The following is a 131,825-nucleotide window of genomic DNA, read 5'->3' on the forward strand; positions in this document are numbered from 1 at the left end:
TTATGGACCAGTTGGAAGCTAAACTTTCCAGTCCCCACTCTCCAAGGAATGATTCCTCTTGAGGCCCAGTAAGCTCTGTCACAATGCCGGGGCACTCTGCGCAGCCCCGTGCTGCACCTGGGGCTTCTCTGAGCAAGTTGTCTCACTGCCAGCAGCAGTGCAGTGCTCTGCCTCACTGGCATAGCCTGCTTGTCAGTGCTGCTAATTAACCCAGACAGAGCTTTCAGGTGCCTTGCTGTGTTGTGCTGTTCAGAGGCACCACCGGAGACTCCCCCTGAAGAGACGGAATCTTGCTGCTCTTGCCGCAGCAGCTGTTTGCCAGAGGGTCAGGAGATTCAACACAAAAGATGCTGTGAAATACCGTGCTGCAGGCTATATGCTGTACATCTTCAAAGATAGCTGTGCAGCTGAGGCTGCTGTCTAGACATGTTTTTAATGTAATAAAAGTTTAGTTAATGTATGTCTCCTAGACTGAAATTCACGTGGAGAAGGACTTCTATTTCTCTGGACCAGCCTAGTCTAAGGTAAGTACATAAACTTTCCTGCCAACAAGATGCATTTTAGGTTTCCTTTCCAGAGCCTCAGGCATCACATAGGTAGCTAAAACTTCACTACCATAAACATTCAGCCATCTGTATAAGGCTTATATGATGCTAAATATAACTTTGATGTTGCTCTCAAAAATTGTATCTGTCAGTGGTGAAATCCCCTTCTTTGCCTTTAACAAGGTAAAACTACTGCAGTCAGGATATGACTTACAATGTCTGTAGGTAATTTTTTTCCACAGTGGAGAATGACTAAAATATTTTACCTCACACCAGATTAAAAAAATGCTTTAAATAGATTAAAATTCTAATTAATTAAATACATGTTACATTTATTTCTGAATATTTCTTCCCAAGAGGCTAAGCAACAGACCAGTGAGCATGTATCAAGAGGACCTTCTGATCTCTGCTTCTAAGTCAGAAGCTGGCCAGTTACTCTACCCTAGTGACAAGCCAATTAGGATGCTGCTCAGTGTTTCTGCTTGCTTCTAATTTTAGAACTATACAACAGGGAGGCAAAAGTAGGTGATATTAACTCCTCTGGCATTGATCTGCTAGAACCATAGTCGTCCTGAAATCTAATATATTTTCATGTAAAACAGGAAAATTACCACTCTTCTAGAGTATGTACCAGGAACTATGCAGACCTTTCTAACACACAGGGCCTGATCAATACTTGGATAGAGGAATCTGCAGGGGAAGGAAGCTCAGGAGCTGCAGTGTGTGATTTTGATGCTGCGCAAGATGATATCCTAGCATAAAGTGAGTATTCACTCTGGCATTACACAACACAGCACAACTGAGTCTGCTGTTTCCAGGAGGATTGATGGTAAAATGTTTAAATATACCTAAATGACCTGCCAGTAAATCAGCATCTTGACCTGGAGCAGACTGGGGAATGTGATTAAATGAAGAAGGTGTGGAATGCCTCCCTTTGAGAGAGTCTCTGTGGCATAGTGCAGTACCACTCAGTGGTATCACAGCTACCCCAAGCAGTACGGTCACATTAGCAAGATGTTAATGTGATTAATTAGCCCTGATGACAAGCAGGTTATACTAACCTGGGCACAGCTTAAGTACTTAACTGCTTAAGTCTCCAGAGTGCTTGCAGCTCACTTAGGTTAATATAATCTAGTGACTTAATAAGCATATAACCTATTTCACTGTTCAAGCCATTAACAACGGTATTGAGTAACACCAAATCTAAGGAATACTTGTGTGGAACTGCTAAAGATACACAAATTCAATATATCAGTGAACTGCAAGTAGCTGCTCTTTTAAAGTGTTCCTTGCCACCTCCCTACACATTCACCTTCCAGGAGCTCCATCTAAAAACTTTTCTCATCTGGCTATGAAAATATTACTTAAGAGAGCATCAAAAGCCTTAAAGGAGGCAAATACAGGGTACTTATATCTTTGCCTTTATCTACATGCTATCCTGCAATAGAATGGAACGAATTAAATATTACAAGATCATTCCTTGATAAATCTGTGTTAGGTGTTCCTCAGCCTTGTTTTGTTTTCCATGTATCCATAAAAATTATTGTTTGTTTTCATATTACTCTAGGAATTAAAGCTTACCTATCTGTTATTTCTTTAGTTGTATGCTCCATGTTCATAGTCCTCCATCATCCCTTTCTAAATGCAGACACTGTATTTTTCTTTTATAATCTTCCTAACAGTCTAAAACCTGTTGTCCCTCTTCTGCACTGTAATTTTGTCTCAGCCTCTTATCTGTGAGATTTACAATTCTCTTAGTAGTTTCTGCAGGCTCCCCTGATAAGCAAACTCATCTACATAGTCTTCAATTTATTCTTATTCCACACCTGGAATTTCAGCTCTTTATAGTAAAGGTAATGGCACTTATCATATGATCAAATGTAACACCCAGGAGAAAGCAAAACCAACAAAAAAATCCCACCAAAATTAAGTCCTTGTGTCACTTATTTTAATTTTTCCCTTTCCACTGAGAAATAGAACAACACTTTATGTAGACTTTTGGTCCTTCTCCTGATGCAAATGGACTTCTGGAATGCCTCATTTTTGTTTAGCCCCAAGCAGTCATTTGAATAAATATTTACTTCACATGTACTGCTGAAATTATAGTTGGCCCAAAAATGTCTCTGAACTAGTTTTTCATCTTAATGGTGGTAGCAAGGTGAAGAGCTGTTAAGTAAAGCCAACACTTTAATAGCTCTGAAAAAAACGATCAAGACTTTTACAATGGGAAAAAGACAACATTCTTACACTCTGCATAAAAAAGTGTACAATTTGTACAATGAGGAGAAAAATAGATGGAGATGGCCACCAACATGGAGAGGCTAATGAAACAAAATAGCAGTAAACAGTGGGAGTTTACACAGCATGTTTTATCTAACATAGTTCGTGCCAATAAAGTGGCAATAAGAGGGAAGTGGGATAGCATTCTGATTTTATTGGAAAACATGATACTGCATTTTATAGTATTGTGTTCAAAATTTTTGAAGTGACTAGGATAGGTTCTTTATAATGTGTACTGAAAACCTTTTGTAAGACAATGAAAATAATCAAAACCAATGTTAGAGTAATATTTAGTCATATGCCCAGTGGATCCTTGATAGATACAATTTTAATTAATAGCTTCATTATCCAAAGGAGGCAATAAACATTATGTTAATGAACTATACAGTAGAGGCTAACTCATTATAATAAATAACTGCAGAAAAATTTATAGGGAACTTATGTAAATGAAAATGTCAGGAGTCATCACCTGGGAAAACCAGTTAATACAACTGGCAGAAGTAAGAGTCTCCATAATAGAGGAGAAAACTGTAGAAAGCAATACATTGGAAAAGAGACTTACTTATACTGAATAGAGTTGTGAGAATAATTGATTTTCCTGTTTGGTGGCCAAACTGAAAATAAATTAGGGAAAACTAATATCCAGTCAGATACATTACTCACTTTTCACATATTTTTACTATTTATTAACAGTAAACATAGATCAATTTTAGAATGAAACAGTATTAGATAACAAAGCCAAGACCATTTCATTTTGAAAATATTGCAACAGAGCACTTCTGGCTTGTTTTTGTTCCCCTGGTACTATTACTCAAAATGAATATCTCAACATGTGAATTGATTTTTGATTCATAATGTGTCTTTTTGAGAAATGGCTACAATAGACCTATTTGCAAAACACAGGTTGTAACAAGAATGCTGTGTCTCTGTACCAAAAACTTGTGCTTGGTCTTTAGGATATGTGTTTAGGAAAACAACGCACAGTTTGGGAGCTTTCCTTGTCAAACTACAAATCCTCTCTGGTTTTGTTAAAATCCTGCAGAAGTCACCATGGGCTGGAGCCTTCCTGTGACAGCACTGCTTTGGTCCTTTCCAGCCACCGGGATGGAGACAATGGGACAAAGAGCCATCAGCATCATGCAGCTCTTTCCTGCTGCACCATGGAGATTTTTAGCACAGGGCCATGCAGGACGTCTCCCTGCAGAAGCCCACAGTGGGCACAAGCCAGAAGAGGTGCTTGCTTTCAGCCTGCAGCACCTCTGTCCCTCCCTCACCAAGGGAATGCTGGGGCCAAGGAGATGGCAAGGGCTGGTGTACTTTGGGAGACCTGGCAGAAGGAAGCTGCTTCAGGCTTTGGCTCTGCCAAATGTTATAAATGAAAATAAATCTGAGTAAAAAATAGTGTGGTTGTTTCCTTTGAGATGCTTCTTTCTCTGCCTGTCCTGGGGAAGGGGAAGAACTAAGGACAGTAACTTGTGTGACAAGTGTGACAGTAACACAGCTAAATGTGTGTCTTGAGATCAGGATGCTACACTGGAATATTAGGGCTGTTTTGCAGATTTACTTGTCCAGAAGAGTGCCTAGTGACAGTCTATGACAAGACCCCACAGAAAATTTAGGATATAATAGAACAGTAATTATCTGTCTAGATTCAGCTTCCAAGCATTAGATTTTGTTGTACCTTTCTCTAATAGATGTGAGAACTGAAATGCATCAGATGGTGTCTTCTTCCCACATAAAGACCTTGATCAAGTTGCTTCTTACTCTTTGAAAAAGCCAAGCTGCCAGAGATGACAAAGATACAGATCACTGTAATATGCACTTCCCAGATGTTGGATTACTTGCCTGTCTCACTTCTGAACCTCTGCCAATTTATAAATAATATTTTGACGTCTGAGGTGGAAGAAACATCTAGGCTGGCTCACAGCATCATCAGCTAGGAAGTAATGAGAGAGAACATGAAGCATCTGGCCCGAGACCACTCAGCTGTTTGGTGACATGGTGGGTGCTCCAAGACCTGCTCAGGCCAGGGACTCCATTCCAGTGAGGCTAAAATGTCCTTGCTTTCCCAGTCCAGCCCTGCAACAATCTGACCACCAGTGCTTTTGTTCAGCTGACTGACATGTGATGTCATGACCTACGAACATTTTCACACTGTTTATCCTAATGCAATGGCCCAGTGTTCACAGGCAGAACTGCAATCTCTGTTTACAAATATGATAACCATTGTCTGCCTCTGTTAAAACAAGTTGTGTAAAACCCCATCTCCTTTAAAGGCAGCAAGAATCTTGGCTATGGTAGAGTTTGTTTGTTGGTTGGTTTGTTTTGTTGTTTTTTCTCCCTTCTGATATGTGTACAGTTTATACAGTGCTCCAGAAGTTCTTAACATGATTTGCTATTCTGATAGTGTGTGAATTTTTCCAAACTTTATTAAAACACAACAGCAACAAAAAAGGACCTGGGCCAGGTACTCATCACTACAGAACTTTACAGAGGTGTTTCATTTTCTTAAGCATTCTTCCTAACAAATACTCAATAAAGCATATAATAACCTAGTACTTGCAATATTGATATTGGACAGTGTTAATTTTTGAATCAAAATGTCAACAATTGGAGGTTAAATGCTCCATGGAACTCTCATGCTGATACACTAATTTGAAAAAGTCCCATTTCCCACTCTTTTACTAGGAATGACTGTACCATTGACTGACCCATGGTTTGCTGGCTATCCATTTAGCATGATTTAAAAACGCCACAGCAGTTTTGAACAGAATTTCCACTTTTCCAGGGCTGATAAAGTTTGCAGAATTTACTGCTTTAAGTATGGGCTCAGTAATCTCAAGAATTAGAGAAAGCTTGGGAAAGCTTTGCAACAAGTATAATTAAATCCCAACTACTCTATAAAACAGACAAACTTGGAATTACAGTCCTCACTACAAAACACTTCCAATTATTTATAGACAGACTCTTTTGTACCAGAACTTAGGTTTTTTTTCTCCTTCAGTCTGCTCTCAGGAATGCTGAATGCATGACAAAGTAAAAGGAACAGTGAACTCCCAGAGTAGGATTTTCTCCTGACCTTACTACATTCTGTTTATGCTTTGTGTTGCACAGTTATGGAATCCACCACTTCCAAGGTCAGAATTGGTGATGGGATTGATTTTTATGCTGAGGGATAACAAAACCGAAAATTTTGAATTAGCAGAAAAATTTGGTTCATAGATGCTGATATGACCTTTTTGAATAGCCTTAATTGCACAAAAGGAAGTGAGAAAAATTGTCAACATGTCATATAAACATCTATGTATATCAACAATAAAGATAATTGTAAGAAATTAAACATAAAGAAGACTGCATCTCAGCCTTGAATTTTTATGATTTTTTCTTTCAAATATAATTGAAATTGATGACATCTTTAAATGCATTTCAGTATAATTGCCTTTCTGGAGAAAACAGCTTCTAACTTTTCATTCTTTTCCTGTGAATTCTGCCAAATTGTAAACATACTATGTTGTTAAGAGGAGAAGACATGGCAGTGCCTGAGTTTCCAATGTTTTCTGCAGGAGTTTGCAACCTTTTGCCCACTTTTCCTGTAGGAGTTAAAAAAATGTTTTTTACTAGCCTGTCAGTTATAAATCCTTTGTAAACCACATCAGTTACATAAAATATTGAATAAGGTGTGCCTTCCTTTCTCATGAGACACCTATGAATAAATTATTTTGCTTAAATTGGATGAAGATGTTTATCTAATGCATCCTGGTACCTCTGAGTTGGTTCAAGGGGCAGCAGTGCTGAGTGCTGATGTGCTCTCAGCCCTGTCCCTACCTTGGGGACTGATGAGCTGCTTGTCAGCAGCAGTTTTGCCCTTCAGAGCTGCCAACCAGGGATGGCCACTGCTGCAGGCAGAGTCTCTGATCTGCTGCAGAGATGCAGCCACCTTCCTAAGGAGCTACAGATGTTTTGTTGCCCTAGGTAACACCTTGTCCCTTCTGTATGGCAAACCTGACCCAGCTGACAGCTTCTGATCCCTCTTCTGTATTCAGTGGTGTGCACTGCAGGGGAGCCAGATTTCAGTCTGATGGGTTGGGGTTTTTGTTTTGGTTTGTTTTGGTTTTTTTGGGGGGTTTGTTTTTTTTTTTTTTTTTTTTTTGTTTTTTTTTTTTTTTTTTTTTTTTTTGAAGGTGGGGGTTTTGGTGTTAGTTTTTTTTTTGTTTTGTTTTGGTTTTTTTTTTGGTTTTTTTTTTTTTTTTTTGTGGAGAGAGGCCATGATAAGTTTTTTGTTGTTTTGCTGTGATTGTTTCTGGGTGCAGTTTTGTGGTGGGGATTATTTGGTTGATTAATTAGGTGTTTTAGATTGTTATCCTTTTTGGTCCATTTGCTTTTCCTTATTCTCAGATATTTTTGTTCTTTTCCAGGGCTGCACTTTCTGTATCCTTTTCCTGCTAGCAAACTTCCTCCCAGCCATCTAGATGCTCAGGAAAGTAATTTCCTGAAGAGTAGGTGTCCTCATCTTGGGACACAGTAGTTCTCAAACAAGCACCTTGATGACTTTGCACCCTGAGCCATCCTGTGGCACCTAGTAAGTGACAGTGGCACTATCCTGGGAAAGAGCAGCTGGCAAGCTGGGGGAGGACAGGGAGGCTGCAGGCTTCTCACAATAAGCAGAACCTGAGCTATCCCTTAGGTCTGCAGGAGAAGGAGTAACCTGTGCCTGTGTAACCTGCCACTGCTTAATAACTACACGTCACGTTTTCTTTGCCACCTGGAGAACAGGCTGATTCCCTCCTCACTCCCACTTATTTCTCCTGTGGCTCTCAAATTGCTGCCTGCTGGGGAATCCATACTTGTTTCCTTCACAGGGTGAATGAAGATGGCTTTCTCAGTAGTGCTGCAGCAGAACAGTCACCACGTTCCAGCAGAGCTGTGCACTGAGCCACAGACTTCTCCAGCTTGCAGACCCATAAACACTCCCCAGGGAAGGCACAGAGCTCGTGTAGCAAGTTTTCACTTTTCTCGGTCACTTTTTGCAGACATCTCCGAAACAGCTCATAGTCTGGCAGCTATCAGCAGACCCTTGTCCATCCTCGTGAGGCTGGGACTTATCTAGCCATTGTCTTCTTTGGGACTTATCTCCCTTCAGGAGAAAGCAGAAATCCTGAACCTCCAATGAACTGGTGGATACCAGCCCTCACCATAATAAACATCTTGCCTATGCCTCCTAAGGCACAGCTGCTCACAGCAAATGTGGAACATCTACCTTACCCTTCCCCAAAAGCCAAACGTGGCATGTGGGTGGCTCATGACTGCCCAGCTGTGCTGGCTGCAGGACTGAGCACTTCACACACTGTCAGCTTCAGGACCATGACACAGCTACACAGGACAGGAGAAGGACTGGAAAGGGAAGTTGTTTACTTGATTTAATGCTGTCCACACAAACTGTGTTTAGGAGCAAGCTGAGCTGCCTTTCTGCCTTTCGGCAGCTCTTTCATGAATTCCAAAAAAATTTAGATGAGCAAAAATTTTTCTCCCCACTCTTGTTCTTATTTCCTCTATGGGTTTTTTTCCCTATTGCCCAGAGGAGCAGAGCAAGAATGATCACCTAGAAATCTGCCTGCAGGGGGACTGCCTTCAAGTCTTTTTATCAGCTGCCTCTTCCTTGCTCTTTTACATGGACAGTGTATGGTATTATTTGCCCCCAAGCAGAGATTTAAATGTTTCCTGCAGTAATTCTGTGGATAGATCCTCTTTTCTCAGTATGAAATATGTCCCTGTTCCTTGAATGATATGATGTTTAAGTGTTTCATCTTGCATGAGAAGGTGACTGAAATTCCTCTAGTTACTCCTTACTTTTGTTTTGTGCAGTGGGACTCCCGAAACAAAATTGTTGCAGATTTTTAATCTTATTTTTAATACATAACTATATCAAAGCAAAGTACAACCCTAAAAACTCCTCCTTTGTAAGAGTCCAAAAGAAGACAAAATCCCTGCTGCAACTGTTCAAAGACAGACAAGTCACCAAAAAAAGAGACTGTTCTTAAGTTCCTACATATCACATTGAAGTAAAATATAATAATATTTGCTAGACAGAAGGAAATTTAAGTGCATAAAAAAAGTCTGGACTGAAAAAGTTGGAGCGCTTTTGTTTCTGCTTTTGTTTTTTCCCTAAGAAGTTGCTCATTTCTTTATGGTTGGAAAGAAGACAATGCCAGAATGACTGTGGACATTAGACTAAGTCCTCAATGCCACTTAGGTGCAATTCCAGCATGGGCACAGCAACTGCCCTGGACTTAAAGTGTTTGATGAAACCCAGCTGGAAGTTTTAAAAGACTCACTGATACAAAAGCAGGCAGCAGCTCTCAGGCAGGACATCAGCTCTTTCTCTGCAGCATCCTTAAATGTGCATCCCTGAGTAAATTTTCCCTCCATTTCCAGAGTCCTCATGCATGGGAAGTCGGTGTACTCGTTTCAGCACTCACTGTCTTGACACCTCCCTCCACCCTCTGCAAATATTATTTGTCTGTGAGGCTGCAGGTAAATTGAGATGATTGTGGGGTGGTTAGCACCGCACCAAAAGTTGTTTCCCCCCCCTCGACAGGGGGATAGGAGCTGCCCTCACTAACACAAGCAGAATGACCTCTCCTTGCTGAAGAACTTGCACATTCAATCTTTTTGCCTGCTTATCTTGATCTCAACATGATACTGTATCACTGAAAAGGCTAATAGTGGTTTAGCCTAATAATTACAAGTCTCTTAAATACTACTAAAAGTGTCCAACAGACACCTTTTTACATCTGGGATCAGTCTCTAAAAATTTCACCGTTTTGCATGGCCAATCTACACATAAGCATTAATATTTTAATTTTTCATTTTGAATAGGAACAATTTTATGAGTAGTTTCAACCATAAGGGCTCGAAACCATATGAGCATTTGATTCCTTACCTATTCTTGTCATCTGCCTTGACACCAGAGACAAAATATTAAATGTGTGGTATGTCCTCTCCATCTATGCCATAAAATTTCATATCTGTTTTGACAAGTAAGAAATAATATCATATGTAGTGGGTCTAATGTTGACTAAATACTCAGGCACTCATTACCGGGTCCTTTTCCCTCTTCACCACAAATCAATTAATGCAAAACCTGCACATCAAGATAAAACTTAATAAAAAGCTCAAGGACTGTAAAATATGAAAGATGAAGTGTAATGTCGCTACATTTGATTTGCAGGACTACCAACATTAACTGCATTATGCCAACAAAAGAAACAGGAGTCCTCTATAAAGCCACTTTCCCAGGATCACTTCCAGAGATCAGTTTTACAGAGACTGTAATCTTTGAAAGTCCCACCCAGAGAATTAGACACTATAATAATGTAGTAGTTAAATGTTCTTGAGACAGACAAAGCATTGGGTCCAGATAACAATTTCTAATGGAACCAGGAATAACCATCAACACACATCTGAAAAATAAAATATAAAAAAGAGAACTTAGAACTTAGTAGCTGCATTTTTGCTTTTAAAGGAATATTAATGCTATTTACACAATATTACTTAATCTCTATACATTAATTTAGTACTACATTTAATTTTAGAAATTGAAGTTATAAATAATCAGCATCACATATGGATGATGAGAAACATCTTTACAGATGGAATTTTGGGATGCACATGCAGGAGAAAAACAAGTAAGAGCATTTGGCAGTCATTTCACACTGTCATATGTAATGCAGGTTCCTCAGTTAATGGAGGATATTAATTAATTTTAAATGGTTTACATAAAGATCAGAACAGCAATGAAAGAAGAGGTCATGCTTTAACCTGGAAGACCCCACACCCCAAATCTGTGTGATTAGCACACATGAGGCTGCAAGAGGACTCAATCAATCCATGCTTATATTCCAAAAGAAACTTAGAAATAGATGTCTTCTTACCATTAGACAAATGGAGATGTTGACTCACTGGCTCAAAATTGAACTCAGATGAATTCCAGCTACATTTAGGCTCTTAAAAGCAGTGGTAGGATTTGAGAGTTGCTGTTGTAATTCCTGCATGCAGGAACCCTTCAGGTAATGAACAGAGGTATTTCTAGACAAATGTTTTCTCATATGCAGTTCATTTTAGGAGATTTTTTAGCCTGAGCTACACAGGTCAGGTAACCCTCACACTGTTTTATAGTGGATTGAGGCTCACATAATTCCTGCCCAAAAAATGCAGCCACCTTCAAGCTTGTTTTAATTTTCAATGCCCACTTTAAATGGGATCAGGCATTTGAAACAATATTGTTACATTTATTTGTATTAAATGATCTTCAGGGCCGCAGTGTTGTTGTGGTTGTCCCCCATATTTCTCTCTGGTAACACTCTGGCAGTGGCAATTCTCTCTTTGTGGCACATGCTGCTGCAAACCTCAAAGCCAAATTTTCCAGCTGGTGCACAAAACATCCAGTTTTGTGAATTTCCAGACCTGCTCCCCTTCAGAGAATGCCTGCAAGCCACACTCTCCCTGAATTCATCGCCTCTGAAGCAAAACACATGCACAGCTTTACAAGATTCACCTCAACTTCAGAAGCTCGACAAGTTTATTTATGAAACAAGCTATGTATAAAAGAAAGGTTAAATTCCTGATTACAAATCAAGTTCTGAAAAGGAAACAATAAACAACAAAAGCAACTTCCAGTGTACTTGTCATTGTGAGATTTCTCTGGGGCACAGAAGCTGAGGAAACAAATCAGCAGTGCTCTGCTCCTTCGGTGTTATCTTAAGGAATCAGCACCTCTCCTGTGTTCCTGTCCCCCTCTGACAGTGACAGTTGTTGGGTTGCCTCTTGAACACAAATGAAGTATCAAATAATTTCCTGGGGACCTCAGTTCTCCTTCCTCCTTATCTTCTAATTTAGGGGAACTTAACTGTGCCACAGCTTTGATTAGCTCTTCTTCTCTGTGAGAATGCAAACACTGTCAGGCTCGTCTGGGACCAGGATGCGCTCTCTTTGTAAAGCCTCTATGCAACATTGATTTCTTATCTGTGTTTTACCTTCTCAGGCAGTTGAATGTGCAATGGTTATCTTTTCCTTCCTTTTAAAAGATCACATAAATCACAGCTTCTAAAAAAATTCTAATTGTGCAATGCCCTGGATGGGCTGACAGTATGTGATGCTTCATTGGGTTTTTGCAAAAATAACACCCAACATATTCATTGTATAGATAACCAGGTTACCATTCAGAACACCTTCTCCCCGTCCCTGTGCCCTTCTTTGCCACCATTTTTAGAGCTTTTCACCACCATAGATAGTCTCTGCAAAGTAAGTCTTCATAATGCTAGGGAAGGCTTTGGTACATATCTTGAAGCTCCATTTAAGGCTCACCCTTGCTGTTGTGGAGTTTTTAATATCATCTGGAGAATACAGCTGCACCTCTCACTGAGATCTCAGAAGGGTTTCTCAAGGGTCTTGACTAGTGTTTGTTCTCATATTTCTGATACTCTAGGGTATTTTACAACCTGTTTGTAGGAAACCAAATATAGACCCCCCTCAATATTCATCACTGCAGAAGAAAACAAAGTAGGCATCTCTTCCTGAAGATATATGGAAATCAAGGTACCTTTCTACAGAAAATCCTTCCAGTGATTAACATCAACCCTGCAGAAACTATTGCTGTAGATTTGTATTCTGAAGACATTTATGAATACTTTCAGTAACTTCTATACCTAAGGAGACAAGTGTTCAGCTTGTAAGGAAAAGTATCTTACCTATTCAATAGGTTTTTCTAATTCAGTCAGGAGTCTGATGGTCAATGTGTTTTCTGGAACTGCCTCCACAGAAGCAGTAGTGAGGATGATCAGCTGTGTTAGACACAAAATCTGAGCTTAAACATCAGCTTATTCCTTTTTGCTGTAGAGCTGTATGCCTTTAAAACAGAAAAAATTGACATTCTGATCCTGAGCAACTATTTACTGCCTCCCTGGTTTTACAGCTGGAATAGCTCCGAGTCAGTTTTAAGGGCCCTGATACATTCAACAATTTTACATCAAAATGATAAAAAAGTATTTGAAAAAAAGGCCTTGATCTTGACAGCACTTAACTGCTTTACACCTGGAAGATAGTATAAAATTGCCATCAAGTCAGTCTTGCTGGGAGAAATCGTTGGTAGCATACAGGCACAAAGTGGGCTTTTGTGTCATCCCCCCTCCTCTGGCACCATTTAGACCAAAGTTTGTAACACCACCCCCCCACAATTTTGTTGAATCTATGCATTTCAGTAATTGTAGCTGGGGGGATCAAGGGTGCCTGCTCTCAATTCAGGCAGTTTTTAGGCTACTCTGAGTTGGAGATGACACCAATACCCCCAGAGGTAACCTTATCTAACATCTGCTTAAACCTGCACTGTCATTGCCCTCATCAGTAGCCAAGCGTTGGAGCCAAGTCCTCAGTCTACGAAGCGAGTGATGGTGAAACCAGGAACAGAGCAAACAAGGAGGAATAATGCAATCTGCTTCCAGGGGACATGGATCATTAGCTGGATTGCACCAGCAGACGGTAATGGAAATTCAACATAGAATTCTGTAAAATAATTAGCCCAAGATGGAGGAAACAGTCCAAGAAATAAGCGCTAAATGGAACAATCAAATAATACCAGGAGTCTGTATGAAAACAATGATTGGACTTTTCATGTCAACAAGTGCCTCAGAAAGAAAAATACACCTAATTTTGTACCAATAAAGGCAAGCAACAAAAAACCCAATGCTTTTTGTGTGTGAGCCACTTGCCAAGCACTCTTTCAAATCCTGAGCATTACATCCGTCCCTGTACACATCCGTAGGTTATTATTACCTTGGAGTGGGTACAGGCCAAGTCAACAAAGCTTATACTAGCTCTGCAAAACAGGCTATAAAGCAAAGCTAAAGGAGCTGTGCTGCTTTTTATTAAAGAGTCTTCAAGGGGACATAGTGGAAGTTTTTTTCAAGTTAAGAACTACATCAATAAAGTCAATGCAGATGGTGTTTCAGACCAGTATGGGGTTAAGACTTTTTCCAGTAGGAATGAAAAGCTAATGTACAAAATGATTTTTGGGAGACTTGTTCATATCTGAATTCTAACATTACCACATCGGAACAAAATAGAATTGTCTGCCTTTGTAAATAATAGTTTATAAAAAAACTGCCAGCACTAGACATTTCTCAAGATATGCAAAACTCCACCTTGACAGTTAATACTTTTGTTAAATGATAATGACTTTTACCTTAGTGAATCTGAACTCCATAGGTTTGGAACAGACCCCAGGGATCAGTTACCCGGACCATGCTCCTGACTTGCCCAGGCTGATTGGTCTTGTAACACTGAACATGAAGAACATGAAGCAATACAACTTCTTTGGCTGCTGAATCTGCTTTGCAAAGCACTCCAAGATCACTAAATAAAAGGCACTAGAAGAATGTAACTGTTAATTTTTTGTGTGTAAAGTCTCTTATTACCGAAAGACTAATGAAGAGCTGCCTGGTTTCACTGTTAAATCCTTGAACATTCCCACATTCTGTTCATAGATGCTTGTTTCTGCCTATAAAAAAGGAAGCCATTCAAATTATATTCTCTCTATTCTCACAATCTTTACTGAATATCACCTCAAAGTGGCTGAATCACACAAAGAGTTCATAGCTGATGACATTTTCCCAAGCCACAGAGTGACACCCGTGACTTACTTTTTAATAAAGAAGCACACTTTTAAAATGTTTTTTTTTTATTTTACCACCAGTGGAAATCAGACTGGCCTGTAATGCCTTTACACCCCATCATCACTTCAAGGGTGCACACCAGCACTTCCCCAAGCACCGCCACAGCACAATCACCTTTTTTATTTGCCTATTAAAATTTGCATTCTGAAGCTTCAGATCTCCAGCCTCTTCTGTATTGCTGGAGGTTGGATGCATTAATAAATTATGGCCTATATATAAATAATTTCACTGTCAAGTCCCCAATCCAAGCCCTAGCTAGGGCCAAATATGGCCTGTGCAAGAATGGTCGGGAGGCCAAGGACTGGACAACTCCAAGAGCCACAGAAAATTTGGGACCAAGGTTAACAAAAGTAGAAGCAGTGCTTGATAGGATCTGGTCTAGAACTGATTGCTTTGAACAGTACCATTGAGAGAATCAGATGGCTAGAGCAAATATAGAGGGTGTACTTTGTGCTTGTCTGATGCTCAGCAGATGTATAAAAACGTGTATGCTGGAAGGATGGAATAGTGCTGTGTCAGTGGAAATCTAGGAGGAGGATGTGCTTAATGAAGTAGACCCTTTTCAGCTTCACAGTAATGACCCAGAGCACCCTGAAGCATTAATTCATGCCTGACTGCAACTGTAGGCAGCTGTGAGCAAGAGAGCGTGGAAAGTTTCTTGCAAGTTACTCTCCACTGATCACAATGTTGTCCTCACTGTGCAGAACTGGACTCTTGTTAAGGTGGTTGGAAGCTTTGCAGTGCCATTCAGGCAGGGTACTTTTCAAAATATTCTTCGTTTAAACAAAAGCTGGGCAATGACAAACAGGGCACAGCTGGGTTTTGGATACTGTGGGCTGAGCTGCCCTGGCTTTGCCTTGATTAAAAATATTACGATGTAATTTATTCAAGAGGAGACAGATTGACAGGAACAGGATTTAATTAAACCAAGTTTAAATCAATTTTGTATTCCCAACTCGCACCTACATGGTAAAAAGGCACCTATTCAGGAGGAAAAGGAATCTGTTCAACAACTGTGGACATATCCCAGTAATATTTCAGGGGAGTTCCCTTCCTTCCCCTCTACTTTGTACTTGTTTTTGACAATATCCTTTTCTTGGAAACCAGGTTATGCATATAAGTGGATCATCACGGTCGCTTCTTCTCCCTCAGATTGTTGGTTGTCTGTCTCAATTTGCAGGTTAATGTAAAGTAGGCTTACCCACTTTGTTCTTTAAGTAGTTTCTGCCATCCTCAATTCCTTTTGGAATTAACTTTGAAGTTATGGAAAATAATTTAATAAAAGCAGTCTTACCAAAAATTAAATTAAGAACTTCAGGTCTGTTGAGAGGAAAAGCCTTTCCATTTCTGCAGCATTTTTAATATTATCTGCACACATTTACTTGTGTTATTTGCAGCAGGCTTATCACTGAGGACTGGGGAGGTTTAAGTAAAGAAACAACCTGCTTAAAGAAATAAATCACTTTACCCACACTTAAAAAAAATTGTGAAATCTTGCAGTAGCAGAGTTAGAATTTCTCCTGTTCAATTTTTGCTTCTGTTGTGGGTTCCACGACTGTGAGATTTCATCCTTTAAGACTTTTATGCGAATTTGTTTTGCATAAGCATATTTCACTTTATATATTGTGAACCAAATTCAGGCTTGGTGAGATATGTGCCATTTCTTTTGAAGTAACTGGGCTATTAACTCCCATGGAAATGAGTAGTAAAACTAGATTTTTTGTTTTTGTCTTTCAGAATGTGATCTCTGCATTGAAGAAGATAAATAATGAAGTCCAGGCACAAATAATAATGAAATCACATAAGCAGTTCAAATACTTTGATTTATTCCTTGGATATTAAAAGAGCCTAAACTCTGATTTTGGTGGTTCAGGTTTTTAGAGCATTTTGCATCGGACTCATTAGTAAAGCTTTGTGCACTTGCAGCAGAATTTGCATCTTAAAGGTTCTGAACAGAAATGCAGATAGCAATTTTTCCATCTACTTACAAGAAGTGTCTTATGATCCCCAGAAGTCAATTTTTGTTTCCCTTTATACAGAGGATCTAATAAGAAAAATATCCTCTAGTAATAAACCATCTCCTGTATTTTATGTAGATTTAGGAAAGCTAATTAAAGAAAAATACATTAAGTAATGTTACTGGCTGTAACCTTCAGAACTGTCCACCCTGAAGAACTTTCACTGCTTCAGTCCTGTTCCAGGTGAGGAAGGCTCCTTAAAACTTGTTGTAGTCCCCAGAAGTGAGCAGCCACCCAGCACAGTCACTCTGTGCTCTCCTGCAGCCTCCAGCAGCCTGGGCTGCTCACCCAGGAGCCCAAGGACAGCTGCTGGCACGTCCCCTCCTCTGCTCCTCAGCCCGAGGTACTGAGTGCCCCACAAAGCAAAGGGAATGAGGTGGACAGAGGAAGAGAGGACTTCACTTCCAGACCCTCAGGTCCACACAGATGATCCCACTCCTTTTGGGTATGGTGGGTGGAATGATTCCCCTACACCTTTTTCACACTGAACAATGTTTCCAGTACTGATGGATTGATTGATCTCCCACTTTTAATTTCCAAAATTCTGCAGGGCACCCAAAATGTTTTACTGGAGAAGCTGGACAGAAATATAGAACTAATAGAAGTAGTATATCTAATATTATTTAGCATTATTAAGTAATAGAAGGAAACATTCCTATTCATATTCATATTCATGAATATAACCCAAATCTTTTAATTCACCTGAAGATACTGCAATTTCTTTTTGTCTCAGAGATTGTAATTTTTCTACCACAAAGTCCAGTCTAGCTTTGGTGTGCTACAGACTCTCTAAAGCCACACTGGGAGGGAATAAAAGATGAAGGAATCTTCCAGTCGGCCATGCATCATAATTATTTTAAGTTCTGCCATCTTCTGTAATTAATACAAACTGCAAATGAAGTTATGCACAATTCCTGTTGTGAGAGAGGAGAGCAGCAACTAAGGTAATACCTCTTGGAAAGATTACATTATGAGTAACTGATGTGAAAAGATGCAATAAATTTTTTTTTTTTTTTTTTTTTTTTTTTTTTTTTTTTTTTGAGAAATAAAATGCTGTAAGATTCAGAGTAAAAATCTGTGTAGGTTTGGCCATTAACTACACTCCCCTGCATTCTTATGTAACTAGCTTTTTACACTTTTTGAGGACATCACTGTAAAAGCAGAGTTTCTTTGGGCTGAGACATAGAGAGCAGAGGGGTTAGAGGTGTGAGTGTGCCATTGCTGCTTTTCCAGTTCCTAAGAAAAAAACAGCAGTACCCTTAGGCACTTTTTCTCTAACAATACCAAGATGTCTGTTGTGATTCACTGAGGAATAACTGCTTTGGGATGTTTCAAAACTGTTTTTTAAGTGAAGGATGTGAAATTGTTCTTTCCAGAGATGCAATGAATCTAGCTGACACTTTAATATGTTTGTTAAAAGGCACATGAGGCAGATGAAGCAGTAATAAATATCCATGCAGAGAAAGATCATGCATATCTGTGGGATGCTATCCAGTTAAAAGCATCTTTGAAAAATAAGTGAAGATTCATTGGTTTCTCCAAAGCTTTATTTCTGATTTATTACCAAGCCAATTTTGAAAATTACTATATTTGATAAAGTGACACAAACTGAAGGGAAATACATACAAACCAATTTTATTTCTAACTTTGATTTCCAAATGTCCAGAATACTGCTTGAAGAAACATTTTGTTCTCTCTGCCTTCCAGCAAAGTATAATCTCTTTTAGGTTTGAGGTGTTTTGACCTAGTGCTGGTGCCTCCTCTACACCCCTCTCCTCAAACAAATGAATTACTTTCTCCTATGCATAGAAAACAGTAAAAAGAGCAGAGGTTCAATGTATTTTTATAAGGCACTGTGCATACAAAACCCTAGGAATCACAATAATTGCAGCAAGGGAAAATGGTGTAAGGTGTAGTGGTATAAAATCAGAGGAGATATGGGACCATAAACCAGGGGATGCTTTGGTAGGAGTAAGGCTGGGAGCTGCACTTTTGAAAGAGACAAGGTGTTAATAGGGGAGGTGTATAATAGCATGAAAAACAATCATATTTGTAGCTGGAGTGACAGCAGCAGTGAATCCTTTGATGGGAAAAAAAAAATCCCAAGTTTCAGCTCTGGCTGGTCTAAAGTCTGAGAACCACTGCCCAGAGGTCAGAGAGTGGCTGCAGCCTCATGCCCAGACACCAACATTAGCCCCAGAAGGGGACTTTGGGATGATTAGGGTGGATTTTTAGGTGGTAGGAAACAAAGAGAGATCTTTCAAGAGAGGGATATAAACCTGAAACTATACCAATAGGGCTCAGATTAGTCCAGGAAAAAGGTGAAAGCATGTGCAGATGGAAATTGGAAACAGGCAGAAGTGGTTTATTTGGAGGTAGATTAATGGAAATCATGCAAAATGCAGCAACTAGCAGGGTAAAGACCATTTTCCAGGTGAGGGTGACTCCAGAAGGGTAGGTTTTTCTTAAGATGTGTGAGGAAATTATTTAAAAAGGTAATGAATAAGGATGTGACAGTGGGGATGTACCATTCCTGTAATTGCCAAATGTACTGTTCCTTTCTGGTTGCTGAATTCAGGGAAATGAATCCATCCCAGCTCACACTGAGGGAAAGGGAATAGACTTATTTGAATGAGTTTTCAAATTGGCTAGTGTCAGCAAGTGGTAATGAAAAGTGGAGGTGATAATAGATACCATGATAAGCAATCTGTCCAGGTAGAAAGAGATTAAAAAAAGACAGTAGGACACAGACTAAATTTTCTGATTTACTTCAGCCACTTAATACCATGCTAATGCAGATGAAATGGAGAATTAAACCTCCACTGTATGAAGCAGTCATTTTCAGAAAAGACAAACATTTCCTGGGAGACAAAAGGAGATCTGAGTATGGTAGTAGAGCCATCAGAAAGGACTTCAGAGTAATTGAAAACCAACCATATTACTGTAAAAATGAAAACAAATGGTGTCCTCCTGTCTGGAGCATTACATAGTGCCAGGAACATGTGGTTGCTGGTGGAAATGCCCTTTGACCTGCCTGAGAGAAGTTTTACAGTGAAGTTCCTGTACCCAGAATAGGATGTGTTGGAATGTGGTGCTACATCAGGAGGCCAGAAGGATGTAAGAAGATTTCCCCTCATGTCCTGCAGGTGCAGGATAGTTCAGCTGGGATGCAGTGGTAACTTGAATGCATTGGTAGGGTGGCTTGCCTGGAGGGTGTGCTTTCACAGACCACCTCCTGCTGCATTTGACAGCAGCCAAAAATAGGTAAAGGCAGGTGAACTGATCCCTCATCCCTTGATACATGTGAGACAGAGCACACAGACAAACTGCAGTGTGATCCACTACAGGTCAACATGCTCTGCAGATAAAGCTGATGTTCCAGCTGCAGCTCCTGTATCAGCCAGTAGCTGATCTCCTGTATCAGCTGATCTGATCTGTGGAAGCTGATCTGCTTCCACAGCACAAGTCCTACCAGTGCCAGAAATCTTTGGTAGCATTCATTGAGTTTACTCGTTCAGTTAAGATTTCCATCCTCTGCTAGTTGAACCATTTTGCTCACTTTTCTCAATTCCATTCCATCTCTTGCTTTGAAGAAGACTGCAAGCAGCCAAACCGAAAACCTTCCCCAACACTGAAACAAGTGGCTATAAGCTATGCTTGAGCAGCAGTTGACAGCCATAGGTCCACACTGCAGCTGTAACTGCAGCAAGGAGGTGCCAGTATTTTACGAAGTTGGTACCCACTGAAAAATGGGGAGATCTGGTGATGTGTTCTGCTTCTTGGACCCTGATTTTTATTCTGCATTCACATGGCCTTTTGTACACAACATGCACACATGCCAGGTGTCATGGCAATTTCAAAATCATATTTTCCTCCCAATTAAGAAGCATATGTACACTACCTTAAGTGAGTGAAAGCTGGCAGGAATTCAAAGATATGGTCACTCATTGTTGAGGATCCCCTTTAAACATTTCTCTTAGTGAGCCAGGCTGCAGAGGCTGTTATCCAGGTAAGCAGCACTCCAGGTGGATTACCTCTGCACACATCAGCAGTACAGTTGGATTAGGGAAGCTGTCTGCACACCTGCTCATTTCACTAACCAGCTCCTGTAATTAAAAACCTGGACATGTTCTAAAATGTTTATCCTCACCGTTAGACTCAAGTGCTGACTTGTGTTTCCAAGTGGAGGGCAGCGTGACCTGCAGTCTCCAGTGTGGAGGTCAGCAGAGGTGTGCAGAGCAGGAAAGATTCATCTGGCACAATCCCTGGCATTCTAAAGCAACAAGCATAGACTCTTAGTTAAGTATGGCATCTGAAATATTTAACATCCCTTTTCACAAGATGGATGAATAACCTTCTTGTGAGCAATTAAATGAGGGCTGTTCTACTTAAGACAAACAGGCCAGCACTACTTCTTGTGACTCTCTTCTGTAGTGTTTCCCTTTCTTCCACAGCGTTTCTCAAAATGCCTAGGTTACAGAAAATCTACCGTTCTCCTTTAACAAAAACTGCATCTCTAACACAGATGGTACTTCTGGTTATGGGACTGTTTTTCTTCTTCCACTCCTTTTTAAAGTGCACAATAGTGCCTGTATATTCATAGTGAGGAGAACCACTGCAGAGTATGAGATAATCCTGGTGCTGGGAGCAAAGAGATATGAAAAAAGTCATTAACTACATTGATTACTTTGTGATATTAGTAATAAAATTGGATGTTAAAAGTTGGAAGACAGTGTGCAGACTTACTCTCAGAATGCATGGACTAATCCACTTACATCCAGACACGGTGTACCTGGCAGTTGATGACAGATGTGGACATTAACTGTGTTCAGCAGGAATATTTGGATCAAGCAGGCAGACATCAAGAGGTATTGGCATCCTCTCAGAACTACCTCCCTGTCTGGTAAGAAGCCCATACAGATCTGGGAAAGGATTTTCTCCAGACTGACATTAGCAGAGTGATTGAGCCAGAATGGGGAGAGATCACAAAAGATCTTTGCACATGGACAAAGTATGCAGAAAGTTAGTGGAAAAGGGCAAAGATGGAATCTGCAAGGAAATGCATGTTCTTCTTGAACTGGGATGAGGTTTCATGAATAGTGCAGAGGAGATGGAATATGAGTCCACAGTTTATCACATGTCCTACTGAAATCCCATATGTTTATGGCATTTTTCCTGGACAAAAATCAATCTGGGTTGCCACTAATACAACAGTAAAAGCATCCAGTCTTGAAACCAAATAGAAAACTTGAATAAAATTTTCAATGAAAGGAAAGCTAATGGCCATATGACACAGCAGTAGGGTTACTTGATGGATTCATGGCTATATTTTGATAGCCTTAGTTAGAAAAAGAAAGGTATCATATAAATAGCAAAAAATACTGCAAATGTTTGGCAAAGGACAAAACCATGGTATTTTTAGACACAAAATTACTTTGCCAGCTGCATTTGGCATTAAATATTGCACAATTATTTGGATATCATCATTCTTTCACAAACGAACATAAGAATAATTCCAATCCAAGCTTCCCTCTGGAAACCTGAGGCTTTACCTTATCTGAATGCTGATTTGAAACTGATTTTAAACAAATGGAACTTAAAGATAGGAGGAACATAAATTTTACAAAGCCAATTAATAAAATAGTAATAGTCAAACTTCCACCTAAATTGGTTGCAGTTCAAGTCTAGTTTGAATCTTCTGATGCTGAGAGTGAGCAGTCTCTTTGTGTCTCTTCTCATGCAGCTCTTATGTACTCATGATGACAGCAGTGACTTTCTGACCCTCTGGGGCTTCAGACCAGCAGATGCAGAGATGTGAGTAACAGCAATCATGGAATTTGCCACATCTACCAAGTGGTTTGCTTTGTTAGTGCTCTGCCATGGGCTCTGTGTATGCAACTAACACAGTAAACTGGTGGTATGTGCTGGACATCTTCATAAAAACTGGAAGCCATCAAAACAGCACTAAGTGGCACTGATGGATATTCAGGTTTTAGACTAATGTTTCTCAGCCTATTAAATAAAAGATCAACAAAACTGAAAAGAATCCACAGACCATCCTGTAGTATTGCTAATTTTAATTATTTGCAGTCAATTAATTCTACTTGCATTTTGAATGCCCACTCACTGGTTTTCTTCTCTGCCATTCTGGTTCTTTCCTTTCAGGTACACCAATTTTGTTGTGGTGGGGTACTCTTCTAAGTCTATGTTGTGTTTTTGCAAACATATAAAGAAAAGCACACTATGCTGCAAAGAAAGATGTTCTTGGGCTGATGGCTTCAATGACCCCTGCAATTGCATGGGAGCTCAGAGTGTCCTAAGCTGTACTTCAGAGAGACAAATGAAAGAATTTACATTCAGGTTTTCACTCATTATCTGAAGTTACCAGTCAAAACTCCAAAATCAATAAATAGGCCTTGGAAGCCATGGAAATTTTAAAAGAGTGGTTGTCTTTTTATTTTTTATTTGGACATATATACTCTGTGCAAAGCAACCAGCTTTTCCTGGTCTTCTGAAATGATTCTGAAAGGACCTTTTGCTGCCGTGGAAATTTCTGTCACTGCACACATTTGCCTCATCTTTCACTTCATTATCAAACTTCTGTTTTCAGTAGAAACCTGCTACTTACCACCAGGTTTCAGATACCCAGCATTTTAGGCAACCAAGCACCTGAAAGTCCTGGGTGAGCACTGTGTGTGGAAGCCATCCTTGAGCCATCCTTCTGGCTGTGAGCAGCTCTCACTGGCAGCTCCTCTCACAGAAAGTGGCCATTTGAGGCAGAAAGGGGCCTTTTCCACCAATCCACAGTCAATGCTTGTGTGAGGGTTTGCAATTATTGCTCTACAGCTAAACTGGTTACATCTCCCACAAAAATCCATGGCATGCAAAAGGAGTTGCAAGAATCATTGTGTTGTTCTTAGAATATAACAAATAAGTCCTTGGCTGTCATTCTTCTGAGGTTGTGCACTATCAGCACCATTTAACAAGTTTTGTATAGCAATTCAATATCTGCATAGTATATTTCTGTATGTGCACAATATGCTTTCATTTATTTCTGTATATGTTAAGAAGCAGAAACCACAGCAGTACTTAACCCATCTCTCTCTTAGCTCCTACCAACCAATTCCATGTTTTTCACCATTTTTCTTTTATTTTGTGCAACAGCCTGTGCCATCTAGTTGCCTCTATTTTTCTTGGGCTGTTGATGCCACAGGTTCTGTCATGGCTGTGATGGATGTAAGCTGTCTTTAGGCAAAGTGCAAGCATTGATTTGTGTGCAGATGAATGAGCTGCACAGGGGGGTGTTTGTTGGCAGTGTGTCTGTACACAGTGGAGAGACCTTCCTTGGCAGCTTTCATAGTGCACAGCAGTGCAAATCCTACCCAGGGAAAACTGCAGAGCAGACCTCGTTGTAGCCTTCCGCCCCATCATTAGTGGGAGCAGTACTTCTTCCCCTTTTCTGATCTCTGCCTCTTCATCTGACCCCCATTTAGGTGAAAACTGCTAACCAATCTGCTACATTTTGTCAAGGTCCCAATATACAAAGTCTAAATACAAGGTCAAGTCACCCAAGGTCTCCTTCTCTTTCTGGACATACTCCTACTCAGGCTTTTCATCTCTCATATGTTGAAATGGCAGGGGGTTTATGTAGGTTTTAACTTGCCAAACTCTTCTACATCAGTTTCAGACTGACCTAGCCAATACCTAATTAATCTCCAGCAGCCAAAGATGCAGCTGTGCCCTGCAAGGATGACCTCTCCACAGTGGGGATCTTGTGGAGATGCATTTGCATTGTAGGTATTTGTTAAGGACTATCAGATCCAGCGTACTCCAACAACCCATAATAAGTCCTTTGGGCAAAGTCCTCCTTGGTTTGCAGAGCTAAATTCTTATGTTGAGAGTCTTAATGGATTCTGGAATAGGGCAATTGCTTAATCACTCTCCTGTGATGTGCTTAGGACAGGCAGATTCTCGTGGGCTGGGCTGTCTGGGTTCCTCTGATCACTGCCCTTGGTGGGGCCACAGCTGCAGAGCAGCAGCCATTCCTCCCTGTGTACCCTGTGTGCTTCACTCCCCAGGCTGAGGGGACCAGGACAGAGATTTCAGTCCATACCAGCATTTCAGTGATCCATGAACAGCAAGGCCACCCTAAGAAGCCTGTCTCATTTGCTGTGTTTGCAACCAAGGATTTGACTACCTGGGTTTTTCAGTTAACACAACAGCCTATGCTCCACCATTTGGGTACTGTTACTTTACAAGTATGGTGTTGGCAAATATAGACCCATGTATTTGGCTACAAAGCAGAACAATAAGGAATCAGGCAGAGACCTCATTTTTCTCTCTTGACCTTTCATACTCATTTCCATGACCCATCTTCCTCTGTTTGCCAGCATTCATTCTTTGTCTTCTAACCATATTTGATCACTTTTTTTCAGTTCAGTTTCCTGTTTGATTTCCTTTTACAAAAACATGTGTACCCTGACATTGTCAATAACTACCACAATTCCAGCTGTCTGAACACTGATTTTTCTGTCTCTGAACTTGTGAACCATATTAAAAATTCAGGATTTATTGCAGTTGTTTCAAGAACTCCTGACAGACAGATGACAATGATTTCAGAGGAAATAACTCCTCTGTACTCAGCCTGTCCTGTATTCCCCTTGGCACTCCCTAAGCTTGAGAATATTAAAAGCAAAAGAAAATTGGCTCACAGATAAAGCAGATTAATGAGACTGCATTTTTTTTTTGAGTGCATGAAAACTACATATATTTGAATACCAGTATCTTCTCATTAGCCCTAAGCAAATCTATTTTGAGATTATTACTCTTGAAGGAGCTATGTGAATTACTCCTGCAACACCACAAATCACTTCCTATATACTAAATCACTTTGGATTGCCTCTGAAGAGTGTGGCAGAGGTCTGTGCCTGTATCAAAGGATGAACTCAGTGTGTGACTGTTTTATTGCAGACAGCTCAGATGGGGAAGGTGACTGACACTTCACCAAGTGATTGTCATGCAGTGTCCTTCAGCAGGTAAGGGAGGGCCATTTTCTCTCCTCGACTGGCCTGCTCCTATGGGACTGTTTCCCCCAGTCTCATAGAGACAATCAAGATTGCATCTCAGGGTGGAAGGAGAAGCATGCCATTCTCAAGCTGTGTTCCCCTTTTTCCAGATGATCAGTGAAAAGGTATAATAGCTCAAGTTCAACCAGGGCACTGAAAAAGCCCATTTAAGCACCCAGGAATTGTGTTCAGGAGATTTTGGATGCTGGCTTGAGGTCTTGGTCTGGTTCTTTGAGAGATCTACCTGTAAGAACTCTGTGCATGAGCCTCTTATGTAGAATCAGTCAATAACCTATGAAATGCGCCACTGTGCACATCCTTGCCCTGCCTTGTGGTAATTTGCTGAAATTATAGCTTTTCTCAGGGAATGATCACACATTTTTAGGGCAATTCAAAATGAATAGTTCTATGCCTTCTCTCTCAAAGTGATGACTAAGGAATGAAATCTTTTCTTTAAGTATTTTGTCCTGATGAGTCTAAATTAGTCCTCTCTGAGCCCTGCGTGGCTGCTGCAGGACTGACAGAGCTGGTTCCAAGATTGGATCAAGCTTGATTTGGGTGAGAGGAGAAGGAAGGAGAAGTGAACTGCACAATTACACTGCACTGTGTGATACCTTACCTGACTGAACTCTATTAATGTGTGTCCCTGTGTGTGCATAGTCTCCTCCATCCCTGTGAGTTCAGAGTTAATGTGGACATTTCTGTTCCATATAATCATCTCAGTGACTGCAGTAGAGGCATTTCCTAGGCCTGACTGTGCCAATTAGAGGATATTCAAATACGAAGTTAGGTGGGGTCTCTGTGGTACAGGAATTGCCAAGGGAATGCTCTTCAGTTTTGTCAACAAAAAAATTGGAGTTTACTGAAATGAAATTTGAAAATGTCACAAATAACCATTTTGATCAGAAAAAATCATCATTAATCAAAGCTATGTCTAATTTCTGAATGTGGTTTGCATTAAGTGCTTGAAAAATGATTGCTTTTTGGCTGGAAATTAATTCAAGGCATGTGATAGATTTGAAATGTTGATTAATGTAAAGGTAGCAGGTGCCTCTTTGCCCTTGCTGTCTTAATACTGCTCTCCTAACTGCAATAGTTCAGGCTTCCTACCATCTGAATTAACACTGTCTTCCCCCACAGAGACAGAATTTTCTGAAGAAAGCAGTGTGGAGAGCAGAAGCCATCACGTGCTGTTCGTGGTGGGGGTGCACACAGGCTCTTGTGGCAGAGAGGAGTATGGACAGTATGGTAGATCTGGGGGTCTATTTTTATACACAGAAAAATGGGTGTTTTAGCTTTCCTTCACCGTGCCCTGTCCCACTCCATGTTCATTATTGCAACTGCTGACAGGTAAATGGAGGAAAACAACAGTTGGTTTGAATATTCACTTCTTGGTATCCTTCAGTGCTATCAGTTAAACCTCTTTTGTCTGATGATTACAGCTGTAGGTGCCTTAACAGTTTACATTTACATTTACCTTTAATGGGTATCTTGTCTGACCGGGGTCCCAGTGTCTGTGAATGGCATATTTGAGCTTTTTGCATTAAAATGGATCAAAGACAGAAAAAAAACAATAGCAGGGACACAGATCTAGGATAGGACAAAAGTTGCACCAGCAACTGTGTGAGGACAAGCTGTAAGGTGACATAAGAGGAGAAAGTCAGTCCTTGGACACAACAATCATTGAGGACTCAAATAAAGCACATATTGGAGACATTTACTGAATGTGACTGCCATCCTGGGATTCACCTCATCTTGCACTTTTAAACCCATCTCCCAGAGTTAAGCTTTGGTATTACTGTCAGACTGATCAACACATATGTGTGCATTATACCACCAAACCCTCTTTGTGCTGCCTATGAAATAACAGCAGGTTGTATTCCATCCTAAGCGGGGGGAGGATTTTCAATTGGTTTGACTTGTCAGGGCTGGATTATTGCAATTCTTTGTTTGCAGGAGTTACCAACTGTGTTATCTCTTGAATGCAGCTGATACAGGATGCAGCAGCTCACAGTCTTTTGGGCACTCAGTTGTTTCAATGTAATATTCCCTTTTTAAAATCTCTCTGCTGGCTTCTAGTGAAATTTTGTGTTAAGATCAAAGTCCGGCGACTAGTACAGGCTATGTTGGATGTTACACTGGTTCCCTTTGCTGGTAGCATGTTTCTCATTGCTCAGCAAGATCACAATTATTATTGTAAAGGCATGTGGAAGGAGACAGCGTCTGCTCCATGAAGGATGTTTTGCCAAGGGCCTTCCCAATGCAAAAATCACAAAAAGAGGAGAAAACCACAAGCAAGAAGGCACAAGGATGCAAATCTAAACAACAACTGATATATGAGGGAGTGATGGGAGTCAGTCACATTGACTGATAAGGATATTAGATATAATAAGGTTAATTTTGGTAAGAATATCTGATCCAGGACCTTGTCAATGGGATGATAAGGACAAGAGAGAAGCCATAAACCAAACAGAGACTCAAACCTGGCAGACAACTCCAATGAGAAAAAAGGCAAGAAACTAACCTTGATGCGAGCAGCCAGCAAGAAAGCCTGCTTAGAAAGGGAAAATTGCTAAACTGAAGAAATTTTCTGCTGAAAAAATACTGACAGAAAAGGCCTGTCAGCCTGGAGCCATGACTCTGGGAACCAGAAACAGCCTTCATAAGACCTGCCTGCCTCTTGGAAGTGCAGCCAGAGTACCTTCAAACTGGAGACATGGGAAGAAGCCATCCCTCCAGTCACTTCAGACCCTCCCAGCCCCTCCTCCCACCTGTGTGAGGCACTTATGCTCTGTGTATGGCACATTCATTTCTCATGTTTGGTACTGAGCTGACATCTAAAACTGCAACAGCTCAAGTACTGTGGGGGTATTCATCCATCACTATCCCAAAACCTTAGGATGTCTGCTCTTGTTGTAACTTTCTGATTTTCCTCCTCTTTTTATGTTCTGTACTCTTCTGCCACTTCAATGATATCAAAAGTTATAAATATGTAACTCTGAAAGACACATTTAGAAAGGAAAGGTCAAAATTACTCTCCTGTCTTCCCCATTGTTATCAGCTATTTATTCAGCTTTTACAGCCTGCTGCCTGGTTTTGCCACAGCTCCTTCATTTGTGTCCCTGGTACCCAATGCTTACGAGTAATGACACAGGCCTGTGACATTTAACTGCTGAAATCAGCCCAAATTGAATGCATTCAGGCAAGTGCAGCAGAGGCAGAGACCCCATGGAAAGCTCAGAATGAAGTGCTCAGAGCAGTTGTTCAGATTTTGCCATGTGTGAAATATATCTTTAACAAAGAGACCTCCATTGCCCTCCCCAAATCCTACAAAATTAGGTACTGCAAATATTGAAGCAAATGGCAGGTGACCTCTGCAGAAATGATCCTCTCTCACATTCAGTACCACTGAACTGATGACATGGGAGCTGAGCCTTTTCTTTCTAGACCACATTATTTTTTTCTAAATTACTTCCTTCCCTTTGTGGGGGCAAGTATGAAAGTAATTTTGCACATTTGCAATAATTCTAAGCAACATGGGGCTAATGCTCCTTAAAGTGCAAAGGTTTGAAAGCTTGACCTGTTATTACCAGAGAAACAGCAGGAAAAGGTACACTAGGCCTGTGTCTTAACACATGAGCACAGTGTCTTGCTGATGAACAGGCTATTTAATTCTGAGAAAGATGTTGCCCTTTCTTGTACTTGGTTCTTCAGATTACTATAGAAACACAACTTATCTTTTCAGAGGCCTGATCTGAGAGAAGAAAGAGAGAAGGGAAAAGACATTGACATATGGGAAAGAAGAAATAGCTGACTGCTGTGTAGTGCCTTAAAAACTGGTCTACATATTTATTGTTTGAAAATCATCTTAAGATGGTTCTTAATGCCTATCAAGTTATTATCTCCCACTCACAGAGAGATAGTCACTGACTTCTTTGCTGCAGTTGTCTGAAATAGATTGACCATGGATGATTATTTATTATATTTCAAAGCTATTTGGCTTTATATCCTTAGGCAGCACAGAAACCAGTATTCTACATTTGAATGTGTATTGCTTGTATAAGAGATAGTAAGATTACATGCAGAAAGGTGCAAAATTGTGTAAACAGCCTGAGACAGAAGAGTAGCTTATATGCTCAAATGGACTAAAACAAAAACAAACCAGTAGTGGCATTGCCTTTTTTGGTGTGTGTTTGTTTTAAAACTGCCTGCTAAAACATAGAAATTTTGTTCTGCATTCCTAAATCTAATGGAAATGAAAATTCAGCCCTGCACTGCAGAGTGGAGCTGGCACTCTTCCCCCCATCCCTGCATCTCTCTCACAAAACCATTCAGCCTCTCCAGTCCCATTGTCAATCCAACACAGTTCTTTCCAGAAACCTTCTCCCAGTGTTGTTACCAAAGAAGTGAACTTAATTCTCTGTGAATTGTAGAGCTTGGTCCAGGGCTGGATGCCTTGCAAGAAGACTGATTTTTTTCCAAGACAGGGTTTTGCAAAACTAAGTCCAAAGCCCGTAAACTTCTATGGGTCAGCTCTGGAGGAGGCAAGATGAGACCATCTCCTCTCCGTGCTCTGGATTTTCTGTCTCCTTGCCCTTGCACTCTCAACTCTTTTAAATTAATTTGTATTATTTCAAATAAATATCTTACTCTAAGAAACTTGACCAATTTGCCAGATATCCTCTTTCTGTTCTCTGCTGTTGTTTTACCATCTCTTCCTTCTTCCATTAGGATGTAAAGAGGAATTAAAAATAAAGATTTTGAATTGTTTTCATCTAACACTTAGTTGCATATTTATGCTTTGGCTCGACACAGTGACTGCTCAGAAATTAGTGTTCTCCTTTCCATTTAGGGCAATTGTACTGTACCATATGATCATGTATGCCTTGGAGATGATTTGCCAAACAAATTTAGATGGCATAATTACAAACTGTCACCCAATTCAGCCACCATTATAACTTTATTTATTATTCTTTATTTTATTCTCACTTTATGGAAGCATATGCCATTATCTCTGCATATAAGGGCTGTAGGCAATCCAGAACTGACACCCTCAGAGCAGTAATTGTCCTTAGTCAGGTACAGAAATCAGAATCAAGAGCACAGAGCAATGAGAAGCCAGGGTGCCCTCCAAACTAAATTTGTATCTATTTCTTAGGTCTTGCTAAAACTGGAATTCATAACGTAACAATGTTACCCATACTGACTTAGATACAGCAGCACCATCATCTTCTTGCTGAGACTGTTTTCAATGTCATCAGGGAAATAATGATTCTGGCAGGGTAGTCACTCTCACACATCCAGAATATGCATCAATAGTAGGTTTCTAGTGATAAAACTTCATCTGTTTAAAAAAAAAATCACACCGGTGTAGTCCTAAGTCTCTCTGATGTAATTGCTTTGAAAGCAATCAAAGATAAACCATATTTTAAAGGTTTCTAATCATTCTGGAGAAGAGATAGGCATCACCATCTGAGATTATGCAATACATTACCACAACAACAACAAAACAGGGAAGAGAAATCATTTCCCTAGGAAAGGCACCTGAACATCTTTTAATTGTTTAGCATGTACTACAGCATTTCCAGATTCATCTGGTAAATAATGATAATGTGTTCCCTGGACTACTTGTACCCTATTACTCTGACAAGAGTTATGTTTTTTTAGTAGTAACTAATGTGGCATATAAATGAATAATTTCCATAGGATCGTCCCAAAGAAAATCACAGTTTAATTGCAAATGTTATTATAAAATTCTGGATGCAAAAATTTCTGTTCCTTAAAATGTAAAATTACTGTGCAGGTAGTGAGAGAACATCTGGAAGCACAGCCACCTCTTTGTGTGTTGTTCAGGCAGATGCAAACATATTTCTGGTCTGGTCACAGGCCTGTGCTGTGCCAGCAAGGCACTGATCCAGGGCAGGTGCAACTCTCATGGCAGGATGTGTGTGGGGGTGAGCCTTGTCTGAACTGTAGCTGTGCAGCTTCTTCTTGGACACAGATCAGCCTGACCCCTATATACATGGTGAAGTTGCTGAGCAGCAGATGAGGAGCAGATACAGATTTCCTGACCTGTGATCCACATACCAACTGATAAATCACACTGTCTCTTCTATGAAGACTTTGGTCACACTGTAAAAAATAGAAAATTACCTGGGTTTTATTGTATTGGTTTTGGAAGGACAGTTTGCTTTAAACCTGGGGTATATTATTCTATTGAAAAATTCTATTGAGGGGCAATAGAACATTAAATATGGATAAATGTGTTAATATTTAAATCATTCCAAGACACTTGGACTCAGACAGTGAGAAGTGTTCTGAGAAGAAAATCAAGTTAAAAATTATAGCAATTCCACATCAGAGCAGGTGAGGAGATATAGTGACAAACCTTGTGTGCAGAGGTTACCTCTCCATTTGACTGCCTGATGCAGCTGGAAACAGAGACCAGTCCCTTCAGGCAAAAGCCCTTTGGGTAGAATGAAAACCACACCCCTTTTACCCAATTTTCTGCTGGTTTAATAGGATTTTACCATGCTGTCAAAGGCCCACCTTCCTTATATTCTTAAATCATCACATACATGACTCCTATTTAAACAATCATTTTCTGGAATATTTTTCATTAAAATCTGTTGAATGCTAGTGAAGCCTTCTTAAGCTTCAGACAATGGAGTCTCAACTTCCCAGCAGTCTCAGAAACAAGTAGATTAATTCAGTAGCAGGTCTTCGCAGTGAAGAAACTGAATAGCATTTTTTCTTCTACAGACAGAAAAAACCAACAAATATTATATCTTAATATTCCAGTCTGGATTACAGGGAAATTTTCATATTTCATACTCTGACCTACCAGCAAAAAAAAAAAAAAAAAAAAAAGGAAATAAAAGGTCTAAAGAGTTCTTCTTTGACATCAGGTATTTGAAGATGATTGTCCCTTTCCGGCTGCTGGCTGTGCCCTGTGAGTGTGAACCAAAGCTCTGTATGAATCAAACCCACTAAGAACCATGCAAACCAGGGTGTGAGGACATATACTGGACTGACAATTCAGTAAAGTGGAAAAAAAAAAAAAACAAAAACAGGGAGATACTGAGTTTCTTGCATGTCCTTCAGTGGAAAATTAAGGTGAGGTTCAAAACATCCAAATCCAGAGTTTCTGGATCAACAGCTGTAGGTTAAAATGCTATTGCATTGGTGCACAAATGAACTAGTCTGCTGCAGCCCAAGTCCCAGCTGGCTGTACAGTCTAATGCTGCTAGGATGACCTTTTTCAACTCTTCATGTATCTCTTGAAGATTTCACCAGTCAACATGCCTTTCTGATGTGGGAAAATCTGGAAATTCCCTCGCAGGTAGGATCGCAGTTACTATCCTGGCAAAAAAATCTCCGAATTGCATTCATGTTAAAAATAAGGCAATGACCATGACCCATATAAATGTTCAAAATGTTTCATGGATAAATAGTAAATAATTAAGACCTCCTGTAGTTGCAACAGGTATTACAGCTTTGAATTACTAAGTGTGCCACAGCAGTGATCAAAAGCCTCCTCCATTAATAATGTCAAATGGACTGCTCTTCTACAGGTTTAGGAACAACAGACTACTGTGCATCCTTTGTTTTTAAAATTAAATTTGGAGAAAATTTATTAGGGTTTTTTCATATTTAGCTGAAAACAGACTAAAATAAAAGTGAGATGATCTTTATTGATACAAGAATCAAAATATCAAGAGTTAAGAGAATGGAAAGGCAGACTCAGGTAAATGCTAATTTATGTGCTCAGCCAAATTTTATTCACTGATAGTATAAAAATAAAAAGTAATAAAAAAAGCTTACAGGCAAAAAAACATTCTGCTACCTTCCCTGCTACTAATGGGGAATGTAACTTGCTTAAAGGTTGTTTGATATTTTCTGAAGGTTTCTTCAGATTTTTCAGACTTTTTAAAAATCTCAGTGTGCTGAGGCCCCTCCAGCAGTATCTGATGATGTAATGATGTTGAAATACAAAGCTTGTGGTATGGATTCTGTAAATTCAAGTACAGAGACTGGATTAAGAAGGACTTAACCATTAAAATGTCCTTAGTATACTCATCTGTTTCAGTTTCTGTTCATGCTGTCTGTGATGCTAACAATATATTCAAAAGACCAGGTTACTGCTGATTTGTGGCTGTTGCAGAGATCAGTGAATTACACACCGCTGAGCATTGCAGGATTTTTTGTGAGGATTCCTTTTGCTAAGAATAGAATGAAAAGTAGTCATGGTTTTTGTTACAGAGGTGATCTGGATAAGATGGTCTCTGTAAAAAATTGCTGAAAATATACCTTATCCCTTTGGTGACAAGAGAGCAAGTCTGGTTCACTTGCTTTTTTGGGTGCTCAGAGAAAGCTTCCCGCAATTGCAGAGACACGTGGGTGAGGACAGTTTCATTTTGGCTAAGTTGCCATAGGGATTCTGCAGCTGGAGCTGCAGGAGAGCAGGTTGTCACTTGCCATTAGCTTTGTTTTTATCCTGGGGGCCAGTGTGCATCTCAGATACTGCCTGATTAACTCCTCTGCTGCCAATGTGGGAAGAACAGTACTTAGTTCCTGCCACTGCTGGAGCTCACCTGGTCATTTGTGTCTTATCAAAGATTCAAAGTAAGAAATGTTAAAGCTGCAATAAGCATTAGTCAGCCAGTGTACTAAAAATTAGGAATCTGTTGCAGCCAGACTTACGGCATCCCATGGCCAGGACCCACTTTCATTTAAGGCCATGCAGTGCACTGGAATAACATGTTATCACAAAGGGACCAGGGGATGATTAAAGTACTGTACTTGGTGTCCAAGTTTGAGAAATGCTAGTATCTCTTTATATTATTTTATTATATTAATAACTGCCCATTCTTAAAGTAGGCTTGAAAAATGTTGCTTCTGGGTATGCTCCAAGGTATGTATCCTTCTCCTATGACTGGTGAGAAGTATGCCCACATAATCTGGGACACAGACTTACAAGCTGCTGAAATTAAATGATTTCAAAATTAAATGGTTGGGCTTGCCTTTTACTTTACTTAGTTTATTTTAATAGTGGCTGACACACAGTGCTTTGTGTGTTTCTCTGAGACAGGGATGGATGTACTGGATATAACATAGATAACAAAAGCTGGGACTGAAGAATTGCCTGTGTCACAGAGAAATCCAAAAGAAGAAGGATGAAATTGCAATAACTAATGATTTGTTAATGACTCTACTTGGATGGACTGTGAGCAGTCCAAGTCTATGAGGACAGACTAGTAAACCCAGAGAACGGCAAGGGATTTTGGCATGCAGCGCACTGTTCTGAATGATATAAACAGCACAATTTTCAGAGATCCTTTTTGTAATAATGCTTGTGAAACAGTCCCTGTAAGAATATAAAAAGACTTTAGAAAGTGCAAAAAGGCCCTAGAAAGTAGACATAGAGCTGAGAAAGGCTGGGAAATTTCTAAACTTTCTCATGAGAAACCTAGGAAGTTAAGAACGAATTGAATACATTTATATTTATCATAAGGAACAAGAAAGAACAAGAACTTATTGATAGCTCAAGATGTGAAAAGTCTTAGATATATACTTTGCAAAGATAGAAAAGGTTTCCATCTTAACTAATGAATTATTGTGTATTGTTTGAGGTTCATAGAAGTCCTTTTGTTAATGTTAAACCCACGTGGGTCTTTTTCTAATTGGTTAGAGATAATGACTTTACACCTTTTCTTTTATGCTATTGGTTCAAAGAATATGTAGAAAAAGGTTTTGCATGGGCTGCCATCTGGTCTCTGATCTGTGTTTGCATGGATGTTGTTATTTTCCTGTATCTCTTGCTTTTTGCTTGTATAATACAGACAGATAATAAATCCTAAGTCCCCTCTTCTTCTGAGCCATTGTAAAAGGAGGTAAAGCAAATGTAGGGCAGGAGCCCTGAGCAGCCTCCACCCTAAACATAGGAGATGGAGAATCCAGTGTAGGCTTTTGGTTGAATGGAAAGAGAGAAGGTGGCACTGATATTAATTAGTGTTTTTAGTCTCTTGCAGAGTACATACTGAAAACCAGAAGAGGACAGCTATTTCTCTTTAAAGACAGTTTTAACACTTGATGGAAACAGTAACACAAGCTCTGGTGAATTCAACTATTCAGAAAGCCAGTGTGAAGCAGCCCCTGTTTGTCTGCTCCAGAAGAGAGTGCCCCCCAACACACACCTCCCATTTCAATTCTAATGAAGACTTGAATTTGCAGGGGTGCTAGGCAGGAATCCAAACTTAAGGCTCCTATTTTTTCCATCAGTAAGGGGCTGTATAAGCTTCTTTCAGAACCCTTACCTTTGGAGGACTGGCTGATATTAGTTACAACCTGAGATTGATACAGGAGAAATATGAACATTAGTCTTTCTCATCCTACACATACTTCCTGCTGGTTTCCTTCACATGAGGTTTAGCAACCGATACAGTACATTAAAAAATCAGATGGTTCCCCTTAGGGCTATCCCATGCAGTAATTAAATCAAACACACACCAGAGTCACACAGGGGATTTGACAATGCATTTGAAATCACCGTGCTTCAAATACAGGGTATTGCACATCAGTTCAGGCTATTCACTTTTTTTTTCCCTGTAGAAGTTTGTTCCAGGCATCCTGTTGGCATTTAAGCATATGCTTTACATTGAGAATGTGGAGTTCTGCCACAGGAACACCAAGCAGATGAAGCCCTCTATACACAGATAGGGACAGCCTCATGCTCCAAAGTCCTTGCCCTCATGGAGGATTTCAACAACTCCCATAGCTGTTGGACAGACAATATAGCAGGGCTGTGTGCTCCTTTGCTAGCCTGTAGCCAGTAGTACTTAGATGAAGCCCTAGGAAAAGGAGAAAGGAACAAGGAGCTTTTATGGCCCCTGAGCAGGCTAAGCAGCATTCAAAGCAGAGGCAGACTTTTACCCTCTGCACCCAGCTAGATCTCGGGTCAGGAGCAGGGCTCTGGTCATCCCTAAGCAGTGTGGCATGTGGCCTCCCATCCTGTCTGTGTTTATTAGTGGAGACTACAGCACAAACCATAAAATACTGAATAGTTGCCAAGTGAGCTATTGAGAACCTGACTGCAATGTAAATGATACAATAAAAACATTGGAGAGGTTTTTTCCTCGCCCCACATAAATGCAACTCAAGTGAAATATTATAGTTTTAAAAACCGACTTGCAAATATCTTTCTGCTTCAATATAATGCTTTAGAAGTGAAACATAGCTTTGGGGTAACAGTGGGAGTTCCCGCTCCCAAACAAATTTAATACGAAAGCAATATATCTGAATTTCGTTTTAGAGCTACACTAGAAAGCCAAAGTGCTTTCTTGAATGAAAATTTAGTTATGTGATAAAATTCATCTTCACTTACGAGAACACTCTAACAAAACTGAGCAAAGTTTCCTCACGTTTTCTGAGCTGGAGCTGTAGATACCTGCTCCTTGTGTTAGTGGTTAGACAGGATGGTATCACTATCCCACACGTCCTGGGAAGTTATCACTTGTTCTGAAGGACATAATGTGTGCTCATTTCCAAAAGGCTTTTAATCTCTGAAGTTATTAAGGAAGACATAAAGCCCAAACCAACAGTCTCCACCACAGGAGAATAGGAAAAGATGTTACAGACATGAGGAAACTTTATTTTCCTGTTCTGTCACCACTGGTTCTGCTGGCTCTGTATAATGTGTGCTGAAATGAAGCTTAGCTGGGGGTGATGCACAGGGATGTTAGGATGCTCTTTAAACCTGTTTTGAATAACACCATTTCCATTCTCCACCAGCACATTTTTGGCAGCTTGTAGACACTGCCAAGCCCTGCACAGCACTGAAACGGGGGCCAGTAGCAGGAGACTTATGCTTACCCTAAATGTACAGACTCCCTAATTATTTCTGCCTGCTCCTCCATGGCTTCCTCAATGCTTGTGGAGTTTCAGTTCAGAACTACTAGTAAGAAATGGACTCCACCTGGACCAGCTGCTGGCTACAAATTTCACTCCTACTTGTGATCCATATTAATGAATATTTTGGCTAGCAGCAGGAGGCACAAAGCAGAATATCTTTTTCTTTTTAACCTTCTTGTATCTTCTGGGAATATGCAGCTATTTATAATCCTGCCAGATGTTCCAAGCGGGCTTTCTTGCAGCATGTATTCATCCTCCATCAATAACTTTGCATGCAGAGTGTGGGATCATCCCTGCAATCTGTAACCAAGTTTCCTTACTTCTTGATTTATCTCTTATTGTCATGGATTGAAATGTGTCCTTTTAAGCCAGTGCTGTTCATGCAGTGACTTATGAAGGATAGAAGGCTCAGGACCTCCAGTGCAGTAGCCCAGGGTGCCAAGAGTCTAAACAGATTCTACAGTACCAGTCTGGCTCCACACAATGCTGCAACAAAAGTATAAACTTCCCTTTTCCCTAACAGCATCACATTCTCAGGAAGGGAGGCAGTGCCTTCTAGAGTATTCTGTGAACATGTGACAACCCATCAGGACTTACAGGTCTGCAGCACTGGGCATTTCTGCCATGCCTGGATTCAAGGATCACTGATGCTGTTGGATTTTACCTGCTGGGACAGTCTTGGTAACAATGACAATTTAAAAATGAACAACTTTGACATATGAGTTTCTTCATCAGGATAAGCTGGAGCAGAGGTCAGCATTCATTTTTGAGCCATAGCTTCATTTTAATCATAACACCTCCAACATCATGACTTGATTAATAAATAATTGATGTGGCTGTTACACTGTTTTGCCTTTGATCTTCTCAGAATGGAACGTAATTCAAGACATACAGTGTCTTGAGACATGTAAACAAATAAAACTGAGGTATCAGCAAATACATATTGACAGAAAGATAGGGTTTGGCAGAATCGCTAGCTTTGCAGAGAAAACAATTAGTGTAGTCTGGAAGTTTGAAATCATCAGTTGAAATGTCCTCAAATGAAAGTTCTTTTTAGTCATAGTTGAAAGAACTTTTCTTGATAGAGCATCAGCAGACACCTTTTTTCTTTTAAATCTTCTCATCTTCTCCACTGAAAACAGATTTAGCTCCTACCCCTATTCTAGCTCAGCAATAACTCTGTCTTTTTAAGTCAGTCCTCTTTTGTACAAAAGTAAAAATCATAGCCTCTTTTTCTCACATCAGTCCTCTGAGTCATGCTGAGTTTAAAGGGTCTAATCCAGAGTTCTTAACCTGCCTGAATACTCTTGGTTTCCTGTGGGCAACATCTCCATCCTCCTGGTCACATGTAACCAACCATCATCTTGGATTTCTTTACTCTGAAATGTGTCATTCAGAGCAGGACTTTTCACACCATATCCTTGCTCTTTAACAGGAAATGCTGCCTGCATCTCTGGTCAGCTCATGGTGTCAACTAACATCATCCTTCCAATCAACACCATCTACAGTTAAAAAGGCTTCTATACATCTGAAATCCCAGCAGAACTGTCTTTTTCCTGTTCCTTCCTTAACATTGTCCTTTTTTATGATATATACCAAGGAAAAGAAGAAACAAAGCAATAATTAGGCTTCTGCTATACTGTGACTATGGTTTACTCTGGCGATCAACCTGATCTCTCTCCAGTCTACGTGTTTCCAGTTTTTTGACTGTAACCTCACACATCAGAACAGAATATAGAGGTCATAATTATGAAGCACGTGATCATCCCTTGGAATGAAATCATATTATGCAAAGATCCTAGGGGATGGTGGGGAAGAGTCTTAGTAGGTGGGCAAAGTCTGTTTTGCATTGAGGAGTGCTGACAGAGTGAATCACGCACACTTACAACTTACCCATTCTGACACAGGTGAATGGGCCACCTTCACTTAACCCAAAAAGGGGACATATACTTGTCATTTAAACATACTTGTCACCTATATGGGCCAATAAACAGCCTGTTGATTGTGAACTTCTCATACAAAGAGGCAAATTAAGGGGCCACCAATCACTGGATTCACGGATGGGTATACCAAACAGAAGCCTGAAGGTGGAATATGATGCTCAGTATGTGGTATCGGTGAAATACTGCATGTGGTTTCCACGCTGATTTTAAAATACTCACTTTTGACTACTAAAAGAATAAAAAGCAAAAATGCTGTTTGTATGTCACAAGCACAGGGCATACCCGACTATGAGACTGTACTAGAAGTAAAGAGCTGAAAAAACATTTCTAATTGCAGAAGTTGTCAAAGGCAGCACAGATTTTTCTACAGATAAAAGCTGAGTATAGATTGTGTAAGTTAAGTGCTAGAATGCTTTGAGAAAAACTACAGTTGTTATAAATATTGACAAAGCAGCTGAAAGACATGAAGAAAGAGGTTAGTCCTACATGGTCACTTACTGCTACCCAAAGGGTACTGTAAGAAAAAATGTCTTATCTACCAAGGTTTGTATTGCTTCTCTCTCCAAATAATGTATTATTTATTGTAGTTGAAAGAAACCACAACACACTGGTGATAAATGCAATGAAAGATCTACCACCTGAAACTACCTTGCTTTTCTTTGCTTATCACTTACCAAACACACAGTTTTTTATTGATATAGTGCATGGAAATGGGAGATTAATACATTATCACTGTTAGTCTTAGTGGTTAATTGCATTCATTTTACAAGTAAATTAATTCAGCTCAGTACAAACAGCAAATAATTTTTTTTTGCTGTCACTAGCACTAATCAGTGATTAATTAGGATTATTAAAAATTGTTAGTGTGGAATTTTTTTCCAGTGCAGTTATCTAAATGCCAAATTTATTTTGCTGAGAGTCTGGCATAAGACTGAGACAGTTATATGGTCATGGAAAATAAGCTGAAGGAAAAGTTCAAGCTGAGAAATAGAGAAAGTTAAGAAAGCTAAGAAATCCTGATTTCTTACTAGCCTCAGTAAGTAGTCTACCTGACCACAATGAAATTTAACTGCTTTTTACTTTTCTAGATTAAAAATGTGATATTAATGTTTAGTCCACAAATGTGATGACTCAGTTACTGCATTCTGCTGCAGATTTAATATTTTGTTGGTCTTCTTTTTAAATATTATATTAACTTTCACAAAAAAATGTTGTGCTCTTTCATAATTTATTGAAAGCTAGCAAAAAAAATCCCATGGAAATGATATTGCTGTGAGTATGAAACAACAATCAACTCAACCACTTTCAAAGTAATACCAACCTCACATGAAAGAAAACCATTTCACAATGAATGTATCAACAGTTACATGTCCAATTTAATGAAAACAAAATCCTCCCAACAGTCTATGCTCCCTGGGAATGTGAATCCTGCATCACAGATGATGTCATGAGAGATGAAAAAAAATCACTTTAAAATTGCTAGGATGTCATGTCCCAGTGCTGGCGAGTCTGTAAATGGGGTAAAGATGAAAACCAAGGCTGTCAGGCTCTGCTCAGGGGACCCCAGCACATGAACAAAGACAAATGTAGTGTAAGTTACTTTCTGGACTATGGGGAGTTTAATACAGATGAAAACAAGTTTAGTTTTGTTTCAATTCACACTGGGATCTAGAACCAAATGCCAGTTATGCAAATTAATTGAGTCCAAACTCACATGCCTAATTATTTCAGTCTATGTTCAGGCATTTAGGCAAGTAAACCAAGAATTTCCAGGTAGAACTAACCTGAGCTAGAAATGGCATCACTTTGGCACAACTTTCATAATCTAAATATATAATGATAATTAATAGATTTTGGTTACATATCTACAATGACATTCACCTTCCTTGGCCTTATGATTTATAAAGAATATAAAATAATTTATCAAACCTTAGCAGTTTTGTATTCAAAACTGATACACCCTGGAAAATGTTCTCTGTATATTCCTGCAAACTTCTATGTACCTTAGAGAAACAAGCATTCTAGTTAATACATTGATTTAACTGAGGATGTTGGTGATAAAACATCATTTTCCCAGAAAACTAATTTGGAAAACAAACATGCCTAGAATTAATGGAAATGTAACTAAAAATTAAGATATCTCCACTATGAATTGACTTTGTTTATTGGCAGCTTGAGGAAAGGTATTTATTTTCTCTCTTTCACCTTTAAAAGACTGCTTCCCTTGAGGCCTAAATTCTAAGTAAACTGTTATGATACTGTGCAACAGATTTGTCTAAGCAACCAGCTGAAATTTGGCAGTAATTGCCCATGGTGATATTTTTGTCAGATCTCATTTGGAGATCTCAAACTCTAGATTGTTCATCATATATTTCTGTCTGCAAAATCCTCTGCATTAGATACTATGGGAGTATTTAATCCATAGAATTACTGTTTTTCATATTAATGAGTTATAAATGAGAGCTTAATTACTCCTAATTCCTTGAAAATCCACTGTTGGTGATTATAATCACTAACGATTAGATTGTTAAACATTCATCATTGTCTATCTTTAGTTAATGAGAAATTATGGATCAAATCTCAGTTTCTGATTCTGCTGCCAAGTGCTGGTGGAAGAGAACCCCTGCTGGCTGTGAGCAGTGCCAGGTCACCACTGGCATTACCCCTTGGCACTGACATAGGATGACTGGGAATCAGCAAAAGATGTGAAGGGAATATACTGTGCTCCTGCCATTCACAGCCCACAGAACTGTCTCCAGGGTCTATTTTTCCTGATGTAACTCAAAGCCCTTTCATCCAAATCTGCTTTTACAAAGCCTAACTACCCCTGAACTTTCTTGTTTCATTATCAGGACAATGAGGAGGTATGTCACTTGAGAAATTTCATCCATTTTGAAGAAAAATCACCCCATATATATTTTAAATAATCTTTACCTGGGAATTTAAGTGGATGATTTGTGTAGAGGTAGATAATGACACTATCTTTTCCACTTGCTCTGTTGAAAGATCTGTATCATCCAACAAGGCAGGAAATGTGGTGGCAGTCATTTCTTAAACCACCTCAATGGTGCTTTCAAGTGAACATCTTTCCAAAGTAATAATTTCTTCCTGCTCTTTGTCAAAGTGCTTTTCTGTACCTTTGTCAGCTGCAATTGACTTTTTGAAATAGGAAGAGACTGCTAAAAATAATCTGGATGCAGTCTCAATACCACCCTATACAATGGCACCTCTGGTAAAATGTATCTTGGAAAGAAATGGAGAAATTAAAAAAAAATACTTCACTTATTCTATACACATAATTCCTTCTGTATAGGAGGACATAAATACAGAACCTAGATAAATATGTATGTGTTCTATACATGGTTCTATTTAGATATATAGAAAGACATATATAAAGAATATAATCCTGTAATGCACTTAAATACCTAAGTTTAAGAAATGAGGAATGCCAGAGATTTGAACCAAATGAGTAAATATTCTATATTTAAAGTTTGCTGCTGAACTGGAACTGTGGATGGAAAAATCGGAATGAAGATTAATCATTACCTGTACTGAAAATAAACTTCACAAAGAAAAAAGTGTTAATATAAAATATCAGACCACAAATACAGTGAGAAAGGCCTATCCCCTGCTCTGTTACATGCAAGTTTCAAGCCTCAGTTTACTGTTTGCTTCATTTTATATTTGGTATCTAAGCAACTCATAGTAAGAATAAGATAAAAAGACATGTGACAGCTTAGTATAAATTAAGAAATAATTTAAAGCTCTTCAGAAATGCATATTGAGTGACATCAGTGAAAACTATGTTGATGAAAGATCTAAACTGAAATTCATTATGCTACACATAACCAGCTATACTTAGGCATGAAAACTATCTCTAGCAACTGCTACTAAACAGTTTTGGCCTCTTGAATAAAAATAAAAGTCACATTTACTAAATTTAAGCAGTTTTTCTGGGAAGTAGAGACTTTCTGTAGGAATATATGGACACTGATATGTCCAAGTAAATGGCAGAACTGTTCAGTGGTCTTCTGTGATAGTTTTTAATTTGCAGATTTAAGTCCAGGATTCTGTGGTAGTTACTTCAGGTAAGTCCTACAAAAACATAGCATTATAGTCCCACCATTTCAATCAATAACAATATTCTCAATGATTTTAAATTATTAAAGCTATACAGAATGTTTTTTCGAGTTTTACCTCATAGTAATAATGGTGGCACATTGGATTAATAAGCAGAATTATTACTGGGTATTTTGTTTGAACTGCAGACTAGAAGCTAGGTCCTACCCAGTTAATAAGCAGGATTTTGGAAGTGAGGCTGTAATCACTGAAGTATCTTTTGGGTTGATTTCAGCTGGACTGGTTCCCTCAACAATCTGTCTTTATAAACCACCCAAGTCCTAGGACCAGAAAACGAACGGAAGTGGGGACACAACAGAGATAGTGAGACTCTCCTCTGCGACGTAATATGGATTTATGTTGTGTTGAAGTGACCTTGGGAGGCATTCCAGCCTGAACCACTGAACTGAAAACTACATATTTAAAAACTGACCTCTTGTTTTAGGATTCTTGCTCAACTCCAAAGCAAATTTCAGATTTGCTCAGTAGTCATCCATAGAAGATGCAAGTTCCAAGCATCACTAAGAACTGCTTCCAAAGTATTTAATTTCATCTCCCACATACACTATACAAATGTGGACTCACTGAGACTTCTTTCAGTTATTATATTTGAGATTTTCTTGTGAAACCTGGTCCATCTGTATGCAGAGCAATCTGCCCCAGCAGATTCCATGTTTCACTCTGCTGGGAAGCATAGGCCTTGATATGACATTTTAAAACATACCTACTGTTCTAAGTAAAGATTTTATCACAAGTCAGGAAGTGGACTGAACTAGTAATACTATAACTTTTATACACATATATGCAAATTCAACAGCGGTAACCCATATTATTATGCTTTGTCAAAACTGTGATAAATAGCAGGCCATTAAAAAACCCACCAAAAACCAAGATTTTAACACAAATTTGTATAGATAACCATAAATCAGTTAGGGGTTTTTTTGTGGTTTTTTTTTTTTTTTTTTTGGTTTTTTGTTTTGGTTTGGTTTTTTTTTTTGTGTTTTTTTTTTTTTTTTTTTGTGTGTGTGTTTTTTTTTTTTTGTTGTTTGTTTGTTTTTTGGTTTTTTTTTGTTTTGGTTTTGTGGTTTTTTTTTTTTTTTTTTTCCTTCTCTTTACCTAATTCCATTCAGGTTGGTTTCAGTCTTTCAGTCTATGAATTTACAACATATATCTAAAGATCTGAAATACTGTTCAGGCCAAGCCATGTTGATTGTGCATGTACATGCACATTTACAAAAAACCCTGACTGCTAAAAATAAGCCATGCTTGATTGCTTGATTCACATAAGTCTTCTTTACTTATTTAACATTGCACCCAACTCTGAGTATGGAAGGAGTTTATCACTTTAGTTTTCATAACCCAGCATGCAGTTGTCACATTTATCCCTTTAATACAGTGTGCACTACTTATGTATAATATAACTTCAGCTGTAATTTGAACCTATGGCTATGTATTTTCAGAGCTTGACTGGAGCAGAGGCTTCACAGACCTAGCTTTAAGCAGTTTTGTGTATGAACACATGTAAGTTATGTGCACTTTATACGTGTAAGCTAGGCTCCACCTGTCCACAAAAACCAGATTCATTACCTGGCATGCAACAAGCCAATAATTATACACTCAAGAGAGATATTGATTATTTATTTCTGAGTTGCACAAGCCTGGGCACTTGGTGATATTCCAGAAATCAAACACCCCGACTATCAAAACTTTTCACTATTTATACATTTTAGCAAACAATGGAGTCAGTGTTCATTTTCTACAAGCTACAGAGTTCTCTTATTAGTATTCATTAGTATTCTCTTATTAGTATTCATTAGCTAATGATTCTCTTGCTTCTTACGCTAATTAGCCCCCATGCTCAAACTTTCTCTTCTTTTGGGTCTGGGGGTTTCTTGGGTCCATTGTCACCGTCTGCCCCTGCCAGAATTACCTTTTACCCAGTCGGAGCTGGTTTAGCACAGTTGGCTTTTTAAGTTTTTTGCTTATTCTGCCAACTGTCCTCGAGGCCCGTAATTCTGCATCCTTTGTGTCCACTACTTTTAAGTACATCCTTCTTCCCTTCTTCCCTTCTTCGTTAACCTCCCCCGAGGTCTGAGATCACTGGAACATGTCCAGCCTTAGACCTTGACACGGCACTTCTACCAAGACACTTGTCTTTCTAACACCTGGTCACCACTTACAGCTTGCTAGCCTTTCTGTTTCACGGACCAATTCTCCATTCTTGCTGACTGGATTTCAAACTATGCAAAGATCAAAGAACATCCCTTCTTAAGAAAAGTGTACATGTTTCGCATTTTGCAACACCCTCAAGCCTGTCCCTGTGGGAGAAATGGCTCAGCCCTGGGGCTCCCACAGCGGCAGATTGCCCCAGCCGGATAACCCAGGATATCCTGTGGGACAACCGGCTGGGAAAGCGACAGAGTGCCCAGCGGCCCTCCCAGCCGGATAACCCAGGACATCCTGCGGGACACTCGGCTGGGAAAGCGACAGAGTGCCCCAGCGGCCCTCCCAGCCGGATAACCCAGGACATCCTGCGGGACACTCGGCGGGGGAAGCGCTGGATTCCCCTCGCGGCCGCCCCGCCTCAGGCGGACCCGCCGTGGCCACGGCGCATGCGCGCGGGCCGAGGAGCGGAGCAGCGGCGCGCGCGCCGGCGGCGGCGGGAGCGAGCGAGCGAGCGAGGGGCCGGTGAGAGGAGCCGGGGCGAGCGGGAAGGAAGGAGGAAAGGGAGGGCCGTGAGGAGCAGAAGGGGCAGACCTGCTTCTGCTCCGCTTTCTCGGTAGGAATCGGTGCGGGAGCGAAACCCGCATCGGGCTGAGCCGCCCCCTAGGCCGGGAGCACCCTCAGCCTCACACGCGTGGCGGAAGGAGTCCTTAAGCCGCGCTCGATGGAGGCCGGGGGTCGTCATTCCCCCTCAGCCAAGGCATGCCCGTGCCGGCCAGGGGGCTTGTAGGGCCTGAGGGGACGCAGAACCATGGTAATCTCTTAAGTTCAGTCATTTTTGTATGTCATTTTTTATGCTAGAGTGTGGAAAGGCTGCCAGCTGTGGGTATGTTAGGACCAGTAAGATGAGAGAAGTCCTAGTAAATCATGAAGTCCCGCCATGAAGTTTAACTTGTGCTCTTAACAGCCTTACTCGGTCTCAGCTGAAAAGTGATTTTGGCACCTTCCTGGTCTGGTTGGAGTCACACGTACAACCTTCCCGGGGCTGGAACCTGCTGAATTCAAGCTTTGGCTGATACTTACCTTTGTGTTATCATTGCCATTTAATCTAAATGAATTGTTTTGTGAACACGTTGCTCTAGGCATCCTTTCTCTTGTGAGCTCATGAATGGGGTCCTGTTGGAGATTAAGACAGCTGCGTATAGCCAGTAGGGATGTAGGTTTTCATCCGCGGGCTGAAGTGTGTTTGGTGAAAGTTGCTGTTTGCAGGGGTGTGTGAGAAGCAGGCGGGGCTGGCAGATACGGTGCGGTCAGCAGGCGTTTTGTGCTTCCCTGGAGGGAAGTTTGCCTGGGAGTGGCCTTGAAAAGCTGAAGTGCTTTATGGCTTTAGATGCGTTTAGGACACAGTCAAGCCCTGTTCTCATGTAGCCAGTGGAGCAAAAGGGCTATCTTTTTTTTTTTCTTTTTTTTTCTTTTTTTTTTTTCTTAAATTTACACAAGGTTTTCAGCCTTTTGTAGAACTTTCCCCCCACTTGTTTGTCCTTGGTTTTAGAGGCTCCTGTCATAATTTTTTTCTTTTCGTCCTTGAAATAGCTAGCTAATTTTTTAAATTAATTAAGCTATTTGGATTTTTGTGTCTTCATTCCATTTTGAATAGATACCTGAATAGGTAGGGTGGAGAGATGCACAGACTCATTCAAAGCTGGTAAAATAGACCAAGGCTCTTTGTATGATTCTGTGTACAGGAAATAGTTTGCTTGATACATATGATTGTGGAGTTTTTTTGCCCCTAACAGCAGCATTACTTTGACTTCCCATACTTAATAAATAAACTTATTTTTCAAGTTACTTCAGACTTAGTTTCTTGATATCTAACTGTAGTCCTTGTTATGTGCGATGTGATTACTTTCAAGTAGATGTAATACAGGTACTGAATTACATATATCATCAGGGATATAATTTTTTTCCTCATTAATTTCACTTCTGTTTCTGTTATTGATTCTACAATCCCAGCTTTTGCCTTAGAAAACACTGAAGGCAAAGTATAAAAATAAAAGAAAAAAAAAATTTCTCAAATCTGTTTATGGAAATACTGACCAGAGATTGGTCCCAAAAGGAGCTCTATTTTAAGGTATTCCATAAATACATTTATATTTACAAACCTCCTTGTACCCCAGTAGCTCTCCTGTTGGTGCAATCCACTACTGCATTTTTCCCTCAGAACAGTTTGTTTTCCCTTTACCTTGCTATTTCTGATTTCCTTCTGCTAACCTAATTTTTTTTTCCTGTGCTGTTGTACTTACAACCAGCGTATTGTATTTTTCTGTAAATACTTACATTTAAAACAGTTGGGAGTGCTTTTTTTATTATCTTTGTCTTGATAACATACAGATAATCCTGTCAGGTGATGTCTTTATTGCCTTAATGATATTTCCAGACTTTCTTTTTGATTGTCATGTTGTTTGACAAAGTCAGAATCCAGCTGTTGAGGTTATTTCAGTACTCTCTGCATGTTGTCTGTATCACAACAGATAAAAGTACCATCTTTCCAGCAGCTGTGCAAAGAAGTGAAAGATGTTTGCAGAAGTGCAAATAATATCGTTGAGGTGTTTTTCTATATTCTGTCACTAAAATCCAGCTTTCCCAGTGTTACAGCAATCAAGACCTTTGTTTTTCTTTATCTAGTCCTTGTCTAAAAGGTAAATTGGTGTTAATATTAGTTTCATGTAACTGGTTTGGACTCCTACTATTTTAAAGGAGTATTCCAGTCTTTACCATCAACTAGATTTTCTTCATATGCCTGTGTTCCTTTCAAGATGGGGTTAGCATTCCTGTTAGCAGCCAGAGATCTATTACTTTATCATCCTTATCTTTCCTTATGTCCTACCTCTTTCCTGTTTGTAAATCCTTGTTTATTGACTGCTCGGGGAGGTGATGATCTATGACTAATCTACTTTACTAATTTTTATTCTTTTGCTATTTTTAAATGTATATAAAACCAGAATGTGTAATTCCTCAGTTAAATAAACTAGGATAATTCTTTCTTTTATTGATTTGCTCATATCCTGTATACCTTTATATTTTGATTTGCTTTTTTGGATTTTGTGTGTTGTGGAAATGTCTGTATAGTTATGTAGTTAAGTCCAATTTTACCAAGTCTTTTAAGTCTATCATAGTTACATGCTTATCTGGAGCTAGAATGTCTGTTTAGATTTTTTATCAGTTCCTGTTCCTTTTCCTTTTGTATGTATGGAAGCAAATAATAACGCAAACTTTTTATTTTCCAGATCACTTTATTTCTTGTCTCCACACCTCAAAAGAGACATGCATATTTAGGTGACTAACTACAGGAATATCAAGATGCCTAATCTTGAACATCCAGCGTACCCAGCAGCTGACCTGCTTCACTTGGAAAGTTTGGTGCCTTGTCGAGAATCCCAGGTGTCCACGTTGCTGTCAATATTTGGCGAGGTAGTGCTCTTGTATTCTATGTTTGACTAGAACAAAGGCATTCTGCTGTCTCAGGGAGGAGAACAGAAATTTAAGGGTGTTTTTGTGATGTCACTATGAATGTGCTTTGGTTGCTTCTTTGTTGAAGTTTTATTTTTTGTTACCATCTTTAACATTAGTGTTTGGCAGTAGGTTCTGGTATGTTGGAAGGTTGAAAGATGTCTTGCAGCTGGAAGGACCTAAACAAACTTAGAGCTATTTGTGTCTTTGTCTCTCTTAATTCTGATTTTGCCACAACTCTCTTCTCTCTTTGCTACTTATTACCAGGGAGTAAGTCTCTTCCTCCTAGACCTAAAGTTCTGGGGTGATTTTTTTCAGTGTCAGTGTAGAAATTCTGTTTGATTTTGACCTGCTAATCTAATATTTGAGTGTCTGAATTCTAAGTACATTAAATTGTTCTGATTCTTAGTGGTTTTGAGGCTGGTCATAAGAGTTAGAAACCACTGGCTTGTTAAAGAGTCTGTTACTGCTTCACAAAGCTTTGGTAAAAAGTAATGAGGATTTTTAATTACCAACTTATAAGCAGTTTGATTGCAGAATGTCTGCTTACATTCAGTAACAAACTGGAAATTAATATCTATTTTCTGTCTTTAATTATGGATACTAATAATAATAACACCAAATGACAGTATTCATGCTTTATGTATGTTATAAGCATAGTGGCAACAACTTTTCTTGACTATAGATACTTCAATTCTTGATCAATGTTGAGATACTCAAATCTGCATGTTGTGCACAAGAGTGTTTCATCTTGGATAAACTGACTATTGTCAGTTTTATTTTTGTATTCATTTTTAAGTCAATATATAAAATTCTTAGAAATTAACACAAAAATCTGTGTTTTCATTTTCACCTGTGTGAAAATCTGTTCAGAATGGAGAAAAAGAATAATTCAGTTATTTACCCTGCGTCTTAAAATAAGTATATGAAATGAACAGCATCAGGACCATTAAATAAATAGATGCATCACAAGATATTACCTTGTGAAAGAAGAGCAAGCTTTACAATCTCCTCCTTCACACCATTTAATTCTTTTCTGTTTGGTCTTAATGAAAAGAAAGGCAATTTGTAGTGTTTGCAGAAGCTAGGGGAATGTATGGCTTGCAATTTGTGCTTGCCAGGGTTTTGTTACAGTTAGTTAACTAATTTGAATTAAGAGCTCACTGCTTTTCTCTCTGTGTGTGTTTCAGTTGTTTGTAAGAGCAGTTTCACTGGCAGTTATGTGATACTTGATTCTTGCAACTTACCCCTCAGCATTTCAGCAAAGATGTAACATAAAAGTTGATCTTGTTGATTCCATAATAATTGCTGTATTTTATATTTAATGTCTCAATTTAGGAGATAACTTTTCTTTCAGGGGGAAAGTTCATTGTTAAATCTTTTATCTGTTGAATAAAAAGAAGAAGAATTGAAACAAAAACTTTTTTTTTTTTCTCCTTAGCGTCAGCAGTTCAGTTTTCCATCCATCTTTATCTATGGACACACATCTAGTGGAAAGACTTATGTGATGCAAACTCTTCTAACTACTTTACAGGTAGGTATGGTCACAAAGGATATTGAATTTACAGTTTATAACCATGGTTACTCAAAATAGCCTCTACTTTCTCAAAATGGTTTGTTTCCTCAACCATTTCTGCCTTCCTGATTCTTCTCCTCCACTTACTGTGTCATAAATGCATCACTCTGCTCACTAGGTCACTTAGGATAAAATGAAATTGTGCATTCTGAGATATAAATCATAATAACTTCCTTAAAAAAGTTTAAAAACTATAAAAAAGGAGGCAAATATTGTTCACCTTGTCTCTATGACTTAGCCTGAAGTAGCTCCATTGACTCCTTGTTTTAGTTTTTTTCCAAAACATGTTTTAAAGTCCTCCTAAGATGAAGGGTGTCATTACAGAAATTCCCATCTAGGTCTGTTAATACCTCTGTCTTTGTCAGTCATGAAATTCAGGGATTTAAATCCAATGACAGGTGCCCATTTCATGCCTAAACCATAAATTTCCACTTGTATATTTCTATAGCCCCGTTACTTTCGGCTTGTCCAGAGTGAGCTTATCATTTGATCTGCAGGTTTTATGCAGAAACCCCTTTCATTAAAAGTTCTGCAGAGGGAGATTAGAAGGCAGGGGTTTACAATCCTCGTCCATGAAGCAGCCTTTCGTGCTTTGCTCACAGCACTGAGCTGACCTCTCGCACCATATCTGAAGGTGTGGCCAGGCTGGTTTTGAGCAGCAGCTCTCTCTACGGAACTTCTTGTGCCACATCTGGGTGTTTTCCTGTGTACTGTGGTGTCATGAGTTACATCTGAGGCACCCAGCTTTCCTTCTGCTATGGAGATGCAGCACTTTGAATAGCTGCTTTTTGGTGATGTAGCCCTCTCCTTTTCATGGTGTTCAAAATAATAGAAAAGCTTTTTATTGCATGCTGTGTGAGTGGATTGCTAGCATGTACCCACACTTCCCCACATCTGCTGAATCGTATTATATTTTAAGAAGGAAGACTGGAATGAAGTACTTGCATTTTTTTTTGTTATAGACAACCACATTCCTGCATTCCAGTGACTAATGTTTTCCAGAAGTTTTTATGTTCAGTGTGAAAAAGAGCATCTGCCTTACCAGAGATTATAGAGTCGTGCAGATAAGCTATGTCTTAAAAATAGGGTTGCTAGAAAATCACCTTTTTTTGCCTTAGGTGGGTTTGACTACTGGTATTATTTTATGGGTTATAGTGCCTTCTCTTTAAAGACAAATGACCGTAGATTTTCAATATTACTAAATTGATACTTATAATGTATCTCATACTCTGTTTTTTTCACTCACTGTTTGCTTGGAAAGATCTGGTTTTCTGAAAATGTTCTGCACAATCATGCGGATGACATGAGTCTGGTATAGAAGCTTACACTTTATCATTTGTGTGCATTGAATACCAAAAACGTTCACAGTAGTTCTGGGTAGTATGCTGGGGAGATTACTTTCTTTGTGATGTCTGTGTTTTCTAGACACTGTAATTTGTAATAAGCCATTTTATGATACTGTAATGTCTTACAGTTGTCTAAATTTCTTTGAGCTAAATGCTGTTTGGTTTTCTTTTTGTCTATTGCTCACAATTTTTCAGCATATTTAAAAGATGCATTGTGCTTCAGTGTTCAAACATAATTTGAAGGTATACTTCCATTTGAAGATTTATCAGCTCTCTCTTCAGTTTGTATTGGTAAATAATATTTTGACTAGGTATATAATTGATCTTTTTCTTTTAACAAGTTATTTTGATTCTTACTTGTAATCTGCTGGCAGGATATGATATGGTTTCTTTGGTTCTCTCATATGGAAGAGAAAACTCTGGAGTATTTACCTGAAAAAGCCAAACGCAGTTGTGTAATTTTTCTTGTTCTCTTCAGCTTCCTCATGTGTTTGTGAACTGTGTGGAATACTTTACATCACGACTTCTGCTAGAAGAAATTCTCATCCAGCTGCAAAGCTGTTCGTCTGGCACAGAGCATACCTCTCCTGTGCATTGTGATACTTTGAATGACTTTGTTCGTCTCTTTAAACAAGCTGTGGCCAGTCGGGAGCTTCAAGATCAAACATTATACATTGTAAGTAATTTCATTTTAATGTCCAGTCCCATTCCTGCTAAAAGGGTGTGAGTAATGGCTATTGATAGTTTGTATGTGAAATGTGTGCCTTGTAGAGCAGTTTGCACAAAATTTCTCCATAGACCTCATTCAGAACCTGTTGACAGGTTCTTTCTGTTAGCTTACAGGCTTTAGGTGAGGTTCTGTAATTTTCCTGGTTTTAGATATTTTTCTACACAAAAACTGTATAGCATAACTAATAATGAACATAAATTATATCACACATTTAAATTTGGGATGTAATACTGTTACAAAGTCTTTAAATACAGAGTGCTTGTATTTGCTTTATTAGTAGTAAGTCATGCTTATCTGTTTCCTTGTGAAAATAACATCACAAATGAGAAAGCAGAGGTGGAGAATAGGGCAGAAGAGAATATGGAGAATGGAAATGACAAGGCTTGGTTTGCTAGAATAGAACTTGAGGATAATATTAAGGAACTAAAATGCATAATTTCCTCTGTAAAAATGCTTTTGAGATCTTACATCTTCAGCTACACTTGTGGCCCTCAGAGACAGGACCTATAGTTTTAAAATTAAGATGGAAAAAAAAAGGACTGCAGTGAAAAAAGTGGTGATATGCTCAAGTGGAATGAACAGCAGATTGCAGGAAAAATAATCAGAATTTAGGTTGCAGGAACTGTTGAATTAGTATAATACTAGAATACTAGGATTTGGTTTAGATCTTAGGGGTTTTTTACTGTGATAATCTTAACTACATAAAGGAGCCAAAATTTGCAGGCTATAACAGCATTTATTTTGCTGAGAGATGAACATGGAAACAAATTTCAGTCATACAAGAGGTCTGATGAAAGGACAATGTGAAAGCTGTAGCATTAGTGATGTGTAAATGTATATATATAGTGTGGACCTGCAGAATATACAGACCAAAATTTTAGGCCATCAGTAGGAATTAAGGTTTTTTTTAAAAGAGTTGAAATTGATTATTTAAGAAAACAAGAACATGGTTAAGATTGATTGCTCTGAGAAACATGCAGTGTGATTACCCAGGGTCATTAAGCTCTCAATGTGCCCATACTGCTTGAGGGTTTTTTTGCAGTCAAACAAGAAGTTCATAATTATACTGAACATTCTTCATCCTGTTTCACAAGCTATAGTTAAGTATGTTTTATTACCATTTAAAAATACTTCACTGGGTTAAAAAACTTCATTATCATGTTTAGTGGAAACAGTACTATCTCATTGTTTCCTATAGGTCACAAGGTTATTAAATTTGACATACTTCGTAGAAATGGAACGAAGAAAATAGTGTACCAACACTTAAAACAGATAAAAAGTTATTAATAGAGAAGTAGTTTAGCTTACTGTCATAAAAGTGATACTGACATTCTTCAGCAATTCCATAAGCACAAATTTTATCTCTCTAATAACCTTCAGTGTATTTCACATAATACTTCTTGCGGTGAAATCTTACTTTCAGATTAGTATTTGGATTAAAAACTATTCTACATCAGTAAAGAATTCTACGTGTATTCTGTGAAAATTGGCATCATTCAGAAAGTTAGAAAGTTCTTGAACAATGGTTGTAGAAAGTAAAGCATTAAATAACTACAAAGTTTCAATTGTATCATGAAAATAGTTGTTGCCTCAGAAGAATTAAGTATTAAATTAGTATTTCAGTTACATTCTGCATGAGAACAGACAGGAATGGGAGAAATCAATTTATGTTTATTAATGTATGTAATCTGGATTTATTGTAGAGTAGTTTAAATTGAGACTGTTGGAAGACGAGCATGCTGGTAACATAAACTGGCAATACTGACTTATTCAATTTCATTTCAGTAGTAAATAATGTAATACTTCAACTCAATTAACTCAGAGTAAATGAAGATAAATGTTTACTTTCGAGCAAAGGGTTCTAAATATTTCTCTTAACCCAAGCATAGTTGCTGAATGCTTGTGATTACTTATGAAAAATTTATTCATTTTAACTACCTGAAAAATTGGAGTAGATATAACTTGTTATCATTCATACAATATTCTTGTTATCATTCATAAATATTCTTACAATATTTAGCACTTTACAGAAGTATCAAGCTACTTTGTTTAATATAAGTGAGCAGCTGGTTTTAGAAAATATAGGATTTTTAAAAAAAATTGAAGAGTGGCAAGTCTACATGGACACCAACGAATAAGGCATAGATTTATAGACCTGAGGGAAGGCTGTTTCTGTGAACCACTTGACATTTTCCACAAGTCAGGGTCACAGTGTATTTTTTTCTGCTGTAAGTAGGAACTGTAGTTTCCCATTTAACTAAAAAATGTGATGTGCTTAGGTCAAGACCTTAAAGCTTTGTGTTTGGTAGCTGCATGTCGCTGGGTCCAATAAGCAGTGTTTTATTAGTAAAAATACATAGCCACTTTTTGGTCTGTAGTGTAAAGCAGTCTTCATTCCTGAAGTCACTTATTACATGAACCAAATGCAGATATCAATATAAAATCATATGTTGCAGTTTTTAATAAGTTCACAAAGTGTGAGATATTGATGCGGAGATAGTTCTTTCAGATTTGTGTGGTGGGATTCTGAAATAATAATTTCAGAAAATATTTGGTTGTCCACATAAAGTTCTTTTCCTTATTGTAGGCAACAGAAATGATAGATGTTGTAAGGTTTTGATGGAGAGAAGATATGTAATAGGATAGAAAATACAGTTTTCTACAGACCTATAATTTTTATCTCAAGAGCAATAATTCTAAACAAGTAATGAGCTTCAGAATTTAGATTTATAATGCAAGTAGTAAATAAGCCACAAAAGAAATGTATTTCTATTCTCTTTTTTCATTTCTGTCAAGATTTTAGGTGTGCTGGAAGTAGACATTTTTTTTTTTTTTTACCAAAGAGTAACCATGGATGTCTTCATGCTTCTGTTTTAATTCTTCAGACTCTAAAATGTTATTTGCTTAAATGTTTCTTGTTTAAGCTGTACATATGCTACATCTGTTACTGCTATGTGAAGTTTGCATACAATAAATCCTGTAAATTCATTGGCTGCAAATGATGGCAAGAAAAGTTTCTCTCAAAATTCAGAATATCAGCTCTTACTTGTTTCTGAAAAATCATATAATAGTAGGAAAAGACAACTCTCCTAGAGTAAGCATGTACTTACAGTGCTACTGTACTACATGAAAATTTGAAACGTGAGAAGAATTTTGGGAAAAAATGGAGGTTTCAATGGTTGTTAAAGATGTCAGGACTTGTTGTGATATTCCTGACTGTACTTAAATAATAATTCTTCCTGCCATAAGGCATGAGAATGTTGCTTGTTTAGGGATTGTATGCTTTTTTTTAGATGCAGAGCTGCTTGGGCTTCCTGGAAGCACTTCTGAAGCAATAATCTCTCCAATTCAGTTTCTAGTGGCTAAGAATTAATTTTAAGTCCATGTGAGAGTAGGAGTTGAGTTTGTCTATATAATGTCATTGTTTTGTTAAAAGGTTCTGGATAGAGCAGAACAGCTGAGGGAAATGGAAGCAAACATCCTGCCAGCATTTCTTAGGCTTCAAGAGTTGGTGAGTGTCTGGAAAGAAATTATCATATGTGTCCTGCCTGTTGAAGGTAACTGAACATGTGGTACCTATACATCCAGGGTCACAGATCAAGATAAGTGATTTTTTAGATGAGAAAAATTGAAAAATTAAGCCTCATTCCCCCAAAAGCGTGGTCAAAACTAGAAACCAAACTAGAATTTAAACATTGGGAGATTTTTATTAGACTCTTTGTTTTTTTAGTTGTGGTTAATGGTATCTTATTTACAATGTCTGATGTGTATAATCTTTGGAGGCTTGTGTCAGATATATAGCTGTCTTTTCTAGGTTATTTGTCTTTTTAAGAATGAAATTTTCAAGAGACTACCAGCTGTTTAATTTGGCTGGAGCTGCACAGCTCAGCAGCTGTGAATGTGCTTTGACTTGCTAGAGAGTTTTCTCACACTTCTCCTGGAATTGTGCCTCAGTAAGTTTCTGATTGGAGTAAACCACAGTGTGCTTTCCTTTCTAACTTCTGAAGTGAGCTTTTGCTTTGAAATAAGCAAAAATGGTACATTCCCTGAAAAGAAACTGAAGACAAAACAAAAAGTTGCTGGTACTTTGAAATATCTGAACATGTAAATAGCTGAAATTATGCTTGTTATCTCAAAGCTTTTGTGTAGTGCTCTTAATCTTCTGGTCACATTGATTTCTCTACTGAATGAAGACTGATTCACAGCTGTGTTCTTATTCCTGACAGCTGGTGCATTTTCTGTCTCTTTTTGTCTGTTCTGCCCATGTTCTGGACTAGGCTGCTCCTGAAGCAGAAACAACCTGTTCTGCAGAGAAGGGAGGCAAACTTGTGTCTATAATTGGTGTTCAGGGATCAAAACCCCATAGACTAAGACTTATATCTGCCTGAAGAACACTCCCAGTTTGAAAACTAACCTCCAAACAAGTCTGTTGTCTTGAATGCTGATATTCCAGTTGCTTAAATTCTGGATTCTGGACTGAGGCTTTCTAAAACAGTTGTGCAGCCAGTGTTGCAGAGCAATGTGGTAGGAGCAAATCTCTTGCATCTCTTCCTTCCTGGAGTGAAAGGAGACCAGGAATGCCACTAGTAGTAGGGAAGGATATCATGGCACTGGTGGATTGCTGCTGAAGAATAGGTCATGGATGCTTGATTTCTCTGAGGATTGTGATGGCAAGTACTGAAGTTCTTCATACTGGATGATCAGTCAGGAAGTGAGCTGAATGTATTTTAGTAATTCTGTCAGCTGAAACATTAGGAGTTCGGGGAGAGGAAATCAATTCAAAGAAATGCAGAAAGATACTGTGTTGTTGAAAGAAAAAAAAAAAAAAAACTTATGTTCCATAAAAACGAAGAAGAAACAGTAAAAAATATGGGTGGGTGCCACTTCACCAAGAAAGGGGAAAAGTAAAAAAATATTTTCACTACATTTCAGGGAAGGGAATAGCACTTAAATGTCTTTCAAGTCATTCACAAGACTGTCGACCAATCGGTTCAATCGGGTTCCTTCCTTTTGTTTCATGGAGGTGCCTTAATAGTTTTCAAACATCTTTCTTGAAGAACCATATTTAAAAGCATCTTTTGTTAGGCAGAATTTTTAGTATGGTTGCAAAAACCTTGCAAAGAAGGAGAACGACACAGCATCTTCACAGATAGTTTTAGCTTCGTATTAAGTAGCTAATATTTTGAATGGTGACCAAAATATAGCAATATTGTTTTTAATATGAAGCAGTTTGTTACCTATTGATCAAAACATCCAGTCTGAAGCAGGCATTTTGTCAATAAAAACTTGGTTGCAAAAATATATTACTATGAACAGCCCCATTGTTGTTAACTAGTAAAACATTTGGGAGAGTAAACAGGTCATATTACATTTTTGGTTTGGGATGTCTGTGTGTTTGTTTTTAAAGACTAGATTGCCTTTAAAATAAAGTAATAGATAGCTTGGTTCCAGAGGCACTGAGATTTCTTTTTGCTTTTTAACGTTTTCTTTTTGCGCTGAAAGTCTGTGTTTAATTACTAAAGTAAAATGTTCTCTTAATTTTGAGATGGAATCTATTTGGTATTGTGTATCACCCCACAAGGCTTACATGTCAGTGGAATGGCAGGGGTTGGAGAGAAATATCATATAATTATAAAGATTTACAAATGTATGATCTGCTTGATTAGACCAGCTGAAGCTTTAATGCAAATTACTAGTATAGAAATAAACTGTAAATTTAATGATTTTTGTGAAACAGAAAAGTCACAATAATAATTTTTCTCATTGATGCTCTAACATGCACTGTTTTTTTGTTATTTCTCTACCTGTCATTCTCTCATTCAGTTTTTTCTCTTCCCTGTGTAGACTGACAGAAACGTGACAGTTGTTCTGCTCAGTGAAATAGTGTGGGAACTGTTCCGTCCAAACATGGGATGCTTTGAGCCATTCACCATGTATTTTCCAGATTACAGCATAGGTAAACTAATTTTTTAATCTGCTTTTCAGGGATTATATAACACTTTGTCAAAGGACATTCAAAGGTTTTTTCTAGGTTTATCAGTGTGCCTTTTACAGAACCCAGAATATGTAATAGCTATTGGAATGTTGAAGTCTATATTCACACAACCTGTAAAGGTCTTGTCTTTTTCTGCTTGCCAGAACATCTCAAAGTAATGTTTTGATTCCATTACATTTGCTGGTTCTTCAAATCATTGTAGATTTTAGTGGATTTTGTTGGTGTTTTGTTAGTGATGGTTATTATTTGTTTTTCCACAAATGTGGTCGATTTATTAAGTTGGCTTGAAAACAGCAAAATTTATTTTTGTTTAAATAGGACATCTACAGAAGATCTTGTCTCAGAATCATCCCCCAGAATATTCTGCAGATTTCTATGCTGCATATATCAATATATTGCTTGGTGTCTTCTACATGGTCTGTAGAGACCTGAAAGAACTTCGGCATCTGGTGAGATGAGCTTCTTTAGAGTTGCTGTTTTGTTTTGGGATGTCTTTTGCCAAATGAGTCTAGATTTATTGTTGAATATGGACAAAAGGAAAATTAGAGTTTATAGAATGATTTGGGTTGGAAGGGACCTTAAAGGTCTAGTTCCAACTCCCCTGCCATGGGTGGGGACACCTTTCGCTAGACCAGGTTGCTCAAAGCCTCATCCAGCCTGGCCTTCAAAACTTCCAGGGATGGGGCATCCACACTTTCTCTGGCAGCCTGGTTCAGTGTCTCACCACCTTCACAGTAAAAAAGTCTTCCTTTTATCTAGTGTAAATTTGCCCCTCTAAGAATATGTTAGTTTAAAATGTAGTTGCCCTAAAAATCCATAACAAAGGTTGCAGTTGTTTTGGTGGCTGTAAAGGGCTTCCAACTTTTGTGTAGTTTTCTGGTAATAAATTGAAAGTATTTGGAAAAAGGCGTCTTACCCTTTTTGGGCTTAATCTTTTTAATGTAATAGTAAACAAGCTTAACTGAAGAAAATTAAGTTACTTGATGGTGACATTTGTATAAGCTTAATAACAATTACAAACATTATCTTAATCCAATTATTATTGCATTAACTGTACAAGGAAGTTTCACAAGTTTGATCTGATCAGTGAAGAAATTGTTGCTCAAGAGATGATCTGAATGTTCTGCCTGTGTTTCCCTCAGGAAAACTGAGCTAAATTTCAGCTGAACATATCTGGTAACCATGCAGGTTTTATATGTAAATGAGGTTGCTGGAGACTGAAACATACACCAGGGTCACAGTTCTTGCAGACATGTACTTGAGTAGCTCTGCTTATGAGAATTTCAATAGATTTAGATGCTCTATGGCTTGTGCAACACTATGAAAACACTTATGTGATTGCACCCTAAATTCTTTTTGTGGTTGGCAAATCTCTTCCATAGAAGATAGTGATAGACACATACAACTGAATGCAGGCTTCTGAACTCCTTTGTATCTAATACAGACTCCTAAATGTGCATGCTGTTATGTGTGATTATTAATAATGTATTCTGGAATTTTATTAGGTTTGTATATGGAAGTTACACTTTGAGATTTGTGTATTAGCACACAGGTTTATTAAAGTGCAGTAGGACAAAAAGAGAATGAAATCTGAGGATTGATATTTTACAAAATTCTGTGTGATATTGATTTAAACATTTTAGAAGAAAGTAGATTATAGGGTTGTCAAAAATCTCTTAATCTTACTCTTGGCAAAAGGATTTCATTTGCATATGGAATATGTTAGCATATTTTTAAAATAAATAAATAAATAAATATTTTCTGCTTGTGTTTAAGTGTGCTGAACTTCTCCTGGAATGGAAAGTTTTATCTGAAAATTAAGGGAGTAAGAAAAGTTCATGAAAACGTTTTTATTGCATTTATAATGATAAATTACTATGTCAGTTTAAAAAGTGCAACCCCTGAGTACAATAAACAAATCTTGCTGAGCTTAAAGCTGTGTAACCTGTGATAGATTACTTCTGTTTTCATTTCATGGTACAGAAATGATGCCATGTTTGTAAGCAAGTGGCATAATTATTGATTTAAAAGGGTTTGTTGACTTTGCAAAGGAATTAATTAGCATGCTAGTTATGCTCTATACCTGGATCAGATACTTTAATGTTCCATTTTTGCTTTCTGTAGGCAGCGCTCAATTTTGCTAAATACTGTGAACCAGTGGTCAGAGGGGAAGGTAAGGCTGTGTCTTCAGTTCGAGTGGGTGTATGAGCGCGCAGGTGCTGTTTGGTGGGTTTTGGTGAAGACTTTGCTCTGATCCTTGTGCTGTGGTCACAACAGCGTTGCCTACTCCAGTTGCACCCAGTCATTAGCACTTGCAGCAGAAGCAGTACGTGGTATTTGGTGGTGGTGTTTTAGGAAACAAAGATGGAAATACCCTGAAAATTTTCTTGCTTCCTATAAATCTTTCTCCTCACTCAACCATCAGGACTTTGACAAAGTAATAAGTTTTTTTTTTTGTCAAGACTAAGAGAAGAAAGAAACCAAGAGGAGAGGTTTTGTCAAACTGACGTAGGTTATCTCAGAACTTAGAGAAACAGGCTTGTGTGGCAGCATGCGCTTGCTGAATGGATGGCGATGGTGCATCATCCTAAAGCAGCATATCAGAGTCGGGATGTTAGACTGTGTTATACCTGTGACTGTTCAGGTGTCAGGGATGAGTTTTAGTGTTGTATGAGTTAAATGTTTAACAGAGTTGATTCTGGCTTGCTGCAGCAAATGAACGCGACACCCGCAAACTCTGGAAAAATATTGAACCTCATTTGAAGAAGGCAATGCAGACTGTTTATCTCCGGGAAATATCCAGGTAATTTGGAGGGCATAGGCTTTTTTGCTTTGTTGAGGTTGCTGTTTTTAACAACCTTCCTCTCACTGTGTTTCATGGCTAGTGTTTCTTTTTTGCTAGATGTAATCTTTTTTCTTTAATGTGCATTTCTTTCTTGCCATATAATGTTAGAAATAGTGTATCTCAAGAGGAGATTTAAACTAAGTGGTATTTGTATCATATAATAGATTCAATAAGTAAAGCAGTGGCAGCAGGTTTTGTTCTCCTTTACACTGATGCTAGATCCATTTTCTGTAATGTATGAAACTACCAAGCATGGGAATCCATCACCAGAATATACAGACACAGTTTAAAACACACTGCTGTATGTGTTAGCTTGCCAGATACTCAGTGTACCAAGGATGTGTGCAAGCCTCAAAATTCTTGAGACATTACAGATTTTGAGTATCTGTGTTTCTTAGCTTTGTTTGATAGAGCTAGGTTTGTTTGCTGACTGTGCTTTCTGATCCCTTATTTTCTTTTCCAAGGGCAAATTTTTTCTTATATGGAATTGTAATTTTTGACAGCGTTAAAATCTGGTGTCCTATTAATGGCTATTGTTCTTGGTATTGTTTTAGATTCCTTGTTTATTTTGTAAGCTGCCAGACCGCTAGAAAAAAAGGATCGTGATGTTTATTCACAGTGGTAATAACTGGCTTAGGTTTAATGTTCTCTCCACCTTTGAGTGATTGGTGTTACACTATGTAAAGAGAGATCATTCAGTATTGCTTGGTTTCTTTATCTAGTAAAAACATACTGATTTCTTTCCTTTCAATGTCGTTGAGGCTATAGAGTATTCTGGTCACAATCTGAGTGTATAGTAGAAGTCTTTGCTAATGTTCTAGAGATGTGATCATTCCTTCAAAAAGAGAATTGATTTTGCTTTGTTCAAGTTAGACTTCACTGTAGAATGCAGCATTTTACTGTTTGGCTGAAATATATATTTATATTCAATATTGATCTTCATTACACAGTCTACTCGGGATCTTCCTGACTTTTTATATTGTGTAATTGCCTACTCTAATTAGGTTGTAATAAAAGATTATGATAGAAAATAGCTTGTGAATTGTTTCCAAATTAGCAATTTCCCTCTACAGTTTTCTTTGATTATAAATTTGAGCTTGACTTGACTTTTATCAGAAATTCCAGCTTTCTGCCTAACAGTTTTACAGATTTACTTCTGTGTGCCAGTAAATGCTTGAGGAATTAAAATCACTATATCAGTGTTTCTGGCCACAGAACTATGATTACTCTTTTTCTTTCTTGACCATGTAATTTATAGTGATAGAACTCTGCTATCAGCTTTTGTGCTATCTGAACTGAAAGGAAGATTAACCTTTTTTTCTGCCTGTAAAGTAGACATTGGATAAAACCTTAACTCACTGATGACTTATTCTGTCATGCACTGTAATTTAAGTATTACCTGAACTCCCATTACACTGTTTTTATAAGTTTTAAGGCTTATGGCTGATAAACTCTTGCTCATGAGGAACTTTAAAAAACAAGCCAAAATAGTTACTTCAACAAACCTATCTTTTTGTAATCCCCTTGTGGTATACAAAATGATCCAAAATGTGGAATTGCTAGGAATGTCATTCCTTAAGGGAAGTTTAGTGAATTTTTTTGCTATTGTTTAGGAAAACACCAAACTACTTGGGGGCATTTTTCACTGCCAGTCCATCTTGATGACTTCCATTGACTTCAAAATTACATTATGAAGTAATTATAGTATTCGTCTCACAAACATGAACAGTTATTAAGCAGATTAAAAAGAATCAAAACTATCAGTGTTTTTACTTTTTATGCAATTCTGCATTATTCTTGAAACTTGGAATGCTGTGGATATTTGCTTACTCGTGGTAGTTGGATGGGAAGATACTGGTATTTTACAATTAGATCTTTTATGCCTTAATCTAACAATTTTTTGCTTTTTTTAAAATCAGATACATAGTCTGTAGATTATTAAAATTTGCATGCAAGACAATAAGACCATGTATTTTTAATTATTCTCTTACTAACTGTATCCTAGGCAGTGTCACAAAATTAGAATATACCAAGCAGGTAGCTTTCTCTAAAAGACTGTCAAATACTACATATTTATGTATTTGTGTTATCTGTCTTTCAGCTCACAGTGGGAGCGTTTGCAGCATGATGGTGGAGAGCCTGGGCAATTGAAAGGTATCAAACACAGTAACTGTGTAGGGGCTCATAATGTGAAATGTGCTTTTGGTTTGACTTGGTCATTGTCATATGAGAACATGTGGATCAAACCACACAAACAAAGCTACCTGCTGGTATTCAGTTACAATTCAGGGTAGTCATGGTTCTTTGAGAAGGTGTTCTACAAAGTAATATTTTCCCCCTATCGTATATATGAGGAGTAACCTTTCCTAATATCCTTTGCAGGTAAAAGCAGTTTTCTTTACATCAGTATTTCTTATGTCAGAATGGGTGAGGAATGGCCTGAACCCTGATGGTCAAACCTCTGTGTACCAACTGATAGAATTGTTCAAGTGGGGAGAAAAGAATGTTATACCTGGTGTATTGCACTGAATTAGCACATTCCTAAACAAAACACCTATCCTGGGTCCAGATTTCTTGCAAAGAGAAATGTCAGAAGTGCAAGTGTTCTCTATGTTCTTTCCTTGGACAAGTAGAGCTTTGTTGGTTTTATACTTTAGACAGGCTGGAGAGTCAAATCTTATATATTTTTCAGCCTTCATTTACAATTTAGGAAGGAATACTGAAATATTTTCCTAGTGATGTCAGTTGGTCATGGTCTTTTGACCAGTTTATATTTAGGGAACATTTTTTTATATTATTTGTCATGACAATTCCTTGAGATAAATGCAATCATCAGACTGTTTCCTATGTTTGGTTTATGATTGGTGAATTTTCAATATTTTTGACCAAAAGAGTTTGATTCAAAGTGTTCTTATTAAACTCTCTCCTGGATGATCATGAAATATTTTGCATCTGACAACCCTGTGAAGGGAGACTTAATTTTAAATGCATTTTCATAAGTGTATGTAGTAGGAAAAAATGTCATGTTTTTAAAACAGCATTTGATAGCAACATGCTTAAGAAGTCATTCTAATAAATAAAATTCTAACTCTGATAAAGGTATTAATCATCAAATAGTTCACTGTGCGCTGCAATATTGGCTGACCAGAAGAATGGAGAAAAACCAGATGTTCTTGTATTAAACTAAATTGTCTGTCTGCAAGAGTTTATTTGGTGTTGCATTTTATAAATAGCGTGCAGTACAAGATAATCTCATAATTATAAATGAACCTAAAACTGCTGTTCCTTTATGCTTACATGAGAGGCAATCATTACTAGCAGTCCTCTAGGATGCTTTTCCCTATGCTGTGGACCCTGAATCATAACTTTTAAACATGTTTAATTCTTTGATCTTTATTTGCTGATATTTGTGGATTAAAGCATAAGGGTGCAGGTGCTTCACAGAACAAGAAACTGTTGAAGTAAAAACTGTAAGCAAAGAGGGCACAAGAGAGACCATTTAATGGTTTCTGTAATTAGCCAGCTGATGAAGGGTGGTTTGATGATCCTATTCTTATGCATAAGCATGTAAAACAAGAGCAGAGAACTGTAAGGGTAAAAATTACAAAGTAAAAGTACTTTGAGTTCCCCTCAAAAAGAGGGGAAGCAAATATTCACTAGACTGTAGTTCTTGTGGGTTTTAATATGTGTGTTTAATCTTAATTAAGTATACATGTATACAAGGAGACAGAGTCAACTGGATGAAGTTTAAAATTTTTAAACATTTTCTGTAGGAAATAGAACAGTGGGTAAAAATCATTGATCACAGATGAACTGTTTATCGGAAGTGCAGCACTGCTGCTTTCTTCACCATGCCAGCCTTGTTCCCGGACAAGCTGTTTGGTGGTCTAGAGGAGTATAAAGGTTGAATCTTGAAAACAATTGCCATTGTATTTAAATATATCCCTTAATCTGCCTTGTTTGTCAGGAAAACTCCTTTAAATGAAAGTAGCCTGGAGTTATTTATATCTTTTTTTCTGGAAGATTTATGAATCTCTGATGCTTCAAGTACAGTTGCTGAGAGTCTGAAAAGGTTTCAGAATGTTAGCTTTGTTTAGCTTTGTGCCGGTGCTCCTTGGCCCTTCCCTGAGTTTGCTTCTGTGATAATGGGGCTGAGGAAGTCATACTTACTTAGTTATGGCACTAGAGCGGGAGAGAAGGAAAATAAAATGAATGCAGGGAAGTTTAATTTGAAGTTTGTGGATGTTCAGGCTGGGTTTTGGTTAACTCATGAACTGTTTGTTTATTTTATAGGACTTTCTGCACATTCCCATGTGGAACTTCCTTATTACTCCAAATTTCTTCTAATAGCTGCTTACCTTGCCTCCTACAATCCTGTTAGGACAGATAAAAGATTCTTTCTTAAGGTAACAAAATTCATTTCTTAATGCTGTTAATTGGATTCCTGCATACTGAATTTCATGGTTTAAAACTCTTCAACTATTTTTTCTGAGCTCTGTTTCTGTGTGGGCTTCATTTGATTTGATGAGCAGCTTTTCTGTAGATCCCATACTGTGATTGGTAATGATCACTTAGTGATTTGAATGTCTAATAAACCCAAATTCTTCTTCATGTCAAATTATGTGTAAAGCTGTTATAGCATGAGCACCATGCTTTGCTTTTCTAAGTTGATACAGCTTTGTTCTGAAAAGATTTTAGTGGAGTGACCACAGTGTCCTTAGTTATAAGCCACATTTCAATTTCCAGAGTAAGGTACAAACCAAAACTGCCTTGGCCTTTATGGAGGTAAAATGACTTAGTGCACTCTTAGGTTTTTTATAGAGTTCTGAGTTTTTGAAACAGAAACATACAAGCAGTTGCTTTTGCAGGAGATGTGGTTGCATTAGCTGGTATGTGTTGTGTTGCAATTGTGGTAATGCATGTTTTAGGATGAATATATTAATCATTACTACCAACTCCTGGGCTAAACATTATTTTCTGTAAGTTCTTGTCATGTACATGTTGATGAGTTCTTTTCTTCTTTTTATCTTCTTTTTTTTCTCCTGTGAGCTAAGTTGTGGTCATACTGCAGACAAGTGCTGTGGTGCCATTGATGGTTGTTGTATGTCTCTTCCTGCTCCTTCAAGCTCCTCAAGCCTGCCTCATTGCTTCATTTTGAGTTATTTGACAAAATGTAGGTGGGAAGGCAGATATCAGAAAAGTGATTAGGCAGTTGGGCTTTCTATGCATTTTACCAGCTATTACAGTATGTATTGATATATGCATGTGTGTATAAATGTATGGCATTCGTGATGGATGGGTGTAAGCAATTAAAGAAGATGAGGGCAAGACAAATTTGTAAAAGTATTACTCCCTCCTCAAAAAAAAAGAAATAGATACACATTTTGAGAAGTTACTGCAGTTTTTAGTGATGAAATGTTAGTACATTTTCAGTTTAAACTCTGGTATGATCTTACTGAAAGCTATAGGTGTTTCACCCTTCTATTTAGTCCCTTCCTGAGTGAAGGGTTACTTGTAGTATGTGTAGATAGGCAAATTTTCTTTATGGGCAAGCCTTGTTCTTTGCACTTGGCTGGAGCATTTTCTTGGTTAGAGACTTTTTTTCTGAAGAAATGTTTCTACGCAGAAATGGGAAAGCATTCAAGAGTCAAGTCTGTAGAGCATGTTACTAAAATGTGCCACATCTTCCTTGCATTCACTGAACAACCTTTTCAACTTAGATTTTTCCTTTCTCCTTTTGTAGTATCTCTGGTAAGTTTCCACTCTTGAACATGAACTGCATTAAACTTTTGTACAATAAACATGAATTTCGAAGGTTTTTGAAGCAGGAGTCAGGAAGATTTCTATCGTTGCTATCAGGTATTTTTTCCAAGAACTCATGAAGCAGAAGTCACCATTTTTCCTGCGAGTCATATGGTATCAGTTAGCCCTTCATCAGGTCTAAATTTGAACTTCAGAAATAGCTGCATCTCAAACCCCAACAGAACCAACACTCTTGAGAGGGTTTCAAGCTGAGTATTTTTTTCAGTCATGTGAACAGTAGAAATAGAATATGCTTTTTATCAGGTTTGTAATGAGATTCAGAATAGATGACAGAAAAGTATCTTCTGGAGTGATTTAACTGAGGACTAAAAGAAGCAAAAGGAATGCTAACAAAAGAATGGTCATTGAGTTGCTCATCTGCACTACTCTATAGATGCTAGGCTGTACTACAGCTAAAAGTAAAGTCACAGTTTGGGGCAGCCTGGAATGCTAAGAGCCTGACAGAGCAGGGAAGTGATAATTGGCACCACTGCTACTGGTTATGTGAAAATTCAAGAGCTTTGTAGTAGATGGAGAGAAAAATACAAAGCTGGTTTGGAAGTCTTTAAAACAAGAAAGAATAGGAATGTGTATACAGGAAATCTTTATAGAAAACAGCATTAAAAGCTAATTGAAAATTAACTGAATTTCATGAGATTTTGTGCTTGAACAGAAATAGGATACCATATATACCATATGGAGATCCCAGCATAACCTGTAAAATGCATGAATGCAGTTTGTTGTGATCCATCTAAAGCATGCTGTGTAACCTCAGGCTGGATCACTTTCCCCTCTGAAAGGCCATGGTTATCACTGTAGTCATTTTTTCAAAGGCATGATAAAATGATTACTTTGCTGTCTCTAATTGTGTTTGATATGTATTAGCTGAATTAGCTATTTTCTTAAACCAGGCAAATCATGTGAATTGAACCTAAGCCCTGTCTACTATTTAGCTCTTCAGAAGTCAGTCAAGAAAAGCCACATTTGTTAAAATAATTTTGACAGGGCTGAGTACTGAGGGCCACAAATACTAAGAACAAGATTTTAAATACAGGAATTATTTTTTCATTTAAATGTTTGAGTTATTTTTTTCCTTGATTCATTGAGCATGCTTATAAGGTATATTAATAAGGTATACTTTTCAGGGCTATGGAAGAAGGAAAACCTCATCAGGTGATATTTGAGAAATAGCACTTAACTATGTTTAAAAATTATTACACCTCTTTGCTCATTTTACATCACTTACACCTTATCCTTCATGTCTCTCTTGTGTTTTTTGTTTCATTTTAAACCCATTCATTTGTAACATTGTTTACTGTACTTCTGCCCTTGTGTTGCCCTCACATTTTTAGTTGAGCTCCAAGAGCACTTGACTATTTTCTTTCAATAGTCCTTCCTTTGTTAAAACAATTATAAAAATGTGCAGCTTTTAATAACATTGCATTTCTTCAATATTCATCCCTAACCCTTTACCCTCTCCTCTTCCTTCCTTTTGTCATTTAGCTCAAGAACCTTGAACTAACTTTGTATTGTATTGATTAAATTCCTGGTTGTCATTTTGCCAGCTTTTGTACCATCCAAATTCTAAAACAGGGTCAATAAAAGGTGAAAATTCTGGTGGATTTTATATATGGATACATTTTAAAAATTATGACAGTCATCATCTGTCTTTTTTTTTAGATGATTGATGATATGAGGAGGATGGTAGCATGAAGTCATATTATAAACCAATTTTTACTACCTTATCAGTTCCTGAGTAGATTAAAAAAAAAACTTACACATGTCACCAAAAAATATTAACATGTTGTATTTTGGCTTTGCATCACTTGGGACAAGGTGAGGCGAGAAGCTAGGCAAGTGTAATTTTAGGGCTTATAGTAAGAATGATTCATAGTGACATCAAAGGCAAATAACTGGAAGTGTAGTAAAGAAGTAGACCTAGAGTAACATGCTACCATTTGTAGCGTATACATTCTTTATTGACTGTTTTAATTACCTTTGCTCTTGTCTGTTGCTTGCAGCATCATGGGAAAATTAGAAAGACCAACTTCATGAAGAAGCATGAGAAGGTATGTATTTTACCCTTTTAAGCTGAGCTTGGCAGCAAGTATTTTCTTTCCACTGTACTTGTGGGTTTGTATTACATTTGTGTGATTCTGTGATTACATTTTGTGTCATTGATTACTGTAGAAACATCAGAACTGCAGAAATAACAATTTTTGGTACACTTGTTTTGTATGCTACACATTTCTGAGATACAGAAATTTTTATTTTGTTAAAATTATAGCATAAAATTTTCTCCTATAGCCATATTTTTGGGTACAGCAAAGTGTGTTTAATAAAGCTAGTTAAAGGACATCATAAGTGGAGTTGCCAAATATCAGCATTTCTCTCAAAATTAATTTTATATTCTTTAAAGAATTTTTATGCAATGATTTCTATAATGGGGGAAATTGAAATATAGGGATAAACAATTACAGATGTAGTATATAAATAGCCTAATTAGCTTCAGTTGGTGTGACCATGGGTGTCAATATACCTTTGCCCAGAGAAGCTTGACTGAAGACTGATTTACAGATGAGATTCACCTAACTCTAGTGAGTGCCTGCATCTAAAACAGTTTATAGCTTCTGCAGAGTCAGTCAATGCAGTCGTTGGAGTGTAGGGTGTGATTTGGCAGGTTCTATGTTCAGGCAGATGAATTGCACCACAAATTGTATTGATTAGATTTCTACTGGCTATATTTGGAACTGAGGAAACTGGTTTGGCTGTCCGTTCCTGCTTGGCAGGAAGCTGACATTAGATGAAATAAATCCTTCCTTAAAAGTTTAGGTATAGCAAAACTAAAAGTCTATTTTGTGGTTCTTAACTGTGTCAGTCCAGAGGCTGTGGGGTTTTTCTTAACTGGAAAAAGTGAATCTTGTTGAATGAGGGGAAGAAGCTGACTTACCATTCTATTAATTGCCCTGTTGCTGATAAAAGCAGAATATGTTTGGTTTCTTTGCATGGTTGACCTGGAGCGATGCTTTTCCAGTGACAAGTGAGAGATCTTCCTGGTAAATCTGTTCTTGCAGGTGAAACTTTTTCAGGTGTCAGTCTGTCAGAAGATCAAATGTGTTGGTGTTTTTTTATTGGAAGAGAGTTCATCTTGTATATCTGCTTCAGCTTCAGTCTAGGATTTGTTTTGTATCAGAATTTATAGCTTGTGGCTGAACATGCTTCATTTGTAGAGCAACCAGAGAAGTTAGGAAATTATTTCTGCATTACAAAAAAAGGAAGAGGTTTCGTTCACTCTTCAAGTACATGCTATAAAGGTTGAAAAGTCAGTCAATTGTGGTTAAGGAGTTTGTCCTTTTTGTGCAGATGAGTTTGCTCTTTAAAGAACTCTTGTTTGTGAAATTTTGGAATGTGAATCCACAGCTTGCAGTTGTGGGATGGTGAAGGGCTTTGGCCAGGTAAACAGAGGGAACATGAAACTGGCACTGCAGCTAAAAAGCACGAGCACTCATAGTGGCAACTGGGGAAAAGCCTTTTTGAACAATGAATGTATTGCCTTGGTGGGTAGGTGATAGGGGGCATACAGAGTTGATTTGATGGCTATAAAATGTTGTGACCAGATTTCTGACTGGAACGTGACTGGAAGACTCTAGAAGAGTCTAACTCTTTGTTTCTGAGAGACGTTGAGTCCCTTGCATTTTTATAAATGCTATCCTCTGTAGCATTCTGCTTTATTTCTTTGCAGAAGATATGTAAAATTCTAATTCCTAACCATGTTAGGTTGGAACGAATTTCTAAATCATTGTTATTCTTCCAAGAACTTATTCCTTAGAATTAACTCTTCTGCTTTTTCTAGAATGAAGCATTTCTTTTAAATAACTTGTAAGTTTCAAGCAGTCTTCTGTCTAAATAGAGAACAAGAAATTTCTGAAGTAATTGTGTATACAGAGCTTCGGAGATTACTCCATGCTAACTGCATTTGCTAACTGCTTGGAGTGCACTGGCTTTAATTAGTCTATTTGTTTGTTGACAGTAAAGAATATGTTTTACAGAACTGGCATGTGTAGAAGTAGAAGGGCAGGTGATTGTACAGTTCATAACTTACACCACATCTGCATTCTGACTGAAGATGCCATGCTAAAATCTTGGCTATGTGTTTCCATGATTTTTCACACTGCATGCTTTGTTAGCCAAGAGGTAGCTTTGGGGACACCTCCTGGATTTGAAAAGTTAAAACATGTATTGGAAATAACTCTTGGTTTTGCTGAAGAAATGAGTGGTTGTGTTTTCCTGATGGCTAATACCACAGAGGTGCTGGTGGTATATTTAAGATGTTCTTTCCCAGAAGCATTTTGAAGCAGACTTTCCCTTGAAAACCCTCTTTAATCTTGGCTGCTCTGCTAGTAAGAATAAATCAATGTACACTACAAAAAAGGCAACTGGATGTCAAAGTAGAGAGAATTAAATGCAAACTTCAAATAAAACAAGTATTACCCTTGTAAGAACTTTTGGAAGTGTGGGTCATAAATCTCTGTAGTCCTAACTATGCTGCCTGAGTTGGAATACTGCCCAGTTCTGCCTTATAAACTGTACATCTCTTTTTTGCAGAACTGGTTATTTTGAAAATGCTTAGCATTGAACAATCAAGACTTTGTATTTCTTTGAATTCAAGCGAATGCAATGTTACTACATACAATAATCCATAATGCCTAAAATGGCAATCAGTGTCAGCTGAGGTGTGAGGTGTGCACGATGCAGAAGAGCTCTGTAGATGTGAGGTTGAGCAAATCTGCTGTGTTCTGATAACACAGTTGCCTGTAGCTGGACTGGTAGCTCATTATACAGCAGGTCCTACCAGCCAAGAAGCTGACCTTGGGCTCAGCCATCTGAACTCTTTGTTTTAACCAGCTGAACCTGTAGGAGGCATGTGCACTGTGAATGTTATACTCTGCACTCTTTGCCTTGCCTCTGGAATACTCTGTCCAGTTTTGTCCTCCTTCTTTGGAAGAAATCTTTAAGCTCCCTACCAACACAAGCCATTCTGTGATTCTTTGGATGCCATAAAACGTAGCCTTTCTTCTTTATTCCTTGGATTCAGCAAGGTCATTAGACAACCCAAGTAAGTGTATAAATCTACTGACAGGAAATTTGGCATAAGATCCTCCGTTAGAGCTCAGAAATGTTCCTGTTTGTTGTGCAGTTTGAACACTTGCCATATTAAATAGATCTTTCTTTCTATATATTGATCAATAAACATGTATTCACTGTTCTCCATAATGTGTAAGTAGGCTGTATGAAAGACTACTGTGAATCATAGTGCCTCCCTTTTGGCCATAGAGGCCAAAAGAATAAGAATAACATCATGTAGTACTCCAGGGAATTAAGAAGTGGATTAAAAAATGTTTCTGTTGCAGACCAGCAATCACCTACTTGGGCCAAAGCCATTTCCTCTGGACAGATTGTTAGCAATATTATATAGTATTGTGGACAACAGAGTTGCTCCAACTGCAAATATATTTTCCCAGGTGAGTGTGTACTTACTTTTTTATTCGTTTTTTAGTATCTGGAATTCACCAAGCTTTAAAAGTTTTTGGTAAGTCAGAATTCTAATTAAATGAAATGAAAAAACAACCACAACAGGTAATTTAAATTAAAGGTCCAGAGTAATATTTATCTGTATTATTAGTTGTGAATCCAGTACTTTATCTGTGTAAACCTGCTAATAGATAACTTTTCCCTGATCCTGGTTTGTGGTCTGTACTAATCAGTTCCTTGGTTTTTCACTGAAATCTGTAAGCCTGTTTGCATTTCAGGTTAGGTATATAAATGTTCACTGTCCCGTGGCCAAAATTAGTCACATTGTAACACACATTGCTACAAAAATGTAGTGGTGAAGAAGAAGCCGAGGGAATAAGGTACTTACAGATGGACAATGTTTGCTGTGGTACATGTACCTACGGTTTTCCATTTGGACAAAATTTAAGTCTTGCAGAGAAGAGTGAGTATCCCATTTCACTAGATGGCAGCATAGCTATAGAAGTTAGTGGAATTAAGTAAATCCAGTGTTTTCTCAAGACCTCTGGGTTTGTCAAGTGTGTATTGACCAATGCTGTATAAGTAGAGATGATTTTCTACTATCAGCTTGATTCTTGGATAACATTTCCACCTTAGAAATTCTCAGTTTCTTCTTTCCAGTTGTAATTAGGTTACTGAAATATTTTCTACCTTTCCTTGTTAGCTATCAAATTTAACCAAGTAATAGTTCAGTTTATTGTCTGCATTCATGTAAAGATCTAGGAACATATATGTTTGTTTTTAGGTTGTTATCTTTGTGTCCTCTTACTTTTGGCTATCAAAAGCATTTTGGTATACACTGGATATGAATGTATTATATAGCAGTACTTTACAATATATTTTCAAAATTAGTGTAGCTGCATATTTAACAGGCATTCCAGGTAAGAGAACAAATGTCATTATTCCAATGTACAGTTAAGTAGTACTGAAGCCACAATATTTGCATATTACAGTTCCAGCTTAGGCTAAATTACAGAATGAACAAATTCAATGAAATGCTTTGTTCTGATTCACAGTTTGCACTAGGTGGCAGTGTTATCAAAGAATAGTTCTAATTCTTTATTTTCTGAATATCTGGAGATTAAGCTATACAAATATAAAAAAATTGTATATAATCTTAACTGGGTTAGGACAAAGAATTTGAAATTAAATATGTTTATACAAAAATAAGATTTTATAAATTATTTAAAAGTATTTTTAGCTATAAAGCAATTTTTACATTAAATTTTAATTAAAAATATTGAAGTGTCCACTGCAAAGTAATAAAAAATGCAACAGGATTTAAAATAGGTTAGGCAAGTAGTTTAAACTAGGCATAATATTTAATTGCTTTTCTTGAATAGTTTAAAACAATTTGTATTTCAGTGATTTTTGTCATTGGTTGTTCTGTAAATATATTTCTCAAAGTAATTATTTAGGAGCTGGCTTATCCTTATCAGTATTGATACATTTTACTGTTAGATAACACAGTCTTAAATTTTTTTGTTTGTGTGATCAGCATGGAAATAATAATAAAATTATACAGAAGGTTAAAATGTTTATGTCAAATATTTGGCTTCCTAACTGATTCATGATTAATTTTATGTGCTCTTTAATTTGTAAACTCAAAGACTGTACATGAACCAAATGCATATTTATTCTCCCCATGTACTATCAGAAAATAGCATGCCTTAGCTTTAAAGTTGGTCAACAATCACAGTCAAAATTCAAGAAGGACTAGCAGCTGCTTTAAGATCTGTCACTTGCTGATTTTGTGGTATTTCTTATTGGTTCTTGTTTTTCTGTATAGTTTCTATTCACATGAAAATTTTGGTTATTAGCTTTCCAAAAGTGAAACTTCTATGCTAATGAGCAGCTAAATTTCATTTTTCCTCTTAATGGTAGGTTTTATTGAAAATGTTTAGTTTTTCTAAATAGATTGTCAACTTAAAATTTGAATCTTAATCTTTTGCCTTTAAATATTATACTCTTTTAAATGGTCTCATACCTTTTTTCAAACCAAGAGTTAGTATGCTTGTTCTACAAGTGTGATCTTTGCAACCAGCACAAAACTAAACAACTTCTGCTGTAACTTCTTGCTGAAATTAGGTTACAGGAGATACAATTGGGCTCATTCATTTTTGGTTTTCCTCACTAACTAGTACAAGAGAATAGCACAGGGTGGTGGGGGAAGCAAATTTCCACTTCTGCAAATGACAGTTTCTTTAGTTGCTCCCTTAAAAGTTGAAATTTCTCTTGGGTTTGTGCTCTTCTTAATCAAACTTTTCTCATGTCCAGTGAGGACTTTTTGAGACAAAGTTAATGTAAGGTTTGGAGGTTTTAATTGTAGCATCCTCATCTCAGTACATACATGAATTGTTTGTATTCATTTAAGATGTTTCCAGTGTTCATTTTTCTCCAGAAAATTCACTGTTTTTATTACTAATTTGTCACAATACTGAAGTTGTTTATTTGCTTATTTTTTAAACCAAAAAGATGGAGGTTAGAGAGCTATTGATTTCTGAGGCATTTGAGAGGACGAGTCCTTAAAATATTTTTCTTCAGATATAATTTTGTGTAATAATTTAACGGATTGAAGATGATATTGTAGTGACCAATGGGCAGTACATTCTGTGCTGGGACAGAACTTGCACAGTTGATGGTCTCTTTGGATATATGGCTGAGCATGTGGCTGAAGTGTTTTAAAAGGTAAAACATGGAGAAAATGGTGAAAAGATGCAAGTGCGCCTTCACTCAGTGCTGAAAACCGTGTGACTCTGGGATATGCAGTCTGCATCCTACAACAACAGAGAAGTCTTAGAGTTTCCTTATACTTGGTACAACAGGAGCAACCAGGAGTATTATTTGTGTCCCCATATGGGCCCACTGTGCAAAATAGGAAATATTCATTGTGTCCAAGGGCAATTACAGCAGAATGGAGGGATATAAAGAAACTTTGTAAAGCTTCCTGAAAATGCATTCTGCAAAGGTTCTGAGAGTCTATTCAGTCCTGGTTTGTATAAGAGTAGTATTGCATTTGAGGCTTCCCACAGAAAATGGACAGAAATACAACATAATGCTCTTCATAAAAATGTGCCCTAGTATAGGACACAAAGGAATTTATGCATAAAGCATTGGGCAAGAATTATCAGCACCAATTTAATTTAAATGAGGTCATTTTACATAAGGGCTGTTCATATCACAATCAATGAGCAAATAGATACTGTTGTTATGGTTTACAAGCCAAAATTAACCAATGTTTTTTCCTCTACCAAAATCATTCAGTAATTGCTTCTTCAAGTCAATTCAGTTCTCCTGACCATTTTTCGTTTTCTAGACGTTTTATCTTGCTTCTGCTTTCTTGTGAAATAGCTTTTCATAAAGAGGATTGATTAGATCTACTTGTAGTTTTGAGCTATGATGTTATCTAAGGTAAAATGGAACAAAGCCTTTTATCTTGCATACTTTTACATATTTTATTTCAGGTAGTACATTCCTGAATATTTGAAAAAACATCTAGGATAACTTCTCAGAGTATATAATAGCTGAAAATTACCAAATAAGTAACTAATCAGTAACTTCAGTTCTATTTACATTTTTACTCTAATGCATTAAAAGTAGGTCATCCCAGGTTTGGTTTTAATGTTACTCTTTATATTTGGCAAATATTTTCAGGTAGTTGTATAGTTAGAATTTACTTCTGACTATACTGCATTTGCAATCAGAGATTTCTAGGAAGGGTGTTTATGAGTATATGGAGACACATCAGGTATTTTACACATGGTCTGTATTTCATTTGTTAGACATTTATTATCTCTTTGATGCTGGATCTAAGAAAATAATTTGAATTTTCTTAAGGGTATCACAAATTCATAGAACTAATTTAGTTATAAATGTGTAAGAATTTGGAAGCAAGGTTAACAAATCTAAAATTTTTCAATCTTTTGTAACGATAAATAGTGTTGGAAATTGTCCAAAGAGGAAGAACTTTTCATCTGAAATTAAAATAAATGCAGAGATGAGATTTTGAGTAGTCTGTTAAGTGCCAATATGATATGGGTGTATGAGAAGCACATAAATCACTGATGTACATAACATAGCTCCAGCTGGAGGGAGCCAGAGGAATGTAGTTTTCTGTAATTAAGAGAGGGAAAAAGTGCCCTTTCTTGTAAGAATTTGGAGAGATTTGTTTTCTTTTTTCTTGCTTTCTTGTCTGTCTTACATGAATAGAATAGGGAATATCTAATATTCTTTATGTAAACTGGAACCGTATGAAGCAATTTACCTGCAAAATTTCTTTGTCCCTGTTGTGGTGGAAGCATGCTTTATGACTTCCTTTTTCAGATGACAATTTGATGTTTAAACTGCCCTTTATATGTGAATGGATAGCTATGGTAAAATTTCAGTTGCAAGATTGGGAAGATGCCTGGTCATCTACTTACTTGATTTGTATTATGGCTTATATATGTCAAAACCTTTCTGGACACTAAATATCCACATCCTCATTATAGTTCTAACTCTGTCACTTCATTATATTAGGTTCCCTTGATGTAGCAATTTGATAAAGAGGAATTTGATTCTATGATTCTGTAGTTCTGTGATTCGATTCCATGAATACTGTCAACAGTTTTTTTCAAATTGAAAGCACTCTTAATTGCTTCTACAAGCTCAGATTGTATTAATGTTTAAAAATAAGATGTTTTTTCATTCCACATTTGACAACTCTTGACAGAAAAAGAATTACTCATTTTTGCTAGATCAGCTGTATTGTGTTCCAGCTTTCCTTGCTGTTGCAGGGACTGCTCATGGGAACATTTTGCATCTGATTTTAACACTATTATTTAAGACTAACAGAATACTCTTCATTTTAAAAGTGAGCAGGTGAGTGAATTTCTACAGAAAAAGGTATGGTTTAAAATGTATGTTGTTCTCCACTGTTCCCTGAGAGGCCTTATTATGAAGAGTAACAAAGATAAGTGGAGCCATTTTATTTTACAATATGCAAGAAATACAGAGCATATTCTTGTACTGTCAGTGCAGATGTTATATGTCAGTAAGTAGATTAATTTTTAAATTTTTTTTTAAATAAGTGAAATACTGGAAAAATGAAAGTTTCTGCTGATTCTGTTAAACCACTTTCCTTTGCTTCCCTATTACTCTGAAATTCCACAAGTGTTGTGCTTGTTATTTTTATGGATAAATGGGTAGAGTTATTGCTAAAATTTTACCTGAAATAATTGAGAAGTTCATAACAGATGTTAGCTACCTCCGTGTGGGGGGTGACTTTGAAAGAATATATTTCTACCCTGTTCTCAAATGAACTTTGCATTTACACCTTCATGACCAAAGTTTATATTGCAGTGTGATTTCTTGTTGCCTGGTTGAATGTTAAAAAAAAAACCCTTTCTGTCTCATCGATAATATTGCAAACTGATTCAAGACAAGATTGAAGTGTATCATGCATCTGATTTTGCAGAGTGTCTTTGCTTTATGCATCCATTAGGCGGTACTAAGATTTGGTAGACTTGAACAGTTGTGTACAAAAATATTGAAATGTTTGAATAATTATTTTATACTTTGTTGAAAGGTGGAATCATTAAGTTTTGAATATTCAGAAGGGAGATGATTGTAAAAGTTACATTTCTCTTGGAATTGATTGTGTATGTAGATTTTCTTGAATTCTGTTTCTGGAATATAAGCAAATATATTCTCATGTATTCCCCTATTTTTATTACTTCTTGAGTTCTAAAATTACAAGAGAGGATGTCATCAGCCTCTGCTTCTGTCCTATTGATTTAACCTAAAAATGACTGCATTTCACTATCATCTTGCTTCAGAGGAAGGTACATAAAATTGCACAGCTTAATCCATTCTGACCACAGGAGGTGTCATCTCTGGAATGATCCTGCTATACTTCCATGCTGGGGGAAGCATTTACTTTTACAAAAAAAAAAAAAAAAAAACCTATATAGGAAAAAAAAAAGCTTATTTTTTAATTTTGGGGTTTTTTTTGTGAGAACTATATAGAATTATGGTATACCTCTCTCTCTGGTTGGTCAGAAGATCGTTAGAGCTTCCCAGTGACAGGAATGAACAAATATAAACCGTAGACTCTGGGCTTATCTCTTTCTCATTACTGATCCAAATAAACTTTCCCTCCTCTTTCAGTACGTAGTGAAGATAACTAAGACACATCTTGCCAGCACAGAATATTAGTTAGTTTCCTATAACGTCATATGTCTCACACAGCATTCATACATAATATGTATATCCCTACGTGTTTATTCTCCAAGAGGGTTTGTAGTACAACCTTTTGATCCTGTGACTTCATCGTTGCTCATACCTAAAAGATTATTTTTGTATTGTTAGAACATCTTTTTTAGCAGTTGTCAATTTGTAGCTGTGGGGTTTTTTTTAGACAATTTTATATTCTTATTGTATTTGAACCTAAGTGATTTTGATCCTGTATCCTTTTGTAGGTATATTATGCATCTGACACACTTTGTATTTCTGGATCTGCCTGTTGGTTAGAAAGTGTAGTATCTGTTGATCTCATTGTATTGAATTGTATTGATCTCTGTACTATGATTTTCTGTAGGTTTGGGAAGCTGGTGATAAGAGGTAATAAATAACTCCCATTTTCTCATTTTCTGTTATTGGTTACTGGACTAATCTGGCAGAAATTCATGAGCTGAAATGGGAACTTAATGTGATGCACAGCATGGTGACATAGTTAGCACTTTAGCACCAACTATGGCAGCTTGAGAGAGCCTGCTGTTAAGCAAAAAGAAAGGAGAAAATATTACTTTTAATCAAATATCTGACTCTTATTTTTTTTTCAACTCTGAGCATAGCTGTGAAAAAGAAAAAGCATTCTTCAGGTAGTTCTTTCTAATTAAAATTGTGAAGAGACTGATATGCTTGATTCCTTCTAATTTTAATTGACGCAGAAAAGATATTTTAGAAAAACTAAATTTTACCTATATTATGTACATATACTATGTTGTTTGACCTAATTAGATCTGATTTTCATTTTTGAAGGTATATTGATAATACAGCTTTATGATTTCTTAGGAGGCTTTCTTAATCAAATTCTATTCAATTCTGTATGAGTTCTTTCCTTACAGTAATTTAAAGTAGAAAACTTACCTTATTTCTGTGAAGAGCTTATAGTAATACGTTCCAGCTTGGCACTTACTCTGTCTTAAAAGCAGTGTATTTAAGAAGACAAATTGTTGTGAATTATTGGAATCTAGTTTTATGGAAGAAATTTTGGTTATGACAAGGGAAAGACTGTTGAGGGGAAGGGGGAGTAAGGACTTCAGAAAAGATTAAGTTTATCAGGAAGATAAAGTGCATTCCTAAATATCTTATCTAGAACAGTTTATTAATTTCTAAACTTCCTTGCTTTTTGATCTTAGCTTTTTTATTTGTGTAGCGTGTCCCTAAGAATTTGCCGACCAGGAAGTAGCTGTGTTTAAGGCTTTGTAAAATTGATCTATGATAAATTTGTCTTTTTTGATTTACTTTAAATTTCTACACAGTATATAATCTGTTAGTAACTTTTGCAAAGTATTCTTATGGCCCTGTGAACGTAATATTATATATTCCCTTGTGCTTTCACATGTCTTAGATTGCATGCTATACAATATAGGGAATGTGTTGTATCAACCAACAGTTTCTTTAACTTCTGTTCTCTCTGCACGTTATTTGTAAACAGTATCTGAAGCTTCAAATCTTAACTTATCTATGAAAATGTGTTAGTGTATCAAAGAAGTAAATATGAATACATGAAAGACAAAACAGAGGTTTCCTCCTTCCAAACTCTTTCCTTTCCATCTCTTTCTTTACACACTTTCTTAGAAATTTGTTTTATGTACTTACTGGTAGAAACATGGTTTAATACTCCAGGAACAAATTTGTGCTGTGTTTACATCAAGCAGTTGCAGCTGAAGCTTGTTAGTGATTGCCTCTCCAATTAAAAAAAATTCTTCACTGTGGTACATGAACTCCTATTGTTTGGAGATAAATAATCAGCTCATCCCCTCTTTAGGGAAGAACAAAGAACATAATAGTACATCTGGTTCATGTGTTAAGACAGCAAAGATTAATTAAGCAAGTACTGCACAACCTCTCTTGATAACATATATATATCTAAAAACAGCCTGTATATTTTAAGTTTTTTAATCACTTTGCTTTAACCATTTAGTGTATGCAGAAAGTCTATTTCAGAATCACCAGCTATTCATGGAAATGAGATTGGACACAATACTGAGATAAAGCAAATTAGAGCATTAGGATAGATTCATTAGTTCTCTCTCAAATCTCTTGTTTTAAACTGATATGCCTAGAAAGATGTTAAATGCTAAAAAGAACCTTTCAAGCCCCCAGCTGACATCATTAATTAATACTTTTTATAAATTCTGTCTGTCTTAGAGGTAATTTGGCTGTTTTCTCTCACTATTTGAAGTATGACCTCTTTGGGACAAAGAACCATCTCCTTATTGAGTATTTGTGTAGAATCTGGTTAATTGAAATACAATTTCAAAACTAGAACTAACTCTTGAGATTAAATAGCTACATTGCATACCCTGTTTCTTCACATCCCTGGTAACTAGAACTGAAGTCTAATTCCAGCTGAAAGCCTACTAAAGGACAATTTTACCTGCTGTACTTTTTGCTGTCGTTGTCTTTCAGCCAAAATAGCTTTACTAGCTCCTTGGTGTTCACTGTAGTGAATTGTAGGGACACAGATAATCTTGTCAAGATCTTCATTTGACAATCCTTTGCTTATTTAATACCTTTTACTTCACTGCACATTCAGTAATGGATGCAATTGCAATTTCAGTAGTGGCAAGAAAGATGGTTCAGAATCACTGGTTGAAGGGTTGGCTATAATGTTACATTCTTTTTATTGATAGGCTCCTTGGACTGGTTGTTATATGGTCCCATGTCCTCCTGTCCCTGCCTAATGTACTCTTGCATCTCCCTACCTAGTTTGTTCTCCTTAGGTGTTTACACCTTACCTGTCACTTCAATACAAATTATTTTGCTGTATCACATGTGAAATAAATTTGTAGCATTATATCTGTACCATTCTATCTGTAGCTTCCATTTTCTGATGAGATTGAAAAGTACTGAGACTGTGCCCATGAACAATGTTAGAGCATAAGGTAGCAAAATGGTACATTAAAGAATGTGTTGGATCACTTTGGTGAATGCTCGTACTGTTTCTGGCCTGCCAGCTGCAGTCAGTTCTAGCTACTGACTTTGTGCTTGACACTCTTCCCCTAAAGACCCTTTGCTGCTGGCTGTGTTCATTTGATAGCAGATAGTGGGGCTTGCCATAGTATCTTGGACAAAAGAAGCAGCTGCATTGAAAGAGAGGATTTCAGAATATGAAGCTTATGCACAAAAGAATGCCTCTTGGTAGATGAAGAATAGTTAGGAATTTACATAATCTCTCTTCTCCATCTATGGAAATGAAAACTGGAAAATATTTGGGGGGAGCAATGTGGAAAATTGATAGTATGGTGTGAGTAAATCTCATTTATGGAACGTTTATAGTCTTAGTAAGTGTTGCAAATACCATTCATTTAAAATATGGAGAATGACAAAACAAGGTGAGACAAATCCTACAGTAGCTTACACTTAGAAAAGCTGTTATGATGATGATGATGACAATGATGATTATTACGGCTGAAAATGGTGCTTTATATCTGAAGTTGTATAGGTGCTGCAAAAAGTTTGAATCCTTACCACTGTATGATTTAATTTCTCACATTAGGTGGAGGGGGGTGGATGATACTAGATACAATATGATTATTTTAGGCGAGATTGGGTCTACCTATGTATGTGTCTGAACAGTAAAAGTACATATGAGGTAGTGTGCTTTTCTAGTTAATGGAGAGAAAGAGACATGCACCCTGACGCAGACATGAGCATCTAGACCCACTCTGTTAATGAAAAGTTTTAAAATCTGTACTAGGTTTCAATGAATTGTGTCCTGATGCACTGACTCCTCCATCCTCTAGAAATGGAATCAAGACAACCTCAGATGCAAACATTGACATTATATCTATGTAAAGCTTTTCTGTCCTGAAGGACTAAGAAGTGTTTTCTCAGTAATTATTCTGGGTTTCTTACAAAACAAATGGAAAAGCCACCATCAAATATCCCTGCTTGGATGTCATATTCCTTGTCAAAATGTTTGCAGACTGGGGGCAGTGATTGATTTGTACACCTTCCCACTCATTCTTCCTGCAAATTAATTTGGGCTGTCACTCTGCAGTGAGTACTTGGGAAGAGCCTCCTCAGGGTTGCATTGCATGGCTGGCAAGCTGGTGTTGGCCTTCTCATCATTTTTTTGCTGGATTGCTATTGACTTATCCTAAGGACAAGGTGCTGAAACTCATCTCTTTCTGATAGAAACTTATTTTGCAGAATTCTGTGATGATGACCTGTCATTTTACATCCTTGAACTTACAGTCTGAACCCTACAGCTTTGAACTGTATTTCAGTTACAGCAACTATAGAGTAGCTCAGTGTCTTGTGAAAAACGCTCTGAAAGCGATGTTTTCAATGTGAGAATGCTGAGTATGTCAAGAGGGGTTCTTCTACCTTTGTTTTGTGAAGTATGAAATAAAAAGAGGTTAGGTATAACCTCTGCAAGTGCAAGTCATAGAAGATTTACCAAAAAAATTAAAGACTCGTAAGTTATTTAAATTTCAAGAAGTGTTTCAGAGGTAAAATTTAAAAATATTACTGAGATTCTGTGTGGATTTTTGGGCACAGTTTAAGTGGAACTAAAATGGAAATATTTGAAGACAGATCTAGTTCAGATGAGCAAATGCTGCTCTGTAGGTGTGTTTCTCTAACATGTGATGGTGCAACTTTAACTTCATTCAGATGAACATTCATTACCCTGCTGTTAACCATGTTGAGAAAGGTGTTTTAAAAAAAGAAAACAAACCTGAACAAAAACTCAAAACCAAACCCCAAATAAACAGACAAAAATCTCAGTTTCAAAAATTATGTACTTTCAAATTCTTCTTAGGTTGTTCTCCTGTTTTCTGATTACTATTTTTTTATGAATGTGATGAAATTTACTTATGTTGCCATTTCTAACAGGACCTAATTCTAGTCTCCATAGCAGTTCTCATAGAATATTGAGAAATATCTTTCTGTGTGTATATTTTTACATACTTTTTTTTTTCTGCCTGCTCACCTTCCCTAAATGTTTCCTGAAATACAATATAAATGAACTCTGGGAGCTTCATCATCCTCTTATGAACATTGTAAAACATTCCACTATGAGAAACAGAATATGCAGGCAATATATCTATGTCTTCTGAAAAGTCTTGAATTCAGACTCTGTTTAGTCAGTTTAAAAAAACATAGGAGATGTGGTAGCTGGGATATTTTTTGAAAGGCGTAGCTAGAGAATATGAAGAACCAGGTTTGTCTGTTTTAATAATTGAAGAGTGCTGGATGTGTTGTTGACCATCTGTGACCTACATAAGATGAACTAGTGGGTGTTCCATATTCTAGATATCTGCACAAGAAATATGAAAGACAACGTCAGAAGAGAAAGTAATGAATTATAGACAAAAAAAAAAAAAAACCTGGTGTAGTAGATACAGATAGTAAGTAAACAGATTGACTCAAGAGATTACCACACAGACATGAGAAGAAAACTGAAGATTGTTGTTATAATATGATCTTTTCCAGCCTTTTTTATTTATTACTAGCATATGGCCTAGGAAGACTTTTTGCAACAGATATCTTCTAGTGTGGAATGGCCTCTAATGGATGTATGACACTGATAGTGTAGAGAAAAGCTTTTTAATAATTGGTGTGACTGTAGTGCTTGCGAAAGATGCTAGACTGACAGTCTAGAAGACTGGGAGTCTGATGTAATCTGTTCTGATTCACTGAACAGGTATAGCGGAGGCATCAGTGACACAGAATCTCTATATTGCTTTTTTATTATATCCTGAAAAATCTACCTATTGTTTTGAGCTGGCTCCCTCTTAGTTAATAGTGACAGAGATGCTGTTCACCCTAGTATTTAGCTCTTACAAATGAGCTTTTGACATAGAGAAGCTTTCTTTTTAAATGAACAACTTCTGTCATGAAATGTGATGGGCTTCCGGTAGAAGTAGTGAAGGGAGAAGGATGGCTAACAGGGAGTACATGGTGACTGGAGGTGTTGCACAGTAGGCTGGTGTTGCACCTTAGCCTGCCTTTTTCTTTCCCTCCTAGACAAATCATTGAGACCTGGCTGGTTTTAACCTTGTAGTAGGCATTTTGTGGGATTAGCCTGTGGAATGCTATTTGACAGGTTGATTTAACACGTTTTCTATGCAGTAATGACCAGAATCAGACCATCTCTTAATGACTGGGAGAAATGAAAAGGTACAGGTGGAGATGTGATGTGGCAGAATCTCCGTAGCAGTAAAGAAATCTACTTTTATCCATGATTAGATAAACATTCAAACCAGTATCATCTTCTCCTCTCCCATATCAAAAATAGCCCAAATTTTAATTCTGCTCAGCATCTGGAATTCCCTAGAGTGAACCAGGCTCCAGTGCAATTTGTGGTCTCCATCTGGCTCAGGTGAAGCTTTTGTAGCTTTACATTGTGCTGGGGCACAGAGGATAGCTCAGTGTGTTGGAGTGATGAGGAAGAAAGATAGCAAACAGGATAGGGAGTCATCAGTGTGACAGGAGATAAAAAGTAATGCTTGAAGTCCTCATATAATTTTCTTATGACTGAAAGTATTTATGCAGATACTAAAACAGACGAATGCAAAGAAAAAGGGTTAATTATCTGTACTCCAAAATCCAAAGGTATTTCAGACTGATTACCCAAAAATAGATGATGCCTAAGACCTGGAAAAAGACCCAAACATAAAAATGAGTAATGTAAACAATTTATTAGGCACTTACATTGTATTTTTAATAGGAGAAATGCTGGTCTCTAGTGCAGGTAATTTCATTTTTTTCTGTGATCGTTTGACATGAACAATGAAGAGATTTGAGTCTGATGTTTTATTAAAACAAACAAAAGTGAAAAAAAAAAACAGAAAAACTTACATACATCAGTGAAAAGTCAATATAAAGTGGTAAATGCAAGCTGGTATGCATACGTGGATATGACCTGGAATAAAGCTGTTCAGAGAAAAGAAAATAATTGCAAAGCAGTAACACTTAAAAGAAGATGTAGGCATGAAGACTGGCAAAAATTAAAGGCTAAAAGGGAATGACTTGTGAAGAAAGATTAAAGGAAATGAACACATGTAATTATTACTTATAGCTATCTATGTGCTTGGTGATGTTCAGATGAAGAGAGATGATCCCTACACTAATTTGGCTAAATAACTACCAGGGGATGATGAAAATGTCTGAAGGTATTTATAGTCTTCAAGTGCCAAGAAAGGATTCATTTAAAAGAGTTCAAAAAAGGTCTAAGTAGGAGTAATGAAATAAGATGAGCTTTTTTAGCTTTGAATACTATAAAAAACCGTTCTTTTGGAGATGGTAAGGCGTGTGATAGTCTCCCCTGAAGTTTTAATGCAAAGCCCCACTGCTTGAGCTATTGCAAATGATAATAGACAAAGCATTCAGATACAAAGTTGAAAGAAGGGAAAAGAATTTTGCATTGGTGGGAGGAGAATGAAGATGATTTAATAGATATTTTCTATCTTTAATTTTGATGGTCTCACATGGTATAAATTAACAAAATAAGATGCATGGTATACTACTGAAATGTAATTTATGTAAATTTGCTTTAGAATAGGCATTAACCTTGATCTTTACTTCAATTCTGCATTAAGCCTTGCCTTTGATACAATAATCTTAATTAAAACTGAATATTTCATGATTTAACTCCCTCTGCCTCATGAGCGGAACAATACTCTTATCTGTGTTACCTATAAAAGTGCAATCCATATAGACTATTGCATCAGATGATAGGTTTGCTTAAGGTCATTTTCATATGAATAAAAGTACTGACAAAGAGCAGTTTAATTTGTTTAAAAATTATTAACTCTTATTTTACAACCAAATGTTAAAAAGCATGTTAAATATTTTTTCATGCATGTTGAATTAGGAGATGTTGACCTAATAAATACTGTATTCTTTTGGAAAAAAAAAAACCTGCATGAATGAGGAAAAAAGTAGTATTGGCAGATGTGATGTGTGTCAAGTGTGTAATCATGTAACTGTCAATCACTGTCATCTTCATAATACTTCTAACTGGATTAGGTGAGGTAGTAAGAGAAAAGCTGTTCGTTTTGATGTTAAATCCTAATATCTTTTAAAAGGAACAGGTAGGAATTTGAAATGGGCATGAAAGTTCACCTGTTTTTTTAATTTTTGGAGGGCTTTTTGTTGTTGATATTGGGGGTTTTCTTGTTTGTTTGTTTTATGATTATTTGTTTTATCGTGATGTTAGAATAAATTGAAGGCTCTTCTGGATAAGTACTGGAACTTACCCTCCTCTCCAGACACATGACCATGTGCGCACATGCAAGACACATCCTTAATCTGGGGGTACTTTGTAGTTGCAGTCACTGACACAGGACAGGCATCTTCAGGTTGCTCACTGCTTATAAACGGAGACATTTGTAAAATTACTTTTTCCAACTTGAAAAGATTTGCAGGTGTTGTCTTAGTTATTTTGTAATAATCTACAATAGAAGTTCAAGGAAAGAGGATGTAGTATCAAGTGACAACAATAAATTATATGTATGTGTATAAATATATAAAAAAACCTTAGTCTTAAAATGTAGACGGCAAGCAAACCTTTGAATATTCATCTCTGTTAAGAAAGACCATCTTTATCTGAAATTCTTTAATTCTTTGTTGAATTTAAGGTGTCAGAGTAAATACTTTGAATGAAAAAGCAGCTGTGATAAATCTTGATATCTGGACTGCTTCTTTACTGAGTAGCTGACTTTAGTGATAATTTCATATGTCATTGGAATATTTGGTTATGTCAGATATTTAGTGGACCCAGTGTAAGTCATCAGTATTTTTCTTCCTTGGTTAAATAATATTTGCCAGTCACTTTCATCAGGATTTGAGATCTTTTTCTCTCATTGTTCTAGTTTTTTCTTTGTTGGCTCTAAATATCAAGTTGCAGCTGTGGTACATTGGACATCCACAAACATTACATATATACTGATACCTTTACTTCCCATTCAGAGCACAAGAAACATAGCAGTGTGCATTTATTGTGAACAATTGTCATACAAAGGAATTGATACTCTATTTTTGGGCACAGTAGCCTTCTTATCAGTTCATTAACTTATTGGATTCAACACTTAGAGAGAACCTGGGAACAAATTTGTAAAGTTGAATACATTTATTCGCTGAAGGAAAAAATAGAAAGTGAATAGTTGTTAATACCATTTTTACATTTCTAGTCCTCCCATTAGATCTTTACAGGAGAATGTAATATCTGATCACACTGAAAAAAATGAAACTCTTTGCTTTTGTAGCACCATTTCCCTGCTTTTTTGCCTGTGTCATCTGTGGCATTCTCAAGTGCAGCTTTTAATGGCCACAGAGAACACGGGAGCTGTGGGTTCTGTGGGTCCCTGGCACCAGAGGATGTGTGGCTGGTTCCAGGGAGTCCAAAGGGTTAAATGCAGTTAAGCTTTTCCTCAGCTTTCTGGGAACCTGGCAGTGGCTTTCTTTCAGTTGCTTTGTAACTGGGGAAACAATACCTGAATTCAGCCTTGGGTTGTGTTGGAGAGGGGGAAGGATTCAGGTTATAGTGTCAGAGGAAGCAGTTGCACTCGGGCAGTACCAGCAAGTGCTTCACCCTCTGGCTGAAAAAAGGGGAATGTTAACAAGGCAAGTCTCAGATAAGACCATATGTATGTAGGGTTTTGTTGTTATTTAATCCATTTCTCTCTGCTTGTGGTTTTCTTTTTAGCTAAATTAATCATGCTGTTTTGAATAGGCTGCATTCTGCCACTGGGAACTTTAACTCAGACTCTGGCTGGTGATGAGCCAGCCTAAATGCAGGGGGACACAGTTTTTTTGTGGCTTGCACTCAGGCAGGAGTTTGAGAGTCTTGTCACCTGGAAGAAAATAAGCATTTAGAAACTAAAAGTTTCTGAACCTAGATAATGATGATGAAAAATAACCTCTGAAAATTCTTAATAGTAAGATATCATTCTGTTAGTCAACTGAAAGGAAATTGTTCCTGAATTAATGTTTAACAGTTTGTGAAGGAGGCGAACATGTTTATGGCTACTGACTGTATTTCATCCACAATTTCTAAATTAGTTGCTGTTATTAAAGACCACCAAGATGGTTTGGTCAGAGGAGGCTGCATGGGAATCTCATGATTGTTTCAATTTTCTGGATTTTCTAATTTCTTTTAGAGAAGGATTTGGTTTACATTCCAAGAAACAAGACAAACAAAAAAATATCCCACCAAGAAACCAACTTGTTATACGGATAAACATGTCGGTGTTTGGTTTCTGAGTTACACATTTCTCACATCCAAACATTGTTTTGTCTGGATCAGGAAGATGCAGCAGTAGTAGTTGTGGAGAGCTCTGTTAAGGCTGCCCCACCCAGGTGCTTAATATGTTTGAATGTGATGATCCTTCGGACCTAACCAAGACCCAGGCACAGGGTGTGGAGCATCTTAGGCTGAGAAGTGGGGAAGCAGGAGGAGCAGGAGGCTTGTAGAGGATAAGGGGGTATAATGAGCCATAGCAAGGAGCTGCTGCTCTGCTCCAAGGCAATGGTCACAAACTGACACACAGGAGGTGTCAGGAAATGCTTTCTTACTGTGAGGGTGACAAGTGCTGGCACAGGTTGCCCAGAATGGTGGTGAAATCTCCATCCTCAGAGATGCTCAAAAGCTGTCTGGACACGGTTCTGGGCAGCCTGGTCCAGATGGCCCTGCTTGAGCAGGAGGTTGGACCAGATGACCTCCAGAGATCTCTGCCACCTTAACCGTTCTGTGATTCTGAGTTCTGAGGGAGATGGAAAAGCTGAGGTTGTAAGGGACATGAACAGAAGGTGTTTGAGATTTTTGTATTGGGAAAGGCTTATGAATAGAAGTCTTTCTCACAAAAAGTTTTCTTATTTTAATATATTAAAGATTAAAGATGTTATCCCATATGTTTAATTAAGATAAACATTTTTACAATACTGAACTTTTGTACACCAAAATACACAGCTTTTTAATAAAACAAGATTCAAAGAAGGCTCTGAGGGGGGCTTCTGGCCAGAGAGGCTTCTGGTCTGAGAGGCTCTCAGATACTGTCTCAATTGATAATGTGTATTTTTTTGTAACATGCTGCTGCTTTTATGAACTTGTTTCAAGTCCAGTCATAAGGCTTTCAGAACTCACCATTACAGAAAAATGTTACTTTAGCAATGTTTAGCAGAAGCATTTAGCAATGTTTCTGTTTTTAAAGGCTTTAGTTTTTCATGAAATAGTAACATTATCATGCATTTCAAGCAATAAGTGTGAGTTGAGGATACAGTACTGCAGTGATCATTATTAATTTGAAATACAACAAGCTTTAAATAAAACTTTTCAACTAGCATGTGGGCTAAGGGTTCCTGTGAGTAACTAGCTAACCAATTCAGGAAGAATAAACAGCAGCATGATGGCTTATATTAGGTGAATTTGTCCTAATTGTTTAGTGGCTTGTTAAATACTTTAAATGTCCAGCTAATTCCAAAATCATCACTTTTTTCTTCTTTAACAAAAACAAACAAAAAATGTCTCCACTGCATCTGTATGATTTATACTTGAACTGGAAAAAAAAGTTTCCATACAAAAACTACTGGCAAATGCAAAATCTAAATTATTTTAAAAGGAGACATTATAGCACTTCTGCAAATGTAAGACTCTTGGGATTTAACTGTTCAACTACGGTATGGGAAACATACATCTCTAGCAGTTTTTGGTTTAGGAACTGAAATCTTGGTACTGATTGTTGAGGGCTTTAGGGGAAGAGAGAAGGCACCTAAGAACAGCCTTCTTTATATGGAATTGTAGGTTTTACCAGTTCAGCTACTGGGATTATATTTATGTATTTTTATATATTATGTTTTTATGTTGGAACTTCATAGGGAGGTATTAAATTTACTCAGTGGAGTAGGTGTGTGTGTATTTATGAAGGACATATCATTGAAGCCTATATTTCAGAAAGAATTCTCTGTCAAGATAAGTTATATTTGGATGATTTGGAGAGTTCCAATTCCATGAAGAAGACAGCATAGTGACTTAAGATTTTGCACAGTTTGTATGGCGTGTGTGCATTAATGTGCATACACATAAATATACACATAAATTGTTTCAAGTACCTGAAAAAAGCTTCTAAGTGATAGCCAAAATTAGCTGCACTCTTCATTGCTGAAATTGGTTGAGTGTAGTTTTGTTTCTACACTTAAACTCTCTAAGTTGTTTAGGACTGTAAATAAACCAAAAAAAAAAAAAAAGAAGTGAGAAAGGTGGTGACAAGATCGTCTTTCTAAACAGCATTTCTAAGTCACTTCTTTAAAGTGATCTTTTAAAAACATGAATTTTATGCATCCCAAACACATCCTCCAACTGTGAACAGTAGATTAAATTCATTCTTTAACATTTCATATGAGAGAGGCAGATGCACTGCAAATGAAGTAAAAAGATCAAAACTGGAGGTAAAATAAGAATAATTTATCCAACTAATATGTACATGTGATTAGTTTTATCTCATAGGCTGCAGAATAATACTGTTATTTTTTGTAAAATAAGAGTTTTGTGGAAATCCTTGCCTGCTTTCCTAAGAACGTGATTTTCTTAACAGAATCATAAATGTTTGTTGCTATCTCTAAGTATCTACATGGTATTTTATTTCTGAGAAAACTAAGTTTTGTATAATACATAGTCACTCCTTGACAAACCTCCCCCACTGCTTCTAAAATGTCAAAGCTGAGCACAGGGATTTAGCCATACAAGTTCTATTGAGATTAATTGGATTTGTATGGCTAAATCCATGCAGTTCTTTGGAAAATATTGCTGTCCCTTATATATAAAATATAAATATATGTTTACAAATATAATATCACAAGAAATACTTTGACAGAACAGTAAAATCAGGTTTAATTTATGTTTGGAGATGATTAAGTTTTGGTTTTCTATAAACTAAGGGTTCCTGTTTAAGTATACTGAGTGAATACTAAGCATGTGCTGTGCTTGCCTTAGGGCTTCATTTTTTTTAAATGCGTGAACCATTTACATAGGAGTCTTCTGTACTTCACTCAGGAGGGGGAAGAGCATTTCTGATTCATTAATCCCTTTTTCTTTTTCTGAGTAAGTGGGTCCTTCACATCATGCACTCAAGAGGTGTAAAATATACAAAGAAGTGGGAGGGACAGGCAAAATGATGCCTGGCTTGCTTTAAGGTATAAATTCAAAATCTGTTTCTTTGCAAGAAGAAAAATAGCGAGGGGAAAAAAGGGCAGCACTAAATCTACTGCATGTGCTTGCATGATACGCAGGTTTGGGATAATTGTTTTCTCTCTTGTTCAATAAAGTGAGTTGTTACCATGGTAACATTTATATAGCACAATTTCTCTGTTACAAAATAAATGAGAACAGTTTTAGAGTCAGAAAAGTCTTTGTATGGTACCTTTTTCCTTTCTGTATTTTTAAGTGCAGAATTGTGTCTTAAAATTTTCTTGAGATGACAAAGTTTTGGTACACTTTGCAGAAAAAAATTAGTCAGCTTTTAACAGTATGTAGTGCTTGTGCAAGATCTGGGTGTAAAATTGAACTCAGCCATCAGGCAGATGCAGACTGCCCGGCAGCTCAGAGGAATGGTCTGTACGTCCTGATGCAATAGCCAGCTCCTGGCAGTGACACCTTGCCTGTGTTACTGTGTCACATTGGACAAGATGTGTTGAGAACTTTGTAAAAGGCAGGTCTGAGTCTTCAGTGGTAGAGGGGTGGGTGCCCAGGGTGAGTGTTTAGAACCAGAGCATACCCTACACAATATTTTGGTCTCTGCTGCTTGTGCTTCTCTTCCTGAGGAATAGCAGACTGATAGCACCACTTCCTGACCAGCTGGTTCTTTGATAGGGTGTTTTTTTAATGTTTACTGACTGCAGTGCAGGTTCTGCAGTGGACATTTTAAAATACCCTTGAGCAATACTTCTGCTTTCTGAAGAGATTCCAGAAGATAACCATGGGAGCTACTTGCCTATTATGTAAAGCTTATGTGCAAGGCTTCCAAGAGGTGTGAAAATATTCGGGTATAACGGTTGATTGGAATGACAGGTAGCTTTTCATCAGACCCTAATAGTGTCTTTGCCAATCATAACTGCTTCTCTTTGTTCAGTTTTGTTTTTCTCCTGTATATTCTCACTAGGCATTTTAGTATGAGGTGACTTTTTAATCTGTTGAGATCAAAAGACTTCATTGCTTGCTTGATTCTGCCCTGTTTTTTCACACCTTTCTGCTGATCTCTCGTATGAATTTTTCAGTTTGGTGATCAGGATAGTATTTTTGAGGGATTAAGCCATTTTAAAGTGATTTAATTTTAATGTTCAAAACATTCAGATTTATAATTACTGAATATTATTAAAAAGTCTTCACACAATGATTATTCACAAAATAGAGTGGCTATCACAGCTATCAACTCCAAAAAGAAATAAGTTCATTAGTCATGGGAATAGACTAAGCACCTATCAAGAAATCGTTCCTTGACTACACTGTATTCCACTGAAACTAGCATAGGATACCTTGTGGAGGTTCTTCTATGGTTTTCACATCATAGATTCATTAAACTTGGAAAAGACCTCCAAGCTCATCAAGTCCAAACTTTGACTGAACACCACCATGACAACTAAACCATAGCACTAAGTGCTATGTCCAGTCATTTCTTGAACACTTCAGGGCTGGTGACTCAAACACCTCCTTGGCCAGTCTGTGCCAATGGCTGACCACCTTTTCAATGAAGAAAGTCTTCTTGATGTCCAGCCTGAACCTCCCTCCTGGTGCAATGTGAGGCCATTTCCTCTTCTCCTCTCCCTGGTTGCCTGGGAGAAGAAGTCAATCCCCACATGGCTTCAGACTCCTTTCTGGCAGTTGTAAGGGGTGTAAAGGTCCCACTGATACTCAGTGGCCAGGAAGGTGGCTGCACTCTCCTACACATCTGCCCACAGGGAATGCTGTACAAACTGCCCTGCCACATCCTGTCTGTCCTGTTTGCCCACCCTTTTCACTGTGCTCCCAGTCACTTGTGCTCCCTAGAGCTCTTCAAATCTCCCTCAGGTGCTCTGGCATCACCCTCCCCATGTCAGCCTCCCTCACAAGAGCTGCCAGGTCCTCCTGAATCTCTCTTCTCTCTCTTGGGTTTCCCTGACTCTGGGAGGTCCCTGCCAAACTCCTTGTAGTGTTTTTTGCCCCAGAAGTTACTGTAGTCACCAGCCACGTAGGTGCTGTCACCACATGCCTTCCCCACTCCACTCCTGAATGACATGGAAATTACCTTGTGCAGCATGTGACTATTTTACACTCTTACCCTGTAAATAATTTGCAATTATGTAGAAGCAGTATAGTCAATATTTGCTAACTACACAAATTTTAACACACTGTGTATATAGCAAGATATTTTTAGGACTGTTAAGGAGTGGTTGTGTCTTTGAATGTTTCTGTCTAGCAAAATAGATAGAATTATCCTTGAATGCTGTAAAGGTGGAGAAATATTAACTGACTTCATTCTGTTACAAAGAAATGTTTCCCTTTAGCAGTTATTCCCTTGCCACATATCCTTTGTCTAATCCATTGACCAGCCTTGTTGATGGGTGTGGCAGCACACTGGTTCACTAGTTCATTGGTTGGCTTTTTACCCAACACATGTGCTTGCCAGACAGGAGTGTCAGAAACTGTTTATTTCCAGGTTAGAAAAGCTAAGTGCTACATGGCATAACTAGCAGAATTTCACAGTTGCATTAAAGGGTGACAGAAACTGCATAAAAAAACTAGTGTTATGTTAAAAGAACACAGTTTTTTGATTTACAGTTAATTGCTGACAGATGATGTTTCATGCTGACAGATGATATTTCATGCTCTTTATCTGATAAAACCAAGTATAACTGAGTAAGAGATGAAAAATGGGTAGTTTTGACCGCTTTGTATGTTACCTATGCAAGGGATATAAGGATATTTATAGATATCTTTTGAAGTTGCATCTAACATATTTAATGGGTCATTGGACCTAGATTTTTAATATTTTACGAGTTTTCAGTTCATGGTTGACCGAAAGCTTTGCTTTTGCTAGAAATGGATGTTATGAATTTATAGCCTCTATTGTAGCATATCTAAACTTATACATTTCTTTAATGAAAATAACACTTTTCACTGTAGATTACAACCATCACTGTATGCTGTTAAAATAGGGCTTATTTTATTTGTTTTCAAGCATGTAGAGGGCTTCTTGAGTGACAGTCTTCATCTTAGCCTTTCCCTTCCTTCTGGTGGGAACTAAATGCCATAGATTTACTGATTAAGAGTAGAATATTCTCTATGAGGCTATTTGGTTTCCTGGCAAGTTCAGAAAGGGAAGATTCCAGATATATCTATTTCCTACCATCACAGAGTGACTTTCAGAAATCCTCTCTTTCCTTGTGCTGTGTGGTGACAGTTGGCCAACTGTAACTGAAACTTAAATTCATCCTTGGTGCTTAGTCTGTTCTCCTTAAGGGTACCTGTAAACAAAGGTGCAAGAATATGTTAAACTTAAATGTCCAGGTTTTGTTAGGGAAGTGTTCCAAACAGAAATGTAACTGTTCCTCTCAGTTGCTGTTGTACAAGAACTTTATAACTCTTGGTTTATCTAAGCTCCAACATCCTCTTGCCAAATAAAATTCTAATTACTGTCTTATATGAAAGTAAATCAGGTGTTTGGAGTTTTTTCTTTTCCTCTATTGGATGCCATAAAACCTATTATGACTCCCTGCCATATATTGCTGAGAGCTAGACAGTTTTGTTATTTCTAATCTCTTGATGTGCAGCCTTATAATAAATTTCTTCTCCAGTGTGTTGATGAGTGCATTAAGGTCACAAATCAGCAATCTTTTTAGGTACAGTTTAACAATATAAGAGCAGCATGAAATGTCATGTTTCAACAGGTCAGATCCCTATGTGTGAACAATTTTATACCTAATTACTGAAGTCTCTGTAGTTAAGAACACTAGGACCCAGTATGTCAGGAATTTTTCTTCCTTACAATATTACACACTTCCCTAAGCATCCTTTGCTGGTACTTTCAAGAGGCAGCAGATTGGGCCAGGGAGGATCTTTGTTTTGTACCAATGTGTTGTACTTATACTCTTAAGCAATTGATACAAGTTCTTTCTAATTTTTGTTTTTCTTACTATTTTTTTCCTGTTACAGAACCACTAAAATTTGCAGTTTATTTAGTCACAGTGAATGTGGAGTTGATTGCAGTCTTTTGCAATGCATTTTGTGAGTAGTTGAGAAGTGGCATGCTACTGTGGAGTGTCTCTAAAGATCTGTTTTAACAATCTCAAGACTTAAAATCAATGTATTTTTAAATTGTTATTTTTTCAGAGCAGACTCCCATTTGGGACTACAGTGCATTTTACCATTTTTCTATTCTTGTGGTTGAAATGCCTGAGATCTGTATTTCAGAAGTACTTGGGTCAAATATTCCTGAAGTAGTTATTGCAATTAAAGAATTCTTAATATCTTGTGTCTTTATATAATATTTGGATCAGTACTCTTTAAACAATTATCATAATCGTCAAAAAATATACTGTGTCTACTTTGAATATATTTTTTTTTCTTGGAGAAAGCAAGGTAGTTTGGACTTAAGAGATACTCCCACATATCCGATTCTGAGCAATCTCTTTTAATTTCATTATTTATGCTCTTGCCAAGTGCAAAAGACTAGTTTTTATCCTCAGGACTGGTATGAAGTCCTAATTACTTGAATTATTTTTTAATACAAAACTATATTTACAAACACAACTTCTTCATACAGCAGTAAAAGGCTGGTAACTGTGTACACAGTTCTATAATTTACTGAAATAGCATTAAAAATTTAGGGGCCTTCTGTAAATATATCAAGTCCTATCAGTATCACAGGTACTGGGTAGTATTTCTAACATTACTGTTTTCCTGTTCTTAATAGAACTTGACTTGCAATAACTAGAAATGTTACCATTGTGGGACAGATGTTATAAATGAAGGGTGGGGGGAGGCAAAATTTTCTAGATTTGGGGAATTAAAATTATATTCCTTGGTCATTTGCGCAAAGATTTGCTTCTGGGAAACAGTCTTAGTGTTGCTTTCCTTATCTTGTAAAAAAACCTGCCTGGAACCTGAGACCTCTGATGCAAAAATGAATGAAGGTATGGCAGAAGGATACTTCTGTTGGCTATTGCCTGTGCCTTGAAAAATAGCCAGCCTTTGTCTGGTGTCCACTTTGTGAAGCTACCTGGCTTAAGTAATCAAATTAACTGTAAGCATCATTCCCCAAGTGTTCCTTTGACCATATGTTACCTTCTTTGGTTTCTGAGATTTTGGAAGTATGAACTAGAAGGGGGAGTACTTTTGAATTAGCTATCTGTAAGTTGTATCTGTAGTCCTTCTACTTAGGAGTTATGTGTTTCCTGGTTGTTATGGAGTAAATGAGATGTACACATCTTCAACAGATTGCAGATGCATTCAGATCTTGGGTTTGAGGATCAAAATTAACTGCTGTCATCACTTCCAAGGATCTTAACAAAATTCTGAAAATATTTCCAAATAATCCTCAGGTACAGAAAATAATTTGGTCCTTTCAGAAAATACCACATTAGGCAAATTTCTAGCATGCCTTTCATGCCTTTGTGAAGTACTTTAATTGATCCTCAAAGTGAAGAACTGACTCAGAAATACTGATTTATCCATGCATCACTCTGTAGAGTTTTTATATTTCTTTTTAAAGTTGATGAGCAGAGCGAGGCAAAGTGTGTTGTGAACTGCCTTTTATTTTCCTTCTTATTAGGCAAATTGATTAATGCTAAAGTAAATGTGCTGAGAGAAAAAATGGAGCTTTTTCTTAATTTCTGTATTGAATAAAGATAATGAAGAGAAAGCAAATTCATTAACACTTTGAAAAATTCCTTTAGTATTAGGTCCCAAATGAATAAATTATTGAACTGCTTTTAAAAAGTGATGTTACTGTAACAATGAGTGGGCAAGGCTAATCTGTGCAAATGCTTTTGAGATATTAGGAAGGTTTTCAGGAGATGGCGGGGGAAGCTGGATTTTCATCAAGTGGGGTTTTTTGTTTTTACAAAGACTACGAAGTATGGAGAGAATACAGTAACTAATAGTGAGAGAGCCCTTACAGAGGCCCAAGAGAAGGTTAAAAGGGGAAAGAGTGGTAAGATATAGAGGATGCAGATGATATACTTTATCTTTGATGAATGCATCACAGCAAGCACATTAAGTCAGACTGAAAATGGGCTTACCCACTGTTTTACTTCTTAGACAGTAAAACTGTCTGACTACTTCTAAGTAATACCAAATGAGCAGGAAAAATTTAAGACCAGAAAGCAGAGGATGAGCATAGTCTGTGTACGTTGCAACTTCTTATTACCTGTGGCTTAAATGCCTGCCATAGAGGTGATATTTTTTGCATTCAGCAGCCCATGGTTTTATTTGCTTCCCTGAATGTGCCCAGTGGCTTTCTAAACTCAAAACTCTCTACCACTGTACTGACTTTGTAGAGGCAAAGTGTGTTACAGATTAACTACAGTTTTGGATGAAGAATACTTCCGTTTGGATTTCTTGTTTACTTGTTAAAATTGCTTTTTTGGTTTCCTGGGATGATTCCTAGATCTTGAATCAGTGTCTCCATTTTAGAAAATAGATGGCATTTTTAGAAAAAATGTTGTATGATTTGTTTCTGTTTTTTTAAATAGCAATTTCAGGAAGAGAATATGTGAGGAGTAGAGATAATGGGAAAGTACAGAGAAGAGTTGAAAGGAAGCTGTACTGATGAGTCAAGATTTGCAGCTAGTCAGAGTAACTAAACAAACCCTAGAAGACCGACTGCTAATTGAAGAGAAAGTATTCTAAAATATGAATACAGCAAGTGTAGGAAGTTTCTTCTTAAAATAGAAAAATACATTTGCTTCTCTTGAGATTGAAGAGAAAAACCACAAGGGAGGCCAATTGCAGGAGAATGGTCAAGAGAGAAGGCAGCTTCTAGTATGCAGAAAGGTGTTCTGAGGTCTGAAAGACAGAAGAGGGTGGAGTAGTACAGAAAGAGGAGGAGGAAAGGAAAAAGGCAAAATATGCATTTACCCTTGATTAAGCGTATGAAATTGGCACTGTTTCTTGTCGAGCATCATTTTGTGTAAATGGGACACAGAAGGTAAGACCGAGTAGAATAAGGTGGTGAACAGTGATTATGCAATGGAGAAAATATCATGTGAGTGGTTCTAATGATCTGTAGATGAAAACCAGAAGAATTTTTTAGTAAAATTCGATGTCATATGCCTTGGACTTGGTAAATTTCTCTGTTCTGAAGAGACACAAGAAAAATCTTTTAGATGGTGAGTATGATACAAACTGAATGGGTTTAACAGCAAGAAATTCAAGGTCATGTACTTGAGAATAAATAAACATTTCTTCTGGATTGTTTAAAGGAAGTTTTGGCTGTCTTCATAAATGACTGAATCACTGATATGATTAAGCTTTGAAAAAGCAAATGGAGTCACTTGTTTAAATCTGTAAATCACATAGAGTGAAATGAAATCAAGGTCCTGGAGACTCAACACAGAATAATGAAACAATACTTATGTGACAGAAACATAAAAGCCCCAAACTAATCTGGGATAAAGAAAGCCATCAAATGCAAACATTCATAAAAGAAACTGCAAAGCAGGCTGGGTCACAGTGTTTGCCCCATCGCATCCTGCACAGCCACCTACGTGTGTCACCAGACGGAGGTGCACAGGACACTGTGGAGCAGCACTGAGGCTGTGGCTAGGTCTGTTGGTGCCTCTGTTAATGTCAGAAAACACATTTTGACTGTGTTCATAATGTAGTTTAAAAATAGATTGCTTTAAGCTGAGATAAAGGTAAAATACCTAGCTGAAGCATGTCATAATGAATGTTTAACTGCAGGCTTGAAGGCTCTAAGTAATTTGGAGGGGTGTCCCTCCTGTTGTATTTTCTTCATGCATTAAAAGCCTTTCACAAAATGTAATTCAGTATCAAAACCTGATTGTTTTGTACAAGCCTTCAGAAAAATGTTGATTTATTTTTAATAAATTTATAAAAACAGTTTTGATCAAGTGCTGCTACAAATACATACAGTTATGTTCTATGGTTATCTTTCTGTGCAAGCTTTTCAAACAAGGCTGACATATGAGCATACTCTGGCTATAATTTTCATTAAAATAATTTTGAGCAGGTTTTTTTATGGTCACATAATTTGTACTAGGGTCATTGAGTTTAACTCCAGGAGAGTATTGCACAGTCATTTTGACTGCAATGTGTTTTGTAAATGGTATTGGGTGTTCCAAGTGCTGTGTTGTGTAGCAGAGATTTTTCCATGTGCCCAAATGTGACTGCTGGCCGGGGTAGGTTTTGATCAAGTGCACAGGCTTTGTGAGCTGTGGGATGATGGTGCTGCAAAGCACCATTCATGTGACTCTAGAAGAATGTAGTACCCTTGTCTGACAGTGCTGAATATGGAAAGTTCTTTGTTTCTTGGTAAGTTTGATGTTCAGAATCTGTGTGACAGGAAGCCAGACTGAAGAGTTAGGATTAACTTTACATCTTGGACAAGATAATTGAATATAATAAACTGTGGAGATGAAGAAAACCACACAGATTATCTAGTATATTTCTGCCAGTTTGAAATTGATTCTCCTTTCATTAATATTTTTCCAGTCCAGTTTAAAATGTACACTTTGTGAGATTTCAATCACATCTCCGAGGAAGCAGCTTCCCCTCCACCCCAAATAGTCAGCATCATTTTCTGTTTAGTTTTATCCTATAGATTTGAGATATGTCCCACACTTTGTCCAGATTCTCTCCTAGATAGTCTGTCATTGCTTGCCCAAACTAACTATACGTTTCACTGTGTCATGGGTTCTAATTCTGCTCATGTGTTGCACCTCAGTGAATTTTTTCTGGCTTCTTTTGGTGTCCTCGGGAAGAGCCCGGCCTTTCTCAGCAGACAGCCCTTCCTTCTGGAATCCTTCTCACTTCCACACAGGCATGTAGTCACAAAGCCAGTCTTTGTGTCTACTTGGGGAATAATGCAAGGCCCATCTGTTAGTCCAGGCTGATAGGAAAAAAGCTGCCTTAGAGGATGGCTTGTGGGTTGCTTGTTTTTTCCAGAGGTTTCAATGTCCGTGTTTGACCAGTGAATCTCCAGAAGCAATCTGAGCGGTCATTTCCTCCTGGGAACAATTATCCTGCTGTGCTTTTATGATTATTCTCACCTTGGATCCAAGATTTCAGCTGCTGGTTTCTCACACAAATATATTTCAAAGCAAGTTCCATCATCACTTATTTTTAAACATACTGGTAAAACCTGTTTCCCTACATCTTTCAGATCAGAAAGGGTTTTTTTTTTTTTTTCAGATTTTCTTGTTATTCCTGTAGAAAATATCATTTAATTGTTAATTTTTGCTACTATTAAGTCATCACCAATTTAAGTAATTTTACTAATAACTCTAGAATTTTTCTTCCAACTGTAATCTTATTGTTCAGAAGATTCTCAATAAATATTCTTTCTTATATCACCCACACAGTTCTTCTGGCTTGTTTCTAGTCTGTTCTTGCCAGATGTTTCTTCTCAAGCTTTTGTGATAATGAAATGGAGCCACTGTACCCATGATATTTAAAAAAAAAAAAAAAAAAAAAAGTTAAAAAAACATTTCAAAAGCAGTGGTGTATATTTTTGGCTAAGTGGAATTAGTTTGGCATTGCATTCATATTTTTCCCATCTGTGTTTCAAACTTTTGATGTGTCTTAATTTAAGAACATATTGCCTCCGAAGTTCTATAATACCTGAACTTTTGAAGTAGTAATTGTTTTTCAGTGCTTAAGTTATAGGTGGTACCTGGAACTGAAGTGTTAACAAGATATGAATATTGGTGAATTTTAAAATTATGCTACAAATATACTGTCTTAAACTCGGTTCATTCCACTATATCCTGCTTTACCAGGTGCGTGCCTTGGGTAGGCCCAGAGAGATTGCAATTTTATGCAAAATAGTTCAGCTTCAGAAGCAGAGTGCAAGTTAGGTCTGGCGATGATTTAATACTGTACATGACTTTTTCTTCTTTCTTCCTTTGCTCCTACCCCAGTTATCTGTCAGATGTTCAGCAGAGGTGCTCAAGCCTCTTGTGTCAGAAGGAATTTGGACCTTCTGTGTCCCAGAAGACTTCTGAACCATTTGGTGATGACAATCATCTTTTATTTATTGGGTCTAGACTCAGCACAGAATATTAGAGAAACTTAATAATTCCACATCTACCACAATTCAGTATTTTGTATCAATTTATTGCACAAAATAGGTGTCTTGTCCATTTCTGTGGCTGACAACAGCAGAACTCTCCTGCTATATTATATAAAGCAAGAAAAAATTAGAAGTAATTGCTTTTTGAGCTCTGTTGCTGGTTTTGATTCTCCCTGAACCCACTGAAAAAGCTGTGCAAACAAAGCTCCAGGCTGCCGCCCCCTCAGCAGGCAGGCTTTTGGACTTGTCCGTAGGAGATCTCTGCCTTTCTCCATATACAGGCCAGGCATCTGTAGCTACTACATGTTGAATTCTACTCCAAAGACTAACAAGTTAGGTATTTTAGCTTCTAACATTTGGCTGTCTGTAGGAAAGCTGGTCCCTACTTAGTCCTCTTAGATATATGTTCTTTCCCTTTGTCTCTACTGAGCCTCTTTCTTGCCTGCATGAATTGGAAATGGCCATTCTCTCTGTCTTTTTAAGTGGCCTCAGGGTCAGAACTTTTTGTTTCTGCACTTGCTTCCCTGTGTTGACATTTATTAAGTGTTGTGAAAGAAATAAGTAAAATGTTGCAGTTTCCTAAATCTGATTATAAAGAGTAAAGCTACTCTTTACTTATCTTGTAATATTGTATATTAACTTTATTTATCTTGTAATATTGTATATTGAGTCTTTGCGTTAATTTCTTAAGTCAAGAACATGAGTGAAACTTAGTGTCCAGTCTGATGTTAGTTCAGATTTCTTGAGTCAGTCTTTAGTAAGGAGTTTACAATGCTGACCTCGTCTTACTCGCAGAGCATTTGGTGCTAGTTTAGAAAAGAAAATGTAGAATTTGTTGAAGTATTGCTGGAGCATTTGTGACAGCAAGGTCATTTTACATCCCACATAAAACTGACATGGATCTCCAAACTGTGCAGACTTTTTCTGTGGTCATAAGGAACTTCAAGAACCCTCCTGCTATTCCTTCACTGGAGATTTCTGAATATTAGACAAGCTGCAAGGGTGCAGTGCAGAAGTGATTTGCCAGTATTGATGCACCTGGGTGCAATTATTACAGCAGATGCCTCCATAATGAATATGGACTTTGTTGAATGAAGAATGGAGAAAAATGTACTCTCATGAGTATTTTAAGAATATAAAACCTAACAAGTTTGAGGTTTATCCCAATCCAGTGATACGTGCAAAGTAATTAATGAACTAGAATCTGAACCATTTGCTGTATACGGAGTTCAATTTTCTTTAATTTTGTCAATGCTAAAATTTGATAAACCATGTAATTTATAGACCTGAATTAAGTAAATGGAATTTGTCTTTGTGACTATGTGTAGACCAGCATTCCTTAAACAAACTCCAAAGACTTTTCAGAATTTTGGTATCCAAACTGTTGTTGTCTCATGCCATATGAAAGAAAGTTAAGTGCAGGATGTTAAAAAAATCACTTCATTTTTGGGTACCATAATTTTTTCTATTCTCCATAGGTAGGTGTCATTTTTTTCTATGCTATTATTCCTGCCTCCTACAAGCACTGTCACAAATTTGAAAACCATGTGTACTTCCAGCAAAAGAGCGGGGTTATTACTGAGTGAGGATTATTGTTTTATTGATACTGGTAACAACTTGCTGATGCTTTTTGTAGCAATGTGCTTCCTTGAACGTTTGAACTGACACTTTCTTTCCTGAAATACATTATTCTTGAGAAATTCCTTACTATCCTATTATAATTACTCAGAAGTAGGTCATGGTTGGCTGTTTTTTTGAAAATGAAACCTGTGGCCAAATACCATTTTGTCACAGAATATAAGCTCATTGTCTATGGTATCTATTGCAAAGGCCAGGGAAAAATTTTCTTTTCTGCTTTTACTTCTTTCTTTCCCTGGTATCTGGGAGGAGATAAGGAGACAATGGAATCACTACAGTGTCTCTTCCTAACTGAGTCAGAATGGGCTGGCTGTTTTCAGTGGTGACACCCCATGACTTCACTTCAGTAGTAGCACAGCCATCACTGGAGGAACAAAGTGAAAAAGTATGCTGGTACATTGCTATTTTGGTAAAATAATCAATGGCTCTGTCAGGACACTGTATGTGTGTTTGTAGGCAAATTTCTCTCAACTCAGGCCCTGCTCTTTTTAAGCACACAATCTTCCAGCCTTTTCTTTCCACCCTTCAAATTCCTTTTTTATCTGGAGTAGAGTGAAACATCCATCTGTTCAAAATGTGATATGATCTGGCACAGGAATATCCAACATTGAGTGGGAAAGTTCAAAAGGCAATCTTCAGGGATAAAGGAAAGAAAATCCTAGTCCTTCCTGATTGTCAGGCAGAGATTTGGAAAATGCTCAGCTCGTGCCTATTATTCCTGTTCCTCTGTTCAAAACTCCAGGATAACTTTTGATACGAAGGATGAAGGGTTTAGCCTTTGTCTATCACTGTTGGTGCTGAAAATGTAATTGCAAGGTGTATGTGCATTCCTGGGTTTTCTAGCTGCAGAGCTATGTGGAAGTGAACAATGAGCAAGTGGGAGTAACTTTCCAGAGAAAAATGGGAATTATGCCAAATGGAAAAAGATAAAAAAACAAACAAAACAATAAATTGGCCACTGCTATTCATGTTACCAAAAATTACTAACATTACTAGTGTCTCTTGTCCGTAGATCACGTCTCTTGTGACACTGCAGCTGTTGTCCATGGTTGGCCAGAATGACCAGCTTGATGGACCACGATACAAATGTACTGTATCTCTGGACTTCATCAGAGCTATTGCCCGGTGAGCCTGTTAAGAGTTCATTGATTGTTGCATGTGCTGACTTGAAAGAGACTTCAAACCAAGTATTTGCTCAGGTTTTTGGTCTCTTTGCAGACCAGAACAGAAAACCTGTGGATGTTTTCTAAGAATGACTAAATAAGTCATGTTATTTTATGAGAAATGTTGTACCCAAGGTAAGTATAGTCCATTCCTGTTTTGAAAATGATTTATGTTACAGTGGCAGTATGTGTTACAGTAACATACTGTCTGTGCTTAGTAAAGGTCAGGGACTTCATGTGAAAATACTGCTCTAAAATGTCAGTCCATTTCATTACCAAAAAGCACATTATGGTATTTGAATCTGAAATTATATTTGGTTCTTAACAGTGTTGTGCATATGATACAAAAACTACATAGGTTATAGGGATTCTTGCACATAGACTGTCTTGTGTGATCTGTTATTAATGCAAGCTAATTTAGTAAATGGATGTAAGTACATCAGCATCTTTGTTTATCCAGAGCCTTCAGTCGTGAAGTCTGAGAACAGTTTGAGATCCATCAGGAGAGATGGCAATAATTTGCAGACAGAAATACATGCAATACAAGGGCAACAATCAGGCCTATGTCTCCTATTTTATCTGTTGCCGCCACCTTATTAGCAAGTCTTGGATAAACAGTCTATAACCAGAACAGAGCCCAGAAATGACATGTGTCAAAAGGGAGAAATGTTCTCACAGCCAACTCTTCTCTGTAATGTGGGACTAAGAAAGAACCTGAGGTGTAGGCTGTATTCCATAACCTCAGTGCACATGAGCTATTAAATGTCCAGTAGCCTTGTCAGTAAATGCAACAGATATACTTATTTCAATTTTCAGTTGGGCAGGCTGTAGAATGAAACTTTATCTGGCTCAGGTCTAGCTGGACCACACTGCCAGGACATCCACAGCTTTGCTATGTCAGTTTGCTATTCCCGGCAGTAAAGTCACTTTGTGAGTGATGCCCTGAAAAAGCTCCCCCTGGAACCAAGCACAGCAGACCATCTGCTCAGCAACATGGATCACTGTGTTATACATTGGGATATAGCCTTGAACTGGGATACTTGACAGCCCTTTCCTTGCAACTTTGACATCCTTAGAAGTTTCAATGACTGCATTAAAGTTGCTGGAAGGTAGTGACAGCCAGAAAACAGGACCAAAACTAGTGCCATGCAGCTCATGCTTACTGGAGAAAGTATTTGTAGTATCAGAGATACTGTCACTTCAAACGTCAGTGCATGGTAGTATTTTAACTTGCTTTCCTTTAGGTCTGATGTGTGTGTATGTGTATATATATGTATGTATATAAACTGACTTTTCCTACATGTTATGAGGAAGAAAGCAGTTTTTTTTTTTCTCTAAAAGTAGTTTGCAGGTCTTTTTTGCTGCCTAGATAGGGCTATTTAAATTAGATAGATAGATAGATAGATAGATAGATAGATAGATAGATAGATAGATATTTTAAAGTTGGCCTGTTCTGCTTTTCTCCTGTTTCTCCTTTTTTTTAAATCTTGCTTTGTTCCTTTGTTACATTTTTTATTAAAATACACTTTTCAGACCACAGTATTTATTAAATCTTAAAGAAGATGACCTGTAAAAAGACAAGGTTTCATGAATTCATTAGAAATGAGCTTCTGTCTTCTGTGGGTGGGGCTACTAGCCATAGGATGAAGGCCTGATGATCTGTGCTTTAAGAAATTTCATTTCCTATCTGTGCAATAGTTTTGGTTGTATTTGTCACAGTGAAGTAACTACTGTGAAATTTCAGCCAAAATACATACCAAGTAAGCAGCCCATCTGATCCTTGTTTCTCTGTTACTGCAATAGTACTAAAATAAGATTGTTAGTCACTAAAATCTTCAGATACCTCAGCCTGGTTACCATCTCAGCCTTTTTTCTCCAGCATATTTCCTAATCGAAGGCTGAAGAGTGCAGAGAATGGGACAGAAAAGGATGCTTCCTCCCCACCCCCATTCAAGCTGTTCAGATTGTCATTTCATTTTCTGTGTTTTTTAAGCAAAAGTGAAGTTTACACTTAAAAAAAAAAAGCCACCTGTTTTTGGAAAAGAGTAAAAAACTTGTGTCTCTTCCTGGTGGCTTTTAACATGGTAACTGCGGAAGTGCATGGTCTCTTTTTTACCACGGAACCTCACGTCTGGCTCTATTCTGTGGCGTACACTCAGTCTTTGTGGAAACATCTCTGTGTTTTACCACACAGTTGTTAAACATTTGGCTGAAGGTAAAGTTAGATGTTTCTTTGTTAGAAATAATTTCTGTTTTAAGAATTTTGAACCTAAGTTCATAAATTTTCTCTAGCTGATGTAAGGCTTTCTTAGTGTTTATTGAATAGAATATATCTTTTCAGAGAGTCTGTAATAAACCCAGTTGTTATGACAGGACAATTCTGTTTCATTTAGTTGATAAGGTCAGCATTTGTTAGTGTGTATGATTTTGTTTCTGTGAAAAGCCTTGTAATTAAAGCACTTTTTTGAGTTGCGCAGTGTCGTGTAAGTCTAACAGTGGCAGTTAATGTCTTTAAATTTGTCACTGGATTAATAAATAGACTCCAGTGGAGTATTTCTTGTTACATATCTTGGAGATTTCTAAACTTTTTCTCTGTCAAAAATTATGTTTTATAAAAACTTTTTGAAAAGTGGGTTACAGGCTGATGCATGAACAGAGAATATTAAATGATTGTAGTCCAACAAATAAGAATTCAGCTAGCTAATCTCACTTAGTATTGTTAGCAGTTATTTTTGCATCATTGAATACTTTTTTTTAAAAAACCCTTTTAATTTTATACTTGTCATTATATGCAGTAATTTGCATTATTTATTCAAACAGTAAACCCTAAAGTCTGAGTGTTAGATTGTATAGAAGAATGAGTTTAGAGACAAAAAAAATAATTATATGCTTTATTCTACTGCTATTTCATTTTGCCTGCCATTAAACTACAAAAGTGTACATTAAAATCTTCTATCCCATTGATTGGCATTCTTGGATTTTTCAAATTTAGCTATGAACATGGGTCAACTACTGTCAAGACTGAAAGAACACAGGCTCCAAATGAGAACAGATGAAGGAGTACATGCTAAAACAGGTGGTTTGGGAGATGAACAAAACATTCAATAGCATAAAAGGTTGTTGCTTTGCATCACCAACTAGAACATCAAGTTTGCCATACAAAAATATAATCTTATTTATATTTTTTTTTTCATTATTTAAATAAGTCTTCCTTCCTTTACTAGGAAGTTGCTGTACTTTACTAGAATTTTACAAAGTTGTAATAATCAGAAGAGGGGTATTGTAAATAATGAGAGAAATTAAAAATTCATTAATCCTTGCTTGCATTTCTTTTGGGGAATTGCTTGATTTTGATTGTGCAGAATGTCCTGCATGTGCTGTCTCCAAACAGGTTAAAGTCTTAACACTGTTAAGATGATTGCTCTAATATACTGTGTTTTTGTTTATAGGACCGTGAACTTCGACATAATAAAGTACTTGTACGATTTCTTGTGAAAACAAGCTTCACAGCCATATGGACACTGTGACAATGACTAAGGCAAGCTGTGTTCATCTCTCTACTTAGCTGGCCAGAAAGAAGAGTATTTTGGCTCTTTTGGATTTGTCCAAACAGGTGCTGGCCCAGCATGGAACCAGATGAAAATACTCTGATTGGTCTGGGTGGATCTGTGCAGAGGACTATTTACCAGGGACCCTGGAGTATTTGGAAGCAATGTGTTAATTATAAACAGCAGGGTTTGAGCACAATCTGTTCTAGTCTTAATGATGTTATCTTAACACTGAAATTGCCTGAAACCCATTTACTTAGGACTGCATTTTGCTCTATGAACTCTCCCCAGTGCTTTGAACATGGCAGCAGCCATTGTTTGTATGCCCAGTCTTTTCACTTCCTCTCCACAGGAATCTTTGCAGTTGCCTGCCAAAGCAGCTTTTCCTGAGGCCACCATTTTAGGAGAGCAGAGTAGCAAAGTATAATAAACATACAAACATATTTAAAAATCAAGCTGGTACAAATCCTTCTTTCTCTTCAGTAGTATGTAGGCAGACTGTTACCCTGTTATATGGAGATCACGATGGTAGGAAACTCCCAATTAGTCACCATATTGTCTTTTTCAGACCATTCATAAATGTTGACTATGAATGTATTTTTACAAAGCTCTGTTTTAAAAAAATAATTGATTCTTAAACTTCTATCCCTGTGTCAAACTTGAAATGTTTTATTTTTGCTTCAAAATTCTATAGTCCTTTCACCAGTTACAGGAAGTGCTACTTATAGTGCCGTGTGGAATGAACCTACTTTTAGCATGCACACCACATAATGGTTTTTGCAACACCTCTGTCCTGTAGAGGAGGATGGCACAACTGCCTTTTCATCAGGAAGGCAGAAATTCAACAGGTGACAGAGTCTTTCTGCAGCAATTCCCAAAAGTAGTGGAACAGTGAATAACCAATGTGGTATTGTAACATAAAACTTTGTCCTTGGAAATACCTGATGGAATACACTACAATTGCAGCTTACAAGTATAAGATACACAATTTATGGAGCATGAAAATCTCCTAGTCCAGTTGGAGGTAATTGTCTTCATGAATCTGAAGATTTCAGTAACCCTCTTGAAAACTCCAGGTCCCACAGCCTGTTACTGGGATGTTTTATTCTTGAGTGCTCACCTTTGACTGTTTGGCAGTGAAAGACCATGCCAGGTTCTAAGTTGAACATTATGGGTTTTTTTCAGGGAAAAATCATGAGTCTACCCCACCTTGCTCTATTAGAAATTATCAAATACTCTGAACATGTGTAGTCTTTATTCTTTATTCTTCTTTCTTTCTTTTTTTTTCTTTCTTTCTTAATTTTTGTTTACTTTTTTGTTGTTTTCTTTTTTTTCCCCCAATTGTGGATGCATAGCCATACTTCTGGATTCAGACCCAAGTGACAAAAGCATCCTTCTGGCCAAGCTCTGGCTTCCTCCCTCAGGGGAGTGTGAAAGGGCAGCAGTGAGTCATCTCCATGATCTGTTTTCCTTCCTACCGCTGAGCTGGATCAAACCCTGCACCTGTCCATGAGGTGGCAACATTTGTCACACTTACTGAAGTGCTTGGATGTAAATACATAGCTTGTTTCAAAAATGTTTGCTACCTGCTTTTGGTTTTACTTATAGAAGTGTCCATAATGTGAACTTTGGGCTAAACTTTGCAGTTTACAGCCTTTCTATCTTAGGGCTAGTGCTGGGCTGAGCTCGGCTCTTGTGTAGTTTGTAGTGGAAAGAAGTTTTGAGGTATTCATTTGTCAGCTGTCCATGTAAAACAGTAGCAGTAGATCATAGGGATTTGTAATTTCTGATCTGGATTAGAATTTGATATATGAAACATGATGGGACTGATACTGATTTGTTAAGTGCTACAAAACTTGAGTCACAAAATTTCATTTTCAGTAACCCCAGTCATTCCCACCAAATAGATGAGACCCTCAAAACTCTTCAGCTCCAGATTTGGAGCACAAATTAGACATAAAATAAAGGTCTTAGAAATTAAGCTGTGAGAAAACTTGGTGCTGCTGATATTTTTTTCAGTCTAATTTCTTCTATATTAGCCTTATGAGTATTGGTGATTATTTCCAGTGTAAATCCAAAGGATAAGGATACTAATTTTTGTGGAATGTAGTTAATTTGACTGAAATGAGGTTAACTAGAGAAGGAGAACTGAGGATTCATTAGACAGAGCCACTCTTCTTACTTTGAAGGCACTTTTTTGACCTTTGTGAAAGACTCCTATCAGTGAAATAAAATTTAAAGCTGAATCAGCAGAGTATGAGAATGAACAAGGTGACTGAAGTGCAAATGATTGATGTAGGCTATAACTAGGCTGATGATGAATAGTAGGATTTATTCTGACAAACTAGAAATATTTCTATATAGCCATGTCAATGAGTTTATAAATTACTGCTGAGTTTCTTACTAGATACCTTAGCAATATTCTGTTCTGAGACCCCATTTTCATGGATGAGGTCTCTTTTAGCCTCCCCTGGGCCAGGATTTCACCTCTTCTACAGGTGGTTTTGAGAACTGTGCAAACAATGTAGAGCAAGATAGTTTAACTAATCAGTACCTTAGTGCTGCAGTATGTATTTTTAAAATAGCCGATTTTTTTCATAATTCCCGAGTCACAAAGCATTAGAATACTGAAAAAAATTACAGACTTACGGTGCTTTTCTCCAGTGGCTGATCCAAACATTAACAGGAGCTGGAGCTTGTTCTTACAAGGATGAAGTAATGGAAAAAGAAATGCAGCTATCATCAGTTGCGAAGAGATTAGTACCCTTGAATAGCTCTGGCTTCATCAACAGCTGCATTTTCATGCACATAACATGGAGGTTTTATTTGTTAAGAAGGCTTGCAAGGCTGCATCAACATGTAATGGAGTAGTTGATTCATTCTTTTTGGACAGTGATTTGTCTTACTCCGTTATCCCAGAACCTGCTGCTTCTACTGTAACAGTTCCTGTAGCTATTGACTCTTTTGGAGTGAGATAAAGAAATACATTGTTTATTTTAGTACCTTTTGAGTTCTGATGCTTCTGTACACTGTTTAAAAACACATTCATTCTTGCCATTGGTGAATTTTTTACAGTATCCACCAAGTATGATTTTGACAAGGCCCATCAGGCACTATGTTTTCTTCTCATAACTGGAACAGCCAGCCATGCCAGGAGAATAGTGTGAAGGACAGGATTTCCAGCAGGATTATAGGAGATATGACATGTCTGTGACCTGTGGGCAAAATGTACCCAGTTAAGTATCTCAGGATTAGGTATTCCCTCGACACTTGTACTGGCAGAGATGGCAGGAAAGAGTGAGAAATGGCAGGTTCTTGAGGGCTGCCTGGAGATTGAGGTACTGTGTGTTCTGGTCAGTCCAGACAGTTGGGGAACAGAAGATGTACTCCATTCAGAAGTAAATACTACCAGAGGTGAAGTAAATTCTCCAGTTTTCTCAATGACAGAATGGCATAACATAGAAAAGAGCCTCATCATTGCTGGTAGATATGCATTGGGATAAAGATACAGCTTGATTAGCAAGTCTAATCATAGACAATTCAAGATTTTTATGTGTTTGTAGATACTGGAATGGCTCCACTAGAAAATTGAATGGGAGATTAATAGCAAAACAGAGTGTTTTTAATCTCAGCTTCATTGTGAGATCTTTTGCTATGAACAGGCTGATTCAAATGAACTGTACAATACTCAGATAAGGATAACTTTTTGATTCTTTATTTTTGTGCATGTTTATTAAAGTCATTTAAAGAATAAATCTGAAAACAGTACAGAAATTGTTTGTGTATGCCAGCAGAGTTGAAACTGCAGAAATACAATCCTTACAATGACCATATTCATATTTTCCTGAAAACTTATGTCTTTAAAAAGCCACAGCTCAATGGCAGTGTCTATGCAAAACAAAAACCAGAAAAATACCATACTGCTTGTTATTGGACATGAGCAATATGTCAGCCATGTATTTGAATAACCAAGTATCCACCCAGTTGTCTGATATCAGGGAGCTCAGAAGGATGATATTAAAGTGGGACCAACACTGGGCAGTCAAGCAGCTTGTGGATGGAGGTGTTTCCATGCTGTTGAACAAGTGAATGTCTGACTGTGAGCAGGGAGTCTTGGAGTGGGAACATGATGTCCAAAGTATCACCAGTATACTTAATGTTTGAAGTGTTGTAGTGTGTTGTACTTAGTACTTAGAGCCCCTCCTCCTCTGCCAGTGACCAATACCCCATTTTTCCAAAGCAGGAGAAATATCCCTAACTCTTCTTTCATTTGGTTCAAACTACATTTGGAAAGAAATAATTTCCACTGCAGTTGCCAAAAAAGGATTTGCTGTACAGGTCTTTCAAGGGAGTTACCAGGAACAGGCAGCAAAGTACTAAAAGAAAATACCCTCCTGTTTGGGTAGGCAGCTGGGCAACTCCAGTAGGGAAACAGGCTGGGCTTTCCTTTGAGATGAAGTTGTGGATGAACTTGCCCTTTTGACAGCTTTGATGTTTTTTTGAAGTATCCAGAGCTCTGCCAGACTTCTGTATTCCTCTCCGTTTCTTCCTGTATCCTCCCACTGCAGTTCTGTGATATTTTTTGAAATGGTTCTTGCAGAGATCTGCACCAGAAGCACAGTGAGCTTCTAGGCTTGACGTCCCACAGGGGATGCTGCTGTGGGCTGTCTGTCCCCCTGGGGTGCAGGTGTGCATTATTCAACTAACCTGTTGCCAAATACTGCCTTCTGTCCTTCCAGGACTTGTTTGGGTATTTGGAGAGGAGTCTGTTGTGTACTTGAGAGCGGGTGTTTGGCTTCAGCAAGATCCTTTTCCAAAACCTGGTGCAGTATGTTGAACCATTAATGCTGAACTGGTGTTCGTATTTCATATTTGTTCAGTTTTGATGAAATGCTGATGAAAAGCCCATGTCAGTCTCAGACTGATGTATTAAATGTGATTTTTCTTAAGCAGCACAGCAAAGGTGCAGCTTTGCCTAAATTCATTCAGGACATATGTTCCATTTTCCTGGCACACAGATTTTCTACAGAACAAGATTTCTAATATGCAAATACTTTCTTGTCTGTATTCGATTCTTGTTCAGGGAAATATGTGCTGCACATTATTTCATGTACCTTCTTCAGATAGTTGAGTTCAGAGGAATAAAAGAGAGCTGGGAGGGCTGTGAAATTGAGCTTTGCTAGCAGGCTTTCTTGGAGCTTAGACATTGGTACATTCAGCCTATACATTCAGCAGCTGAGCACTTCCTGTGTCTTCATGTAGGTCATAAGGGTTTTCACATAGGCACCTCCTAAATCCAAGTCAGATAGTCCAATAGTTGTGAAAAGAGAATAGCCAAGAGTGAAATAAGTAACCCCTCATTAAAACAACCTTGCCAGATGAGGGAGCATGTTTCTAACAAAATCCAGCAAAAGAAGAGTGTACCTGAGAGATGGTGATGGAGAGCAAAGTTGTTTACCACTCTGTTGGCAAAAGCCTTGATTATATTCTCTCTGTTTGCATTATTTCTCTTTAGTGGAAGAGTTTTTACATTATTTATGATGCTGCTGTTTCTCCCTCTACCCTGTTTCCATCAGTACAATCCCAGCTAGGGTTTTTTCTTCCTCTGCCATTGCACCCAGTGCACTGAGAGTTCCCACCTGGGCCAGCAGTTTGTGTGAGGAAGTGAGTACTCTGCTCTCTGATGCCACCCTGGATGCCAGCCCTGGTGTTGCCATCCTAGAGCAACTCAACATCTCAGGCTTGAGGTTGCAACAACAAAGAGTGGTTGTTTTGTCTTGCAGGGTATAGGAACTTCAGCAACACCCCTGAAAAAGAAAGACGTGATGTGAATAAGCAAAAACATCTACAAGGGAGGCAAATTATGTTATTCGTGTGCAATTACAGCAGTTCCTGAATTCCAGCTGCATGGCTGAATGAATACCCATCCCATTTCCTCACATTTACATTTTTATGCTGTTTTTGATTATTTCTTAAGGATGCAAATCATTAGGAAACAGCAAATAACTGGGAGTTCTACTCAAACTTTCTGAGAACAGTGTCATGTTGAGATTTGGGAATTTCAGAGAAAATGAGAAGAACAACCAAAGACAAGTACACGATTTCTCCAGTGATGTAAACAAACCTGTAGCTCCTGCCTCCTGGAGAGGGGAGCTTCCTCTCTGTCAGCACAGGCTCTTTCACTTGACTGAGCCTGGGGCAGGGGCATGTGCAGGAACCTTAAGTGATTTCTTCAATGCTACTCTTCACTTCAAGCAAGATAGAATATGTCTGGAGCTGTCAGTAAAGAGATGTGTTTATGTATCCTGAGCGTGTTGCTTTTCAATGGCTTAGAAACCTTTACAAAAATCTTATCTAATGTCAAGAGTGCGGGAGGAGTCTCTCTGGTTGATTGTAGGAAAAGCAAATATGATGGTTGTGCAAATAGTCACAGTTATTTTCTGTGAAGTAATTTGTCCTCAGCAGTGCTTCTGTTGTTCACCATCCAGTTAAAGTCAGACCGCTGAAGAGACTGAAGCTGATCCCTCTGATCCATTTTGGATGTATTTGCAGAAATAAGTAATCTCATTCCAAAAACGTGGGGAAGCAGGGGATTAGACTGAAAATTCAAACTGCTCTCTATTGGCTACGGGAGTCAGAAGTCCTGATTTCAAAATGCTACATAAATATGTGTCTGGTTTATATTTTCCTCAGATGGTACAACTTTATGAATTTTTGGTGTGGAGGACAGTTAGATGTGTGACGTGGGGCAGCTGTTCTCCACCAGTAACTAAAGAATAGCTCATCCATCAGGAAAGACAGCACTGTCTTTGCATCTTCACAGCCAAAGGGATACAGAGATAGTGGAGGAAGTCAGGTGGTGCTGCTGTTTCCTTCTCAATTTCCCTTCCTAGGGAAGTGACAATGGTGAAAGAGCACAAGTAAGATCATGAATATCAAATGATACTCTCAGTAAGATATGGATCACCACAGGTTTCTGATGATCCAAGGTCTGTGACTATGGGCTGCCTTTAGAGCCATTGGATTCTCTTTGGGGGCATCATCTTTGATGCTCTTCAAACTACTGAACCAGTCAGAGGAGAGAAAGGGAGGATGCCTTTTCCTGCCTTTGTGCCAAGCTGCTGCTGTTGCACTTTTCATCTGAGAAGGATGCAAAGTTTGGAGCACCTGGGAGCATGTGTTTGGACACAGAGGTCTAGAATGGTTACATGGATCACGGTGTGGAACAGATCTACTCCTCATTCAGCTTGTTTAAATCACAGAAGAGAACCAGTCTCAACAGGGATTGGGCTAATCCTTTTTCCTGTTTGTGTCAAATGGTCCTCGCTCATTAAAAACTGGAATTTCTTTTTGCTTGAAACGAGTAAGTCAGCATGGGCTGCTTACCCAGTTCCAACTCTGACTGCTGAGAAAGTCATTCTTTTATTTTTAGCAGGTTAAGAAACATCATTTATGCTAACCTTTTTTTCTTTTGAAATCTTTTCCACAGATGCCTTCCAGAAATCTTTGGATGTTCGATATGTTACTATAGATATATAGTAAAATTTTGACAGCTTTCTTATTGCTCAAAACCTGAGGTTCCCTACAGAGATCTTTTCTTCACTGTAGCCTTATTGCCAAATTGTCAGAGCATTAATTAAACTAGAAGAATAAGGCATTGCATGTAATTTCCTATACTGGATGCCTTCATGTCAGGGACATATCTCCATGGTAAGAACCTGTATATAAACAAAAAATAAGCCTGGCAACAGTACAAAAGCTCATGCAGGCTTTTTAGTGAGAAACATGGCAAAAGAAAATAGAGGGTTTAAAGCAAAGTATTTCTTGGGAAAATGAAGACTGCTGAATACTGCAGTCATTAAGAACAAATGTGATGATTTTGTTTGGCTATTTGGAATATTCCAACGCTACTTTTGATCTCCATATTTTAGGTATTTATTGGCTCAAATCTAAAAAGTTTTCTTATTCTAAACCCCCTCTCATTTATTATAGGTAGACTTACCATTCCTTAGTGGGATTATGGATTCTCTGTACAAGCACATAAAATTATGTATAGTAAAACTTTATTCCTTATAAACTGCTAATAATTTGCATACTTTTCATTTTGCTGCATGGATCAAAATGTCTTGATATACTGTACATCACATCTCAGTTTGATATGCATTTACTCTGTCGTTTAGAAGGCAAAAATGCAGCACACATGTTGCTGTTTTTCCTGCAATAAAATGAATAGATGCTCAAACTGTAATTGCAATCCACTGTTTGCTAAACCTGCAGGCAGAGCCAAAGCCCTACAGAAAAAGGAGTATTTTTCTTTTTTTTTTTCCCTCACATTTTCAGGGGTGGGTGTTTTTGTGACTCTACAAAAAATAAATTTGTTCATTTGCTGCCAAACTGAAAGAAAAAAAATACTTTCAAGAGCTGAAAGGAGAAAATTGTGCTTTAGGGATTACAAGATGAAGGGGATAAAACTGTCTGGAGGATAAAACTGCTGTGGGTACACAGGGTCTTCCCTTTCTTCTTGCCATGTACAGAGCAGTTCCTGAGGGGTTACATACAAGGACTCTGTGAAGGGGAACACTGCAGCTGTTTGTACCTGGCTGTGCCACTGAGGCTTGGGGCGAGCAGAGGGACATCCATCACTTACAGTTTTGGTTATGGGCCTGGCCAAGAGCACAGGAGTGTAAATTTCTGTGCCACTGAAAAGGGACTTGAAGAGCACTGGTAGTGTCTTCTTTCTCAGCCAGACACAAGAGCACTAGCAGTCTCTCAGCATGTTATTTGAAATGTTTTCAGGCTTGAAAAGTCCTTGCTCATGTGAGGAAGCTCAGTTAGCTCCATGCATGTGTTTCTGGGCTGGAGCTATGTGGCTCTCCATACCAACGTTCACTCCTCCTCCAAGAGCTCCATGTCCAAGGTGGGCAGTGTGGCCAGAGGTCTTGGTGGTCTCTGGGATGACTGTATTGTTGTAGACAGGTAGATGGAGTGGCCATGCTGCCGGGAGCTGCTTGTAGCAGCATATGTAGTACGTTCCTCTTGGTGTCTTTGTAGAATCACAGAATGTGCTGAGTTGGAAGGGGGCCATCAGGATCCTTGTGTCCAACTTCCTGCACAGTCATACCCTGTGTCTGAGAGCATTGTCCAAACACTTCTTGAACTCTGTCAGGCTTGGAGCTGTGACAACATCCCTGGGGAGCCTGTTCAGTGCCCAAACACCCTCTTTGGTGAAAATTTTTTCCTAGTAGCTAGCCTAAACCTCCCCCAACACAACTACAGGCCATTCCTGTGGGTCCTGTCACTGGTCACCACAGAGAAGAGATCAGTGTCTGTCCCTCCTCTTCCCCTCATGAGAAGGTGTAACTGCAGTGAGGTCTCCCCTCAGTCTCCTCCAGGCTGAACAGACCAAGTGACCTCAGCCGCTCCTCATATGGCTTCCCCTTCTTGCCTGCCTGTCACTGGTGTTCCAGGTGCATGTGCAGCAGCACAGCATGGGTGCCAGTCTCCAAGTTACTCTTCAGCAGAGCAGTTTCACCCTTGTGCTACTTTGATCTTGCACAAACATTTCCCAATAAATCCCATAAGAAGCCTGGTTGGCTGTTTGCTGGGGAATCAGTGCCCAGGTATTTTACATCTCAGACAGCCTGTGAAGCTGTATTGGGAACCCAACAGTGACTCAAGCACGCCCTGAGGGTTTGGGGCCAGCCCTGCAGGGGTGGGTGAGAGGTCTCCTTCAGCTTGAAGCAGTCACCCCTTCCGACACTCTGGGGTTGTCAGGAGCTCAATTTAGTCCTGGGCACCCGAGGCACAAGCAGAGAGAGTTAAAGTTCTGCAGTGCTGGGCCATTCTCACAACCTCCTCTGAAATGTCAGAGTAATTAGCATGAGCTTCCTGCACAGAAGAGGCAGGTTTTCAGCATAGCTTCTGCCAGGGGGCGAATTTCCCTGTGCCTGTCCTCCGAGCTGTGTCTGCCAGCAGGATGCACAGGGGCTTGTGTTCCTCTGCACAGAGCTCAGCTCGGCCGAGGTAAGGGACAGTGCTGAGGTATCTCCCATGAACGCTGCAAGGCTCCATGTCTTCCCTAGCTCCTTCCCTGCCATCACCTCTGCTACAGCATCCCAAACATTACTGAAGCACTTGGATTCCTCATCTTCAAAAAACAGTCTTTAAAAATTATTCTTTAAATTTTCTGGTAAATAGAGTTAATCCCCTAAGAGAGGAACAATTTAGGTTGCTTAGCTGTGAGTATCTTTTATTCATGAGCAGCATACACCATACATTCACCCCCTCACTCAAATCTCAAGCATTATTTCAGGCAGAAGAAAGCACATCTTTAGCATTGTAGGCTTTTGAACAATCTGAAAATGTGTAATGAAGTGGCAACACATCTCAGAGGCAATAACATGGTGAAACATTACAAGCCTTTATAGTTAGTGGGCATTTTAAAGCCCCAACTTGTAACCAATAGAACTTTGTTATTAAATACTTTTATTTACACAGAACTTTTCTCCTTCTCCCTATATGTATCAAGTGAATCCTAAATGATAAACTGCATCAGTGCTTTTTCTCATAAACTGCTTGGTTTTTAACTTACATAATTTTCTTAACATAATTTTCTCTAGTACATCCAGTAATTCCCTTTCTTTTCTGGGTGTCCCAAAAAGAGGCACACAAGAGTTCATAAATCTAGCAAACTTATAACCTGCTGTTTCCCCTCTCAGAATTATTTTTTTAAACACAGGTGAAGTATAAAGCCTGGGGAGTGCAAAGGTTGGTCTCTTCTTTAATTTAACACTTGTCTTTGTGGAAAAATAGAGCACAGATGAAAAGTCTGTAGGAAAACCTGCTGGTTCAGTCCAGGGTTTGGCTACTAAGCGTATTTGGTTATCAGGAGGATTAGTTCATTGTTGCTGAAATTTTAGCTTTGATCTCTCACTATAAGTTTTTTAAATTCTGAGGATTAATTGCATTTGAGGGGAAGATCCAAAGAATTTTTCTGACTCCAGTGGGTTTTTAAGGAGGCCACCTGAGGTAAATGATAGGAAAGCCCACCTCTGCATCTTGATCCCTGGAAATGGAATTGACCTTTTCACAGCTCAATTATAGATCAGTTTATATAAATATATCTTAATGTTTGACCCCAATCTCCTTTGTGTGCCCTGGTGCAGTTGGCCTGTGAATACCATGGTCTCCTATCAGCAAAAGGAGACAAGATATTTGCTCAGATGTTCAGAGTCAACAGCCCAACAGAGATGGCCCCAGCTGAGACTCTAACTGGGGCAGGTTGAAAAGCTTGGACCAGCTGCATGGAGCTGAGCAAAGCTTGTCACCTTTGGTACTAGGCTGCCAATACTCCAAATTTTGCATTTAGCAGTACTTCATAGCTGTATGGATTTTGAAGGTGGTGTGTTTCTTCCAGCAGTAGTTTCTTCAAGGATAAGGCAGCCTCCTGTGCCCAACAAATGCAGTTTTTACTCCTGCTGGGTAAGGAAGACAATGGCTCAAATGAGAGCTATGCTACTAAATATGCAATGCCTGGGGCAATCCAGCTCGTGTGGGCACCCACAGATTCAGCACCCCTGATCCTCATGGGCTGTGTGAGGCTGGAGAGCAAAGCCCCAGCTGAGCATCTCCAAGCCTTCCCCATTTCCCACAGTAAAAGGGCTCAGTCCCACAAGACTCAGTGAGCTATCTCCCCTTCTCAGTGGGTCTGGTCCTGTCTCCCCTCAGCCCTGTGCCTGTACTGCTGTTTTCTTTTTGCCTGTTTTGGAGCTGATCTCACCCCAATGAGATCCTAAAACTAACTTGGCCAAAAACTGGAAAGCTTTTTGCCATGTCTCAGAGATGGGTGAGAAGGGTCAGGGAAGGGTGTCCTTTGGTAGCCACAAGCCATTAGGGTCAGCTCAGCTGGCCCAAAACCAAACCTTAAATATATACAGCCCCTCCTGTTTCTCTGTACATGGATGTTCCTTGCCCTTGGCCAGTGGCATAGCTTGGACACTTACAGCCAGTGGCTATAGATAGATATTATGGTGTTCAAAAATAGGATTTAAAATTGATTATACCATTAGTCTTCCAAAAGGGAGACTCTGTATTCATGTTTGGAGTATCTTCTTCAGGAGTTGTGGACAAACTTATGCTGCCCACATGTTGTACATACGAGACTACTAAGCAGACAACACTAAGGCTATTAAACCTGCCCTTTTCATGAACTTCAAATTCATTGGCAACATTTATTTTAAATCACACTCTAATCTTTCAGAGAACAGACGTTCTGCTTAGGATGCTGCTCCAAGGAGAACCAGCCACCATACAAGGTGTCCTCTTGATTTATAGCTACAGAAGCCTGAATTTCATATAACATGATAATATCCTATAAAATCTCAGAGCTCTACACTGAGTCCTGCACAGATAACTGGTTGAGCAGTACACAAAGACAGGATATGATAATAATGTCTTCAGCATGAAACGATGCTATTTGGGATGCCATACTTCTTGGATGTGGGAGCCATAATCCTATTATCAGTCATCAACAATAAACAGCACCATTGTAGATATCCATTTGCTGGAGGTGATAAAGAAGCAGCCTAGCCAGCATGCTGAGGTTTCACCTGCTATTTCCTTGTAGATTTTCTCTGCAGATTTCTGCCCATCTGCAGATTTTTTTTTTTTTTTTAAATCACTGTAAGTAAGAGGACATTTACTTCACTGGTTGTTATTTCAAGCCACCAGTTGTATTTCAGCATTGATTTGGGGAATTCTCTTCCAGGCTTTGAGGCTGTGTCCCACGGCATTCTCCTGCAAGAGACTCTCCAGATGCAGAAGGCGGGATGGTTTGTGGATACGTTAGTGTCTGCACCTACGGGGATGGGTAACAAAGAATAGCAGTGAAATCTGCCATAAATTACCTGAGAGATCTCAAGAAAGGTAGGCAGGTAACAGCCAAGTGACTGTGCCAAGCAAACAGATGAGTTTTCATCATCTTCATGCCTAGCCCATCCTTTCCAGCTGTGGCATACTTTTTGATTACACTATGTTATTTTACAACTAGTATGAAATATTTAGGGCTTTAAATTTACATAGTTATAAGACACACCACTTTGCAGTACATCTTAGAATTTGAATACAGGAGCTGTATAATTACATACTTCCACAAAATTTTATTAGTGGAGAAAACAATTTTATCCTGGCACATTGTTGGAAATTATTTCTATAATGAAATCATAGGAGAAATTTCTTTAGTTAAGTAGAAATGTGAATGAACAAATTAGGTTATCCCTCTTTAGAATTCATGTGCTGGGGTTGCAGCTGTGCTTAGACTGGCTATTTACCTTCCTGTGCTTCAAGCAACCCAGCGCAGCAAAGCAGACCGGGAAGGAAGATGTCAGTGCTGCTGCTGCTCACTATGCTGCCCATCAGGTGCAGATTTATGCACACCCAATTGCTTTGGCGCTTTCTTAGCAGCTTTAAGGAACTGCTGCCCGCTGCCAAGATGCAGCTGTTCATTGCCCTCTCAGCACTTCTTAACAATCTACAGGAATCAAAACTGTGCACAGTCCAAGGCACAAGGAAGCACTTCACAGGCACAGCCTCACTGTGTGAGTAGGAAGGTTACTATTTACTTTTCTCCTGGGGATGAGTTACTACTCTGCAAGCATGAGCTTTCCCTGTGGCAGGCTGGTACAGGGCGGGTCCCTTCCCATCCACACCTCTGATGCTGGGTGCTTTTGACCTGTTTGCAGTAAGAGGTTCACCTGAACTCACCCAAATTCACTTCTCCTCTATTTTCTTTCTTCCCTAACTGCTTGTTTTCCCCAAATTTCCCTGTCTTTACATATGTACAAATACAAACCTTCAGCACCTAACTCTGGTCACAGATGATGCTTTTGGGTCAGTGCCTAAGACACGTGCTAGTGCCCATCCCACAGCTTCCCACCTCTTTCACTGGGCACTTTCTCATGCGGGAAGGGATGTGGCAAAGGAAAGTGGACAGTGTTTGTCCAGCATGAAGCTGACCTTGGAGAAGACCACGGAGGGGAGAGGCTTAGGCAATCCTCCCATGACTAAAGGGAGAGATGGAAACAGTATTTCCAATGAGAGAGAGGTCCTGCTGCATTTGTACAGTGCACATTTTTAGCCTTTTACACATCCACTCTTTCCCCGGCCACAGTCACCTTTTCTTGCCAATCAGTAGCACAGATGTCAGTGAATTGCTTTCTCATTTGGAAGATGAACATTTCACACTCCTCTTGGCTGGGAGTCACAGGAGGCCCTGCAGCTCCTTGCACAGCACCCCATGCCAGCAGCTTTGCTACAGGCTAGTTTACTTTGCTAAACCTTGCACTGGACACCTTACATGTTGACACAATGAATTCCTATACAGAATGGCTTTTCAAAATGGCATTTCTGTAAAATCAACTGTTACCTATCATTTAAAAACACACATGGGATCAAAGCTTTGTTTATCCCAAGTTTAATAATTACCTTTGCAATGCAAAGCTGAGCCTAGTGGCACAATAAAACTTCCTGTCCACTTTGACATCTTGTATGTTGGTGTTGACTCATGACTTAGTCACTGTTTACAAATATTGGCCTGGGAGGTCTTTATAGATCAAAATAAATTATCAGGAAAGTGAAAATGGACAAACCCTATAAAACTGGCCTTAATCTAATGAAAATACCCTTTAAATTAAACAGGTGGTGGAGCTAAGCATCTTCTCCAGGATTTTGCTTCCCTGTGATCTATTGATTTACATTTATTGGAGCCTAAGGATTCATTACGGTACAGTTTTTAAATGTAACCTACAGAGCACTAACAAGAGGTGAAACCAGGGTCACTCTTTAACTCATGGATCAATAAATCTTTTCCATCCTTGAACTGTAATGTCAAATGCCATTGCCTAAAAATTCCTCAACCAATACACCAATCTATATCCATTACAGCTATATTCTCATTTTAGGGTACAAAGAGTGTGCACATCATCTCAGCTACACTTCCCAGCTCTTTGTGCAAGTTATTTTACTTGCAGGCTAAAGCATATTCTAATCTCAACATCTATAAATAAGTAAATATGTCCTGATTCATATTAAACATCCCTAAGTTTCACGTTGACTATGCAGTAATTATTTTCCAACTTTTCCATTTCTTAATAAGAATAAAACCTTTGCCAAAACTCCATATTCACAGTGACAACACAATGTTAACATCTTTGTAATTCAGATAAGCGAGATCTTCTTTAAGAAATTCAGGGGGAAAATATGCAACCTGACAGAACAGCATGAAGCTTCCACATGAGAATCCTAGGAGAAAGTGTCTACATATTTCAGAGTAAAATCAAAGGAAGCCATTAAAAAAGAGCACATTGTCTAAAATGTGTTGAAATGAGACATGTATTTATTCTCTCCCTGAGGTAAAAACCTGTACAACTTTGGGTTAACAATCCATAAATTATCAAGTCATTTCTCACTTGTGGAATAAATAGCATTAAAGAGTGTCTGCATCCACACATCAGCTGAAGCTGGAGAAAGCTGAATTTACAAAACATTGAATCGGGAGGTATGTGAGACTCAGTAAACAGCACAAAATTCAGTGACTACAACAAAAAAATATTACAGCTAATCATCAGGTTTTCAGTTTTTCAAGAGTTTCTGCTGCAGTTCATGGGGTGCTCAGGACCCCTCTGCAGAGCTTGACAGAAGAGCAGGGAGGCAGGTGGGTGTAGAGGCTGGAGGAGCCAAACTGACAAGACCCAGCCTAGGCAGCAGCTCTTGGTTCTACCATGTTTAGTGATGGTATTTTGGGGCCACTAATGAGGTTGGGATGGTCACAGGTTGTTGACGTTATTTGAATTCCTAGCTGAGCTGTGCCTTTCCCTCCCAAAGCCCAGCCCCCATCCTGATGACTGTCCCATGTGGATGTAGGTCTGTATTCAGAAAAGATCAGCAAAGCTGGAGTTCTGCCTACTCCACAAGTCAGTGATGAGGAGGGTGCCAACCTTCTGCAGAGTCCCAGGCTTAGAAGCCTTGATGGTAAAAGCACAAACCAAAGTGTTTCAGCACAGGGTATCCAGGAGCCTCAGCCCCTGTTCCTTCCAGGTCCTGCCCTCTCTGGGTATGCTGCTTGAGCAAAATTCCTGTGTTGGAATGAGCACCCTGTCAGCCAGCCTGCAGAGCACAGAGGAGAGGGCTTGGGACTCGCCACAGTGCTGGAGTCCATATTCAAATGGCAGGTCAGAGCACCTCACAGGAGGCATGTGGCTCCTGCAGAAGCCTGGCCCAGCCTGGTGGTGGTCCACAGTGCCCTGGAGCAGGACTGAGATGCTGCCAGGATAGACCCTGGACCCAGGAGTTCTCTGACAGCACAGCTGCAGCATCGTGTGTGGATCAGCCCTGAGTTTCAGAGCATGGCCACAGTTACCTTCTGCCTTCTGATTAACGAACTCCCGGTCTCATTACATATTTCTAAGGGCAGGTATCCAGAGGCTGGATCACACAGTGTAGATCCTGGTAGTGAAGAAGTGCCCATATTGGCAGACTCTGGAGGAATCACAAGTCATTTGCCTGTGGAGGACTAAACCATACCTCATCCTGCAGCACTCAGAGGGTGAGTGCTGGGCCTCTGAGGAGACATGAACAGGGCCAAGAGCATCAATGCTGGAGATAAACACGAGTAAACACAGGCAAACAAATTACAGAGGGGAACAAGAAACCGACAAAGATGAATGTGGCAAATGAAATGTAAGAAAGTGTGTTAATGCGGGTCAGACAGACTTAAAAAATCTTGTACTCAAGATATTAAAATTGCACTCCCTGGTGTGTACCTACCTGCACCTCTCTCCTAAACATTATTTCTGCTACATTTGCCTTGAATTAAGAAAGAGGTTTTTCATCTTCAAAGCAGTCAGACCTGCAATTACACCGACCCAAGTTTTGCATGAGGTAATATTTTTTCCTGCCTTAAACACAATTTGTACTCAAAATGAACTTGTTAAATAGTCTGTCATCTTGCATTTCCTTCTGTAAAGAGCAGACAACACCTGAATAGTTAATGAACTGCAGTGCAGTTTAATCAGAGTGGGGAAAATACTATTTCAAACAAGGAACAAAGTCATCCCCTCCAGTTTCTCCCACTACCTCCAGCTCCCTGCACTTGTCACTGGGTTGCCAAGTCAGCTGCACATGATGTCCTTTGAGCATGTCCCAAGCCAACTGGCCTGAGCCCCAAGGGTGCACACACATTTTGGGAGCTGATGCTCCCCATCACCTTGCTTCACGAGCAGCTGTTTAGGCCAAGGTGAGGTGAAAATGCCAAGGCAGTGTGCCCCAAGTCATGGACCAGCAACCCCAGCCCTGTTCAGGCTGTGCCGTCCCAGTGTTTCAGCCTACACAGGGGCATAAAAGGACTGGATGCCTTATTCACCCAGTAAGTAATTTACTATGACATGTTCATACCAGTATACAAGAGCATTGATGTGCCTCCAGTCATAGTGCTGAACCCAGAAATTTTGCTCAGAGGAGTCGTAACCTGCAGTAGGAAAGAGCTCTGGAGCTGCACACTGGAGTGCATGTTGCAGAGCTCTGCCAAATGTGATATTACCAAAATAGCTTTTGTTCCAATACATTGGGCACATAGAAGGAAAAATATTACCTATTGTCTGGGTTGTAAGTTCCCCTTTGTATAAAATATGAATAACATTTCTTAACTGCGTTTGTGAAATGCTTTGTCCCTGGGCACAGAATCTATACACAGCCACAGCATTGCCGTTATTTATGACTTTCCTTAAGCACCGGGAGTTATGAAGATGTACTTTTACTTTGATCCTTCACAGACTCGGTAGCCTGCAGGAAAAATACAATTCATCAATGGTTTTGTTATGTGTGTCACTGTATCGGAAGGCAGGAATGAGGTACAGCATTCCTCTGCCACCTGGGAGCATCCACTACCCAGCAGCATGAAGGCGGATGGATAACATCCTCTCGGCAGGTGAAGTGCGTGAAAATACAAAGAAATAAAGTGGTGATTGTGGCTGGAAAGTGGCCGTTAAGGAAATTTAATTCAGCTGACTGTGATGAGTAAAGAGGCCATCAATAGTTCCCGCTACTGGCCAGTGAGTTATTGGATACGTGATTTCCACAATCTAACTCCCTTAGCACATTGCTATATTAAATCTTCTGTTGCTTTTGTTGTTTTATCCCTAAAGAATATGAGAAAGGTGAATTGCTGACTTTCCACAGCTTGCTTTGGCTGCAAATGGAGCTTCAGCTCCTCGGGGCTTTGGCTCATGGGCAGTGAAGCAAACAGCGACGGCAGGTGAAGATGGAGCTGTCTCCCACCTGCCTGCCAGAGGTTACTGCTGCTCTAATGGTGTCAGCAGGAGAAAATACCTGCCCAAGTCAGCTCAAGCTAGGGCACAAGGGTGGAGCAGCAGAGATGTAGGTGCTGAATCAGCTCTGTTTTGGAGAACAGAGGGATGTTAGCAGCAGCCCAGGGGCAGGGCAGGGGCCACTGCAGGACTTGTTTAAGCAGCTATGCCAAAGCCCACAAGCATGTTTTGCACTTCTTTCCCAAGGATTATGTTTTGTTGGCCAATAATCTTCAAAAGAGGGAGAAACCCAATATTGTAACCTCACTATTACCCACATTAAAGGTCATATCTTTCTGAGCCTGATGTTAATTTCATTAGTGATAGGGCTGGGCTGGGCTTTAGTAAGCACAAAATAACTAAATCAAACAAATACATCTTGCTTGAAACTCACTATTATATTCAAAAGCAGTAAAATTGCAAAAACTGAATGAAAATAGCACAAGGAGTACCAGGAATAAACAGCAATCCCTCTGATACAGTCTGTGCATTTTTGGTGTGGGGAGAAGAAAATATAATAGACAATAGGGTGCTGTGGGACAGAATAACACAGCCAGGCAGGGTCCCCATGACTCATACCCAGAAGATCTTTCCTCAGGAGTGGGAGTCATAATGATCCACAACAAACTATTGTAACCTGCTTAATGTCGCAAGTGTCTCTGAAGCCACATTAACTTCCCGCAGCGATGATTTTTCTAAATACGTGACATCGTGCTTTGTTCTGCTCCCTGCCAAACACATTTAAAGGCACTACCTTGACTCCCCTTTGAGAGGTCTGTCTGAACCACTCATTTCTCTTTGTCTCTCCCTCATCCCCCTCCTCAGTACTGGGCGATGCTCTCTTCACTTCCAGGAGAAATGACAGCAGCATTCTGCTTCTTGGAACAATGTTCTGGTTTATCTCCAGGAGTCAACAGTAGGTGGTTTACTTTCTGGCATTTCTGTCTCTTTTTTGTTACTTTTCTAGGCCATTTGCCAAAGGGGAAAAAAAAAAAAAAAAAAAAAAAAAAAACCCCAAATACTATGCTTTGCATTTCTACATCTTCCTCCATTCAAGGCTTCTCAAGTATTTAACAAACACCCTTTAATTTTGAGCCAGGCTGCTGGCAGGTGGATGCAGCTGCTCTGGCTTCACCAAGGAAATGCTTCCCTGGGCCACTCCCTGGGCAGGACATGGGTGTTCAGCTGCAGGAGAGCTGCAGATGTGCAGCCATAACAGGGTAAAGGCAAAGGCAGCTGCAGGTTGAGATGAGTTTTCCCTCCTCCTGCAAACCAAAGCTGTGTTCATTTCACACTTAGACACAGTGGTGGTGGCAGTTCTGCAGTAAAAGTCCTGTTGGGAGTCTCCAGGTCAGATGGCCATTGGTCTCTCTCCCAGCCCTGGCTGGTCACTCAGTGAGGAGGGTGGCAGAGTGGACAGGCAGAGCTGGTCACAAAGCAGAGACCACCAGCAGCTCTGGGACATGGCTGCTTCTGCAGCTGCACCTGCAGCAGTGTGGGAGTGACACCCATGCCTGGAAACACAGGATTTCCAGATCTGTGGTGAGGAATTAAGTTTGTGTGTACAGCTAGTAAAGATAACTCCTTTCCTCTTATCTTACTGGAAGGAGAAGCAAGAGAAAGGCCAAGAAACTAGCCAGATAGTGTTGCCAGGAGCAGTGCTCTGAGCCCCCTGTGACAGCTGATAAAGGCTGTTGTGACCACGAAGCAGCAGAGACAGTGCTGTGCCCCAGCTCTGCCTGAGAGCAAGAGGAGGATATGTGAGTTACCAAGTCTCCCCTGGTCACATTGGAGACATCACCTGCCTCCTTCTTAGGGACACAAGCTGGTGTCATGTGCTCTTGTGTCACACGTCCTTTTAGAAAGAATTTTGGAGACAACCTAGTCCACACCCCTGAGAAATTCTTCCAAATTACACTAGTGTCTCAGATCACGGCACAGCAGCCACCTTGACAGTTCAGTTGCATGAACCAGGGGGAGGACAGGGGTGTAGGGACATACAGGCACTCGGGCTGATCATGGATTTTATTGTAGAGCAAGCTACTATTGTGTGGCAGAAGTTCATATCTGGATATATGAAGTTGAGCAATGGGGCTGCACTGGAGTTACTGAGGTCCTCTGTGAAGGGCTGGGGCATCCTGGGGGGCTTCAGATGAACTTTGAAAAAACAGAATAAATGTAAAGATGAGGAGGGATCTAGAATTTGTTTCAACCCCATAAGCACCCATCAGAAATCTTTAAACCTGTTATGAGTCAACACACAAGGACCCAGCAGTGTATTTTAAGACACCACTTTCACAGGTTCATCCCCTCCCCTCAGTGGCAGCTCTCCAAGAACCTGTTCAGTTTTATGAGTATTGTGTGTCTTCACACTGCTGTGCCTGTGTTGTACATGAAATAGGAGGACCCGTATCTGCTGGGGATGCTGCTCTGAGAACTGCTTCTTGAGGGGTTACCAAGGTGTGGAGGAGTGAACAGGGAGCTGACTGGACTTAGAGGGCTTGATCTGCTCAGCTTATTGAAGAGATGGATAAGAGGAGACCTCTTCACAGCTGATGTGCCTTCACAGGGAGACACCTCTGCTGCGACTCTCTCTTGAAGAGAGAGCAATAGAGTTTTTGGCCAGAAAGCCCTGATCTGGAGCTCAGTGTCCCTGGTAGAGTCCCTGTGATCCACCTCACTGTGCACTGGGAGGATGTCAGGACCACCTTTGCACGTAATAGTTGTGGCTAGCAGACTCCAACACAGACCATATCATTATTGTAAAGGGAGTTTGGTAGCACTGCCATCAGTATCTAACCCAGTCACACCCCGAGCCTGCTGCCTGTCCTGGGCCAGCTGATACAGTCTCACGTTAAAACTGGAGGAACAGATTTTCACAGGCGAAGCTCAGGGCAGAGATGGGAGCCTGGCAGTTTTCTCACAATGGTTGGAGCACTCCTTGGCAGTATAACCATGATTCCTCTTGGGGATAAAAGTGCTATGGTCTCTTTTATACTTTACATGATACAGTATATTTTCATCGACAATCACTCTGAGCAGATACTCAGTGACCTTCTTAAAGGGAGCTGGGCAGTATATTTGACTCATAAGTGATGAATTTTAGACTTCTTGTGGAGGATTTGGAATAATGAAAAATATCTGCTTATTCCATAATATTCTAGCTTATCTTAATACTTTGCTTTGCTGCTAATAAGAATTAGGATTATTTTAAATTAACCTATGAATCTGATTTTCCAACCAGTCTTATTTTGGTTGAAAAAGTCATCTTGTTCTCAAAACTGAAGTGGAAGTTTCATTCCCAACTTTCTTACTGGACTCACATCATCACTGTTGGCCCTGTGTTCTATTGTCCTGATGTATTTTTTGGGTTGTGCTTGCTCTGAAAAACAACTAGTTTTACAGCTTGCAAACAGATAAAATTAAATAAAAGTAGTATGACTCTTCAGTTCTGGGGGTGCAAGGCTCTGATGAGATATTTTCAATAAATTATTGTGCTGGGAAAAAGAAGTTACCCACCGTTTGTTTTCTATTCCCATATTTTCATAATGGCATCATCCATTTCACATCACCCACACCATGACACCCATCGTGTTGTTATCTTCAGGCTTGGGCCCACACGTCTGTGGCTTTAAGGGTCCCTGAAGCTCAGACAGAGGTGCTTTTTGCCCAACATGCACCTCCACTGGTCAGGCTTGCTGCTCGTGATGCCTGGCTGCCCCTTGCACGTGGCCAGGCAATTGCTGACCACCGGGCCCAGGAGAGCACACACTCACTCTACACACACTCACACTCACACTCACACACTCACTCACTCACTCACACTCACACACTCACACTCACACATTCACACACACACACCCTCACAGTCACACACTCACACACACTCTCACACTCACCCACACACAGAGTCACACACACTCACACTCACACTCACACAGTCACACTCTCACTCACACTCCCACACACGGTCCCTTTGCACTCCGCAGCCATCCTGCAGGGCTGTGCAGAGCACCCCTACCTCCATCCCGCGTGCGTCTCTCGGCGCTCAGCCAGCCTCTGCTGCCGGGCCGCTGTGGGGAGCCCGTTCATGTCAAAAGCCAGAGCCAGGCTCCCACTCCCACCTCAAAAGATCCTCTTTAAACACAGAAGGAAAAAAAAAAAAAAAAAAAAAGGGAAAAAAGACATTTAGTTCAGTGCATGAAGTGCAGCGGCTCAATCACTGAGGGTGGGCAACACATTAACCCCTTTGTCGATGGGCTGAAGAAGAAATCTGAGAATTCAGTGGCCCCTGTGACCGGCTCTCACATAAGTTACGAGCTCTGACACCCCGGTGTCTGTCCCGCCCTGGGCTGCGGGGCAGGGGGGGGAGCGGGGGATGGATCCTGCAGCCCGGTCTTGCCTGGGAGCACCATCTTCCCGCATGTCCCAGCCCGGCTCCCGCTTATCTTCAGGGTTTGCAGAATTCCTGG

General features: G+C 38.5%; 1 protein-coding gene across 5 annotated transcripts; it reads left to right on the forward strand.

The window, feature by feature from the left end:
- Positions 1 to 46,264: 46,264 nt before the first annotated feature.
- On the forward strand, positions 46,265 to 109,449 carry ORC5 (origin recognition complex subunit 5). 5 transcript variants are annotated; one of them, XM_053977722.1, is made up of 16 exons: positions 46,265 to 46,294; positions 49,057 to 49,240; positions 50,721 to 50,813; positions 52,680 to 52,877; positions 56,368 to 56,442; positions 58,776 to 58,887; positions 59,245 to 59,375; positions 61,051 to 61,099; positions 61,639 to 61,729; positions 63,873 to 63,925; positions 66,065 to 66,177; positions 69,595 to 69,642; positions 72,985 to 73,095; positions 105,296 to 105,408; positions 108,439 to 108,522; positions 108,896 to 109,449. In XM_053977722.1, exons 2-15 carry the CDS (start codon positions 49,130 to 49,132, stop codon positions 108,500 to 108,502), a joined length of 1,362 nt encoding a protein of 453 aa, XP_053833697.1. In that variant the 5' UTR covers positions 46,265 to 46,294; positions 49,057 to 49,129; the 3' UTR covers positions 108,503 to 108,522; positions 108,896 to 109,449. The 5 variants fall into 5 exon arrangements, with proteins under 5 accessions (XP_053833697.1, XP_053833696.1, XP_053833700.1 ...); XM_053977721.1 differs by lacking the exon at positions 46,265 to 46,294 and adding an exon at positions 46,306 to 46,385; XM_053977725.1 differs by lacking the exons at positions 46,265 to 46,294; positions 108,439 to 108,522 and adding an exon at positions 46,306 to 46,385 and having other exon boundaries at positions 108,896 to 108,984; positions 109,347 to 109,449.
- The last annotated feature ends 22,376 nt before the right edge of the window (positions 109,450 to 131,825 follow it).

The sequence above is a fragment of the Vidua macroura genome, chromosome 5 (assembly GCF_024509145.1).
Source record: "Vidua macroura isolate BioBank_ID:100142 chromosome 5, ASM2450914v1, whole genome shotgun sequence".
NCBI classification, from domain to species: Eukaryota; Metazoa; Chordata; class Aves; order Passeriformes; family Viduidae; genus Vidua; species Vidua macroura.

Excerpts from the sequence above, each read along its gene's own strand:
- ORC5 (XM_053977722.1), top strand. The coding sequence starts at position 49,130 with ATGCCTAATCTTGAACATCCAGCGTACCCAGCAGCTGACCTGCTTCAC. Across the intron at positions 50,814-52,679 it reads CTCTTCTAACTACTTTACAG|CTTCCTCATGTGTTTGTGAA; the intron begins GTAGGTATGGTC and ends TGTTCTCTTCAG. Across the intron at positions 61,100-61,638 it reads ACCAGTGGTCAGAGGGGAAG|CAAATGAACGCGACACCCGC; the intron begins GTAAGGCTGTGT and ends GGCTTGCTGCAG.